Raw genomic sequence first — 144179 nt, forward strand, 5'->3', positions numbered from 1 at the left:
CAGATCTTTGTCATCCGTCCAATCATTAGATATAACATGACCTAAATATTTAACTTCCTTACACATGTCAATAGGGCTATCTGACAAATAAAAGATCACTTCTAACTATCATTATGTGACTTTTCTTAGCGTTATACTTTATATCATAGCCAATGACATACTGAGAGCACACCTTCAGCAATATATATATATATATTAGTGGTGGGCCGTAACGTGCTGCGTTAACGTGAGACTCTTATCAGGCGATAAAAAAAATATCGCCGTTAATCTATTCTCAAAGTCGGGTTTGGAGCTGGGTCTATACAACGCAAGCTATGATGACTTTCACCTTGATATTTTAGCACGGATGTACCTAGCCGGATTGCACTGTAGGGGGCGAGAGAACGAGTCTTCGAACCTGTGTGTATGCCTACTAGTGTTGTCAAAAATATTCATATTTCGATATGTATCGATACTGAAATATCTGAAACGATACGATACTCATTTTCTACAGTATCGATATCAGCTACGCTTTCCTCTCCTCTCCGACCGACAGCGAGTTGACACGCACCCGCCTCCTCTCATTCAGTCCAGTTAACCCTCTGAACACGCGAACGCATCTTCTGCTGGACTTTTGTTAGTATTGGTGTGACCGGTCTGAATTTTGCGCGGGGTTGCACATACCGTTAATTCTACTAATTCCCGCAGATTTCACGCTCGCATCTGAAGCGCACACACACATACCATAATAAAGCCGCCTCTGACATACAAGTGCAAAAATGAGCTCCTTTTTTCAGCTTATTAATGGTCAAATACACTGAACAAATGTCTCAATGCCCATCTTGGTGAGTTTTAACGTAAACACAGTCGTAACCAGCTCACAGGAACAGTGTTTGGGATCCATGCGTGCGTCAGGTCTTAAAGGGACAGAAGTTATTTATTATTCAAACTAAAAAAAGACAAACGATCACTTACGAGCACACAAATTCTGAATGCCTTCAGCAGAATTCAAATGAGCCATTTTAATCTAGATTAATTTTGGAATTAATCTAGATTAAAAAAATGTTTCTATGCCCAACACTAATATATATATACATATATATATATATATATATATATATATATATATATATATATATATATATATATATATATATATATATATATATATATATATATATATATATATATATATATATATATGTATATATATATATATATATATATATATATATATATATGTATATATATGTATATATATATATATACTTAACTATATAAGAAATGTATACGCAAATACATTTTTTTGCTTTCACAACAACCAAATACCAAATAAGAACACCCTGCATTTTGGTCCTGACATTGATTGACATGAAATTAGGATATGCACCACATTAAGTCCAACCAAACCAGGGTTTGGGTTATTATTATTTTTTAGTAGTGTATAATGAAACAGATTGCGGTTTCATAAAATAAATGTAAAATGTTCAAAATTGAGAGGCATACAGGCGGTGATGATAGAATATTATTACATGATGTTTTTCTAGGATAAACACAGCTATCATGGTTGACCACAATTGATAAAACATACAAGTGCATCAGACTAAATGACTGGAAACTATGCAAATTGAGCAGAAACCTGAACTTTTGCATCTTCATTTGATTTGGTTTGTGCATATCCTAATCTCATGTCAATCAATGGCAGGACCAAAATGCAGGGTGTTTTTATTTGGCATTTGGTTGTTGTGAAAGCAAGCAAATTTATTTGCATATACATTTAAATTTCTTATATACTTCTTATATACTTTGTATATACTAACATATATATATATATATATATATATATATATATATATATATATATTTATTTATTTTTTATTTTATTTTTAAACTGAAAAGAAACAACTTTTAAAAACAAGAATATTGTGATCAAACTACATTTTGTAAGTCACAAGTTATAATAAAAATGACATCAGATCAGAGCTGTCAATGGAGGGACAAAAATCTCAGGTTTCATCAAAAATATCTTTGTGTTCTGAAGATGAACGGAAGTCTTACAGGTTTGGAATGACATGAGGGAGAGTAATTAATGACAGAATTTTATTTTTTGGGTGAACTTACCATTTAATAGAAGCTCAAACAACATAATTTGGATGCATAATGTTGATTATAGCATTTTATTTTAATCCTTTGAAAAAAAAATCTGAGTTATAGTTTTAACATGAGTCAAGATTATGACTACTCAGAATATGAACAGTAAAAAAAAACTGTTATTAGCAGTTATTTTGTGATGCTATGTAATTTTTAAAAGACTGAAAATGTTATTTTACCAGTAAAAGCCTTGCAATGCCTTGCTGCTAGTTTTAATATTTACTTGCAACGCCCTTGACTTGGTATTTATTCATTTGTAAATATATATTCAGATAATGTTCGTCCTAATGCATTTAATACAGTTTACTGTTAAAATTTTTCCCTTTCGTTCAGTCACTACGACGTAACGTTAGTGACTAACGAATGGGGGTTTCGCTTAGAAGCCTATCAACTTCGAGTTTTGAGAAAACGCCCAATGGCATGCCAATGCCATGGGGCATGCGGAATTTGCATACGTAGCTCCGCCTCACTGCGTGAGTATATAAGGAAGTACGAGGCAATATCGCATTATGTTTCTGCTTTCGGAGCCAAGAGTACCTACCTCTTCACTCCTACAGCCTTCTGAGACTCTGTCAGCTTCTTCGAGACGAGCAGCTTTCCAGTCGGTGTTGGTGTGACGGCGCGTTCCAGTGATCGCATACTTCCTGCCTGCTGATCTGTGCAGTGGTCTGCATCCAGCTGGTGTGTGTTTCCCTGGGCGCTTCGGCATCGACTGCGAAGTTTCCTCTCACAAAAGAGCTTGCACGTGACACGTCCTTTTCAGGATGTTTCGTCCGTGCACTTCTGGGTGCGGTAGATCGCTTTTTTCTTTCAACGGGCACGAGCGCTGTGTGACGTGTTTGGGCTTTCAGCACGCTCAGGCAGCGCTCGTGGATGACTCATGTTCTCTCTGCGGGAACCTGGCCATCTCAGTGCTTCGATCGAGACTCCGTGAATTCCGTGCTGATGCCGGAACGAGAGTCCCCTCCGCCACCCCCCAATCTGCGGTCTCCTCTGGAGGCGGCACTTTGGCTGGTGACCAGGGTGATCTGAGGGTGACGGTGTGGAACAAAGCTCCGACGCTAGTTCCTCGGCCCACACCCCCCTCTCAGGCACTTGACCCGGTCCGCGCTCAGGCGTCTACATCGGGGCCGGCTCCTGCTGTCCCGACTGTGGCGTTTGGCGCGGCGGAGGAGGAAGTGATGTCTATCGCCGCATCACAAGGTGGGCTGGAGTCATCTGAGGATGAGGATTCGGCTGTGCTGCCACCTTCGGGTGCGCCAGCATTGCCCGAGTCGGACCCAGAGTTGACAGCCATGCTGTCTCGGGCCGCCGCGGCGCTTGGACTGGAGTGGAACCCTCCGCCTCAGCCCGAGCGTTCGCGTTTGGATGATTGGTTTTTGGGGGCGGCGCGTTCGGACACCCGTCCGGCCGCTCCTCCAATACCTTTCTTCCCCGAGGTGCATGAAGAGGTCGCGCGTTCCTGGAAGGCCCCGTTGTCTTCCCGTGAACGTTTGGCGGCCTCTTCCGCCTTCACCTCTCTCGATGGAGCCGCGGCTCATGGGTACACTGGGGTCCCCCCAGTCGAACGTTCTGTTGCGATGCAACTGTGTCCACAGAGCGCTTCGTCCTGGCGTGGTGACCCAAAGCACCCCTCCAAGGCCTGTAGGTTTTCGTCATCTCTGGTGGCGAAGTCCTATAGAGCTGCGGGGCAGGCCGCCGCTTCTTTGCATACCATGGCAACTCTTCAGGCTTACCAAGCCAAGTTGCTGTGCGATATGCACGAGAGAGGGGCTGATCCAGGGCTCAGCAATGAGTTGCGTGCCGCCACCGACCTCGCTCTCCGGGCGACGAAGGTGACCGCACGCTCCCTGGGTCAGGTGATGTCCACAAATGTGGTCCAGGAGAGACACTTATGGCTCACCCTGTCTGATATGCGCGACGCCGAGCGAACACGTTTCCTCGACGCCCCCATATCACAGGATGGGCTATTCGGCGGAGCGGTCGAGAGCTTCGCCCAACAGTTCTCGGCCGCTCAGAAGCAGACTGAGGCTATAAAATACATCCTGCCCCGGCGGTCAGCTGCTGCCTCCACCCCACCGCCCGCGCAGGTGCCTCAGCCTGCTCGCCGCCGAGGACGCCCTCCCGCGGCTTCCTCCGCCTCTGCGCCACCCAAGCAGCAGCCTCCACCCGGGCCGCGCAGAGGCAGCCGCAGGAAGGCGTCCCAGTCCGCTCCAGCCCCGCAGCCCGCGAAGAAACGCCAGGCTAAGCGGCGCTCCTGATGCGGACGGCTCAGGGATGGGCAGTTCTTTCCAGGAGACGGCGGCAGGGCCGCTCCTTCCCCCGGTGGAGGGCCGGGGGAGAATCTTTTGTTCAGCTGCTGGCCCCCGGGTCAGCAGCACCCTAATGTGGTTAAAGAAAGCCGGGCCTTCGGGTCAACTGGGAGAAGAGCAAACTCTGCCCAGTGCAGAGGATCTCTTTTCTCGGTATGGAGATCGACTCGGTCGCCATGTACGCGCAGCTTTCGAGCGAGCGCGCGCAGTCTCTGCTGACTTGCCTCCGACAAATCGAGAGCAAGAATGCGGTTCCACTGAAACTTTTTCAGAGGCTCCTGGGGCATATGGCATCTGCAGCCGCGGTAACGCCGCTCGGATTGCTTCATATGAGACCGCTTCAGCACTGGCTTCGCGATCGAGTCCCGAGATGGGCATGGCAGTCTGGCACGCTCCGGGTCCAAGTGACTCGGGCCTGCTTACAGACACTCACCCCGTGGTCGAACCTCAGCTTTCTACGGGCCGGTGTGCCCTTAGAACGAGTTTCCAGGCATGTTGTCGTATCGACGGATGCCTCTGCCACGGGCTGGGGTGCCATGTGCAATGGACAAGCAGCCGCGGGCTCCTGGACAGGACCCCAGCGCCTCCTGCATGTCAATTGCCTCGAGTTGCTGGCAGTACGGTTCGCCCTGCACCGCTTCCGAGCGTTGCTGAAGGGTCAACATGTGCTTGTCCGGACAGACAACACGGCCGTAGTAGCGTACATCAACCACCAGGGCGGTCTACGCTCCCGCCGCATGTCTCAACTCGCCCGCCATCTCGTCTTATGGAGTCAGAAGCGCCTGAGGTCCCTTCGTGCTGTCCATATTCCGGGAGTCCTGAACCACGCAGCCGACGAGCTCTCGCGGTTTCAGCCTCTCCCGGGAGAATGGAGACTCCATCCCCGGACGGTTCAGCTGATTTGGGAACAGTTCGGCGACGCACAGGTAGACCTGTTTGCCTCCCACGACTCTTCCCACTGCAGCCTGTATTATTCCCTGACCGAGGGCACGCTCGGCACGGATGCACTGGCGCACAGCTGGCCGCGGGGCCTACGCAAATATGCGTTTCCCCCAGTGAGCCTACTCGCACAGCTTCTGTGCAAGATCAGGGAGGACAAGGAGCAGGTCCTTTTGGTCGCCCCGTACTGGCACGGCCGGACCTGGTTCCCCGAACTCATTCTCCTTGCGACAGCCCCTCCCTGGCCTATTCCTCTGAGACCGGACCTCCTTACTCAGAGACGGGGCACCCATTGGCACCCGCGTCCCGGCCTTTGGAACCTCCACGTGTGGCTCCTAGACAGGACCCGGCAGGTTTGAGTGGCCTACCACCTACGGTGGTCGCCACCATCACTTCCGCTAGGGCAGAGTCCACTCGGCATGCCTATGCGTTGAAGTGGAACCTCTTCGTCACCTGGTGCTCTTCCCGCCAAGAAGACCCCTGGAAATGTCCGATCGGGTCCGTGCTTGAGTTTCTCCAAGAGGGGCTGGAGTGAAGGCTGTCTCCCTCCACCCTCAAGGTATATGTGGCCGCAATATCTGCCCACCACGATCTCTTGGAGAACAAAAAGGTAAGTCAGCACGACCTGGTCATCAGGTTCCTGAGGGGAGCTAGGAGACTGAATCCTCCTCGCTCTCCTCTCGTACCCTCTTGGGACCTCGCAGTAGTGTTAACTGCTCTGCAGAGACCTCCCTTTGAGCCTTTGCGGTCGGTCGATATTAAGTTTCTGTCTATGATGACGGCTCTGCTGACCGCATTGGCCTCAGTCAAGAGGGTCGGGGACCTGCAGGCATTTTCGGTTGACGAAGCGTGCCTGGAGTTCGGGCCGGCTAACTCTCACGTGATCCTGAGACCCCGGCCTGGATATGTGCCCAAGGTTCCCACCACTCCGTTCAAGGACCAGGTGGTGAACCTGCAAGCGCTGCTTTTGGAGGAGGCAGACCCAGCCTTGGCATTGCTCTGTCCAGTACGCGCTCTCCGCGCCTACGTAGACATGACGCAGTGTTTCAGGACCTCAGACCAGCTCTTTGTCTGTTATGGTGGAGAGCGGAAGGGAAGTGCTCTCTCAAAGCAAAGGCTGTCTCACTGGATAGTGGACACCATTGCTTTGGCTTACCAGCAGCAAGGCCGACCATGTCCCCTTGGTGTGAGGGCACACTCCACCCGGAGTGTGGCTTCCTCTTGGGCTCTAGCGCATGGCGCCTCGCTAGCAGACATCTGCAGAGCTGCAGGCTGGGCGACACCCAACACATTCGCCAGATTCTAAAATCTCCGAGTGGAGCCAGTGTCCGACTATGTACTCGCCCCCCCGAGGGGCCGGTGAAGGACCAGGTTCAGGTGTCTTCGCTTGCTCGCCTCTCCACTCCACGGACTGGATACGTGCGATATTTCCTCAGGTGAGTTCCCCGAGAGCCCTGAGCTCCTCCAGCACTGTCGACGCCGACATCAGTTCAGTCTGCCCTTTCGAGCCCAGACCCTCATGTCCGGCCAGGTGCCCCATGTGCATGGTTCCCTCTGGCGACCCCCACATGTGTATTTCACCGTAAGTCTCCGCAGTGAGCGGGTTTCTTCCCTTGGCGTGTCCCCGCCACCCCTAGGGTTAAAAATCCACCTTCGGCTGGTACCCTAGAGATCTTCCATATGCAACCCTCTCCGGGTCATATGTGTCTCTTAAGTCCTCCCCACGGGTAGGCATCTTGGCATTCCCTCACTGGGATATGCTTCCCAGTGTACCTTGGTAATCCTGTGTTAAGTGGGAGTCCTTCGTCCGTACTAGTCTTACGACAGGGTACTCACACTTACGCAGGGCACTGGAAGACAGCTGAGTGGCGGGATTATATTGGGACCCCCATTCGTTAGTCACTAACGTTACGTCGTAGTGACTGAACGAAAGGGAACGTCTCGGTTACGGATGTAACCCTCGTTCCCTGAGGAGGGAACGGAGACGTAACGTCCCCTTGCCACATCGAGCTGTGTTGCCTGGAACGCAGGAGTTCAGTCTTGGCTCCTCAAGCAGGTAACATAATGCGATATTGCCTCGTACTTCCTTATATACTCACGCAGTGAGGCGGAGCTACGTATGCAAATTCCGCATGCCCCATGGCATTGGCACGCCATTGGGCGTTTTCTCAAAACTCGAAGTTGATAGGCTTCTAAGCGAAACCCCCATTCGTTAGTCACTAACGTTACGTCTCCGTTCCCTCCTCAGGGAACGAGGGTTACATCCGTAACCGAGACGTTCTTTAAAGCATTTTCAATGTTAAACATAATCTTGGATTTTGGGGTAGCCTTTTCTTTTTCAGCAGCAATTAATTCCCCTGGTAATGTGTTGTAATGTCATTTTTATGTTCCTTTTGCCTTCCAACAATTATGTCTGAGGGAAAAGACATTTTAGGCCTTTATTACACTGTAAAAAAAAAAATTTCGGAAAAATTGATCATTACATATTGGCCCAATAAATGACTTCCAAATAATTATCCCCATGCAAAAAGATGCATTGTACTAATCATAGCTTAAGAGAGCTGGTTGATAGGAATTAAATTCAGCTTAGCACAGCGTTCGTGGCTCGACTTGTCGAGACTGTTTTCCAAGATGGCTGCTTTCTGTATACACGTAATGTACTGTCTTTATAAAGTCTCTTCTTATTAAACTGTTTGTGCACTTACAAAGTTCTCAATGCTTCGGTTTGCATGTAGGGACCCTCATCATGCTACCGTGTTAGTGTGAGGCTATTTTGAGCCTTGTTAGTGGTATTAACTAGCGATTTAATTCTACTTATTCTGTGCCCCATATACTAGCGTTATAAGCTAATCTGTTTTTAGAGATAAAACTCTTTACATTCGATTGTCATGAAAACGCATCCCAGAGAACGATCTACTCGGTAACCATGTGTTAATTACTCCAGGGCCGGATTTACCACTGGGCCGATTGGGGGCCTCCAAGACCCCACTAACTGTGTGGCTTCATCCCTTTTTTTTATTTAAAATTAAAATAAAATTAATGAATGAGTGTGTGTTTGTGTGTATGTGTGTTAACAATAATTTATTTGCACACAAAAAAAGTATCATGACCAGTGTCGGCTGTGTCTGATGAGCTTACTGCGGAAACTGTTGAAAGCAGCAAGACAGGCGGTAGAAGTGTGAAAAAAAGAGAGTTGAGGACATCGAAAAAACAAACGACATGGATAAAAAACCGGTGGAGCCACAAAACTGAAAGTAAAAAGGGAGAAGGATACCAGAGAGGATTTAATTAGCATTATTCCAACCATCTCCACTTTTTTCAAAAGTCGCCTTGACGCAGATAAAGAGCCTGCACGGCGCGCCGGCGGTGACGGGTAGGTTAACGTAGGCTACATTACCAGTTTGACAGCCTCAAAATGTAGGCCTATCTATTACCTTTCCCCCTTATTCAAAACCCTGATTAAATGCCCGGATCGGCGCAGAAGCCTTCCGAATCTGCGTCCACCGACCCACCTCCTAAATAAATAATTTTTCTGATTTAGCTAGAGCGAGCTAGAGGTAAGCCTAGCACCTTTCGTAAACTAAACTTTTCATAAGATTTCACCACCCATCTGTCCCTGTACGATATGTTGCTTTTTAAATCATGTAACGTTGTTGTATTAATGTTGACTGTTCATTTGTATGACCTGATACGCGTTCGAGGCTTATCAATGCATAGCCTAATATGTGGGACTCATTGTCTAGTTGAGGGTAGCCTACATTCACGTAATATTTCATATATTTTAGAAGCAGCATATTGCCTATATCTTTCGTCTTTTCCAGTCAGATCACTGCATTGCTTTGTTGTTTTTAATCTTTAAGCTAATATTGAATAGTTAGGCTGATTAAATCACTGTTTTATGTGATTAAAAAGCGCTTATTTATGCATTTTACAAAAACGATTTGCTCAAGTAGCTACTAATAATCATATAATCTAACTTGCAGGGCTATTATTGGGGTTATAAGTAACTAAGTTAACTCAAACTAAAACTAAGAACATGAAAACATGTTAACTCAAGTAAAATAAAATATATATTTTTATTTCAGCTAGTCATTTGTCATTTCCATTTAGTTTAACTTGATTTAAAGGGGCTATGCAACTTTTTCCCCAAAATAAACGTAACAATAGCCTTTTTATTTTACCATTTATGACTCAAACATCTCCTGATGAGCATACTGACACCTTGTCCGCTCACAGTGGGTGCACCTATAAGCCTGTATCCTATTTTTCCTATTTTCTGGCGGGTCGTCTTTTCCCGCGCTGTCTGCGGATGTGACGTCACCACCGCTGCGAGAGCGAGCAGAAAATAAGAGCAGTTCTGTTTTTTGGCCACAGCTGTCAGTCGCGAGTTTAAATTTCAGAAAAACGCATATAGCCCCTTTAACAAAATAATTAAAACGGAAATACAAATATTTTCAAAATGAAATCTGTATTTATTTGTAAAAAAAAATATTTGACATGATCATGCCCAATGATATCCTAAACAATGTTGATATTGAAGGATATGGAAACAAATATAGTAAATGTAGGCTATGCAATATATTATGTGCAAAAATGTGGTTAATGCTTTTGTTTTTAAATTCACTAAAGGCTAAACTTTAGTAAAAATTAAAATAAAACAAAAGCACAAACAAAATTTTAGCCTTCATTTGAATACCCCATTATAATGGTCACTTTTATAAAAATATACATGTAGGTTTAAAATTCTCCAACAACGAATAATTTAGTAATTTGTAGCCTATATTTTAGTCCATGCAGGGCATAGGCCCTTTTTAGGGGGGCTTAAGTTCTGCCCAGCCCCCCTAAACAAATGTGTGATTAACCTTTATAACATATGAAACTGGCTTCGACTTTTTCCCGTCTTTAATCAGCTGTTCTTCAATCCGCAGCGGCGTCGAGCAGACCACACGTCAGAAGCAGAGGTGTGTGTGTGTGCTGATCTCTGAGCTCTCATTGGTCTGTCACCGCTCGTCAATGTCAACATATTTGAGAAAACCAATCAAATCAGAGTAGGCGGGCTTTATGTTCACAGAAGCTGCTGAGGCTGAGCACGAACTTTAGCAGCACGAACTTTAGCAGCGCGACTCGACGTCAAGTGAGAGATATGAAGCTAAACTAAACATTTCATATTTGTCAGCTGCTTCTCTTAGTCAGCCGTTTTCGTCCAATTAGGCATAATATTAATAGTAACGAATGTGTGCATATTGTAAATTAATAATTCCATTTGTAGCATTCAGTAAATAAAAAATATCAGCTTTTTTTCAGCCTGTATTGGGCAGATTGATAATGAATGTGTGCATATTGTGAATTAATTTAATACATTTAGTTACTAGTAGCCTTCAGTAAATTAACATGTCTATGAAAATGATTCATAAAACATATAAATATCAGTTAAACATATATTTACTGTCTTCACTGACGAAAATGGAAAAACTTTATTATTCATATCTGCCCACTGACATGGTTTTCAAGGTATTGCTATATCTAACTTTTTGGCGTTCAGAACAACTTAAAATGCACATTATGTAGATCATAGAAATCAAATTTTTCTCGGGGGAGCAAGCCCCCCAACCCCCCTAACTACCTTGCACTTGGGATCTCAGTGATTATAAACCTACATTGTATGATTAAGGGATGTACAATATGGTCATGCAGAATAAGGCATTAATATTTGCTTTATAAGTAATAATAAACAGCCAAAACCCTAATATGCAGTTAATAGTAAGAATTGGACCCTAAACTAAAGTGTTACCATTTTTTTTCATACCCTCACTGGGGGCTGAACCCCCCTAAAATGAAAATCCTAGAATTGCCCATTTTAGTCAGAATGATTGCACTATATTCTATTGTGCTTTGTTTGATTCTATTCAATTGTGCGCGCTCATTCACGGAAGCTTGAATTTTAGCAGAGATTCACTTGTAGAAAGCTCGTCCTCTCTTGACAGGGCTGCACAATTAATCGAATGTGTAATCGTGATTACAATTACGGAGGCCACAATTATGTAATTGTTCAATAAAATGTAATCGCAATTACAAAAAAAAGGGACTTAGGCTATAGGCCTATTATTCTGTGTAGCTACTTTTCTTTCTACTACAGTTATATAAAAATTATATAATATTATTATTTTTATTTTTTTTTACTTTTTTTATTTAACGAAATCAAACAAATGTAGCCTATATTTGCATGTAATTTTGAGGCTTTATGCTAAAGAAAATCAACAAAAAAAATGTGCAAACGCTTTAAACAGCACAAATCTGTTACACAGGGCAAACTGCTTAAAACTTGTTAACTGTGTTACTAGTTATTTTGAAGCCCTTAATATATGCTTGTGTCATGTTTAGGACAAATAGTTTTTTTAAGCTGTGTGAGTTTGGGCCATGAGTTCTGGGGGGCCTCCAATTTTGTGCCCAGGGGCCTCTGCTTTCTAAATCCGTGCCTGAATTACTACTGAATTAATTTTTCACCGGAGTTGTCCTTTAATAACAAGTGTTTATAGGTTAGGGGTAGGTAAAGAGATGTGCTGAATTATAGACGGTAAAAGTGAGTGGGTCCAATATCATTGATCGTAAAAAGTGGTTTGGCCACAAACAATGGTTCCGACGCCCAGGCATACAGTGGTAGTCATACAGTGTTTGTTTGTTTTGTTTGTGTTTGCTGTAGCTCTTCCGGTGTCTACATGAGTGCCACGAATAAAATGCTAATGGAAACATCAGTTTAAGGAGTGTTCGACCATCATTCCAGTAGGGTAGCAAAAATAACTGGATTGCTGATTTAACTTTAAAAGTAGAAGGGGAAGGGGCTCTTTTTAGGGAACCGCCTCATTTGGCTCAGCTCAGTAATAAGAGCCGGCTCTTCATTTAGAAAGGTAGAACAGACGTCATAGATCTTGGCTCTCGGATTGGACCAAATCTTGAAAATGGATTGTTCAAAAGAAAAAGTCTTCTGAATTAGATCACAACATCTGTTTTTGATTTCAAATGGGATAAACTCTGTTTACTTTTTTACTTTTTAGTAAGATTTGGTATACCTCTGATCCCAAAACAATCTGGATTATCCTGATCCCAGCAGGGTGGATTAAAGGAACAAAAATGTAATAACTTCAACACAACATTTGTATCATGTAATATACACACATTTATGTTTTTATTTTGTTCTTGATATTAAGCCTTGAAAAGATTTTAGTGCAATAAAATAATCCCACAAACAACTTCCAATAGCAAAGTGCTGTGACATTTGATCAAGTGAATATTTGCATTCATTGCTGACTACCAAATAGGAAATTTGCATCTATATATATTTACTGAGTCTGCCTCTCGACTGGATTTACTGACTGGCTTTCCACAGAAGAGATGAAGATTGTCTGGGTTGCTCTTTTATTCTCAGCTCATTGTGGGTTGACTTTAACTTTGATCAGGAAACACTTTTTTATTAATAACCCTATGGCCTGGAGCGATGCTCAAAAGTTTTGCCGAGAGAATTATGTCGACCTGTCCACCATAGACAGCCAAGAGCAGCTTACCAGGTTCAATACCGATACAGCCGGTCAGAATAACACAATGAGCTGGGTTGGTCTGAGCAAGCCCTCTGCTAACGGCAAATGGGTGTGGAGTGATGGAAGTGAAGACATTTTTATCAAATGGAGAACTGGTGAACCAAATTTCCCAAACACTGACTTTTGTGCCTGGACTTGTTATGGTGAACTGTGAGACTACTTATGTTATCAAAGGGTGCCTTTTTTCTGTTACGAGTGGGAGCCTGAACTGATTCTGGTACCGGAGAACAAGAGCTGGGAGGAAGCGTTAGAACACTGCTGGACTAAACACTCGGACTTGGCCAGTCTGCCAACCAGTTTACATCTCATTCAAGCCCAACAAAAGTCTGCAGTCACTCAAACCCCCAGTGTGTGGACAGGTTTGCGCTTCCTGGCAGGTTCCTGGTTCTGGGTGAGTGGGGAATCTCTGGGAAATTTGGTCCGGCTGCCAGCGTGCCCTGCCAATGGCCATTACTGTGGAGCTCGAAACCTGAAAACTAAACGTTGGGAGAACAGAGACTGTGAAGAGAAACTTAACTTTGCCTGTTATTAAAGAGAAGGGTAAGAACCAAAGCACACACTGCTCATATTCACATATTACATTGTCTGTGTTTAATCTAAAACAAATATTGTAAATAAAATGTAAATATATATTTAAAGATTACACATAGTTAATTACAGATAAAGTTAACATTATTAAATGCTGCTTTATTCACATAATCCAGTCGAATATATTGAAATAATGTAGTATTTTGTGTTTTTTTTCAGAGATGATGAGAAGAGCAACAGATAAACACTAATGAAGAAATGATAAAATAAAGTAGCCTTTTACAGGGAGTGCAGAATTATTATCCAGATTCTGGAAGATGAAAGACCCAACGAGCATTTCACTGTCCAGTGGTCATGCCTTAACTGCAATGTCTAGTATTGCATTAGTATTGCATCCTTCTCATGGGCATTTAATACTTTTTGACTTTTCAGTCTGAGTTAAATCTCTTTTTTGGCTCAATTTATCTGTAAAAGAAAACATGCCTAGTAATTATGTAAATAGGTAGATAATATACTATATCTATTTACATAAATACTATTTTCTACTTAAAACTATAATTTCGTTATTTTTACTAACCCAAATAATGAATCATCCGCTATAGGTTGCACGTGAGGGGAAAAAAATAGGTTCCTTCCACTAAGAGTTGAGCTCTTTTTTAAAAAAAATTATATCTCTTTACATACTATTTTCTACTCTTAAAAAATAATTTCGTTATTTTACTAACCCAGTGTTTTGTATGTGAATGCTGTTGCAACTTGCACGTGAATATTACTACAGGAGTGAAGCACAAAGCTTTTAGCCTAGAAAGGAAATAATGGTCAGATAGCACTTTTTCATTCTGCTTTGCAATCTGGATCTGGTCACTCGATTTTCCGTGAATTTTAACAATAGGCCCAGTCCATTTTATCCCAATGGACATGGACATCTCGTTTCTTTTCCTAAATCTTCACTCACGTCGCCATTTTCGCAGGGGATTATAATCGTTTCTTCCTTTCGTTTGCTTATAATTAAGTCTATTAACTATTCACATCCTTTACTGCGGTAAAGTATAAAAAACACTGAAGGACGAATACCTTTTTACTTCAAATTGTATTTAACACAGTTTGTTCTTGTTATTAAACTTGGTTAGGCGCGTCAAGAATAGCGGTCTATTTGAATAGCGCATTTCACACACACGCCGCGGTGATTTTAGTTTCGTTTTCTCTGGCAGTGAATAATCAAACATTGCCTAAATGTCTTGCCCTTGTGGAAGATAAAATCCGCTCTTCAGAACTTTTACAACAAGTGTTGCCTTGCAACATCAGGAGAAAACTTGAAGATATTCGAGAAGGTGTCTATCCAGCTCGTGTCCCACATTCCTCTCAAAGCGCAGAGCGGTAGGCCTATATGACGCATCTTTGCAGGGAAATAGTATGAATAAAATATTTTTCTAACTAATATTTAATTTTCTTATATTCTTGAGGTAACGATTATTTACTGAAAATCGTTTAAATGTTTTATAGGCTGTGTTGTTTCACTGACGGAAGTGCTAAAATAAACACGCATGCATATGGATGTTTCAGCCTCAAATGATTTCAAAATGTAGGCTATGCATATATCTGGCATAGACTACAGTATTTAAAATAGCATAGGCTATATGCATTAGTTACATTCTCAATTTAATTTACAGAGTAATTCCTGCTAAGTTTTTAGTTTAACTAATACTATAGAAGAGATTAGTGTGTGTCGCACTCGCAACGGGGGCGTGGCATCACGATGGTCGCGCTCCATCGTGATGTCGGTCTGCCATCACGATGGACGATGATATCGTCCATCGGCACAACCCTATTCTGCACTCCCTGTATTTGACTTAAAAACAGCGCATTAACATAATGTATAATTTATGTAATTTGTAATTTGCATTCTATGTCTCATATATGCTTATAACTTAACTTTAAATTGAAAAACAGCTGATGATACATCACTTTGAAACATTTGTTTTCAAACTATACATTTAGTGAGTTTGCATGTCATAGATTTGCTGTATTTTTAGAAACGATATGCTTTTCAGTCTGTGAGTTTTGCAAAGAACAATATACTAGTTCTGTGTCTAAAACAAAGATCATTTGAAGAACATTGCATTGATTGTTTTGAAAAATACTACAATAAACAGAAGCGGTGTAAAATAAATTGTAATTGTTTTCCCTTTTAACATCTTGCACACCTTATGCATTGAAACCAAAGTTAATTGTATTATTCCCATACGCTGTGACATTTTGTTCATGCTATATTCCTCCTGCAAAGTTAACCCAACTATTGTTTAAAATTACTATATGGCTGGCTTAAAATGATGAGGAAATTAAAAATCAGACACATGATTACTAGAGGCAACAATAATAATCAAAAGGTGAACATTTATTATTAAGCAATTGCATAGATGTTTATTGTTTAATTATTATTCATCAAACTTATTAATAGTGTTCATTTATTAAACATTAATAAAAGTTAATTTCCAACATAATTTGGGTTAATTTTAAGCAAGGAATACAGTCATTTTTAAACACGAGTTGAGTTAAATAAAAATTCCCAGCAGTTTTGGCAAACATTTAACCAGACCGCTGGGTTAAAGCAACCCATTCTCTGAGTAAAAACAACCCATTCAAAACAACCCATTCACTGGGTTAAAACATTTACCCATTCAAAACAACCCATTCACTGGGTTAAAACAACCCATTTACTGGGAAAAAACAACCCATTCACTGGGTTAAAACAACCCATTCACTGGGTAAAAACAACTCATTCATTGGGTTAAAAACAACTCATTCATTGGGTTAAAAACAACCCATTCAAAACAACCCATTCACTGGGTTAAAACAACCCATTTACTGGGCAAAAACAACCCATTCACTGGGTTAAAACAACCCATTCATTGGGTAAAAACAACCCATTCATTTGGGTTAAAACAACCAATTCAAAACTATCCATTCATTGGGTTAGAACAAAAACAAAAGATATATGTGTCGTGCTGATGACCCGTGAGCATCTTCATGCTATTGTGAACATTGTGAGCATTGAATGAGCATTAAAGGGTAACTAAACCCCTGCTCAGAGCTTAACTCCACCCACTGGCAAATTTTGAAAAATGCTGGAAAAGTGGGCAGAGCCCAGCGGAGACAGAGGGGATGAACCGAGGGCGGGGCTGAGCGGAGGGCGTGCACCTGAGACCCGCAGTGACGGATTGATTGACAGCTGTCTGACTCGCGAGTCGCAAAGATGAAGAATGACTGGAGTAACGCCAGCTTTGCAGCAGAGCGGTCATTTCTCCTACCTTCACCTGAAGTGGATCAGGGTGAATTGTCTGTAGACACAGACCCAGAGCCTTATCAATGTGAGCCGCTGCTCAAACTGCGTTAACTCCCGATGCCGACGATGCTAGTGAAGCAGCCGCGCAAGAGAACCGACCTAATCTATAAACAGTCAAATGCTTATACTGAATACCACTAAAAATAGATCAGATATCTGATATACATATGATGTATTTTCATTCAAATTAACTGAATCAGCGCAGCAGCGCAGGACCAATAAGTTCAGACCTAAAAGCCTATTATAAACAGATTTCCTCAAATAAGTTAGACTATATATGCCAGCACGTTACAGTATTGTTGTTCGTTACCGTGTCCGCGGCAACCACTTGCGTGTCAGGGTTTGAAAGCGCGTCTCATGTATGAAACTTATCTGTGCACATGACGGGCGGCAATAATATCGCAAGAAAAGCCTGACGTGTACTGACAACTGCATTATTTAACCGTATTTTCTTCAATAAAATGTTAAAGCAAGTGTCAAGTCAGTTTCATTCATAATAGGCTTGTTTGAGATGAGCGAAATCTGCGCAGAACCGATCACCGGTGATCAGCGCGAGATGCATGCCGGTTAGAAAAGTGTCCGAGGGCGGTCCGCCTTGCTCTGATGTCATGCCGACGTATGTCAAAAAACTCTCGCGAGCGAAAGGCGGATGTGTCGGATTTTGCAGTCGAGCGCAGCTGCTCTCCACCGACTGCGCGGAGCAAAAGCATGATGGGAAACGACTTGCTGACGACACAGCTTAATGCTTATTGGTTTAAACAACCGTGATGTATGGTTTTTTTTCAAAATGTTTGATTTTAAAACTCTGATATCATGTTTTTATGTGTGAATATTCCCAAACTCTCTAACAAAGGCGATCTCTCTGTGGGTTATGTGATTGTTGTCATATTTATATAAAAAAAATATATATATACAAACATGTATGTAGGCCTAATTAAAGTAAAAATGATTGATAAACACGTCTTTCGAATGGAAATAAATAACAAAAACTTTGGGTGTCTTGTTCATAATATTTATTTTCATATAAAAGTAACAGAACTTAAATTACATCCAGTTTATCAGCAACAAAGCGCACGAGTGTGAATCCCGCGATATCCGCCTTTGATCTCGCAGGTGTCTGATCCACTACGAGAAGAGAGAACTGTCCGGCTTGCCTGCACTTTTTTCACTCCTCCCCTCACTGCAGCCGCCTAGTCTCGGCTGAATTTCAGGCGAGGCGAGGCGCATCTCAAACAAGCCTAATGTTTCTACTTCATGTAATATGACAGTTCATACTGGAGTGAAGCCGTTCTCATCATGTGATTGGGGAAACATTTCTGAGGGCGTGGTGAGCTCGTGCCAGGGGCGCGGATAGTGAGCCGCTGGAAGTGCCATCCTACGTCACGATGTACCACAACGTCCAATAGGAAAATTCAACTGCAGTAGCCACCGTTCAACCTTGGCAGCACTTTGCCGGTTTTACACCATATTTTATAGAATTAAAACACTTTATACTCAAATGTCAAAACATTTACTCGAATCAATGAACAGCATTAATAAAGCCCCAGTATTACAGATCATTAACATTAAAACATACAAGTGCATCAGACTATATGACTGGAAACTATGCAAATAGTGCAGAAACCTGAACTCTCATCTTCATTTGGTTTTGTTGCATATTGGTTGTTTAAAGGGCTCTGACTTGGGGGATAGTAAATAGTAAATAACCTGACTTATTTACACAGCTAAAGTGTTGGTAAACATACTAAACATGGCCACAATTTCAAAAATGAGTTGGACATATGAGGAGTATTTCTGTGCCCAACACACTCCTTCAGGATTCAAACGAGTTTCGGAAAGGTTTTGAGTATGGCCCTGTATGACTCCATAAAGGCCGGAATTCCTTGTATGGGCACTTCTCCCGGATGAGCGCACACACATCAACCAGAGCGAGAGCAAGAGCACATCCATCAACGAGCTTCGTTCGGATTACGGAAGCCGTCGGCAGCGCTATCATTTTGTTTTTGCGCCTTTTTTCACAATATCACTTCTTCCAGTCCCCTCTATTCAGGTGGCTGGAGTGGTTCAACACTGTAGGTTATGTGTCCACTACATAGTGTGCACTCCTGCATAAGCACTGATTAATTCAGTGCCACAAAATCACTCAATAAACCTGATATTCTCCCAGTTCCCTTGGTTCAGGTGACTGGAGATGTAAATATTGCAATTAACTAGCCTGTGGTCAAACATGCTCGGTTGCACACTAACGCTGTTATGCGTTTACCTCTGTGAACTCGCTCGCCGACGCACGCCGCGAGTACTCTAATGTAAGTGGCGCCCACTATACCATACCTGTCAAGTATCCCGTTTTGGCCGGGAAAGTCCCGTATTTTACCCTTCTTTCCCGCCGTCCTCCCGTATTAGTATTTTCCTGTAAATCTCCCGTATTTTAACCTGCGTTATTAAAAAAACAATAATATCAGAGTAAAAAAACAAAAACATTTCCAATCTGAGCTCTGTAACTAGCCTCGCGATAACTGGCATCTACAGTAGCCTACAGTATAGGTGCCAGTTGTCGCGAGGCTAGTGTGTGACTGAGGTCAGATGACGAGTGACAACGCGGGAAAAAAAACAAAACAGAGACGGATGATGATGGACGTAACGATAGAGACGGATTAAGGCACTCCTGCCAAAACAAACAAAAAAAAAACCCTCGTGTAAATACCGTGATCAATGGGACAGCGAATTTAATTATAAAATGTAAGTGACTTAATGTTAATTAATTGTTTATGGAACTGGCGTATGAAATCAGTGTCATTTCCAGTCGTGATGGTATTCTGGAAAACAACACTCTTGTTAGTGTAATGTTGCTTAACTGTATCATATGTTATAAATATAATAACTACACCATTTTAACCGTGTATGTTAACTGAGTTTCTGTGTGTGAGCGCTGCTCATTTGTTTTCGATTTTCTCCTCGAGAGGCTGCGCGAGCCTCAACCACTCAACATTGTTGTCAGTTCGTTTGATATTATTATCCACTATCGATCGCCACTTACACTAACTGAATGCCGAATCATTATTGCACTTTGGTGATTCCCTAGTTATTTTTTTGTTTTGACATTTTACTCAGGATACTTGTCTGTTGGGCAAGTAAAATTATTTTTCACTTGCCCCTTCAAAAAAATCCACTTGTCCCGGCGTAAAGGCCTGTACACACCGGGACGAATATCGCGCGCGCTTATCGCCAGCGTTTTTCGAGCCGTTTTTCGGCGCGTCTTGAGTGTTCACACCCAAGCGATTTTCACTGGCGCTGCGCCGAGTGAACGTGCACATTCAGTCGATGCGCTCCCGGTACACAAGATGGTGCTGCGGCACTTTAAGCCTCTGACACTCGCTTGTCACACAGAAGGAGAAGAGAGACAGTATTTACGTGCTTGCCAAAACCATAGACATATTATGTATATGGACAAAACCATTCACACACTTTTTGCTAACTGGCAAGCAGCATTAGCAGTTCATCTTCTTCTTTGTCTACTTACTACTTCTTCGTCGTATCAATGTGTGCTCGGCAAGACCGTTTTGTGCCCGAGCGCCACCAAGTCGTGTTTTACTGTCACTTCAGCAGCTCCAGGCACGTGAACAAAAGCGCCGATCTCATTGGTCGGACAGTTTTTTACGCACCGCGTCAAAATAAAAAAACGAACCCGAGGCGTTTTTTTTAAAATGACGCTTTTACGCCTGGCGTTTTGCGCGTCGGTGTGAACACTCACATTGGCGCCCATTGTTTAGTCCCGAGGCGTTAAACGTCGGCGATAAATGCGTGCGAAAATCGTCCCGGTGTGAACAGGCCTTAACAGTTACAAGCGTTCATGTCGAGCCCTGCCCATAGCAATGCAAGTTCAGAAAGGGTATTTAGCATGGTACGAAAGATTGTTACAGAGAATAGGATGACATAAGACAACAGAACTGTTTGTGCTCTACTATCATGTAAAATGAACCACTCTGGTCCAGCCCACAAATACACTCCTTCCAAAACAGTCTTAAAGAATGCAAAGTCTGCAACAAATGTATACAATAACTCACTAAAAGAGTAAAGAAAAGTTGTGTGAAATGAAAAGAAAAACTGTAAAAGAAAAGCAATATGAAATGAAAAGAATGTGTGGAATGAAAATAAAATCTAAAGACAAGCAATTTTAAATGAACAGAAAATATGCAAATAAGCCTTTAAATAAATGCTCATTATATATACCCTTTTGTGTTTTCATTTGGGCTATAACACCTGTCTTAAAATGTAAGGGATACTGGAGCTTGGTTGGGGTGGTGGGACTGCTTGCGGTGGGCGCCGAAAAATTTCCCTTATTTTCAAATCCAAAACTTGACAGGTATGCACTATACAGTGCGCGCCACCACACATTATTTACCATGAATCAGAGCTTTCTAGTGGCTAGGCAGACCCGCGCCTGCAGAGCACGCGCTATCCATGACTGCCAGAGCCCTGCCGCTAGTGTGCACGTGGACTAATCTTGCAAGAATGCGTCCACTTTACAGTAACACTATCCTAACACAGTGTTACGAGTTCATCTGTAGGCAGTGTGCCAACATCAAAGTTGTACCCCTACACTCAAGCACTTCCCTATGTTCCCCAGCTCCCTGCACCCAGGCGGCTGGAACCATTATTCCCACAATCAACGAGCCCGTAAACAAACGCGCTCGTCTGTACACAAGCACCATTTTCCCGGCGACCCAAATAAAGCGTTCGCCCGCTATTCTGCTTTCCCCGGCCCCCTGGACTCAGGCGGCTGGGAACATTATTCCCACAGTCCGTGAGCAAACATGCTCTCCTGTACACAAACACAATCTCCTTGGTAAGCGCCACTTCCACGGCGACCCAAATGAAGCGCACACCGCCATTCAGTGCACACCGCCTATCACAGTGCCACTGGCACAATGCAACCGGGCTAACAGGTCCCTGGTACTCAGTGACCCGCCCCACATATTAATTCAACCCCTGGTTTTGCAAGCCGAGGCCTGGTAGGCTATTTCTGGCATTTCGACATGGGTGTTGAACATAATAACAAGGTTACTCGCTACAGTTCGCTCGCAGACCACCATGCTTTCGCACTGTGGTAGAGACAGCGGTGAGAAGCGACATGAGTCACATGCTTCGAACCGAATGATCAAAACTGTTAATAAGGGGAGCGGTGGAAACCGTACACCCCTCACAGAGCGAGTCAGGCTTTTACAGTCACTACTTCCTTGTACCAAAAGAAGGGCGGTGGTCTCAGGCCATTCTAGATCTCAGACATCTGAACAAGGCCATTATGAAGCGCCCGTTCAAAATGTTGAAAATGAAACAAATCCTCGCGCACATTCGCCCGGGAGATTGGTTATTCACTATGGATCTAGAGCATGCCTATTTCCACAAATAGCCCCCAATCACAGGCCATTCTTGAGATTCGCCTTCGAGGGGAAAGTTTACTATTACAGGGTGCTACCCTTTGGTCTATCTCTGGCTCCCCGCACGTTTACGAAGTGCATGGAAGCGGCGCTAACCCTGCTGAGGCTTTGGGGAATGAGAGTTCTCAACTATCTCGACGACTGGTCATAATAGTTCAGTCAGAGATGCAGTTATTGAACCACAGATCTTGGCTTCTCAACCATTTAAAATGCTTGGGCCTCAGAATCAATGTGGCAAAGAGCTCATTGGCTCCCACACAGAACGTTTCGTTTCTGGGAACGTGTTAGACTCACTACAGATGAACGAGCGACTGACGTCACAGCGCGCGCTCTCTGTTCAGGACCGAGCGGTTTCCCTCAGGTCCGGTGCATACACTCCTCTCAAACACTTTCAGAGGATGTTGGGTCTCATGGCCTCGGCGGCGCCAGTCCTCAGACTAGGTCTGTTACACATGCGCCTTCTACAGCGCTGGCTGAATCGCCGCGTTCCAGCTCACGCATGGCTCTCGGGCCGATTTCAAATCAAGGTAGACCACAGCTGTGTGTTGGCTCTGGCTCCTTGGAAAAATCCTGTCTGGTATCAGACGGGCGTGAGTTTGGGCACTGTTACGAAGTGGAAAGTTATCTCGACAGATGCATCCAACCTAGGTTGGGGAGCCCTTCACGAGGGCAGGCCAGTCTCCGGTCTCTGGTCAGACTCGGAGAAGAGCCTTCACATAAACTGTCTAGAGATGGAAGCGGTCACGCTATCGCTAAGAGCTTTCCTTCCGTACATAAGCACCACCATGTCCTGATCCGTACGGACAGCAGGGCAGTGGTAGCCTATATAAATCGCCAGGGCGGTCTAAGATCTATTGGTCTACACACAATGGTGGAAAAAGTCCTAATATGGGTGGAGCACAACCTGAGTTCGCTGAGAGCAACTCACGTGCCAGGCATTCTGAATTTGGGTCCGGACATGCTGTCCAGGGGCAAGTGTCCCCAGCAGAGTGGTCTCTTCACCCACATGCGATTCAGACAATTTGGGGCAGGTTTGGAGAGGCAAAAGTAGATCTTGTCGCCTTGCAAGACAATGCTCAATGCCTAATATATTTCTCCAAACACAAGGACGCGTTGGCCCACGAATGGCCCAACCTTCCTCTTTATGCTTTTCCCTCGATCTCAATGTTACCTCAGGTCATAGAGAGGATCAGGGAGAGCAAATGTGCTGTGCTTTTAATAGCCCCGGTTTGGAGAAATAAACCATGGTTCTCACTGCTAAGTCGGATGTCAGATACAGCCCGTGGCCAATACCGCTGAGGAGAGACCTCTTCGTGCAGGTGAAACGGCAGATCTGGCATCCCCGTCCCGATCTATGGGTGCTTCATGTCTGGCCCATCAACAGGTACATGAGAACCTCTCTGAAAGTGTATTAAACGCTATTTCTGAAGTTAGAGCCCCCGCGACCAGGCGGCTCTATTCAGGCAAATGGTCAGTCTTTTCGGACTGGTGTAAGCACGAAGCTTGACCCCACATAATTGTGCAGTGTCAGAAGTGCTCACTTTTTTACAAGAGCTACTGGACGCGGGTCGTTCCCCCTCCATGCTCAAGTTTATGTGGCTGCTATAGCAGCGTACCACATTCAAGTGAATGGACTGTCACTGGGAAAGAACGATCTTATCGTGCACTTCCTCAAGGGGCTAGAAGGCTTCACCCACCTCGCCCCCCTTCAGTCCCTATATGGGACCTGTCCACGGTCCTGGATGCTGTGAAAGGCTCAACATTCGAGCCTCTGCATTTGGTGAGCTTAAAGCTCCTGTCACTCAAGACCGCTTTTCTGCTAGCGATCGCATCAGTTAAGCGAGTGGGTGATCTGCATGCGCTCTCAGTGAGCGCCTCTTGTCTGGAATTTGGGCCAAACGACTCTAAAGTCGTCCTCAAACCAAGACATGGATATGTACCTAAGTGCTTTCAACTCCGTTTAGAGCATTGGTTATTTCACTTTCAGCACTCTCATCATCGTTAGATGAGGAAGATGCTAATTTGCTCTGTTCTGTCAGAGCGCTGAGAATATACATAGAGAGTTCCGCTGCTTTCAGGCAAACTGAACAGCTCTTTGTGTGCTTTGGCGGTCCAAATATCTCAGCTGCCCTATAGGCATCAAAGTCCATTCTACTAGAGGCATGGCCTCGTTGTGGGCTTGGTCTACTGGCATTCACTGAATGATATCTGTGCGGCGGCAGGCTGGGCCTCCCCGTCCACTTTTATCAGATTTATAATTTGGATGTCCCTGGCTTACAGGCTGGGCTTCTCGCCGTATAATACATATTAACCCCTTATGGCCCGATAGTCCGGTCTGGGTTAAGTATTTGTATAAGTCATAGCACATTCCTTTTAGGACTCGACTCTGTCTGGTCTATATATATATATATTATATATATGCATATATCTTGTGTGATATTCTCTTTGAAATAGCCCGACTGAGGTCTGGCTCATATTGGGGACTTCTATGAATATCATATTTACGGGCCCACTTAGGTCAGCCTGGGTATGGTTTCTCCAGGCTATCAGAGCCGTTAAGCGAGCACGGCGTTTTGCATTGGTCCCCCATAGCATTTAGTAAAACGCATTGTTTTAGCAAAACGCAATACGAGAGTACTCTCGAAAGGGAATGTTTCGGTTACTTACGTAACCTAGGTTCCCTGAGAAGAGGGAAAGAGTATTGCGTTTGCTTGCCGTGCTTCGCTTGCTCAGGGAGTCGCTTCAGTCGATTAACCTGACGAACCTGGCGAGACAGGGTCTTTTATACCCTTGGCTATGCAAATTCTGCTACCCCTTGTGGCGGGAATATTAGAGGGACCTGATTGGTCCGTCCCGCCCAGCAGTCCCGCCATAAGTTCCTGCAGCGGCACAGCCAATCAGCACGCAGCTGCTTCCTGCTGAGAGCTGTGCAGCTGCACTGCGTTTTACATGGTATTTTTAGGATAAAAATTTGCTTCAAAATCTCGAGAAAAGGAAATTCCCCCATAGCATTTAGTAAAACGCATCGTTTTAGCAAAACGCAATACTCGTTCCCTCTTCTCAGGGAACCGAGGTTACGTAAGTAACTGAAACGTTTATGAATAAAAAGAAAAAGTCAGCACTCCTCAGACAAGGCAGGAAATGAAAAGGGACAGAAGTTTATATAAATGAACATCTCGCCAAGAAAAACTAACAAATATACTGAATATAAGCCACAAGATATAGAAAATGATATTGACTCAGATAATAACTTTTATATTGGTACTCAAAGCCAGTGTGAATACTATACAGTTGAACAGTTTAAAGAATGCATAAAAATGGATAGCACAATATCAATAATACATTTTAATAGCAGGAGTCTTATGGCAAACCTTTCAAAGATTAAACAGTGCCTTAAACAAGTGGGGGAAAGTATTTAAAGCAATTGCAATATCAGAGACTTGGCTTACGGAAGAACAAAATGATTTGGTGGAGATTGACGGATACAAACTGTTTCATATTAATAGGAAACAATCGAAGGGTGGGGGGGTTGCATTATATATTGATAAAAGATATAAATGTAAGATAGTTAATAAAATGTCCTTTGTCCTAGATACAATCATGGAATGCATCACTGTGCAAATTGAAAGGGAAAAATCTAAAAGACATTCTAGTTAGCTGCATTTATAGAAAACCAGGATCAAATATTGACATGTTTAAGGAAAAAATAGCTGAAATGTTCAATAATAGTAATAACAAAAAAAAAAAATTATTTGTGGAGATTTCAATATTGATTTGCTCAATCCACAAGAATATAACAAAACTACACACATACAAAACGAACACTAAATCTTTATTTATACTTCAAAAAAAGAGCCTTAATAATTGTAAATAAAACTACTTATAGAGTACCAACTTTTCATCAAAATAAAAGCACTAAAATTCAGAGATTTGGTAGAACTTAAAACTGCACAAATTATGTATAAAATATATAATCAACAATTATCAAAAAGTATCCAAGGGTTGTTTCAAATGAGAGAGAGCAAGTACTATCTGAGAGGACATTTGGTATTACAAAGGAAAATTATAAGAACACATGTTAAGAATCGCATTACAACCAAAGGAGTTCATTTATGGAATAGCTGTAGTGAAGAGATGAAAACATGTACAACAATTAGTAATTTTAAGAGAATATTTTAAATGAAAATATTGAAGGGATATGAAAAGGAATTGAGGTGTTATTGTATACTGACCGTATGTTTTTGGGATTATATAAAAAGTCTAGTTTGGTTGGGTTTTTATTGGGTGTAATATAGATAAATGGAAAAGAAGATGATGGAAATGTGTATACGTACTGTAGTTATGAATGTATGCATCTGTGTAATATTATGTGAATATAAGCACTGGAAGTAGATATATAGTGTATGTTTATGTAAATATGTAAAGCAACGATTCTATTTGTGTTTAATTAAGTTAAGGGAAAAATAGAGATGGGGGGGGGGGGTAGGACTAGAAAAGTTTTTTTGAACTTCTTCCTACTACTTTTTGAACATGGGAAATTGTTTTGTTTTTCTTTTTGAAGTACTTAATTATTTATAATAATTGTGGAAGTGTGTATAGAGAAGTGTATGTTCTTTTTATTTTTTATTGTATTGTATGTATGTAGGTGTGTATGATTTAGGTACATATATATTTTCTTCCTGTTATTATTATTATTAGTATTTTTAACATGTTCAAATAAAACACTCAATCAATGCTTGACCTTCAGAAAGAAACTTGCACTTGTAGATTGTGGCCTGTAGAGGGCAGTACATACTTTCATGCAACTGCTTCCACAAGACTTGATTATGAAATTAAACCTAAAATGTAATATCTCCAATGATCTGACCTGGACCTGGTATTTATAGTTGTAGCTTTTAATGCATAATAATTAAATAAAATAAAAAAAACATGAATTCTTAAGTCTTCTACCTTACAATGCTGCTCATTTTGATTTTTAAAATTGATATGATTGAGAATTACATCCACAATGTCTTATTAATATATTAACTTCAACATATGCAAGCCATATTTCTGACATATTAGTATAAGAAACACTGCAATGATCAACATACAAAACAGATCATTATGCACCATCACTTCTTAAACTCATAGTCAAGTTCACATTTTCAGAGATTTTCACATGCCATGTCTGAAAATACACCGAATTGTAATTCAGGTCTCACTGTGGGGTCTGCATCTGAGAAAGCTCGTCCTGATCATGACAGTTATGCATTTGTATGGCGTTTGTGTTTGTTCATCACCTGAGACATATGCAGAGCTAATGCCCTCCTGCCAGTTTAATTGATATTCAAGGGTTTGTTGGTTTTGTCGGAAGTTACAGTGTGAAAATCAGGAGTATCACTTGTCAACTGAACTACTGTAAATGAATGACCATGATCCTGGGCCCTTCCTGTACCTTCATGTCACCTTATTCATATTCATAAGCCATATCATCCTGATATGCATGAGTCGTGTGGCTTTGTAGATACCACGCCAACTTGGCATTGAGATCATGTGACCTTTCACATGCATTGCACTGGATAATTTTCTCATCTCTGATATAGTGAAATGTGAATAAACTACTATGAAAATGAAATCATTTTCTGATGCCCTAATCGTCCACAGTTTATAAAAAGAAGTATAATCATGTACTTATATTTCCATTAAAAATTTTGGGGTCAGAAATTATTTTTTTATCAGTCTCTAAAACTATTTAGCAGCACAACTATTTGCAACATTGATTATATATAATAATATACTTTTAAAATAAAGTTTAAGTAAGATAGATTTCATATATATATATATATATATATATATATATATATATATATATATATATATATATATATATATATATATATATATATATATATATATATATATATATATATATATATATATATATATATATATATTAATCAAAAGTGACAGTCAATACATTTATAATGTTGCAAAAAAAAACCTTTCCATCTCAAATAAATGGTGTTTTTAACTTTCTATTTATTAAAGAATCCTGAAAAAATGTATCATGATTTTAACAAAAATATTAGGCAGTAAAAACAGTTACTAATAATAAATGCCTGCATGAGTTATTTTGTCTTTATTGAGCTGAAATTGAGAATAATCATAAGTAAAAGTTCAGAAAAAAAGGCTTTAACAAAAATGAGAGCATTGAAAAGAATAGCCTGTAATAATTAATTATTGCATAATATACAAAGCTTGTTCAAAATACAATTACTAGAAATTAAGTAGCCACAAAGTCAACTTCCTTATTCACAGTCTATGAGAACGTTTGAGTTATATCACCCCGAAGCACTGGAAGTTCACGATATTAACCCCTGGTTTTACAGAGAAGGCCTAAGTTAAAGTCCCAGACTAAAATGCATGTTTGAGCTGTTTTAACTGAAAGCAACTTGTACTGACAGATATGACATTCTTCTTTCAGACGAATACAATCAGAGTTTTATTAAAATGTCCTGGCTCTTCCAAGCTTTATAATGGCAGTGAATGGTTGTGTTAATAAAGGCCTTCTGAAGCGAAGTGGCGCATTTGTGTAAGAAAAATATCCATATTTAAAACTTTATAGACTAAAAGAACTCATTTCCGGCGGATCGCCGTACGCAAGTTGACTTACGGCAAAAGAGTAACCCCTGACGCGATGAACAGGAGCATCACAAGCTTTGACGCCTATCGTGGATAGGGCTGGGCAACAAACTCAGGCCCCTCTTCTCTTATATCGAAATCCTCCGCCATTTCTCTTTAAAAATTCCCGTTTTAGACTCTAATTCATGACCGGTGTTATGTTTTGACGTCAGTAGACTATGGGGTGCCGCAAGGATCCGTGTTAGGCCCTCTGCTATTCTCAATATATATGCTGCCACTTGGTAATATTATAAGAAAACATGGAATTAATTTCCACTGTTATGCTGATGACACTCAATTATATATTTCATCACGACCGGATGAAAACGCTAAATTATCTAAACTGACAGCGTGTGTTGAAGATATTAAATACTGGATGACGTGTAATTTTCTGCTATTAAATTCAGATAAAACGGAGGTGTTACTTATTGGTTACTTATATGATGAGACGACTCCACGCCTGTGAAGAGACGACTCAACGCCAGCGTTGTTATCGAACATTATTCTTTAACATTGTCTTTCTAACATTTTTACTGTACATCTATGAAATGCACTTTCTGTAAAGCTGCTTTGAAACAATGTGTATTGTGAAAAGCGCTATACAAATAAATTTGAATTGAATTGAATTGAATGTTTTGCTCTATCCTCTGCGCTTCTGTGTTCGTCATTATGCATGAGTCAAGGGTTCAAGGGTCAAGGGTTACTCTTTCGCCATAAATCGATGCGTACGTCCATGGGCGTCAGAAGCAAAACAAATGTGTGTGGGTCCTTTCAGAAAAAATTTACTGGAGTAGATGCCATTTACATTAAGTACAAATATACCGCCTTGTTTGCTAAACGTCTGGTTGGGAAAGACAAAATTACGGAAATCACTGTATCATTGAGAGTGGCAATAGTGTAGGGGTAAGACGCATGGCATGAAGTTTTTACGCAAATTGACCCGAGGTTCGAATCCACCTTTTGCCGAACTCACTCTTCTCCCTTTTTCCATCACAAATCAGATCAGAAAGCCAATAAAAATTCAATAAAAATGAAGAAAATATTATAAAAGTGGAAATAAAGCGTCTAACTTGTGTTTAATAATAAGTGTTTATCGTTAAGGGGCAAGTAAACAGACATGTGCTGAGTTAGAGACGATAAAAGTGAGTGGGTCCAATATCATTGATCGTAAAAAGTGGGTGGGTCTTGTACTGAAATGCATTTCAGCCCTTCGGTTTGTGAGCTGTAGCTGTGGGTTCCTTTGGGAGCTGAGCCCATGTAATGAACACTGGGGCTTGAACATGATTAAGCAACAGGACTGCTTTAAGGAAGCTGATCTTCGAATGATTCTACACTATCGAGGCACAGCATGTATCTGGAAGGGTTCAGGACCAGACGTGACACTTATAGATCCTTTGAGACTCAGCGTTTGTCCCTCAAGAGGCAGGAAGTTGAAACGCTGCATCAGAGACGTGAAGAAGAGGAAGAGCTCCATACGAGCGAGCTGCTCACCCGGACACATTCTCTTACCTGGAAATCACGGTCTGGATCAGTAAATATGCTCATAATCTGAGTAAACTCAAGATGCTAGAGCTGTATGCACACGACCTACCTATTGAAAACGGGATGAAAGCGTCTTTCTTCAAAAACATGCCGTTTTCATCCAGAAAGTGGGCAGGGTTGAATTCATACGGAGTGCTGTACTCATTCTTATCCTGTAGGATTGTCTTTAGCAGCGGCAGCACCATCACACCCTGTAATAGCCAAATATATAGAGTTATAGATTCATGGTAGAGGTATTATACCCTTTTACAAAGTCTTGATGTTGTTATGGGTCTCTTTAAAATTGGTTTTCATGCCTGAATGCTCAAAAACTCATTATTCTTCACATATCTCCATTGTTGCGGCTCGTCTCTTCAGTCTATCAGTAACTCTGTTTAGTTCATGTCTCACTGAAGCCCCCCCTTCTGAAAGGCACAGTGTGCTCTGATTGGTCGACTGGACAGTTTGTTTGGAAAATGTCTAGAGCAACTCCCGACCTCCTAATCATTTTTAAACATGTTTTTCACCAGCGTATAGGCTGTCCCCTATTGCCATAATATCATACGATGAGTATTATTAGGATATTTCTTTTGTTATATGTTTAGCGCGAAAGCTCACGTGATTGCCGCAGACTCGCCGTGCAGTGCAGTCGTGTCGTGTATCAGCTGCTTTGACGCGATTATCAGGTTAACTGACTCGTAGCATGTGCAATATCTCACGACCTTCCGAGTATCAGAACTCGCACAGTGTACGCCGGCCTTGAGATCTGGTTTTGATTTCCATTGGCAAGATTTACTCAACAACAAAAACTAAAAGGGCAAATTAGCGTGAGAGTGCAAAACCAAAAAGCGCTGATGTGAGTGTAAAGTTCTGCACGTGATCTACTGAGACCGCACAAATAAAAAAAACAGACGCAGCCGGATCATTTCCATAATGGCCAAAGCAATCTACCAAGAGCAGTGCAAGTTAGCGTCTAGTTTAAGACATGCTTAATGGCGCAAATTCCCATAAATTGACTAGCGCAAACCTTAGTAAATCATGTGTCAGAGCTCATAAGTATTACAGTGACAGCTCAGCAAAACATGAGGGCTTGTATCATACATTTGTAAAAACTCTGCTCTCTTTTTTCGCATCCTCCTCTTTTTATACTGACATTGTTTAGTCACACAAATGCTGTATGGTACATAAAATAATAATGTAATAACCTTCGGGATGAGTTGTCCTCTCACTGTTGTGTCCTTGTTGGCCACTCTTGGAGGTGTAAAGGTAATAATGTTTGCGAACCTCTGAATTTCATGGATCACAGCGTAGGTGTATGGAAGATTTGTCCGGTCATCCATTAGTGGTTGACGTGTCTGTCCAATCACCTGATCGATCTCAGACTGGACTTTCTCTGAAAGAAAATAGTCAACGAACAACATGTTGATGGTATTTTTTGAGGACAAGCAAAAGGAAGTCACATTTGTTGACTGACCTACATCCCACCTTGCACGTCTGGATACTTGACCATGAAGAGTAGAGCCCATCTGAGGGTATTAGAGGTGGTCTCTGTTCCGGCTCCAAACAGATCCACCACACAGTGCATCAGGTTCTCCTCTGTGAACTCTGCCTCGCTGTCCTTACACTGGGAATAATAGAACACAAAAAAACTTGCCATAAGGAAATATATATATATTTGAGATTTGAGAATTAGAATTGTTGCTCTCCACAAAGATGGCCTAGGCTATATGAAGATCGGTAGCACCCTGAATCTCAGTTACAGTACAGTGGCCAGGGTTATACACAGGTTTTCCAAGGCTGGTTCCACTCGGAACAGGCCTCGCAAGGGTCGATCAAAGAAGTTGAGTCCTCGTGCTGTGTGTCAGGTGCAGAAGCTGGCTTAAAAAAAACAGATGCGTGAGTGCTACCAGCATTGCTTTAGAGGTTGCAGAAGCGGAAGGTCCGCTTATCAGTGCTCAGACCATATCCCGCACACTGCAACAAGTCGGTTTGCATGGCTGTCGTCCCAGAAGGAAACCTCTTCTGAAGCTGGCACACAAGAAAGTCCGCAAACAGTTTGCTGAAGACATCCTGTCCAAGAACATGAATTACTGGTACCATGTCCTGAGGTCTGATGAGACCAAGATAAACTTGTTTGGCTCAGATAGTGCCCAGCATGTGTAGTGACGCCCTGGTGAAGAGTACCAAGAAAATTGTGTCTTGCCTAAAGTCAAGCATGGTGGTGGCACCATCATGGTGTGGGGCTGCATGAATGCAGCTGGTACTGGGGAAGAAGCAGAACATGATGGCCTTCATTCAGATAAGCATTTTTCCAACATGATAACGACCCCAAACACACCGCCAAGATGACAACTGACTTGCTGAGGAAGCTAAAGATGAAGGTGATGGAGTGGCCAAATATGTCTCCAGACCTGAACCCTGTTAAGTATCTGTGGGGCATCCTCAAGCGGAAGGTGGAGAAGCCCAATGTGTCTAACCTCCAGCAGCTCTGTGATGTCATTATGGAGGAGTGAAAGAGGATCCCAGCGCCAACCTGTGTAGCTCTGGTGAATTCCATGCCCAAGAGGATTAAGGCAGTGCTGGATAACAATGGTTCTCACACAAAATATTGACACTTTGGACACAGTTTTGACATGTTCACTTAGGGTGTACTCACTTTTGTTGCCAGCTATTTTGACAATAATGTCTATATGTATGTTAAGTTAATTTCAGAGAACAGTAAATCTATACTGTTATAGGAATAAGATACAAGATGGCGCCGCGGATGGCAGCCTCGGTATGGAGCTCTTCAGCTATTCAGTTGTTTTTGTTAGTTTGTTCTGCGTTTAGTCATTCTTTTCCGATCAGTTTCACCAAAGACGAACTACTGGACATTAGGAAAAACACACCAGACAACATTTCTACAGTTTTTGACTATTGTGACGTTTTGTTTGATTTTTTCGTTGGAGCCACAGCTGTGTGTTTAAAACGCGCGGCCAGGCGAAAGCGGGGGAAGCGAGCAGGCGCAGTGGTTAAACTTTGCGCGCGTGGCCTCTGCACTGCACTCCCTAGTATTCATCTTGCGAATCTCCGATCCCTTCCTAACAAAACGGACGGACTTCTTCTCCTCACCCGCGTTAACAAGGATTTTTCAAACTCTGCTGCACTGTGCTTCACTGAAACCTGGCTGAGTGAAGCCATACCGGACAACGCACTATATATCTGCCGGGCTTCCAGCTGTTCCGAGCGGATCGCATCATGGAACTAACAGGGAAAACGAGAGGTGGTGGATTGTGTTTCTACATTAACGAAAGTTGGTGTTCAGATGTAACAACGCTGAAGAAGATGTGATCTCCTAATCTAGAGGCGCACTTCATAAACTGTAAACCTTTCTACTCGCCGCGGGAGTTTTCCTCGTTCATTCTCGTGAATGTTTACATTTCTCCAGACGCGTGTTTGAGCGCGGCGCTACAACAGCTGGCTGAACAAATAGCTGAGACTGAACAAAGGTATCCAGACTCTCTTTTAATCATTCTTGGGGATTTTAACAGAGCAAATCTCTCCCGTGAACTGCCAAAATACAGACAGCACATTACATGTCCCACCAGAGACCGTAATATACTGGACCACTGTTACACAATAATAAAGAATGCATATCACTCCGTCCCACGGGCAGCTTTGGGGCTCTCTGATCACTGTGTGGTTCATCTTATACCGACCTACACGCAGAAACTGAAATCAGCTAAACCGGTAATAAAGACTGTAAAAAGATGGACTAATGAAGCAGAGCTGGACTTACAAGCCTGCTTTGATTGCACTGATTGGTCTGTTTTTGAAGCTGCTACCACTGATCTGGATGAGCTCACAGATTCTGTAACATCAGTTTCTGTGAGGATACATGCATTCCTACCAGGACATTCTTATCATTCACTAATGATAAACCATGGTTAACTGGGAAATTCAAACAGCTCCGTCATGCCAAAGAGGATGCTTACAGAAGTGGGGATAAAGTCTTGTATAACCAGGCCAGAAACAGACTGACAAAGGAGATCAGAGTTGCTAAAAGAAGCTACTCTGAAAAGCTGAGAAACGTCTCGGTTACGTATGGTAACCCTCGTTCCCTGAAGGAGGGAACGGAGACGTACGTCGGTAATAACCGACGAATTGGGATCACTTCAGAGAGCCCCTATCAGCTTCGAGAACTTAAGAACAGGCCAATGAACAATTGGCGTGCGAGATTTGCATCTCGCGCTCCGCCCCGCGCCGCGGGTATAAACAGGAAGCGAGAGCACCGCACTGACGTTTTTCACTGAGGAGCCGAACCAGTGACTCGGCCAAGCAGTGATGGAAGGAACTGTGGCGACGGGACGTACGTCTCCGTTCCCTCCTTCAGGGAACGAGGGTTACCATACGTAACCGAGACGTTCCCTTTCAGTCGGTCACTACGACGTACGTCGGTAATAACCGACGAATTGGGATCCCTATGGAAAGCGCCACAGTTACTACCACTTCCAGCGCCCAGCGAGAGCCCCTCAGACCCCGTTCTGAAGCGGGCGGGAAGAGTCACGCTTAGGAGAGTCATACTGCTGTTCCGCAAGACCCATTCAGCAGACTTGATTGGATAACGCTGGGAAAGCGTGCCCGAAGGACGCTGCGGGAGCCACATCATGCCCGGAGGGAGTTACCATGTGGAGAACACGTATGGGCTGGCCGTGGGCAGCACAACATACGGAAGTCCCAGGGGAGGCCCCGGCCTAATGCAGGCGGGGGACGACACCGTACTGAGACGGCAGAGAACTCTGCCAAGGGAAAGACACGAGCTCGCCGTAGGGAGCTGTACCGTGGAAATACACGTATGGGACCGCCGTAGGGGTCACGACATACGGAACCCAGCCTGACACAAGTTCCACCAATGCATACGAGTGCCAGATCTGGCATCGGACGCTCCGCAACATCCGACTGCCGAGGGGTGCGGAGGACTCAACAGGGTTCGCCAATCCTGGGGAACTCGACTGGAGAAAATAAGCGCACGTATCCGTTCCAGGGGAAGGGAATGGCGCAGCAAGCCGACACTAGAACGGGCACTTCAGTGAAGCTGACTATGGGAAGCGAGCACACGAGAAGCCACCGGCTCTACACGCAGGCTATAAAACCTAGCGAACATGTTGGGTGTCGCCCAGCCCGCAGCTCTACAAATGTCTGTCAGCGAGGCGCCACGAGCCAGCGCCCAGGAAGAGGCTACACCCCTGGTGGAGTGAGCTCTAACCCCGAGCGGGCAGGGCACGTCTTGGGAATCATACGCCAAGACGATGGCATCCACTATCCAGTGGGCCATCCTCTGCTTGGAGACAGCCTTTCCCTTCTGCTGTCCTCCGTAACAGACGAAGAGCTGCTCTGAGGTCCTGAAGCTTTGCGTTCTGTCCACGTAAGTCCGGAGAGCACGGACGGGACAGAGCAAAGCTAGGGCTGGGTCTGCCTCCTCCGAAGGCAGCGCTTGCAGGCTCACCACTTGGTCCCGGAAGGGAGTAGTGGGAACCTTGGGTACATATCCAGGCCGGGGTCTCAGGGTTACCTGAGAGTCACCCGGCCCGAATTCCAGGCACGATTCGTCGACCGAAAATGCCTGCAGGTCCCCTACCCTCTTAACTGAGGCCAATGCAATCAGGAGTATTGTCTTTAGAGACAAGATCTTAAGCTCTACTGACTGTAAAGGCTCGAAGGGCGCCCTCTGAAGTGCGGTCAGCACCAGAGTCAAGTCCCAAGAGGGTATAGAAGAAGGGCGAGGAGGATTTAGTCTCCTCGCTCCCCTTAGGAACCTGACGATCAGATCATGCTTGCCTAAGGACTCACCATTAACGAGGTCATGGCTTGCGGCGATGGCGGCAACATATACCTTGAGGGTGGAGGGAGACAGCCTTCTCTCCAACCCGTCTTGAAGAAAAGATAGCACAGATCCGATCGAACACTTCCGGGGGTCTTCTCGGCGAGAAGAGCACCAGTCGACGAACAGGTTCCACTTCAACGCATAAAGCCGTCTCGTAGAGGGGGCTCTGGCGGAAGCAATGGTGTCGACTACCGCTTGCGGTAGGTCACCTAGAACCTCCGCGTCCCGTCCAGGGACCAGACATGGAGTTTCCAGAGGTCTGGACGCGGGTGCCATAGGGTGCCCCGTCTCTGAGACAGAAGGTCCTGCCTCAGAGGAATGGGCCAAGGAGGTGCTGTCGCGAGGAGCACTAGTTCCGGGAACCACGTCCTGTTGGGCCAGTACGGAGCTACCAAGAGGAGTTGCTCCTCGTCCTCCCTGACCTTGCACAGAGTCTGTGCAAGAAGGCTCACTGGGGGAAACGCATATTTGCGCAGAGCCCGGGGCCAGCTGTGTGCCAGTGCATCCGTGCCGAGGGTCCCCTCGGACAGGGAATATAACAACTGGCAGTGGGTCGTGTCGTGGGCGGCAAACAGGTCGATCTGTGCGGCCCCAAAGCGACTCCAAATCAGCTGGACCACCTGGGGGTGGAGTCGCCACTCTCCGGGAAGCACTGGCAACCGCGACAGCTCGTCGGCTGCACGGTTGAGCAGGCCCGGAATGTGAATCGCACGAAGGGACCTCAGGTGCTTCTGACTCCACAGGAGGAGATGGCGGGCGAGTTGGGACAAACGGCGGGAGCGTAGACCACCTTGTTTGTTGATGTACGCAACGGCCGTCGTGCTGTCCGTCCGGACCAGAACGTGCTTGTCTTTGAGCGACCCTTTGAGGCGGCTGAGAGCAAGACGAACTGCCAGCAACTCTAGGCAATTGATATGCCATTGCAGTTGGGGCCCCGTCCACAGACCCGATACTGCAAGCCCGTTGTACGTGGCACCCCAACCCGTGGGTGAGGCATCCGTGGAGACAACATGATGCCTGGACACTTGTTCTAGAGGCACTCCTGCCCGTAGAAATGAAGGGTCCGACCACGGGGTGAGGGTTTGGCGGCATCTCGGCGTCACTTGGACACGGAGGGATCCGCTGTGCCACGCCCATCTCGGGACTCGGTCGTGTAGCCAGTGCTGAAGCGGTCTCATATGGAGCAGCCCTAGCGGCGTTACTGCGGCTGCTGCTGCCATATGCCCCAGGAGCCTCTGAAAATGTTTCAGTGGAACCGCTGTACTGCGTTTGAGCGTACTCAAGCAGCTCAGCACCGACTGGACGCGCTCCTCTGTAAGGCGCGCAGTCATGGCGACCGAGTCGATCTCCATCCCGAGAAAAGAGATCCTCTGTACGGGACAGAGTTTGCTCTTCTCCCAGTTGACCCGAAGACCCAACTGGCTGAGGTGCCGGAGCACCATGTCCCTGTGTTCGCACAACTGCTCCCGCGACTGGGCAAGAATCAGCCAGTCGTCGAGATAGTTGAGGATGCGAACACCACGCTCTCTCATGGGAGCAATGGCCGCCTCCGCGACTTTCGTGAAGACACGGGGCGACAGGGACAACCCGAAGGGTAGGACTTTGTACTGGTATGCCCGTCCGTCGAAAGCAAAGCGTAGAAACGGTCTGTGTCGAGGGAGAATCGAGACATGAAAGTACGCGTCCTTCAGGTCGATCGCTGCAAACCAATCCTGGGGACGGATGCACCTGAAGATGCGTTTCTGGGTTAACATTCGGAACGGCATCCTGTGAAGGGAGCGGTTCAAGTAACGCAGATCCAGGATTGGTCGTAACCCGCCACCTTTCTTGGGTACAATGAAGTACGGGCTGTAGAACCCGGACTTCATATCGGCTGGAGGGACCGGCTCTATCGCGTCCTTCGCCAATAGGACAGCGATCTCCGCCTGAAGCACGGGGGCGCCCTCCTTCGGTATAGAAGTGAAGTGGACACCCCTGAACTTCGGGGGACGCCGGGCGAACTGAATCGCATAGCCGAGTCTGATGGTGCGGATGACCCAGCGAGACGGGCTGGGGAGCGCTAGCCAGGCCCCCAGAGACCGAGCAAGCGGGATCATCGGCACCACGGACGTACCCGGAGCGGGGCAGCGCAGCGGAACGCAGGGGCCCCAGGACGACATGGGAGTGGTCCGTGCAGGGGTCTGGGTCTGACACACGACCTGCATCCGCTGAGGGGACGGGCGAACGTGGGGAGGCACTTTGTGTGCGTCCGCACAACCGACGCCCCCTGTTGGCGAGGAGAGAGGTGTCTGAGGGGTACGAGGCATGGTAGCGTCGCATACCGTCAGACGCGCTCTCTTGGCACCCAGAGATGTTGGAAACTGCTCTTTTATTGAAAATTTGGGTGCCACTGGCACTGGGGCCAGTGGCGGAACAGAAAGAAAAATGGGGTTCCCCCGGCCCTCCACCGGGGGAAGGAGTGGTGCTGCAGCCATCTCCCGAAGAGCAGTTTCCTCCATCTCTGGGCGGCCCGTCTCAGGGTCTCTTTCGACGGCGCTTGCCACCTGGCTTGGCAGCGGCCTGAGCGGGCTGGACGTTCTTCCCGCGACCGGCTCCACGCCCACGGCCGGTGGAAGGCTGCTGCTGGGCTGGGGCGGGAGCGGGGGCGGCCGCAGGAGGACGTCCTCGGCGACGGGCAGGCGGAGGTGCTGCAGCTGGCGGCTGGGTGGAGGCAGCAGCGGGCCGCCGGTGCAGGATGTGTTTGATGGCCTCCGTCTGCTTCTGGGCGGCCGAGAATTGCTGGGCGAAATTCTCGACCGCGTCACCGAACAACCCGGCCGACGATATGGGGGAGTCCAGGAACCGGTTCTTATCAGTCTCCCTCATGTCGGCCAGGTTGAGCCAGAGATGCCGTTCCTGGACCACTAAGGTGGACATCGCCTGACCCACGGAACGGGCGGTAACTTTCGTCGCCCGGAGCTCCCGGAGGAGCTCTGGGTCAGACCTACCCTCGTGCATGTCCATGAGTGCCTGGGCTTGGTGCACCTGAAGCAACGCCATGGCATGCAAGGCAGACGCGGCCTGTCCGCAGGACCTGTAGGCCTTCGCAGTTAGACTGGAGGAAAACCTACAGGCTTTGGACGGGAGACGAGGATCACCACGCCACTCGGAGGCGGACGCCGGACGCAGCTGCATCGCGACGGCGCGTTCGACTGGCGGGATCCCCTCGTAACCCTTGGCCTGTCCACCGTCAAGGGTAGTGAGGAGGGAGGAGCCTCCAGGTCTGTTTCTGGCACTGAAGGGTGTCGTCCACGACCTGGAAAGCTCCTCATGCACCTCCGGGAAGAATGGCACTGGGGCGGGACGCTGAGAACCAGCGCGACCCCCCCCCAGGAACCAATCATCCAACCTAGAAGGTTCGGGACGTGGTGGAGGGTTCCACACAAGCCCGACCTTTTTGGCGGCCCGGGAAAGCATAGCCGTCAACTCAGGGTCCGACTCAGCCGTTGCCACTCTCCCAGAGGGAGGCAGCACAGCTGAATCTTCATCCTCTGAGGACTGGAACTCCCCCTCCGATGCTGCGATCGACATCTGCTCGTCCGCGGGTGCTCCGAAAGAGATGACTGGGCGCCCGTGGGCGGGACCAGCGATCTCTTCCGGTGGCGCCACCGGCAGCGGTGCTTGAGAGGGTTCAGGGACCTGCGTAGGGACACTAGGCGGGTTTGTCCTGAACGTAATCCTCAGATCACCCCGGCCATCCGTCGAAGTAGGTCTATCCTGGTTAGGGATAGCTCTAGATCGAGGTATGGGGAGGGGGACTCCGCCTTCCCGGAGGTAGGTGAGTCTCGACCTAAGCACCGCAATAGTCATGTTCCCGCAGTGAGAACACGAACTATTCACAAACGCTGCCTCAGCGTGCTGTAAGCCCAGGCACGTGATGCAGTGAGTGTGGCCGTCAGCGGGCGAGAGGGAACGACCGCATCCAGAAACGCACGGGTGGAATGACATCTTGAAAAAGACGCAGTGTCACACCCGTGTTGCTCTTTTTGTGAGGAAAATGCTCTTTTAAGAGAGTGCTGAAGCACCCAGGGAAACCGCGGCAACACACAGGGAATAGTGCAGCCTGTGTTTGCACTCAAAGGAAGGAACGCCCACCGATACCAACAGATGCTGTGATAACAGCAGTTTGTTCCTTGTGCAGCTGAGTTTGCGGTCCCGCTGGAAAGCGCCGTCACACCAGCACACGATCCTCTTCTCTGTTCTGAATGAATCTCTTTCGCTGAAAAGACAGGAAAGCAGTCTCTGTAACTTCAAACGCCGGTTCGGCTCCGAAGTGAATGACGTCAGTGCGGTGCTCTCGCTTCCTGTTTATACCCGCGGCGCGGGGCGGAGCGCGAGATGCAAATCTCGCACGCCAATTGTTCATTGGCCTGTTCTTAAGTTCTCGAAGCTGATAGGGGCTCTCTGAAGTGATCCCAATTCGTCGGTTATTACCGACGTACGTCGTAGTGACCGACTGAAAGGGAACCAGTTTTCAGCAAACGACCCGGCTTCAGTTTGGACAGGCTTGAGGAACATTACAAACTACAAGTCACCATCCCCCCGTTCTGTAGAGAATCAACAACTGGCTGAGGATCAGAATGCATTCTACTGCAGGTTTGAAAAGCCTAGTCTCACACCACACACCTGCTCTGATCTGCACTTCACACGCCCCCCATCACCTCCTGCACAATTTGCCTACAGAGCAAACAGGTCTGTGGATGATGCAGTCAACATGGGACTGCATTATATCCTGCAACATCTCGACAGACCTGGGACTTATGCTAGGATCTTATTTGTGAACTTCAGTTCGGCCTTCAATACCATCAAGCCTGATCTTCTCTCAGCTAAACTGACCCACATACATATGGGGGGGGGGGGGGGGGGGTTATGGAGAGCTGGGTCAGTATATATATATGTATATGTGTGTATATATATATATATACACACCGACCAGGCATAACATTATGACCACTTAAAAGGTGAAGTGAATAACACTGATTATCTCTTCAGTACAGCACCTGTTAGTGGGTGGGATATATTAGGCAGCAAGTGAACATTTTGTCCTCAAAGTTAATGTGTTAGAAGCAGGAAAAATGGGCAAGCGTGAGGATTTTTGACAAAAAGGTGTCAGAATGTGCATCGCAGTTTGTTGCATATGGGGCTGCATAGCCGCAGACCAGTCAGGGTGCCCATGCTGACCCCTGTCCCCCACCGAAAGCACCAACAGTGGGCACGTGAGCATCAGAACTGGACCACAGAGCAATGTTCTGCTGGGAAACCTTGGGTCCTGCTTTGACACGTGCCACCTACCTAAGCATTGTTGCAGACCATGTACACCCTTTCATGGAAACGGTATTCCCTGGTGGCTGTGGCTCTTTCAGCAGAAAAAAATGGTTGCTTTAAAGCTACACTGTGTAACTTTTTTAGTTTATTCTTAGCTAAAAACACTTAGTTCTTTCAAAAATATATGTGCTCATTAATGTATATTTACTTCTTTCAAGTAATAAAGTATTCTCGTAAGTTTATAATATGCCATTGAAAATACATATGGGTGAGGGGTTCGAATGCGGGTCGCCATGTTGTCCCTCGATCTTGAAAGTACATTAGCCAAAGAGGGACATACCTGTAAATTCAAGCTTCGCCTTTTGCTTTTTAACACTCGATGGCACTGTGGACTGTGGACGAGGTCGAACTGGAAGCCATGTTAATCTTGGACGAAATCGGCCACCGTAGGAGTTAAAACGAATGCGGAATTGAGAGGAACAGAAAATAACCTTCACTGGATGGTCATATACCTTTTAACCGCTAGATGGGGGAAATATCACACAGTGCAGCTTTAAAGCAGATCTCTGCAACCATTGACTATCATAGTGGGGGAAAAATACTATAGTAGTCAAAAATACTATGGTGTGGAAGTGTATATTCTTGCTCCTTAAAGTATATTTTGTAATATATTTTGGCTTTTGAAGGTTTAAACTACAAATATATTCAATTTGAAAGGTTCACATTCTAAATAAATTGGTGGCATTTCCGCTCCAGCACTCATTTCACTAATGAGAATTTGGACCATTTCTTAACAAGTGGTTAAGACTAGTTAGCATGATCTGTAAGATGCTGTAACTACATGATCTCTGTAGGCCAGACATGAATATTCATAAAGGAGGTGCTAACGCATGCTTTAACTCCCAATAAAGCAATCTTAAAGGAATTTAAATACACCAGGGCATCTTAGGACAACACTACCTTCTCAATTTCATCCAGATAGCAGTCAATGTAGTCTCTGGGGTCGGACGGGTCTCTCTCCTCCTTGTGTTTTCTGAATTCCTCCTGCATGAAGGGCTGAAGTTTAGACATGCTGGCGAATGCAGTCTGGTGTTTTCCTGGCAGCAGTGACATGAGGGTTGGAAACTGATTATACAACTGTAAAGAGACAAATAAAGGACAACATTTTTTTATAAAATGCACAATTTAACACGCACTACAATTCCTTGAATGAAACTGATGTTGATAGCACAATTTCATTTCAGTTGCATTGATTTGTGTTATTTTACTTTTTATATTGTTAGCCTTGTGTATGACATTGTGATAGCAGGGTGAACTCGTACCCGACCCCAGTTGGAAACGGGAAGCTGTAACATGTCATCCGCATACTTCTGCATCAGATGAAACTGATGGTCATCATACTCAAACCTGTGACCAAACACCAACCCGCTGATTATATTAGCCACGGCATTGGTCAAAACACGATGAGGGTCAAAGGGCAAACCTAGAAACACAACAACCAAATTAAAGAGCAATGCTATATGATTTAGGTTTTATGACAGAAAACCTGAAAAACAAACAAACATCTCTTAAAAAACACCTTTTCCTTTCTACAATACATCTTAAATATTTGTATTTAATTTATATTTATTTCATTTATTATTATTAAAATAGTATTTATTTTTATTTATGATTATTACATATTTAATTATGATTACCACATTTGTATTGATTTAATTTATTATTTTTATTATAAAAAAAAGAGGAAATTAAGGAAACGTGGTTTCCCCTATGTTTGACCTTCCAAAAAGACACTTGCACTTGCAGATAGTGGCCTCTAGAGGATAGTATGTACACACAGCCCTTCAAGACATGATTATCACATTGAACTAAACATTTAATTCCCTGGGTATAATACATTTTTAGATTTTTTAAAAAAAGTGCATTCTTTGTATTCATATTTTCTGGAGTTTTTAATAAAAAAATGACAGCAAATCTTGTTTGTACAGAGAGTTTGGCACTAAAATGATGCTCACTGACCTTGTTCAGTCTGTACAGAGTCAAAGAGAAAGTGACACTCCTGAAGGATGGAGTTTTCTAGAGTTTTCTTCCCTACACCAAAGTATTTCAGTGTTGCCAGAGCAAAACGTCTCTGTTGACGCCACATGTGGCCACTTGACATAAATAGACCTACAAAGAAAGATTTATTATTTGACATGAATAGACCTACAAAGAAAGATGTATTATTTGACATGAATAGACATAGATAGAAAGTATTTAAGCCTGATTGGTTCACATCTGTGCACTCGCACAGACAAATGGCCTTTCAGTCTGCCAGAAAGGGCGCCGCCGACTGCCTATTTAAGTCACACAAAATTTCAATTTTTTTAGATTTTTTAGACTGAATAGCAATGGCGTTAGCCCGGCAGGATACACAATGCTCTTTCCCGTATTTCAGGAAACTGAGGTTATGTTAGTAACCGGAGCACTCCCTTTCAATACGGTTCACTTCAGTCTCTGACCCATATGGGGAACGCACTGCTAGCTTTGTGTATGACATTGTGATAGCAGGGTGAACTCGTACCTGACCCCAGTTGGAAATGGAAAGCTGCAAGATGTCATCCACATACTTTTCCATCAGTTAGAAGGTGCCTGTGGCGAGCAGCGAGGCCGAGGGACCGTGAGGGCGGGACGAGGCGGCGCTCATCAGAGAAGATGAGCGCCAGCTGAGAGCCGCAGCGATCTCGGCCCTTGCGGAGGAGTGAGGGAGTATAAAGGAGGAGCGATGACAGTGAGGGACGAGAGAGGACCAGGCCTGGAATTTGCGTTATGTTTTATTTTAGTTGTGTTATTCGCTGCAGTCGTCCGTGAGGGGCTGCAGCCTTTATTTTCATTTTGTCTTTATTTTTGATTAAATACTTTGATTGTTCGCCGGTTCCCGCCTCCTTCTTCCCGTACAAACAACCTTTACTACAGTGGTGCCGAAGCCCGGGAGGAAGGAGGGAGCCCTCGCAGCTGAGGGGGATCGCGGTGCCGCGGAGTTCGGGCAGCGCGGAGGAGAGAAGTCCGCGAGCGGCTGCCCGAAGCGGTGGTGCTGGAGCGGATGAAGATCGGTGGGACGGAGAGCTCGCTGCCGCGCCCCTGGGTCGAGGTGGGGTGGCTGCCGTCCGCGAGGGGGCGAAGGAGTCCCCAGCGCTTGCCTGGAGCCGGAGCCTGCTGTCGTCCGCCGCATAGGGGAGGCATGGCACCGCGTGGCACCGCGAAGAAGAGCCTCTCGGCTGGCTGAGGACCGAGCGGCAGTGTGTCTGGGAACCGGACCAGAAATTTTTTTTTTTTTTCTCCTCTCTCCACTCTCTCGTCTCTGTCGCTCCTCATGCTCCCCGCTCCGTTCTCTCACCTCGCTGTTCTTACCCCCAGGTCCCGCGGCCGCCGTGATCGGGGGGGGTAGAGCGCCGACTCGGGAGTGCCCCCCGGCCTGCGAAGGGCGTTGGGGGTATGTGGTGAGCAGCGAGGCCGAGGGACCGTGAGGGCGGGATGAGGCGGCGCTCATCAGAGAGGAGCGACGACAGTGAGGGACGAGAGAGGACCAGGCCTGGAATTTGCGTTATGTTTTATTTTAGTTGTGTTATCCGCTGCAGTCGTCCGTGAGGGGCTGCAGCCTTTATTTTCACTTTGTGTTTATTTGTGTTTGTGTGTAGGCGGCAGTCGGCCGTGAGGGGCTGCCGCCGCCATATTTATTTTATCTTTATTTTTGATTAAATACTTCGATTGTTCGCCGGTTCCCGCCTCCTTCTTCCCATACAAACAACCTTTACTACAGTGCCCTAGACTCAGAGATCATGTTCAAGACATTCTGGGGGAGACTTGAATGTTCCCGTTAAGAGGCCATAAGTGGAGGCTCCACAACTCGGTTGGGGTTGCCAGATTGACCCTTTCACTTGGGAAAAGAGGTCCCTTCTCAGAGGGATTGACCAAGGTGCTGCAGACAGCAGCTGGACCATTCCCAGGAACCACAGCTGGTTCTGCTAGAGTGGTGCCATGAGTAAGACTGAGCATCTGTCCTCCCTGATTCGGCTGATGACCTAAGGGAGCAGTGCTACTGGAGGGAAGGCATAAAGGCGCAGACGGGCCACCTGTGGGCCAATGCACCCTTTTCCCTCTAAAAGAATATTGGGCAGTGGGTGTTCTCTTCCGACGCAAAGAGATCCACTTCCGCCTGGCTGAAAATGCTCCAAATCATGCAGGCCGTCAGGGGGTGGAATCTCCATTCCAGGGCGATCTATTCTGGGACAGAATATCTGCTCCCGTGTTCATGGAGCCCGACACGTGTAAAGCTTGTACTGACCGAAGACCGTCCAGTGTCCACAGGGGGAGGCGGCATGCCAGTCTGCCCTGGTGATTTATTTAGGCTACCACTGTCATGTTATCCGATCGGACCAGGACATGGTGCCCCCTGAGCACTTGCTCAAATTCCTTGAAGGCCAGGAGCACTGCCATCATTTCCATCATCATGGCAGTTGATGTGCCAGCTTGACATTGGCTCTGTCCAAGAGCTAAAGGCTAGTCTGCTGTCGCACAGTGCACCCCAACCCATCTTGGAGGCGTCTATCATGATAGGAAACTGAGCCCAAACTCTATCCTTCTGGAAACTGAGCCCAGTTCCTCACCCCTCCGATAAAGACGGAGCGATTTCCAGGGGGCCAGGGCTCTGGTACTGCCGTGGCTCAACCTGAGAATAATATGGCCCTTGTACCATGCTTGAGGTGGGACGTGGGCCTTCAACCAGTGTTGCAGAAGCCCCATATGTAACAGGCCCAAGGGAACTACTGAGGAATCTGCTTTCATGAGGTCCAGAAGCTTCTGAAATGTCTTCAAAGGGAGGTTGCTCCTCAGTCTGAATGCCGTTGCAAGCTGCTGAATTTTCATGAAGCGATCCAGCGAAATCCAAGCCCGCATTTCGGACGGGTCTAATATTGCACCCAGGAACGCGATGTGTTTGCTGGGGGACAGCAAGCTCTTGCTCAAGTTGATTCTGAACCCCAGGCTTTCTAGATGGCTGAGGAGCAGAGACCTGTGTGCACACAGTTCCTATTTCAATTGGGCTAAAAGCAGCCAATCGCCGAGGTAATTCAGGACACAAACTTCCCTTCGCCTCAGTTGACAGAGAGCGGCATCTACACATTTCGTAAAGGTGCGTAGAGCCAGAGACTGTCCGAATAGTAGGACTGTATATTGATAGCCTTGAACACGAATCTAAAGAACGATCTGTGATGGGGAGCTATCTGAATATGAAAATATGTCCTTCAGATTCAATGATGAAAACCAATTCCCTGGGTAGATCTGAGAGGAATTGTTTCAAAGTTAGCATATCCTGAACGGCCGTCTCATTAGAGTGTGGTTCAGAGATTTCCAGTCGAGGCCTGAGGCCCACTTGCTAAGGGTTGCTGAGGGCTGTGGGAACCTTTTCTACCACACTCTTTTCTAGCAGAACCTGAACTTTGGCTTGGAGGACATGAGAGTTGAATCCGAGACCGAAGTGTTGAAGCTTTTTATTGTCTCTAAAACCCAATTCGACACACCGACCAGTCCATGTCCAGCTCAATCACTGCCTAAGTAAAAACGCAGATGAGTTCCAAGTCCTGCCGAGGCCTCGCTGAGTCCATCTCTTTAAGCAGGTTTTGGGCGGAGTTCGCCCAGTCTTCAGCATCAGATGCCGCCAGAGAAATCGTGTCTTCACATTCCTCCTAGGAGCCGCCGAATGAATACATGCAGCTCACACCAGAAGAGGGGCACTGGTCACCGTGGGTGAAGAGCACTGGCGAATCAGCACACTGTGGGGAGAGAAAGGCACGTGGGCACTGGGCCGACGTGAGGTCGCTGCAGCCCTGTTGCTCTACCCAGCAGCTCCGCTGTTTCTTCCGTCTCGGCTCGAGACTGGTCTCTGTCAGTGCAGCCTCTGCGTGGGCGCGCCCTGAAATATGAAATATGCTCTTTTATAATCGGCTTGCGCCGTTAAATTTGCTCTTGCTTTAGCCGGAATGCCACAGGGGAGAAGTGCAGAGTCAGCTGCGAGCTGCGAGCTGCCGTTGATCCGCTGCAGAGGCTGTTCTCGACAGCGAGTAAAGGCTTCTTCATCTTCGGAGTCAGCGAGGAGATGTGTCTTCACGCTAAAGGAGAGAAGATCTGAATAAATGGCCGTTTTGTGCAACTTAAATAGGCAGTCAGCCCCTCCCTTTCTGGCGGACTGAAAGGCCATTTGTATGTGCAAGTGTACAGATGAGAACCAACCAGTCTTCAGTATTTGGGAAAAAAAACTGAGTTTCCCCATACGCGTCAGAGACTGGCGCAATGCGAAGTGAACCGTATTGAAAGGGAACTTTTTCTCCATCTGTACCTTTCCCTTTATTGAGCTTGTCAACTGTAGGGAAGTACGGCCGGTCTGTGAAGATGTCCGCCTGTCCCACAAACGCCTCTTTGAAAGCCTCGTATCCAGTGAGAAGTATGCAGGGCTTGCTTCCCAGATAAAGCGTGCTCACATCTCCATACCTCTCTGCAATCTGATCAACATGATTGTTAAGTTATACATTCACATAAAAAAATTTGACATATTTGTATGCGTCATGTGTGACTTACCCTCTGAAAGGAGCCCAGTGGATCACTAAAGCCTATATTTATGAGGTTTCCAAGGACCGGCAGAGGGAAGGGTCCCGGAGGCATGTTCTTTGAATGAACATCTCGCAGGTGTTTCACCAACAGCAGCACACACAGAAATATCAGGAATCCCTGAACATCGATCCACTGACCCATCAGCTGTGACAACACTGACGCCATGCTTACTGAGACCAGAGAGACCATTACACACAGACATTTAACTTACAAAGACATTTATAATATAACAAAAGATTTCAATTTCAAATAAACCCTGACAAAAAAATCCATATTGTGCCCTTTTTTCAAAGTCTTGATGTTGTTTTTGGTCTCTACTAAAATAAGTTTTAATGCTTGAAAACACATTAACAATCCATTGTTGTGGCTCCTCTCTTCAGTCTGTCAGTAACGCTCTCTTTAGTTCCTGTTTCACTGAAGCCCCTCCTTCTAAACAGCACAATGTGCTCTGATTGGTGGGCTGGACCGGTGTGTTGTGATTGGTCAAGCTCTTCGAGCGTGTTTGGGAAATGTCCCGTCCTTTAAACCCGTCTCCGGTGTGATGACTCAGATCTTTCGAATATTTCGATCTAATATGACCCCTGACCTGTAAAGTTGCCAGAATAATAATCATACACTGTTTGCTCGTTGGTCAGAGGAGAACCGGCACCCCGACTGAGCCTGGTTTCTCCCAAGGGTTATTTTTCTCCATTATGCCCTTGATGTACAGCCGAATCAAATTCTGTTGCAATATTTTCCTGTTTAACACTGTGCAGCTGCTTTGAAACAATCGGCATTGTAAAAAGCGCTATATAAATAAATGTGACTTGACATATAAAATGTGGGACGTGCTTGATATTAAACAGTGTTATTAAAAGCACTTTAAAGGGTTAGTTCAACTCGACCTGTGTACCTTTGACCACCGGAAGCTAGTTATTTTAGTCTATAAGTTTTAAATATGGATATTTTTCTTCCACAAACGCATGGCTTCGCTTCAGAAGGCCTTTTTTAACCCGCGGAGCCGTGTGGAGCAGTTATGTGATGGATAGATGCACTTTTATGGACTTCAAAAATGACCCAACAGTCACTGCCATTATAAAGCTTGGAAGAGCCAGGACATTTTTAATATAACTGATTTTATTCGTCCGAAAGAAGAATGTCATTCACACCTAGGATGACTTGAGGGTGAGTAAATCATGGGATAATTTAAGCGCTCCGGGACAGGTCAGAACGTGCATAAGCGAAGTATACTATGGGATTCAGATACGTGCCTAAGCGGCCAAACAGTACACACAAAATATGTCAAAATGCCACAGTTGGTTATGTCTTAAGTTATGTGTTATGTTTTTGCTGAAGTGTCGGTTTATGAAATTTCACTGACATTTAAAATGACTCATATCATGAAATAAGACTTTGATCATTTCATCCACCAATAATCATGATTTTTTTTTGCCATAATCGAACAGCCCTACTACAAAACTTCAACTTGATCATTTTGCTATTTTACAATCTATTTTTTTCAATCTCATTACACCAGCTAGATTTTAATAATACTTAAAATATAGAAATCAGAAATAGAAAACATTTAAAGCCCTATTTGCACTTATCTGAGGACCTCGTGTTATTTAGAAATTACTCCCCCACATCTGAATTTTGCATGGCGCATTCGCACGGGATAAGCAAGCCTGTGATTTTACTCGAATTTACTGACTTATCTCCCGGATATGATGTCAAGACTTGTAAATGTTTCTGTTATAGACAGTCGTATCGATATCATTTTGATTGTTTTATAGTAATACAACTAATTTAGTTCAGTTAGAGAACAGACGCTACAATTAAAAACGTAACTGAGCAATAATAACAATATACGGCGGAAGATTCTGTTTCAAACCTAAATGTAAAAGCGCCCATTTAAGCAAGTTTGTCATTGTACTGTTCTGTTTTTGTGTTTTTCATTAAGAATAATATTAAACACACCAATCATGCAATTTACTCCCAAATTGGTGCTCATTCTAAAGTGAAAGTTTAATCCGCGCGGCCGCAGGGAATTCATAACTGTGCGCATTTTATGCAGCCTCGCTCCATTCTTCGTGAAAGATAAAGATAAAAATGCGCACAGGAAACAAAAACCTTGCAAAAATGATATACGATCCGCCTAATCCCGGCCAAATCACAGAGATGCTGATTCGCACGGGACTAATATTATCACAGGACCTCAGAGTTTGGCGAAATATGGTAGGTAATTTGCGGGGGAATTTTTACTTTACAAATTACAGACATGGCCAATTCGCACAGGATTAAGATCACAGACATTCTCTGCAATTATTACAAATCACCAGAGGTCCCCAGATAATACTAATCCCGTGCGAATAGGGCTTAAGTCATTTTAAATTAATTAAAGGTAAAGTGTGTAAATATTAGCGGCATCTAGTGGTGAGGTTGTGAATTGCAATCGGCCACCGATCACCCCTCCATTTCATAACAGAGAAGCTACGGTGGCCGATACAGGACAAAAATGTCGTCTGAGACAGCAGAGAGTGACTAGCGCTCTGTAGAGAAGTTTGTCCGTTTAGGGCTACTGTAGAAACATGGCGGCTCAAAATGGCGACTTCACTGTAAGCGGACCCGCGGTGTATGGAGATAGAAACGGCTCATTCTAAGGTAATAAAAACATAACGGTTCATTATGTAAGGTCTTTATGCACCACTGAAAACATAGTTATGTATATTATATTGCATTTCTGTCAATAGTCATAAATATTACACACTGCACCTTTAATCAAATAACTAAGCCTGACCTGACCAGACCCCAGTAATACATTTAATTAATTTTAGTATGAAAGACCATACTAACATGTTATGGTCTACCTTGATATGATTTTACATTTAATAAGTATTAAAATATTTCTAAAAACAAAACAAAATTGTTTTAATTTAGCACTAATTTAAATTTAATTTGCCATTTATATCAACCTCATGCCCCTTGTACAGGATTCCATTTAGAATTTCTATCATATTTTGGAACCGTTCCTATAGGATTCCGTCATCAGGAATTGTCTTATAGGATATTTATGTCTTGTCCTAAAAGATTATCATCTGATTCCTAAAGGATTATGTGGGAATTGTCTTATAAGACAAATAGACAATACATAAATATCCCATAGGATAATTTCTACAGGATTTTAATGGGACCCTCTCTCTCTCTCTCTCTCTCTCTCTCTCTCTCTCTCTCTCTCTCTCTCTCTCTCTCTCTCTCTCTCTCTCTTTCTCTCTCTCTCTCTCTCTCTCTCTCTCTCTCTCACACACACACACACACACACACACACACACACACACACACACACACACACACATGTTACTCTAAAAAGTAATTAATTCATTAATAATTGATTTATTATAATAAAAAAAGTAATGATAAAAAAATATCAAAGGACAAAGTGAAATTCCATTAAAATAAATCAGAATGACCAATAGGATTCTAAGAATCCAATAAGATCCTACAGGATAAACTGAAATTCCAATATGATTTGGGCATATCCATATAAAACCCATGATGGGGAAACCCTGCGTTATATTACTTATTCAGAGTTATTATATTATGCAACTTCAATTTTATTTCAAGTGGGTGATTTTTGACAAACACTTAAACTTATGACAGACCCTTCACGGTACAGTAGCATAACAACACAAGTAGCCTAAAAGTTTGACTTTTTTCTACCCACCCGAGTTTACACAACTTCAACAACAAGCAGCATCACTAATGTCAAACGATCGCTACACTGCAAAGATGTCGGTCAGGATATCAATACTTACGAGAATGATGTTTATTTGCTGAGCAATTGACGTTCGTGGCAGAGTCCTTGAAAAACAGAGTTACGAAACGAGTTTCGTAAGTCTGTTTTTCAAGGACTCTAGCAGGACCTGAGGAACTGAGGAATGCGCCGCGGAAGTAAAGCGTGTCACGGAGCGACCAGTAAGTTCCAGCATTGAACCCCATTCATTTCAGTGTAGGCTATCTCAAGCACACTCGCTGGCAAATTGATGAAATTACTGCATATTTTGAGATTTTATGGCATTAGTCGACCTCTCAGGAATATTGATAGAAGTGGTATTTATATGAAGTGCGTTAGAGTTAATGTTTATTGTTATAATAGATGGTTAGACTCTAACAGCAGTTAGAAAACGTGAGCAGCACTGCAACAGCTACTATATCCAGATGCTATCGGTCATATTTTAACAGTTTAAGTCTCTCTGATTCTTTCTGTCGAATGAGTTTCTATGAAGTAGCCTATAGTATTCCAGGAATAACTAGCTCCTGTTGAATTAAAGTGGTTGCCCAGTTTCTTTTTTAAAACACTTGGCCTATTTAAAACTTCTTTCTTGGGTTAAATTCTGTATATGCTACAATTATTCATTTATATTCACCTGGTGTGTATGTTTATGTGAGTATCATAAAATAACATTCGGACGTTAATATCTCAAGCTTGTGATTGTGATAGCAGGCTGGTCTCACACCCTACTCCAGTTGAAGATGAAGCGGTGTCATCTAAATACTAATGCATCAGATGACATTTAGGATCATCATAGATCATTCTCAGTCCAACCTTTGACCAAAATGATCAAAAGATTTTAGATAATAAGTTGACTTTTTCAGCAAATACTGAAGCCCTGTTTATGAGGTGGAAACAGAGATACTGTTTGAGGAAACTAAGGTCTTTAATGTGGATAAGCTATGTGTATGTTTTACAGATCTTATATTGAGTCGTTTTTATCCTTTTCATTGCTGTGCTGGTTCAATTCCATTTACATGAAAAATAAGAATGGTCTGGAAAAGATTGCAAGTCAGGGAAGTAAAATAATTGGGAAGAGGCAGATGAGTATGGCCCAGTTGTATCAAAGGCAGGTGTTGGGAAAAGCACAGAGTATATTGTCAGATGAGTTTCACCTCCTATTAGCAAAACAAACCGGTTTAGACATTCATTTATCCCCTCAGCTGTCAAATTTTTAAATGTTAGGTAACATTTTGTGGTTTGATGATCTTATGTGTTTTTATATGTTTGTATTGACTGTATGGTGATTATCTTATGCTTGTATGCTGCAAACAAATTGCCCACAGGAAATTAATAAAGATAAACTGAAGTGAAGATGCTTAAATTAGAAAAACAATAATGAAAGACAAAAGGCAGATGGAATGCAAAGAGATTACAGAAAATGTATTCATTTCAATAAGAGGACAGATGAACTCATGCTTGACCTTCAGAAAGAAACTAGATTGTGGCCTGTAGAGGGCAGTATGTACTTTCATACAACTGCTTCCACAAGACTTGATTATGAAATGAAACCTAAAATGTAATCGGTCCAGTGATATGACCTGGTATTTGTATATATTTGTAGCTTTTAATGCATAATGTAAAAAATAAAAAAATAAAACATGAATTCTTAAGTCTTCTACCTTACAATGCTGCTCATTTTGATTCCATGGGGACTTTAATGTTTAAAATTGATATGATTGAGAACTAAATCCACAATGTCTTATTAAATATAATAATAATTTATATAATAACACTTAAGATGGCTTTGGTGCACACAGGGATAAAAAAAAGTACCCCATGTGTGAAATGAAATACTCCTGGACATCTTGTTCAGATACATGGCATTCATGGATTGAAAAAATCTAAACCTGGCAGCCTGTGCTAGAAATCTTATAATGGGCTGTGTTTGGATCAAAAAACAAGCATCTGCAATGGCCATCCCAGTCCCTGACCTGAACACTATAGAAAATGAGTGATGAACTGAAGAGAAGAGCTGGGAATCTGAAGGATCTGGAGAGATTCTGTATGACCTCCAAACTCATCAGGCATTGTAGGAGAAGACTCGGAGCCGTTATCTTGGCAAAAGGAGGTCGCAAAAAGTATTTAATAAAAGGGGGCAAATAATTGTTCCCAATGTGTTTTGGAGAAACCACCCCCACCACCACCACTTTGCAAATGTTTTGAATAAAATATCTAAAGGATTAACAATGCAGATTTTAAATTGATCATATTCAACAAGGGGGCAAACACTTTTTCACACCACTGTTTTAAATTGTAATACTAGCTCACAATATAACTGTTTTTTACTATATTTGATCCAATAAATTCAGCCTTGGTGAGCAGAAGAGACTTCTTTCAAAAGCATTCAAAAAATCTTACCGGCCTCAAACTTTTGCACGTTAAGAGTACTGAATTGTTGTATAAAGTTTGTTGTCGCTGCTTTTTGATGCCAGACAGTATATGAGCATAAAAAAAATACTGAAGAAGAAAATCAGATCAGTTTCGTATCAGAAATACATTTCAGCCATTCAGTAATTAAGTTTGTGAGCTGTAGCTGTGGGTTCCTTTGGGAGCTGAGCCCATGTAATGAACACTGGCGCTTGAACATGATTAAGCAACAGGACTGCTTTAAGGAAGCTGATCTTCGAATGATTCTACACTATCGAGGCACAGCATGTATCTGGAAGGGTTCAGGACCAGACGAGACACTCATAGATCCTTTGAGACTCAGCGTTTGTCCCTCAAGAGGCAGGAAGTTGAAACGCTGCATCAGAGACGTGAAGAAGAGGAAGAGCTCCATACGAGCGAGCTGCTCACCCGGACACATTCTCTTACCTGGAAATCACAGTCTGGATCAGTAAATATGCTCATAATCTAAATTCAAGATGCTAGAGCTGTATGCACACGACCTACCTATTGAAAACGGGATGAAAGCGTCTTTCTTCAAAAACATGCCGTTTTCATCCTGAAAGTGGGCAGGGTTGAATTCATACGGAGTGCTGTACTCATTCTTATCCTGTAGGATTGTCTTTAGCAGCGGCAGCACTACCACACCCTGTAATAGCCAAACATATAGATTCATTGTAGCGGTATTATACCCTTTTACAAAGTCTTGATGTTGTTTTGGGGCTCTGTAGAATAGTTTTTCCTGCATGTGAACCGGCCGTTCCAGGCGGGACTCGAACCCGGGTCCGCCGGCATGAGAGTTGGACGCTCTAACAAGGTGGCTGAAGGCTGCAACCCCTAGCTTCAGTCGCTACAGCGTCTCTTGAGATCAGAGGAGTGAGGTTTACGCACACAGCGACTACTAGTTGGCCTCTGTTACACTCACCCCCTAAACCTCACCATCTGGGTCACGGCACCAATATAACCCTTCTTGTTCGCACCGCCCACTCCAAGCGGGACTTGAACCTGGGTCGTCCAGCCTGAGAGTTGGACGCTCTAACAAGGAGGCTAAAGGCTGCAACCCCTAGTGTCAGTCACTAGAGTCAGTCTTGAGATCAGAGGAGTGAGACTTACTCGCACAGCAACTACTAGCTGGCCTCCGTTACACTTGAATGCCCAGTCTGTCAGTAACACTGTTTAGTTCCTGTCTCTATGAAGTCCTTCCTTCTGAAAAGTGCAATGTGCTCTGATTGGTTGGCTGGACCGGTATGTTGTGACTCAACATGACATCGTGACTTTGCGTAAACATACACGGCACTTTCTAAAGCCAAATGGCGTGTTATCTGTACGCATTTTGAGCTATCCGCGTGTATGTGTATGCCGTGTGATTCCGCGTGTATGTCTACGCTGTGTTATTCCGCGTGAATGTAAATGGATTTACAACCCCAAATCCGAAAAAGTTGGGACAGTATGGAAAACGCAAATAAATAAAAAAAGAAGTGATTTCTAAATTTACTTTGACTTGTATTTCATTGCAGACAATATGAACACAAAATATTTCATGTTTTGTCTGGTCAACTTCATGTCATTTGTAAATATGCATCCTTTCCTGTCATTCAGACCTGCAACACATTTTTAAAAAAAAGTTGGGACAGGAGTAATTTAGGGCTAGTAATGAGGTAAAATGGTTAAATAATTATGTGATTTGAAACAGGTGATGTCAACAGGTGATTGTAATTATGATTTGGTACAAAAGCAGCATCCAAGAAAGGTCTAATCCTTTAGGAGCAAAGATGGGCCGAGGATCGCCAGTTTGCCAACAAATACGTGAGAAAATTATTTAAATGTTTAAAAACAATGTTCCTCAAAGAAAGATAGGAAGAGATTTGGATATTTCACATTCAACAGTGCATAACATGATTAAAAGATTCAAGGAATCTGGAGGAATTTCAGTGCTTAAAGGACAAGGGCGCAAGCCTAAGCTGAACAACCGTGATCTCCGATCCCTCAGGCGGCACTGCATCAAGAATCGTCATTCATCTAGAAGCGATATCACCACATGGGCTCAGGACTACTTTGGCAAACCTTTGTCAAGTACTACAATACGTAGTTACATCCACAAATGCCAGTTAAAACTGTACTGTGCCAAAAGGAAGCCCTATGTTAACAGTGTCCAGAAGCGCCGTCGACTTCTCTGGGCCCGGAGGCATCTGGGATGGACCATCACACAGTGGAAACGTGTACTGTGGTCAGATGAATCAGTATTTCAGGTATTTTTTGGGAGGAATGGACGCCGTGTGCTCCGGACCAAAGAAGAAAAGGATCATCCAGACTGTTACCAGCAACAAGTCCAAAAGCCAGGGTCTGTCATGGTATGGGGTTGTGTCAGGACCCGTGGCAAAGGTAACTTGCACTTCTGTGAAGGCAACATTAATGCTGAAAAGTACATAGAGATTTTGGAGCATAATATGCTGCCTTCAAGAAGACATCTTTTCCAGGGACGTCCATGCATATTTCAACAAGACAATGCAAAACCACATTCTGCACACATTACAAAGTCCAGGCTGCGGAGGAAGAGGGTACGGGTACTTGACTGGCCTGCCTTTAGTCCCGACCTGTCTCCAATAGAGAATGTGTGGCGCATTTTGAAGCGCAAAATGCGACAACGAAGACCCCGTACTGTTGCCCACCTTAAGACTTGTTTGCAGGAAGAATGGGACAAAATTACACCTGAAAAACTTCATCACTTGGTGTCTTCAGTCCCTAAAAGTCTTTTAAGTGTTGTGAAAAGGAATGGCAACATTACAAAGTGGTAAATGCTTTACTGTCCCAACTTTTTTGAAATGTGTTGCAGGTCTGAATAACAGGAAAGGATGCATATTTACAAATGACATGAAGTTGACCAGACAAAACATGAAATATTTTGTGTTCATATTGTCTGCAATGAAATACAAGTCAAAGTAAATTTAGAAATCACACTGTCCCAACTTTTTCTGATTTGGGGTTGTATAAACATCCTAAATTAGGTTTTTTTGAAAATGTAAAAATGCTGAATTTTTTCTTGTGATGGGTAGGTTTAGGGGCAGGGGCAGTGTGTGTGTGTGTGTGTGTGTGTGTGATGGGTAGGTTTAGGGGTAGGGGCAGTGTATGGGGATAGAATGAAACGGCGTTGATAAACACGCTAAAAAGCGATTATGCGTCTCTTCTGGCACAATATGGCTGCCGTCACATCATCCAGGTGGTGCTGCACATTGGTGGTGGATGAGGAGATTCCCCCCTTCTATGCCTAAAAAGCACTATATAAATGTAACAAATTAATTACAAAGGAGGCGTTTCAGGGAGTTCAGAAACACTGACACTGATATAGAAAATAACTTTGTGCTTTGGAACTTTTCAGAACTTTTTCATGCTCAAACAGCAACAATACAAACTAGAGAAAGAATCACGTAAAAAAGCACAATATACTTTAATTTTTTTCAAGTTGCACTGACCTTGTTTAGTCACACAAATGCTGTATGGTACATAAAATAACAATGTAATAACCTTCGGGATTGGTTGTCCTCTCACTGTTGTGTCCTTGTTGGCCACTCTTGGAGGTGTAAAGGTAATAATGTTTGCGAACCTCTGAATTTCATGGATCACAGCGTAGGTGTATGGAAGATTTGTCCGGTCATCCATTAGTGGTTGACGTGTCTGTCCAATCACCTGATCGATCTCAGACTGGACTTTCTCTGAAAGAAAATAGTCAACGAACAACATGTTGATGGTATTTTTTGAGGACAAGCAAAAGGAAGTCACATTTGTTAACTGACCGACATCCCACCTTGCACGTCTGGATACTTGACCATGAAGAGTAGAGCCCATCTGAGGGTATTAGAGGTGGTCTCTGTTCCGGCTCCAAACAGATCCACCACACAGTGCATCAGGTTCTCCTCTGTGAACTCTGCCTCGCTGTCCTTACACTGGGAATAATAGAACACAAACATATATATATATATATATATATATATATATATATATATATATACACAGTATCTCACAAAAGTTAGTACACCCCTCACATTTCAACAACCATTTTAGTATATCATCTCAAGGGACAAGGGACTCACTTTTGTTGCCAGCTATTTTGACAATAATGGCTGTATGTTAGACAGGTGAAGTGAATAACACTGATTATCTCTTCATCCCGGCACCTGTTAGTGGGTGAGATATATTAGGCAGCAAGTGAACATTTTGTTGATGTGTTAGAAGCAGGAAAAATTGGCAAGCGTAAGGATTTGAGCGAGTTTGACAAGAGCCAAATTGTGATGAATAGACGACTGGGTCAGAGCATCTCCAAAACTGCAGCTCTTGTGGGCTGTTCCCGGTCTGCAGTGGTCAGTCTCTATCAAAAGTGCTCCAAGGAAGGACCAGTGGAGAACCGGAGACAGGGTCATGGGCGGCCAAGGCTCATTGATGCACATGAGGAGCGAAGGCTGGCCCGTGTGGTCCGATCAAATAGACAAGCTACTGGAGCTCCAACTGCTTAAGAAGTTAATGCTGGTTCTGACAGAAAGGTGTCAGAATACACAGAGCATCTCAGTTTGTTGAGTATGGGGCGGCACAGCCACAGACCAGTCAGGGTGCCCATGCTGACCCCTGTCCACCGCCAAAAGCGCCAATAGTGGCACGTGAGCATGGACCGAGGAGCAATTGAAGAAGGTGGCCTGGTCTGATGGATGGCCGGGTGTGTGTGTGTCGCTTACCTGGGGAAAACATGGCACCAGGTGCACTATGGGAAGAAGGCAAGCCGGCGGAGGCAGTGATGCTTTGGGCAAACCCACCCATGTGAATGTTACTTTGACACGTACCACCTACCTAAGCATTGTTGCAGACCACGTACAGCCTTTCATGGAAACGGTATTCCCTGGTGGCTGTGGCTCTTTCAGCAGATAATGCTCCTGACACAAAGCAACAATGGTTCAGGAATGGTTTGAGGAGCACAACAATGAGTTTGAGGCGTTGACTTGGCCTCCAAATTCCCCAGATCTCAAGCCAATCGAGCATCTGTGGGATGTGCTGAACACACACATGTTGCCATACTGCCATGTTACAGAGAACTGCACCTAAGAATTTCACCACCGGTACACTTGTGTATATTATGTGTGACAACGAAAATAATTGAATTGTATTGAAGTGTATATTCTTACTCTTTAAAGTATATTTTGTACTACATTTTGGCTTTTGAAGGTTTATACTAAGAATATATTACATTTGAAAGGTTCATATTCTAAATAAATTGGTGGCATTTCAGCTCCAGACCTTATTTCACTAAGGAGAATTTGACCATTTCTTAACAAGTGGTTAAGACTAGTTGGCATGATCTGTAAGATGCTGTAACTACATAATCTCTGTAGGGCAGACATGAATATTCATAAAGGAGGTGCTAACGCAGTGGTCGGGAACCTATGGCTCGCGAGCCACACCTGGCTCTTTGACAAAAATAATGTGGCTCAGGTCTCTCACCCTTTACCAACAAATGATCGATAAAAGAAATTAGACACATCAACAGAGATCCGCTCTCTGCAGAAAAAAGCAGCCAATTACAATTCCCTTGTTGTACAGCCTACCGAAGTTAATGAAACATATGATAATAGCTAATATTCAAGTTGTACCGGCCATGCGCGTTCAGTGCTGTTCACGAGTGTCACGAGTCGCGACAACAAATAAAAACCCACTTACGTTTCTGTGGTAACAGCTTCTGCTCTGGGATTCAAGCAGCTGTGGCTTGTTTAAGGTAACCGAAAACCATTTTTAGAACAGCAGCGAAAATGTAAAAGTAGGCTATATAAACTTGAATATATCCTTTTATTGAAACTGGTGGTCTGCTGTGGAAAAAGACATTTAGAAACATTTCACACGTGGGTACTTTCGCTTTTGCCGCAGAGACCCTTGTGATAAATAAATGTGTATTAATGATAATCCACGCAGATTTCAGTTGACGAAAATTAATGATAAACGCACGATAAGTCGCGAAAGACAACTGAATTAGTGACAGGATGCTGTGCACACGCTCCGAGCGCAACACGGACAAGCACAGCTTTGTCCTCGGCTGCACGAAAAAATTAATAGGCTACAGAAATATATCAAAATGCCAAGTCGAGTATTCACGTAAACATAGTAGATGTTCACACACACAAAGAGGATTTATAACTCAACCTCACAAAGCCCTGCACAATTAATTCCATATTGCAACTTATTTATTGTTCGCTGCATATGTGTTTGTTTTTAGTTATGGACCTAATAATTACTATTGTTGAAATTTTATTGGGGAAAAAAGCATGTTTTTTAATAATAATTTAATATAATTTTTTACTGTGGCTCTTTTGGAAAAATGCATTAACCAAAAATGGAAAAATGGCTCTTTGGTCAAAAAAGGTTCCCGACCCCTGTGCTAACGCATGCTTTAACTCCCAATAAAGCAATCTTAAAGGAATTTAAATACACCAGGGCATCTTAGGACAACACTACCTTCTCAATTTCATCCAGATAGCAGTCAATGTAGTCTCTGGGGTCGGACGGGTCTCTCTCCTCCTTGTGTTTTCTGAATTCCTCCTGCATGAAGGGCTGAAGTTTAGACATGCTGGCGAATGCAGTCTGGTGTTTTCCTGGCAGCAGTGACATGAGGGTTGGAAACTCATTATATAACTGTAAAGAGACAAATAAAGGACAACATTTTTTTTATAAAATGCAACAATTTAACACGCACTACAATTCCTTGAATGAAACTGATGTTGATAGCACAATTTCATTTCAGTTGCATTGATTTGTGTTATTTTACTTTATATATTGTTAGCCTTGTGTATGACATTGTGATAGCAGGGTGAACTCGTACCCGACCCCAGTTGGAAATGGGCAGCTGTAACATGTCATCCACATACTTCTGCATCAGATGAAACTGATGGTCATCATACTCAAACCTGTGACCAAACACCAACCCGCTGATTATATTAGCCACGGCATTGGTCAAAACACGATGAGGGTCAAAGGGCAAACCTAGAAACACAACAACCAAATTCAAGAGTAATGCTATATGATTTAGAACAGAAAACCTGAAAAAAAAACATCCTTTCTAAAATACATAGTGGTGTCCAAGCGTTTCCATTCCATGCTGAATGCCACACATTTGCTCTCAAATTTACTCTAGATACGCATGTACAATAGTTAAACTATATTTATTTCATTTATTATTATTAGGCAAGGCAAGGCAAGTTTATTTGTATAGCACATTTCATACACAGTGGCAATTCAAAGTGCTTTACATAGAAATTAAGTTAAAATAGTCATAAGTGAAAAAAAATAAAACATATATATAGTATAACAGTTATAATAGGAATTAAAAGGAAATAAAAATAAAGATGACGCACTAATTATTAAAATTATTAAAATAGTATTTATTTTATTTATGATTATTACATATTTAATTAATTATGATTACAAAATATTTATTGATTTAATTTATTATTATTATTTTCAGTGTAGTCTCAGACTTTTGGATCACACTGTATTTATTTAAATAAAAAGAAAATTAAGGAAAGATGATTTATTTTAATTTATAATTGTATTTTTATTTATGATTACTACATTGATATATCTTTTATTTATTATTATTATTAAATATAATTTGTATTATTATTACTATAAACATTTCAATCGTAAAACTTTGCTTATTTGCAGATACAACCCCCCACTTTTGGATCTCACTGTATATATTTAAATAAAAAGAGGAAATTAAGGAAAGATGTGGTTTCCCCTATGTTTGACCTTCCAAAAAGACACTTGCACTTGCAGATAGTGGCCTCTAGAGGATAGTATGTACACACAGCCCTTCAAAACATGATTATCACACTGAACCAAAAATGTCATTCCCTGGGTATAATACATTTTTAGATTTTTTTTTTTAAGTGCATTCTTTGTATTCCTATTTTTTGGAGTTTTTAATAAAAAAATGACAGCAACTCTTGTTTGTGAAGAGAAAAAAATGGTGTTTGGCACTAAAATGATGCTCACTGACCTTGTTCAGTCTGTACAGAGTCACAGAGAAAGTGACACTCCTGAAGGATGGAGTTTTCTAGAGTTTTCTTCCCTACACCAAAGTATTTCAGTGTTGCCAGAGCAAAACGTCTCTGTTGACGCCACATGTGGCCACTTGACATAAATAGACCTACAAGGAAAGAATGATTTTATGTAATGATTTTGCCAGCATTTAATCCTGATTGGTTCACATCTGTGTACTTGCACAGACAAATGGCCTTTCAGTCCGCCAGAAAGGGTGGCACGACTGTCCATTTTGTCAGATTTTCTCAACTTAATAGCGATAGCGTTAGCCGGCAGGATACACAATGCTCTTTCCTGTATTTCAGGAAACTGAGGTTATGTTAGTAACCGGAGCACTCCCTTACAATACGGTTCACTTCAGTCTCTGACCCATATGGGGAACGCACTGCTAGCTTTGTGTATGACATTGTGATAGCAGGGTGAACTCGTACCTGACCCCAGTTGGAAATGGAAAGCTGCAAGATGTCATCCACATACTTCTCCATCAGTTAGAAGGTGCCCTAGACTCAAAGATCATGTTCAAGACATTCTGGGGGAGACTTGAATGTTCCCGTTGAGAGGCCATAAGTGGAGGCTCCACAACTCGGGTTGGGGTTGCCAGATTGATCCTTTCGCTTGGGAAAAGAGGTCCCTTCTCAGAGGGATTGACCAAGGTCCACGGACCATTCCCGGGAACCACGGCTGGTTCTGCTAGAGTGGTGCAATGAGTAAGACTGAGCATCTGTCCTTCCTGATTCGGCTGATGACCTAAGGGAGCAGTGCTACTGGAGGGAAGGCATAAAGGCGCAGACGGGCTTGAAGATGTGTCTTCACGCTGAAGGAGAGAAGATCTGACTAAATGGCCGTTTTGCGTCGTTTTCCCTTTCTGGCGGACTGAAAGGCCATTTATATGTGCAAGTGTACAGACGTGAACCAACCAGGCTTCAGTATCTGGGAAAAAACAGAGTTTCCTCATACGCATCAGAGACTGGCGCAATGCGAAGTGAACCGTATTGAAAGGGAACTTTTTCTCTATCTGTACCTTTCCCTTTATTGAGCTTGTCAACTATAGGGAAGTACGGCCGGTCTGTGAAGATGTCCGCCTGTTCCACAAACGCCTCTTTGAAAGTCTCGTATCCAGTGAGAAGTATGCAGGGCTTGCTTCCCAGATAAAGTGTGCTCACATCTCCATACCTCTCTGCAATCTGATCAACATGATTGTTAAGTTATACATTCACATAAAAAAATGTTACATATTTGTATGCGTAATGTGTGACTTACCCTCTGAAAGGAGCCCAGTGGATCACTAAAGCCTATATTTATGAGGTTTCCAAGGACCGGCAGAGGGAAGGGTCCCGGAGGCATGTTCTTTGAATGAACATCTCGCAGGTGTTTCACCAACAGCAGCACACACAGAAATATCAGGAATCCCTGAACATCGATCCACTGACCCATCAGCTGTGACAACACTGACGCCATGCTTACTGAGACCAGAGAGACCATTACACACAGACATTTAACTTACAAAGACATTTATAATATAACAAAAGATTTCTACTTCAAATAAACCCTGACAAAAAAAATCCCTTTTCAAAGTCTTGATGTTGTTTTTGGTCTCAACTAAAATAAGTTTTAATGCTTGAAAACACATTAATAATCCATTGTTGCGGCTCCTCTCTTCAGTCTGTCAGTAACGCTCTCTTTAGTTCCTGTCTCACTGAAGCCACCCCTAAAAAGCAATGTGCTCTGATTGGTGGGCTGGACCAGTGTGTTGTGATTAGTCAAGTGCTTAGAGTGTGTTTCCCGTCCTTTAAACCCGTCTCCGGCATGATGACTCAGATCTTTTGAATATTCCTATCTAATAATTGCCTCATCGACATGGCATTCTCAATAAACCCGTCTCCGGCGTGATGACTCCAATCTTTCGAATATTCCGATCTAACATGATTTCTGACCTGTAATGTTGCCAGAATCATAATCATACACTGTTTGTTCGTCGGCCAGAGGAGAACTGGCACCCCGACTGAGCCTGGTTTCTCCCAAGGTTTATTTTTCTCCATTATGCTCCTGGTGGAGTTTTGGTTCCTTGCCACGGTCGCCTTTGGCTTGGCTTGCTCAGTTGGGGACACTAAATATTCAACTAAATTACTGATCTGCCCGCATTGTCACTATATGATAATTGAAATGAGCTGATAACATCACCGTTTTCTCCAGAGCGGCTGTACAGCTGAATTAAATTCTGTTGCATTATCTTCCTGTTTAACACTGTGAAGCTGCTTTGAAACAATCGGCATTGTAAAAAGCGCTATATAAAATAAAGGTGACTTGACTTGACTTTACCATAACGCATTACCCGCCCCTTTATTTAGCGTTGGGCGGGAATTATTTAAATGAGGAGTATTGTGACATGTTTGTTCCTGGAAGAAAACTCAAGACTACAATGGAGGCCTTTCAAGGAGTTCAGAAACAGTGACACTGATACAAAGAATAACTCCCACTGGAAGGACTTTGTGCTTTGGATCTTTGCATGAGCATAAGAGAACATTAAAAACATTTTTAAAATCTTTGAACGGTAGTGTATACAGTGGGGAGAGCAAGTATTTGATACACTGCCGATTTTACAGGTTTTCCTACTTACAAAGCATGTAGAGGTCTGTAATTTTTATCATAGGTTCACTTCAACTGTGAGAGACGGAATCTAAAACAATTCAATCTAAAAAAAAACAGAAAATCACATTGTATGATTTTTAAATAATTGTTTTGCATTTTATTGCATGACATAAGTATTTGATCACCTACCAACCAGTAAGAATTCCGGCTCTCACAGACCTGTTAGTTTTTCTTTAAGAAGCCCTCCTGTTCTCCACTCATTACCTGTCTTAACCTGTTTGAATTCGTTACCTGTATAAAAGACACCTGTCTACACACTCAATCAAACAGACTCCAACCTCTCCACAATGGCCAAGACCAGAGAGCTGTGTAAGGACATCAGGGATAACATTGTAGACCTGCACAAGGCTGGGATGGGCTACAGGACAATAGGCAAGCAGCTTGGTGTTTCGCCGTGTTTGGAGGAAGAAGAAGGATGAGTGCAACCCCAAGAACACCATCCCAACCGTGAAGCATGGAGGTGGAAACATCATTATTTGGGGATGCTTTTCGGCAAAGAGCACAGGACGACTGCACCGTATTGAGGGGAGGATGGATGGGGTCATGTATGGCGAGATCTTGGCCAACAACCTCCTTCCATCAGTTAGAGAATTGAAGATGTGAGTGGCTGGGTCTTCCAGCATGACAACGACCCGAAACACACAGCAAGGGTAACTAAGGAGTGGCTCTGTAAGAAGCATCTCAAGGTCCTGGAGTGGCCTAGCCAGTCTCCAGACCTGAACCCAATAGAAAATCTTTGGAGTGAGCTGAAAGTCTGTATTGCCCAGCGACAGCCCCGAAACCTGAAGGACCTGGAGAAGGTCTGTATGGAGGAGTGGGCCAAAATCCCTGCTGCAGTGTGTGCAAACCTGGTCAAGAACTACAGGAAACGTATGATCTCTGTAATTGCAAACAAAGGTTTCTGTACCAAATAAAGTCCTGCTTTTCTGAAGTATCAAATACTTATGTCATGCAATAAAATGCAAATTAATCAGTAAAATCAGTTTACAGACTTCTACATGCTTTGTAAGTGGGCAAACCTGTAAAATCGGCAGTGTATCAAATACTCCCCACTGTACTTGTCTATAAAGTAGAGATGCAGCGATACTAAATTTCTCAGCCGATACCGATAGCCGATTATTCAGAATGATATTGGCCGATGCCGATAGTTTGACCTCTCCCAAATAATACTGCAAACTCTACAGAGAAGCCTCTCGTTTGGTACACAATAATATTGGATGCAATTAACAACCAATGTATTATATTAAACTGCTATTTATTTTCAGATATAACAGGCTAATTACACCCAAATGAAAAGGAAAGGTATTTTTCATAAGCACTTGTCTTCACGACAAATTTATTCAAGCATACATGTATAATTAACAGTAAGTAAGCTCCTCTCTAGTGTTTCTTTACTGCTAACTAACAAACTGTGCACATCAGATGCCTTTCCTGAGGTAACGTTAGGCTACATTTGTTTACAAGCTGTTTTACTGGCGTCTTTCCGCGGTTGAAACACAGATTGAGTGATTGCATACAGCCATGATACAGATTTCGGTAAGTTGTAGTTCATCTTTAAACATACCTTTTGATATTCATGTTTTTCAAGATATAACTTGTATTAAATTGGAAGAGATGACTCGCCATCTGTCACATCATATTTAGGAGCGTCAAAACGGCATTTATTGTTTGAATTTCATGATAAAATAAACCATCCATCCATCCATCCATCTTCTTCCGCTTTATCCAGGGCCGGGTCGCGGGGGCAGCAGTCTAAGCAGAGATGCCCAGACTTCCCTCTCCCTAGACACTTCCTCTAGCTCTTCCAGGGGGACACCGAGGCGTTCCCAGGCCAGCCGGAAGACATAGTCCCTCCAGCGTGTCCTGGGTCTTCCCCGGGGCCTCCTCCCGGTTGGACATGCCCGAAACACCTTCCCGGGAAGGCGCTCAGGAGGCATCCGGAACAGATGCCCGAGCCACCTCAGCTGTCCCCTCTCGATGTGGAGGAGCAGAGGCTCTACTCCGAGTTCCTCCCGAGTGACTGAGCTCCTCACCCTATCTCTAAGGGAGCGCCCAGCCACCCTGCGGAGAAAACTCATTTCAGCCGCCTGTATCCGGGATCTTGTCCTTTCGGTCATGACCCAAAGCTCATGACCATAGGTGAGAGTAGGAACGTAGATTGACCGGTAAATCGAGAGCTTCGCCTTACGGCTTAGCTCTTTCTTCACCACAACAGACCGGTACATCGACCGCATTACTGCAGAAGCTGCACCGATCCATCTGTCAATCTCCCGTTCCATCCTCCCCTCACTCGTGAACAAGACCCCTAGATACTTGAACTCCTCCACTTGAGGCAGGAACTCTCCACCAACCTGAAGAGGGCAAACCACCCTTTTCCGACTGAGGACCATGGCCTCGGATTTGGAGGTGCTGATCCTCATCCCAGCTATTTTTTAACTGCCAAATTTATTGTCGCGTTTACTTGACGTAAATTTAACACACACAGTAAGAGTTGCAGTTGGACACGTTTTTCTGCACCCTTTTGATTGACAGGATACCATCGGCCCTAATCATCGGCTGTTTTTATACAATTGGCCAATGTCCGTTAGTAAAAATCGGGCGATACATTGGTGCATCTCTTATATAAAGTACATTTATTTACCTAATTAATCTATAATAAGTACTGAGTTATGGACTGAAGACAGTTTTGAGGGTAGTGAGTGATAATTTAACACCAAAATGTTCATAAAATTAGATGAAAATCAAATGGTAAGCTACAGGTATATTTGTGGGGCATGTTTTCTCTCACATCTGAAGAATCAGTGAATGTCTACAGAACTAGGACATTGTGTATGAAACATGTCAGAGAGAAAATACTCCTAATTATCATACAGGTCCCATCGAGGAACTCAGACCTGATAAATCAATTCACACAGGACGTCATTTTACACGCTTGACCTTGTAGACGCACAACTGTTGCAGCGTCTGTCGCACCTGATATGCAGTGGCCTAGTTTCCCACCGATGTTATTGTTTTATTGTTAGCAGGCCAAATGCTTTACAGAAAAAGTCCCTTCAAGACTCCTTCAGCTCGATGTAAGAAAGACATTTGACAACTGTTTCCTCACTGAATAAACCCGAATTAAAAGTACAAGCAGGAGGCCTGTGGGGTCAGAAACACAAACATCTTAAATGTTAATACGGGCTAATCACGAGCACTTTTCCACTTGATCCCATTTGACGCTTAACTGCGGTAACATTTCGTCATTGTGCTAAAACACACTTCATTAATTTTAATAAGTGAGTAGGGGAGATAATTGGCTGCTCTCAAACTGAGGAGTGTGTTCATGACAAAGCAAGTACAAAATAGGGCTGTGCGATTAATCGTATTTTCGATTACAATTTCAGCTTCCAAAGATTATGAAAACAAGAAAATCGATGCAAAACCCTAATCGATGTTTCTCCCTAAGCCAAACTTAACATCCAAATCAGCCGAATAAGATGTGATGTAAAATGTGGGACGAGCTTGATATTAAACAGTGTTATTAAAAGCGCTTTAAAGGGTTAGTTCACCCAAAAATGAATATTAGCCCATGATTTACTCACCCTGAATTCATCCTAGGTGTATATGACATTCTTCTTTCAGACGAATGCAATCTGAGTTATATTAAAAATGTCCTGGCTCTTCAAAGCTTTATAATGGCAGTGAATGGTTGTGTCGTTTTTGAAGTCCATAAAAGTGCATCTATCCATCATATAACTGCTCCACACGGCTACGGGGGTTAATAAAGGCCTTCTAAAGCAAAGTGGTGCGTTTGTGTAAGAACAATATCCATATTTAAAACTTTATAGACTAAAATAACTAGCGTCCGGCGGTCAGCGGTACTAGTAGACTTGCGCTAAAAGAGTAAAAAGAGTATCGATTTTTAACATTTCAACCACATTTAAAATGACTCATATCATGAAATAACACTTTGATCATGTCATCCACCACTAATCATGATTTCAGTATTGACCAAAATAATCGTGATTTAGATTTTTGCCATAATCGAAAAGCCCTACTACAAAACTTTAACTTAATTTTGCTATTTTACAATAAATTTGCTATTTTACAATACATTTTTTTCAATCTCATTACACCAGCTAGATTTTAATAATACTTAAAATATAGAAATCAGAAATAGAAAACATTTAAGTCATTTAAAATTAATTAAAGGTGCAGTGTGTAAATTTTAGCGGCATCTAGCACGTGAGGTTGTGAATTGCAATCGCCCATTGATCACCCCTCCATTTCGAAGCACATGGAAAAGCTACGGTGGCCGACACAGGACAAAAAATGTTGTCGTCGTTTGAGAGAGCAGAGAGTGACTAGCACTCTGTAGAGAAGTTTGTCCGTTTAGGGCTACTGTAGAAACATGGCGGCTCAAAATGGCGACTTCACTGTAAGCAGACCCGCGGTGTATGGAGATAGAAACGGCTCATTCTAAGGTAATAACAACATAACGGTTCATTATGTAAGGTCTTTATCCACCACTGAAAACATAGTTATATATATATTATATTGCATTTCTGTCAATAGATCCTCATAAATATTACACACTGCACCTTTAATCAAATAACTAAGCCTGACCTGACTAATACATTTAATTCATTTTAGTATGAAAGACCATATTAACATGTTATGGTCTACCTTAATGTCATTTTATATTTAAGAAGTATTTAAATATTTCTAAGAACAAAACAAAAATAGAATTTAGCACTAATTTAAATTTAATTTGCCATTTCTATTACAAGCTCATGCAGATCCATATAAAACCCATGATGGGGAAACCCTGCGTCAGAGTTATTATATTACTTATTATTCAGAGTTATTATATTATATGTAACTTTATTTCTCTTTTATTTCAAGTGGGTGATTTTTGACAAACACTTAAACATCTGACAGTCCCTTCACGGTTAGACAGTTAAGTTAGCATAACAACACAAGTTGGACTTTTTTCTACTCACCCGAGTTTACACAACTTCAACAACAAGCAGCATCACTGATGTCAAACGATCGTTACCCTGCATAGATGTCGGTCAGGATATCTGTACTTACGAGAATGATGTTTATTTGTTGAACAATGGACGTTCGTGGAAATATATAAAACTGTAGTCGGTCTGCAAGGAAGAAACTGCGGATTGCGTAATGTTGTTGTGATGACGCAACGGCGCGTCCACCTACGCCCCGCCTACTTTTCAACGTCATAAAAAAAAAAAAAAAAAAAATATATATATATATATATATATATATATATATATATATATATATATATATATATATATATATATATATATATATATATACACACACACACATATATTCACACACATACATATATTAAGCATAACATTATGACCACTGACAGGTGAAGTGGAAGCTCAAATTTCTCAAGAAGTTAAAAATGCTAATTCATGCATTAACAGTAGAGGGCGCAGCTCTGCTGTGCTGCCATTCTGGATAATGGTAGAATAGGATGCAGGAGAAAAAAGTTTTACCAATAAAAACCAAAAATGTAGTAATTTTCATCATCAAAGGTCAGCAGCAAGATAGTGGTAAATGAAATATAAAGGTAGATTATGCATAAAAATAGTTGTTTTATTTAACATTTAATTATTGGAGGTTTGCATAGTACTCTGATTTTGAATTTGACTGATTTTATTTATTTTGAGGAGTACAGAATCTTTATTGTGCTAGTGAGATAAATAAATTCTCACATGTAGTCTAGAACAACAATAACCATCATGTTTACACACAACGCCTCTTCACTTATTTTCTCAACATGGGGGCAGGAGAGCTGTCAGTCAATTTAATGTGAAAAAGTAACTCAGATATTTTGTTGTAAATTTGAAAAGTAATGCGTTACTTTACTAGTTACTTGGGAAAAGTAATATTACGTAACTCAAGTTACTTGTAATGCGTTACCCCCAACACTGGCCGGGTGTGTGTGCGTGGCTTACCTGGGGAACACATGGCACCAGGTGCATTATGGGAAGAAGGAAAGCCGGAGGAGGCAGTGATGCTTTGGGCAATGTTCTGCTGGGAAACCTTGGGTCCTGTCATCCATGTGGATGTTACTTTGACACGTACCACCTACCTAAGCATTGTTGAGACCATGTACAGCCTTTCATGGAGCCACAGAGGCAGCAAAACTTTTTATGGATGCCATGATTTTTTCCCACATATCATATTGTTTTACAAGCTGGTCCCAAGTAAATGTGACAACTCTTAAACCAATAGAAACCCTTTATAAGCAAACGTTAAAAATATTAGATCAAAAACCTATCAGTTATCACCATTGCAATATTATTACTAAATATAACTTATTAAATTTTGACAATTTCTTACATTTTTTAGATGCTTGTCTCATTTTCAAAATTTGACATGGGCTTGCGCAACCACCACTGGGTGAATTTATACAACAGAAGAGCAGTAGTGGAAGGGCAGCTACCAGGGGAGACTGTGTTGTATAGACGTAGTAAGTTTGGCCAAACTGTCTTCTCAGTACGGGCTTCAAATTATTGGAACTGTCTCCCTGCTGAACTTAGAGAGAGCACCAGCTATTTAGCATTTCAATTTACACTTAAGAAACGGATTAAAAACACTCAAAACTGCAATCATCTATAGTTGGTTTAGCCTATCTTAGGTACTGCCTTCTTTGTATTCTACTTATTATTATCTATCTATTCTATTAATGTGATGTGTTTTCTGTTTTTTCATGTATTCTTTTTGTACTATGATGCTGTGTTGACATGCCAAGGGACTACAGATGAAAATTAGCTTTATAGCTAACTCTGGCGCATTTACATTTTGAGTGTAAACAAAAAAATGTTGATTGATGTGCTTTGTCCCTTTCAAATAAAAAGGAAAAAGGAAATGGAAACGGTATTCCCTGGTGGCTGTGGCTCTTTGGGCAGATAATGCACACAAAGCAAAAATGGTTCAGGAATGGTTTGAGAAGCACAACAACGAGTTTGAGGCGTTGACTTGTCCTCCAAATTCCCCAGATCTCAATCCAATCCATCTGTGGGATGTGCTGAACAAACAAGACTGATCCCACCTTGCAACTTACAGGACTTAAAGGATCTACTGCTAATATCTTGTTGCCAGATACCACAGCACACCTTCAGGGGTCTAGTGGAGTCCATGCCTCGACGGGTCAGGCCTGTTTTGGCAGCAAAATGGGGGAACAACACAATATTAGGAAGGTGGTCATAATGTATGCCTGATCGGTGTATGTACACCCTAAAAAATGCTGGGCTAAAAACAACCCAAGTTGGGTTGAAAATGGACTAACCCAGCAATTGGGTTGTTTTAACCCAGTGAATGGGTCATTTTAACCCAGCGGTTGGGTTAAATGTTTGCTTAAAACAACCCAATTGCTGGGTTAGTCCATTTTCAACCCAGCATCTTTTAGATTGTATATATATATAGACTTTTCCTGCTAGCATTGGATAACAGACAAAGGATCTACTAATAACTTTTAAAGACAATTTCTTAAAAATAACAAATAGTCGAGTTGTTGTAGATAAATTTGACATAATGCCACATTTATTAAGGTGACTTTTGTGATGTTGAAATGCAGGATATGACATTAGAATATCTTTTAATTTTTTTCTACAACTTTTGTAACATATTTCGATCACTGTTACATGACAGGACACATGGATCACAGAATGATATTTGCTTCTTTCTTTTTTTAAATACGTGACAAAAAAATTACACTTAGGCAGCAAAGGTTGTCGATATGACTGGAGTGACCAGGTAAATTGCCTATAGAGTTATTTTTTCACCTTTACTGTTGAAAATGTATGAAAGAGAGAACAGCAGAAGTGGACGAAGCCTTCAGTCTGACGTCAAAATTGTGAGGGATAATTCTGCCAATTATCCCCTTTTTTGACATTTTTCAAAATGTGATGCTCAGATCTGAAGCTTCGTTATGAAATTATAGCCCTTGGTTGTGAAGTAAACAGAGATATCTGTCAACATATAACTCCAATATATTATCAAGTGTATTTAACTGCTGTTTTCTTTCATTGAAATATATATTTTCAGTGAGAAGTGTTTGTGTAGTGTCTCCCTCCATTATAAAACACACATTTTTTGCTAACACTGCCTTAGATGAAAATAAAACACATCTGCGGTTTTGTTTCACCATTGCGGATTGACTATTGATCTTTTTTTTTTTTCCCTATCAAGGGCTGAATATCTAAACCATCTTCATTACTTGACTTTCCGAGTAACCTGTAGGGAGCAGATCACTAAGTACTTCTGTTTTCAAGCAGCATAATCAATCCTAGAACACCTGAAAGTGAGTAAAATGCAAATACTACAGCGCAGCCCAAAGTACTCAGCCATAAATATCTACGAAAAGTGGGTAAATCAAACCCAAAAAAGTGGGTTGTGGGTTAGAGAAATGGATAACAGCAGAACACTATTCTAGATTCACAGTGCATGTCTCCACAAAACAAGAAAAAGAAGACTGAATGATAAAGAAGTGTCTTCCCTCTTTCTCAAATTCAGTTTGGGAATAGTGTCTCGCATTACTCTGATTAAGAACATGTAATGTACTGTATTGTGTCTCCCAGATTCCTCAGTTTTCCTCATCCACACGACCGCCTAAAGGTCATTTGACTTCACTGCACCGGCTCACAGATGCCGATCAAACTGAAGCATCATTTTCTCCTCATAATAAAGGGCAGAATCAAACCGTTTTCCTCGGTTAGGTTCCGCTGTGAGCTTCACCAGGTAGCTGCGAGGTCTCGACGATGGTGACCACCAGTTCTTCCGGCTTGATGGCGTTCGGGGAGTCGGAGTGATTGTACAGGATGTCCACCGGACGTGAGAGTTCGCTCATTTCGTTCACGCCGCTGCTGATGCAGTTCACCTCACTCTTGCTCCTGCGGTCGTCTGAACGGGGCCCTAACACCCACTCTGATGAGAGACACAGATTACAGATGATTATCAGTCACGAAGGATCCACTGCATGAGAGAAGACATTTTAATACAGGTTCTTTATTGGCATCGATGGTTCCACGAAGAATCATTAACCCGTAAACGCATTTCTGTCAGGATCACTATCGTCAATAGGGTTGGGCATCGTTTTGATTTGAACGATTCTGATTCCGATTCCGATTCTTAGTTTCGATTACGGTTCTTTTCGATTCTAGATTCCGATTCTTTGAGGGGTGGAGTCACAACATGTCACAGGCTCATTTCACAGAGGAAAATTGTATTTTGATTCAATAATGAGTTTTAGTTTTGGGACTCTGCGTTCACACTGCAGGCTGAAACGACCCAATTCCGATTTTTTTGCCCTTATGCGACCTGTATCTGCTCTTTTCATGACAGTCTGAACGACACAGATCCGATATTTTCAAATGCGACCCAGGCCACTTGGGTATGTGGTCCAAATCCGATACATATCCGATCTTTTGAAATGCGTCTTCAGTCTGAACTGCCAGGTCACATGTATCCGACCCGCACGTCGTTGATACGCGACAAACGTTCCTTACTCCAGTCCAGTGGTGGCGGTAATACACAAGAAATAGTTGCTAACCGCCAATAAAAGAAGAAGTACGCACCTGTTGCTAGCCAATAAACTCCAACTCCAACGCGTTTCTGCACTGTTATGGGCCGCCGCATACGTGTCTCTTCCCGTGACAAAGTTAGTTGAAGGCGCTCGCAAACATAATTGAAGGTGGATCTGGTCATTCTGAAGTTACTGACGAATTCGGTATCAGTAAAGCCACTCACATCAGTATCCCACCACTCCTGGCTGCAACTCCGCACCCACACGTTTCTCTGTACCGACGTTGCTACCACTGCTCCACAAAACGCCATGGCCAAAAACCTTGCTCTCCTCCTATTTTTAAATTTTCTTCTTAACATGAGAAGGTTGTAATGGTGCTGGCTCCGTTGCGAAAATAACTTTAATAAAGCTAAACGAACTCCAATGCTGACACCCATATTTGGCTACTTCCGTAAACAACAAGTGACGTTGTTGACAGTTGAGTACTCTTCGGCGCATGCGGGTCACTTCTGGGTCATTTCACGTTCACACAGGAGATCACAAAAGGTCGCATTTAATTGGAAATGTGAACGGCCTTGCAAAAAAATCGCATTTTTTCAAAAAATCGGAATTGAGCATTAAGCCCTGCAGTGTGAACGCAGCCTCTCCGCTGGCATTTTCACTTGCTTTGCTGCAAAGGTGAATGGAGTTTCACACCGAGTCCCGGCTTAACAATAGCATTAACAGCAGTCATATTAGGACTGCTACTAGCGTGGGCAATTTAGCTACATTTATCTACGAGGGGGGAAAATTATTTCAGTAACGTTGTTGTTCACCACAATTCGCAATTTGGTCAAGGGCTTTGTTATTACAGTACAATCACTTACCTGATTATGACGAGGTGGGATAATGTTAGTTCACCCTGAAATGAAAATAAAGCCATCTTTTACTCACCCAGCTGTTGTTCAAATGCGCGTGTTCCTGTGTGTGCGCACTCCAAGCCGCAGTAGCCTCGTGCAATATTGTCATGACAACCGGTACACAATATTCACTTAAGGAGGTTATATTATTAGTATTATTTCTTATCATATACGTTATAGAAAAGACGAGAATCACGTTTTTTTCTATTGAGCTTGATTTCTCAAAATGGTTATGTGTGTGTGTGTGTGTGCTTATCGTGGGTGCAATGACAACAATGCGAGTTATTATAGTAGGCATGAGCGCCGGCGGCTGCTGACGGCTCATAGTGTACACAGAGGAGCGCGCTCAGAATAACGGCCGAGCTCAGTGTTTTGACTGAATAATACGGTTTCTTTCTGGCAAAACCTTATAGTGTGCCCCCCGAACACTTTCCATATGGCGCGCGTCTCCTTGTATCGTTGCGTGATACATTTGTTTATTTTTTGTAATGTTTTAGCTGATCGCCATTCACTGCCATAATAGGAAGGAGCGCGTGCAGGAACATTATTTTAAATGTCATAGGACATAGGGCACTGGGACAACATCAGGGTAAGTAAAAGAAGGCTTTATTTTCATTTCAGGGTGAACTATCCCTTTAATAACGTTGGTTAGCGCAGGGTTGCCCGAGGAGGACAGACCTGCGCAGCATTTCAAACACGCTACACTCGTTAATGTATACACCACATATTTGTAGTGCATCCTCCCGTGCAAGAAATAAGTTTGTCATTTGTGTTGCACTGTGCCGACCCAGGCTTTTTTTTTTTAAAGTGAAATAAAGCCACACTTTTGAGCGCCGCTTACCGTGCTCCATGGCTGCAACAGAACAAACGGGCGCGGCAAGCACTTCCGAAAACTTGCGCGTTTGGAACCGATGATCGGAATCGAAAACAAAATTTCTAAACGATTCCAATGGCATCGTTATTTTTTAAACGGTTCCAAGTTGGAACCGGTTCTCGATGCCCAACCCTAATCGTCAAAGATGATTGACGATTAGCATACACTCACCTAAAGGATTATTAGGAACATCTGTTCAATTTCTCATTAATGCAATTATCTAATCAACCAATCACATGGCAGTTGCTTCAATGCATTTAGGGGTGTGGTCCTGGTCAAGACAATCTCCTGAACTCCAAACTGAATGTCAGAATGGGAAACAAAGGTGATTTAAGCAATTTTGCATTTTGAGCGTGGCATGGTTGTTGTTACTGGGATTTTCACGCACAACCATTTCTAGGGTTTACAAAGAATGGTGTGAAAAGGGAAAAACATCCAGTATGCGGCAGTCCTGTGGGCGAAAATGCCTTGTTGATGCTAGAGGACAGAGGAGAATGGGCCGATGGATTCAAGCTGATAGAAGAGCAACTTTAACTGAAATAACCACTCGTTACAACCGAGGTATGCAGCAAAGCATTTGTGAAGCCACAACACGCACAACCTTGAGGCGGATGGGCTACAACAGCAGAAGATCCCACCGGGTACCACTCATCTCCACTACAAATAGGAAAAAGAGGCTACAATTTGCACGAACTCACCAAAATTGGACAGTTGAAGACTGGAAAAATGTTGCCTGGTCTGATGAGTCTCGATTTCTGCTGAGACATTCAGATGGTAGAGTCAGAATTTGGCGTAAACAGAATGAGAACATGGATCCATCATGCCTTGTTACCACTGTGCAGGCTGGTGGTAGTGGTGTAATGGTGTGGGGGATGTTTTCTTGGCACACTTTAGGCCCCTTAGTGCCAATTGGGCATCGTTTAAATGCCACGGCCTACCTGAGCATTGTTTCTGACCATGTCCATCCCTTTATGACCACCATGTCCCCATCCTCTGATGGCTACTTCCAGCAGGATAATGCACCATGTCACAAAGCTCGAATCATTTCAAATTGGTTTCTTGAACATGACAATGAGTTCACTGGACTAAAATGGCCCCCACAGTCACCAGATCGCAACCCAATAGAGCATCTTTTGGATGTGGTGGAACGGGAGCTTCGTGCCCTGGATGTGCATCCCACAAATCTCCATCAACTGCAAGATGCTCTCCTATCAATATGCGCCAACATTTCTAAAGAATGCTTTCAGCACCTCGTTGAATCAATGCCACGTAGAATTAAGGCAGTTCTGAAGGCGAAAGGGGGTCAAACACAGTATTAGTATGGTGTTCCTAATAATCCTTTAGGTGAGTGTAGTTTGGATTGACGGGATGGTTCTGTTCTGGGCAAGAACTCCCTGCGCATCCATGTAGCCTAGCATGGATAAGAGCAGGGAGAGCAGCGATTAACCTCCTATAGGGTAAACAAAACAGAACCCATAATGTATTGTAGATAGCATTAATGTCAATATTAAAATTTACAACCTAATTCGGGAATTTAGTCTGATTCGGGGGGAATCCCCAAATCCTGACTGACGAGAGGAGGAGCTGGGGATGGAGAAGGGTAAATGAGCTCTGGAGAAGCGCGATAGCTGCTGATAATACTGAAGGAGCTGTGATAGGCATCATATTCCTATAGACCCTTTTTGCGCCAACGTCACAATTACGCCACGGCGTTAGCTGGAGGCAAAACAAAGGAAATACTGGAGGCAGAGCTCAAAATGTCATCTTGTTGTGTTTTTGGGTGCCAAAGTCGACTAGGGGTGGGAGAAAAGGTCAATGCATCGATGCATCGCGATTCGTTATCTAACGATTCAGAATCGATTCTGTGTTCAATTCAAACGGCCACTTCACCACTGTGTGCGTGCGCACGGTCACCGGCCAAACAGAAAAACCTGTTGATAGGCGAACGTTCGTATGCTGGTGAATTGGCTTCGTTTAAAGGGTTAGTCCAAAAATTAAAATGATGTAATTAATTACTCACCCTCATGTTGTTCGACACCCGTAAGAACTCCGTTCATCTTCAGAACACAAATGAAGTTATTTTTGTTGAAAGCTGATGGCTGAGAAAGGCTTCCGATAGGCCTCCATTGGCATTCAGTACATTTACACTCCCAAGACCCATAAAAGGCACTTAAAACGTCGTTACAAAGTCCATCTCACCACAGTGACTCTACAATAATTTTACGATGCGACGACAATAGTTTTTGTGCGCAAAAAAAAATCTAAATAACACCTTTATCCAACTTGTTCTTGTCTTCCGTGTGTGCCTCCACGACGCCATCAGCCATCAGCTTTCAACAAAAATATCTTCATTTGTGTTCTGAAGATGAACGGAGGTCTTACGGGTGTCGAACGACATGAGGGTGAGTAATTAATGACAGAATTTTCATTTTTGGGTGAACTAACCCTTTAAGATCAAATGGACAAACTACGACCTGCTCAGGGGCGTCGCATCCGTGGGGACACTTTTCCTAGTGAGAGGGTTCAACACCCGCACTTTTTATGCAGTTTTTTTGCAGTTTTGTACAAACGCCTTACAGCAGTCGCTCCTCCGTTTCTCTGGCCGCTCTGTGTCTGCGCTCGCTGCGGCTGCCTCCCCATTTCAGAAATGTATTTTGCTTATTAAATGCAAAGTTTTTAATTTCAAAAGCTTTCTAAATTAAGTTCATATTTCCAACAAAGAAGAAATTCTGAGCCAAAATAAGGTGGTGCTCAAGTTGGCTTTACGGCGCTTTCCTTGCCATTAATGCTTAACACTCCTATCCCGGTGGCCGGGATATACATAAACCTACTAACATCCGTGGTATAATTTTTTGAATAACTTATCGAATATTGCTGAACTACTGCACAATGTTTCAAAAGAATGGATAATTCTGAACAAAGACTTCGTTTTGGCGAGTGATTTGTTAAATGTCTCTAACATGACTGTTGCAGCTCGGCAAGTTTTCTCATGTGAGAGGTTATGCGCACACACTGAATTTGGCTTCTCAGCGAGCGCTAAAGTTGTTTTTCTTCTGCATTAGCCTATGTTTGAAAGATTTTTTTGTGGCTCTAACCAAAGTAAACTTTTTTTTCCTTTAAAGACATTTTTTGTTAAAATGTTCTAAAGAAACTGAAAAATTGTCACACTTAGTTGTAAATTGAGAACTGTTTATTCTTAATGATTGTTCTTTGCAATTGTATGGCTTACTATGTTTCATTAGAGCTTGTTAATCTTGAATATAACTTTGTTAATAAAATAAAAGTATTGAAAGAAATCTTCATAATCATTTTTAATATGGCAATACTGTCAAACAGATATTCTAACTATAAACAAAAAACATATTAGCTCCAATTTTGGTTAAAATGTAAAGTTCTTGTATTTGCACAGCAGGATAATTAGTTACCAAAAATGTATGTTAAGAATCGTTTTGGGAATCGGATTGAATCGTTAAGTGACAGATCCTGAAAATCGGCAAAGTACAGGCTCCAAATTGAAATTTTACTGCATACCTGTTGCTACTGCCAGACAACAAAGACGACAGCTGTGGTTAAACCAAGCGGCAACCTCCCGTAGTTTCTCTTGAAGCCAATACGGAAGTGACTTAAACTGCAATTCATCGACTAGCCGCTAGGGACAGGCTCCAGAAGGAGCAGAATCTCATTGAGCTCCATGTTAAAATGTCCAACTTTACAGCAGATTAAAACATGTTTACAGTCTGGGAAAAATTGTGCTTTTGGTCTATACAGCTAATTTTGCCCTTCATGACAACTGTGAGGGGGTGCATTTTTTTTTATAACTCAGTCGTTTACATTATATGAAGCTTTAAAGTTCTGAATAATTAAGGGCGTGGCCACTGAGTGACAGGTGGATTGCCGTTTATCTGCTGTCTTTTATGCTGCGTTCCAGGCAGGTTTTTGAGCCCGTAAATTACAACTTCAAACCACGACTCACGACTTTGTAGTGTTCCAGGTAAAGTCACGCCAAATTGCCTGAGCCCAAGGAATTGTGTGGTAGTTAGATGTAAACAAAGCATGTCGGACCGTACGGGGTGTATGCTCATTTACAATCATTTCTATCGCCAAAGGTGCTTACTCTTTGCTTATTTGAGGGAAACTTAGCGCAGACGGCAAGAAAAGCTGTTATACCTTTTATTTTACGTTATTTGTATATTTGTTTCATAAACACTGCATCCGTAGGGGGCTGCCATTGTTGCTTCGCGGGCTATGTGACGTCAAAACTCGTAACTGGGAGTACATCGATCTAGAACGAGTTCACGGGTGGGAAGTCACGGGTTTGGCTGCCGTTCCAGTCCACTTTCACGGGTAGAAGGTTGGAAAAACACGGGTTACGGGTTGCCTGGAACGCGGCATTAGTCATCTCATCTCGTCACTTCAGCTCCGCCCAAGTCCCGCCTCTTTGCCCATTTTCTGTTATCGGGAGTGGCGCGCGCTGACGTGCTGACAAGATGGCAACGGTCAGCTCGACCCTACTTTATGCTTCAAAATGGGTGAAAAATCGTATTTTTTTACAGTCTATGGGTAAAACGCAATAAAACGAGCAGACTGGAGTGAGTGTGTGTGCCAGGCGCTGGCTAGGCAGAACTTTGGATCAAAAACTCATCTGTTAAATCTTTGTATTTTAAGTCTTGTACGTGTCTATTTAGCACACAGTTATAGGTCTAACGATCTAAACTATGCACATTCATGTTTTCACCATGAAGTATGCCTAAACTGAGAAATTTAGATATTCAATGTAAATTTTACCCCAAAAAATTGCTATTTTAAATAAACCTGTATATAAATATCATTACTAATTTCGGCAAATACATTTTAAAGATGCAATATATCTGCCTAAAATTGCACAACTGTAGAATAAAAACATTAGGCTATTAAAAAAAGCGATGTGTTTATAAAAAACTGACATGATTTGAGTACCCAGAACAGCTGCTTTCATAAAGTTTAAGGTAAAAATAAGCATTTGCCTATTCCGACTATGGATGCCAGACCACTCAACCGGAGGTAATCCTGTCAGATCGTCCATCCACTGAGTGAGCGTGTAAGGGTCGGTCAATCTGGTTTCCGTCTTAAGGTTAACTTTTTCAAATAACAGTCACGGCCCGGACAGAGAGTGACCTTGCATATTCATATACAATTACTCCAGTCATTGTTTATAAACAAGCTCACCTTAAAAACATTTGCTGGCTAGCGTTAGTGAAGCGATCAGGGGAATCAATCTGCCTCCAGCTAAGCTCCGCCCACAAAAAAACATCACAATGTTTACTAACTGAAAAAGGGCCTATAGGAAGACGTGACCAGCAGACAGTCAGCTGATGCGAGCTTGACTAACGTGACCTGCCAGAACTAACTCTATACGCTGGATACCTCGGGTCTTTAGTGACCCGGGACGTCATTCACTACGACGTACGTTAGTGACTAACGAATGAGGGTTTCGCTTAGAAGCCAATCATCTTCGAGTATTCAACAGCGCCCAATGGCAGTGCCAATGCCATGGGCATGCGGAATTTGCATGCGTAACTCCGCCCCACCTCGTGGGTATATAAGGAAGTACGCTGGCAACATCGCATTATGTTTCTGCTTTGGAGCCAAGAGGATCTCTTCACTCCTTCAAGCCTGATCTGAGTCTTCGACAGCTTTTCGAGACGAACAGCTTTCCAGAGGCGTTGGTGTTACGGCGCGTTCCAGTGATCATCATACTGCCTGCCTGCTGATCTGCGCAGTGGTCCGCTAGACAGCTGGTGTGTGGTCCCTGGGCGCTTCGGCGTTCTCTGCGAAGCTTCCTCTCCTAAAAGAGCTTACACGTGACGCGTCCTTTTCAGGATGTCTCGTCTGTGTACTTCTGGGTGTGGCCGGTCGTTATCTCCCTCTGATGGGCACAAACACTGCCTGGTATGTTTGGGCTTTCAACATGCCCAGGCAGCGTTTGTGGATGAGTCATGTTCCCACTGCGGGAACATGACCATCGCGGTGTTGCGGTCAAGACTCCATGACCTTTGTACTGAAGTGAGAGTCCCCTCTACCACACCCCGATCTACTGAGTCCCAGAGGCCCAGTACTTCGGCTGGTGGTCAGGGTGACCTGACGGTTACGGTGTGGAACAAAGCCCCGACGCTCATGCCTCGGGCCACACCCCCGTCTTGCACACTGCAACCCGCGAGTGTTCAGACGCAGATCGCGGGGCCGGCTCCTGCCCCCCCGCGCATCTTGTTTGGCGCTCCGGAGGAAGATGCGATGTCGGTCACCGCATCACAAGGTGGGCTCGAGTCCTCCGAGGATGATGACTCGGCTGTGCTGCCGCCTTCGGGCGCGCCAGCATTGCCCGAGTCGGACCCGGAGCTGACAGCCATGTTGTCTCGGGCAGCCGCGAGCTTAGGGATAGAGTGGAACCCTCCGCCCTGTCCCGAACGCTCAAGGCTCGACGATTGGTTTTTGGGAGCGCGCGCTGACAACCGTCAGTCCCCGCCCCAATACCTTTTTTTCCCGAGCTTCATGAGGAACTCGCGCGGTCCTGGAAGTCCCCGTTGTCTTCCCGTGACCGTTCGGCGACTTCCTCCGCCTTCTCCGTCCTTGATGGGGCGGCAGCTAAAGGGTACACTGGGGTCCCTCCAGTTGAACGTTCTGTTGCGATGCAACTGTGTCCTCAGAGCGCTTCAACCTGGCGTGGTGATCCTAAGCACCCCTCCAAAGCCTGTCGATTCACATCAACCTTGGTGGCGAAATCGCACAGAGCCGCGGGGCAGGCTGCCGCTTCGCTGCATGCCATGGCAATCCTTCAGGTCTACCAGGCCAGGATCCTCAAGGACATGCACGAGGGCGGAGTTGATCCGGGGCTCTTAAATGAGCTGCGTGCCGTCACCGACCTCGCTCTCCGGGCGACGAAGGTGACCGCACGCTCCCTGGGTCAAGTGATGTCCACAAATGTGGTCCAGGAGCGTCACCTGTGGCTGAACCTGGCCGATATGCGGGACACCGAGCGGACCCGGTTCCTCGATGCCCCCATATCCCAGGCCGGCCTCTTCGGCAGGGCGGTTGAGGACTTTGCCCAACAGTTCTCAATCGCCCAGAAGCAGACTGAGGCTATCAAACACGTACTGCCCCGGCGGCCAGCTGCTGCCTCCACCCAGCCGCTGGCACAGTCGCCTCAGTCTGCTCCACGCCGAGGACGCCCTCCTAAGGCTCCCGCCCCTCCCACCCGGTCCAAGCAGCAGCCTTCACCCGGGCCGGGTCGCGGAGGAAGCCGTAGGAAGGCGTCCAAGTCCCCTCAGGCCGCCCCGCTAAACGCCAGGCCAAGCGGCGCTCCTGAGACGGACGGCTCAGGGATGGGAAATTCTTTCGAGGAGATGGTAGCAGGACCACTCCTTCCCCCGGTGGAGGGCCGGGGGAGAATCCTTTGTTCAGCTGCTGGCCCCCGGGTCAGCAGCACCCTATTTTGGTCAAAGAAAGAATTAACACTCCCATCCCTGAGCCCACAGAGTCCGGTGATGACGGTGCGAGCCACCCACGGGTCCCGCCACTCGCATCCCACTCTGTCGCCAGCCTCCTGGCAGAGCAGACCCCAGTGGAACGTGCGTCCTTCCCTGGTCTCCTCTGTCAGGACGCCGCTGTCAACCGTGCCCCCGCACCGGGACGCCCCACAGCCTCCCATGTCCGGGCCGGTGACGCTGCATCGCTGCAAGCCCATACCGGGTACGTCTGTACTCCGTATGACCCCGCTGGTGCAGTTTCTGGATGTCTGGCTTCAGCTTCCAGGGCTGTCCCGCTGGGTCGCGCGGACCGTCAGGCGCGGCTACGCGATTCAGTTCGCGCAGGTTCCTCCCTGCTTCCGGGGAGTCCGTTCCACTATGATCGGGGCCAACGCCCCCGTCATGCGAGCGGAGATTGCCACCCTACTGGCGAAGGGTGCGATCGAACCTGTCCCTCCAGCCGAGATGAATTACGGGTTTTACAGCCCGTACTTCATTGTACCCAAAAAGACCGGTGGGCTACGGCCAATCCTGGACCTGCGCGTCTTGAACCGTTACCTTCACCGGTTTCCGTTCAAGATGTTGACAGCGAAACGCCTTTTCGAATGCGTTCGTCCACACGATTGGTTTGCAGCGATCGACCTGAAGGACGCCTACTTCCATGTCTCCATTCTACCTCGACACAGACCGTTCCTACGGTTTGCTTTCGAGGGGCGGGCATATCAGTACGCAGTTCTACCATTCGGGCTATCTCTGTCCCCTCGCGTCTTTACGAAGATTGCCGAGGCAGCCCTTGCGCCCCTTCGGCGACTGGCTCATACTGGGTCACTCTCGAGAGCAGGTTTGCGGACACAGAGATTTGGTGCTCCATCACCTAGCCCGTCTGGGCCTTCGGGTCAACTGGGAGAAGAGCAAACTTTGCCCCGCGCAGAGGATCTCTTTTCTCGGTATGGATATCGACTCGGTCGCCATGTGCGCGCAGCTTTCGAGCGCGCGCGCGCGCAGTCTCTGCTGACTTCCCTTCGTCAAATCGAGGGCAAGAGTGCGGTTCCACTGAAACTGTTTCAGAGGCTCCTGGGGCATATGGCATCTGCAGCCGCGGTAACGCCGCTCGGATTGCTTCATATGAGACCGCTTCAGCACTGGCTACGCGATCGAGTCCCGAGATGGGCATGGCGGTCTGGCACGCTCTGGGTACAAGTGACTCGGGCCTGCTTACAGACACTCACCCCGTGGTCGAACCTCAGCTTTCTACGGACCGGAGTGTCCTTAGAACGAGTTTCCAGGCATGTTGTTGTGACAACAGATGCATCATCCACGGGCTGGGGTGCCATGTGCAATGGACAAGCAGCCGCGGGCTCCTGGACAGGACCCCAGCGCCTTCTGCATGTCAATTGCCTCGAGTTACTGGCAGTACGGTTCGCCCTGCACCGCTTCCGAGCGTTGCTGAGGGGTCAACATGTACTAGTCAGGACAGACAACACGGCCGTAGTAGCGTACATCAACCACCAGGGCGGTCTACGCTCCCACCGTATGTCTCAACTCGCCCGCCATCTCGTTTTGTGGAGTCAGAAGCGCCTGAGGTCCCTTCGTGCTGTCCACATCCCGGGAGACCTGAACCGTGCAGCCGACGAGCTCTCACGGATTCAGCCTCTCCCCGGAGAGTGGAGACTCCACCCCCAGACGGTCCAGCTGATATGGGAACGGTTCGGCGACGCACAGGTAGATTTGTTTGCCTCCCAGGACTCTTCCCATTGCTCCCTGTATTATTCCCTGACCAAGGGCACCCTTGGCACGGATGCACTGGCGCACAGCTGGCCGCCAGGGCTACGCAAGTATGCGTTTCCCCCAGTGAGCCTTCTTGCACGGGTACTGTGCAAGATCAGGGAGGACAAGGAGCAGGTCATGTTGGTCGCCCCGTATTGGCACGGCCAGACCTGGTTCCCAGAACTTTTACTCCTTGCGACAGCCCCTCCCTGGCCTATTCCTCTGAGACCGGACCTCCTCACTCAGAGACGGGGCACCTTTTGGCACCCGCGTCCAGCGCTCTGGAAGCTCCACGTGTGGCTTCTGGACGGGACGCGGCAGGTTTGAGTAGCCTTCCACCTGCGGTGGTCGCTACCATCACTTCCGCTAGAGCTGAGTCTACGCGACGTCTCTATGCGTTGAAGTGGAACCTCTTCGTCACATGGTGTTCTTCCCGCCAAGAAGACCCCTGGAAATGCCCGATCGGGTCCGTGCTATCGTTTCTCCAGGAGGGGGTGGAGCGAAGGCTGTCTCCCTCCACCCTTAAAGTGTATGTGGCCGCAATATCTGCCTACCACGATCTCCTGGGGGACAAAAAGGTAAGTCAGCACGACCTGATCATCAGGTTCCTGAGGGGGGCGAGGAGACTGAATCCTCCTCGCTCTCCTCTCGTTCCCTCTTGGGACCTCTCAGTAGTCTTAAGGGCTCTGCAGAGGCCTCCCTTTGAGCCTTTGCGGTCGGCTGAGATTAAGTTCTTGTCTATGAAGACGGCTCTGCTGACCCCATTGGCCTTGCTTAAGAGGGTCGGGGACCTGCAAGCATTTTCGGTTGACGAAGCGTGCCTTGAGTTCGGGCCGGCCAACTCTCACGTGATCCTGAGACCCCGGCCCGGATATGTGCCCAAGGTTCCTACCACTCCGTTCCGAGATCAGGTGGTGAACCTGCAAGCGCTGCCTTTGGAGGAGGCAGACCCAGCCTTGGCATTGCTCTGTCCAGTACGCGCTCTCCGCGCCTACGTAGACATGACGCAGTGTTTCAGGACCTCAGACCAGCTCTTTGTCTGTTATGGTGGAGAGCGGAAGGGAAGTGCTCTCTCAAAGCAGAGGTTGTCTCATTGGATAGTGGACACCATTGTTTTGGCGTACCAGCAGCAAGGCCGACCATGTCCCCTTGGTGTGAGGGCACACTCCACCCGGCTCAGGTGTCTTCGCTTGCTCGCCATTCCACTCCAAGGACTGGATACGTGCGATATTTTCCCTCAGGTGAGCTCCCCGAGAGCCCTGAGCTCCTCCAGCACTGCTTACGCCGACATCAGTTCAGTCTGCCCTTTCGAGCCCAGACCCTCATGTCCGGCCAGGTGCTCCGTGTGCATGGTTCCCTCCGGCTACCCCCACACGAGTATTTCCACCGTAAGCCTCCTCAGCGAGCAGGTGTCTTTCCCTTGGCAAGCCCCTGCCGCCCCTAGGGTTAAAAATCCACCTTCGGCTGGTACCCTAGAGATCTTCCATATGCAGCCCTTAGCGGGTCATATGTGTGTTCTTAAGTCCTCCCCACGGGTAGGCATCTTGGCATTCCCTCACTGGGATATGCTTCCCAGTGTACCTTGGTAATCCTGTGTTAAGTGGGAGTCCTTCGTCCGTACTAGTCTTACGACAGGGTACTCACACTTACGCAGGGCACTGGATGACAGCTGAGTGGCGTTGTTGTATTGGAACCCCCATTCGTTAGTCACTAACGTACGTCGTAGTGACTGAACGAAAGGGAACCTATCGGTTACGTATGTAACCCTCGTTCCCTGAGGAGGGAACGGAGACGTACGTTTCCTTTGCCACGTCAGCTGTGCTGCCTGGAACGCGGAGTTCAGTCTTGGCTCCTGCAGCAGTAACATAATGCGATGTTGCCAGCGTACTTCCTTATATACCCACGAGGTGGGGCGGAGTTACGCATGCAAATTCCGCATGCCCATGGCATTGGCACTGCCATTGGACGCTGTTGAATACTCGAAGATGATTGGCTTCTAAGCGAAACCCCCATTCGTTAGTCACTAACGTACGTCTCCGTTCCCTCCTCAGGGAACGAGGGTTACATACGTAACCGAGACGGTCTAAAGTCAATAGCGCAGTCAATTTCAGTTCCTCAAAATATCAACACGCCAACAATGCGCCTGAACACACCTGGTTTTCAGACCAGCACGCCCATGGGTGAACAGATGGGCACCAGTGCATTTATTATTTAAACAACGTGGAGATGGACGTGAACATAATTACTTGTAATGCGTTACCCCCAACACCGAAGACAACATTCAGTGTGTAGAATGTTGTTCTGAACTATAAATGACTGTGGAGATACTAAGGTTAAAAATCGCTTAAGAGTCGGACACATGCAAATATGAAGCACTGAGGACAAGTTAGGACAGTGATTTTTTAAATAAATTGTTATTCAAGGCTTATTCAGTCTCAATTTTTGGCACAAAGATTATACAGATTAAACTGAAACTTAATGTAGGAATTTTATTATTGATATTATTCAGCGTTTTTTTTTAACTTTAGGATGGCAAACATTTCTTCAGGTATCCAAATATTCTTTTTGAAAATTGGCCATTTCGTTTTTATGAATATTTTATTTAAACTTTTCGCCTTCTGAACAATTTAAAAAGTGACCTTGCTTTCCTACACACACACGCACACACACAGTGAGGACATTCCATAGGCGTAATGTTTTTTACACTGTACAAACTGTACATTATATCCCCCTACATTACCCCTAAACCTACCCATCTCTCACACACACACACACACACACACACACACACACACACACACACACACACACACACACACTACCCCTAAACCTAACCATCACACACATACACACACACTACCCCTAAACCTACCCATCAAACTCTCACACACACACACACACACACACACACACACAAACACACACACACACTACCCCTAAACCTAACCATCACACTCACACACACACACACACACACACACACACACACACACACACACACACACACACACACACACACACACACACACACACAGTGAGGACATTTCATAGGCGTAATGTTTATTACACTTTACAAACTGTACATTATATCCCCTTACACTACCCCTAAACCTACCCATCACTCACACACACACACACACACACACACACAGACACACACACTACCCCTAAACCAACCCATCTCACACACACACACACACACACACACACACACACACACACACACACACACACACACACACACACACACACACACACTAAACCTACCTATCACAGGAAACATTCTAAATTTGTACATTTTGAATAAAACATTGTTTATATGACTTTAAAGCTATTTTAAATATGAGGACATATGAAACATTTCATGTTTATGTCGTAATACCAGTGTAATATACAAATTTGTGTCCTCATAAATCACACACACACACACACACACACACACACACACACACACACACACACACACACACACACACACACACACACACACACACACACACACACACACACACACACACACACACACACACACACACACACTACCCCTAAATCTACATTTTTATATTTTCAAAAAACATCAGTTCGTATGATTTATAAGCTGTTTTCATTATGGGGATAAAAAAAAGGACAAAGATTTTGGATATTGGCATTCTAGTGGCGCATAATTTCATTTGCTATTTCTACAATGTTTTTTTGTATTTATACATTCAAGGTTCATACATGGTGGAGAAAGACAATACAAGTAGAATTTATCTATTTAACAAAACAAGTACAAAAAGGGCCACAGAGTGCTTTGTTTGGAAATGGCCATGAAATCTGGCATCTTTCATGCCAAAAACTTGTGAATAGGCCTTTATCCTGTCACGGTCCTCCCTGACTCATACCTACACATGTGCATAATATTTGAGTTTAGTTTAATGGACAAATAGAATAACGTCTCTCCAGAATACAACTGATCAGAACTTGAAATGAAACTTTCCTGATTGAGAGTTCTGATTCTGAACCTCTCATAACACACAGAAAACTTTGCTGAAGGCTGATGAGTCACTTCTGACAAAACAATGAGAAACTGTTTGTGGTGGAAAATGGTCTGGGGACAGGTTTAGTCAGAAAACTGTGACAGAAAGCAGAAGACACAAGAAAAAGCAGCCTCTGGCAGCAGAAGTGAGATGTTAAACTCACTGACAGAGGTGGGGGAAAGTCTGAGATAAACATAAATGTTAACCCTCTGGTGCTCTTCAGTCAATTTTCAATAAACAATTTTTGTTTTGAAATTTTAAAAATCACAGCTTCATCGGAATGATATGAAGCTTGGTGACTTTTCTTGCATTAGGTATGTAAACACACAAAAAAATTGGGGTCATGATTCGAGCATGCTAATTGGTCGTAAAAAAGTAGTGTTCATTGTCTTCGGTCATAAATGACCGAACATTGGAAATGAATGGGAAATTGGCAAAATCACAAAAATTCTCTGAATATTTGTGTGTATAATCTACAAATCGGCCACGATGCTGAAAAAACGTACACAGCAGTAAAGGGGTGACAATCTAAAACATCAAGAGTGTGATATTGACACATCCACTCACACACACACGCACACTTATACACACAAACAACTATGAAAACTGAACCTATGAACCACATTTTACATTTTTAAAAATCAAAGCTTCATCAGCATGATATGAAACTTGGAGACTTATCTAGCATTAGGTATGTTAACACACAAAAAAATGGAGGGCATGATTCGAGCATGCTAAGTGGTCGTAAAAAAATACTCCCACTTGTGCTCTTCGGTCAAAAATTACCACCATAGGAAATGAATGGGAAATCTGCAAAAACACAAATTCATAGAAAAAAAAATCTATATTTCTAACAACAACAAAAAATTATCTAAAACTTTATAATAAATAGTCTTTGAGATTTTTTAAATATATATTCAAATCCATCAACAAAAAAAACAAAAAAATCATTAAATATGTTCAAAAGAGAACTTGGGAATTCTCAAGCCTCTCCATAGAGACCTCTAGTGTTTACACCCATGGTTGCATGATTCCTTAAATAATTCCAAAAGAGGGCGCTAATCTGCCTTAAAAATATATATATTTTGAAGGCCTAGTCTCTATTTTAACCTGAAATACTGCAATAATAATAAAAATTAAAAAGAAATTATAAAATAATATTTTGGTATAATTTTCAATGGCAAAAATAGACCATAATTATTGGATAAATATTCAAAAATACCATCAAATAATCTCAAAATACAAAATTAAAAAGAAAAAACATTATTGAAGAAAAATAAATTGCATTGGTTTTACTGGGGTGGAGGAAGTTTAATTTTTGGGTGTCCGGTCACTTATGACCGGGAAGACAACCAATGCAACCCCTAAACAAAGAGCACCGGAGGGTTAAATATATCTGATTAGCAATGACATTAATGTACCAAAGACATTTACACAAAAGAGCCATGCACACTTTTTCACAGACACATTATACAAACATTATTATTCAAGGACATAAACTAAGTTAAAAATAGCCCATGACTTGATTAGCAGGTCTGATTTCAATAATTGAATGAAAAGCGTGATGGAAAACGAAAAAGATGCGCAGCCCTTTTTTATGAAACAGAAGCTGAGAATCTCACAAACCCCGTCAAGAACATGTCCGGGTCATATTTCACAATGCATGAAAACAAAATTGATATTCCAATTATGAAGCAACAACAGCTTCCCTTTATGCAAACTACAAGAGCCCCAGGCTGCTGTCTAACCGCATTCATTAAATAGCTTGCAGAATTAAAGTACCACTTGATTAATGATTCAAATAACTCTAATGTGCCGTCATCCAGTCTGAATGCTCCATCAAACTGAACACTAGTTCAGATCCATGACAGAAACCACCAGCCCGGCTGCGCTGAACGCATTCGCCTTTGACTCGGAGAGCATCCTGGAATTAAGATGAGCAGATAATACAGCAGAGTCAGACTTAAGGCTGTGAGTAAAACAACAGTGGCTGATAAGCAGAGCCATGTGATGGCATGAAAACTTCCCACATGCACATTTATGCCAATTAGGCTGAACGGCTTCATTGAAAGAGGGAGAGGGCAAATAAACATAGCAAAAAAGGAACACGCCACTTTTTTCGAAAATAGGCTCCTTTTCCGACTCCCCTCTTGAATTTTACCATTTTCGAATCCATTCAGCCAATCTCCGGGTCTGGCGCTAGCACTTTTAGCATAGCTTAGCATAGACCATTGAATCTGATTAGACCGTTAGCACCTCGCTCAAAAATGACCAGAGTTTCAATATTTTTCCTATTTAAAATTTGACTCTTCTGTAGTTACATCATGTACTAAGACCGATGAAAAATGAAAAGTTGTGATTTTCTAGGCCGATATGGCTAGGAATTATACTCTCATTCCTGCGTAATAATCAAGAGCTTTGAGCTGTACCACGAGTGCAGCGGCGCATTGATATTACACAGCGCCTGAAAATACTCCCTGAGTTTAGTTCCTAGCCATATCGATAGACTCTCAAGACTCTAATTGACTCTCATTGACTCTCAAGTCTCACGCATTGGGCGTGAGACACACGCATTTCAACCCGTTCACACGTCACACCTTGTATTTCTCACGAAGAGAAATTTCCAGGATAATGCCCACCAAGTTGCGCCGCTATTAGAGGAATCAAGTGAGTTCCACATAGAGTTCAGAAGGCCCTGCGACGCACCAGCCAATCAAATAAAAAATATAGCTACCGAACAGCCAATCAGAAAATAGCATTGCTGTTTCCGGGTAAGATTTAGATATTCCCGCAACAACATTTACATTCTGCCACCTACTGGTGGTTTAGTTTAATGTTTTCTTTCCAACATTTCTTATTTGTATATTCAAAAATATTTAAAACAATCTCATTGCCCTACAGTGTCTTATTCTAATTTAATTTATAGATCAAATTTAAGAATATAAAATGAAAGCTGAAGCATAGCCTATATTTAATAAGATTATGGGAAAATGCCCTTCATAAAAGGTAAAAATATCAAAGATATGCAGATTTAAATATGTTTAATATTATTATGTTCAAAGCTGATTGAACACTGCTTGAGACTATTGCTTCAGAATCAATTATATTTACAACACAGTAAATTCTTAAAAAAAAAAAATTAATAAAAAAAAAAAATTTATAGATGGATATATATTCCAAATTATTATGAATTATTAATTTGCCATCTTTGAAATAGAGAAATGCAATAATTAATACTATGCACACACACACACACACACACACACACAGAAATGTTGAATTCAATAAAAAATATATTACTATTTATTTATTATTTATTTTTCAGATCAGAACCTCATCCCCACCTAAACCCCTGCTGCCGTCGCCAAAATCTCACTCTGAACTCAGTTCAAAACTTGAGAGCCCTGTAGACACAATACTCCTTTTTCTGAATGCGGAAGTCCCGCCCGACTCGTACTGGAATGATGCTTTACGTTTTCCGGTCTCCGGTGTTTCTAGTAAAACTTGTGTATTTTCCAAGCTGATAATGTAATGTAACTCTTTAGGAAGAATTTTAACTTAAGTGCTGCAAGCCATTCTCATATCTCTTGCCAGTCTAGCATACAATGCAAAGGGGGAATTTTGTGAGTGAAGGATTGCATATCACATGATTTTCATGCCCACAAAATTCATACCATATGGTAGAACTCCTAATTCTGAGAAACCTTGCCTCTAGGACCACAGCCGTCAATCAAACCATTTGTTAAATATTGGAGATCATTTCAAAAACCTACTTGCAAGCTAGACCTAGGTTTTTTGCTCAACCTTGATAACTGTTAAAAAGCTTTAAAGCTACTATATTTGATTAGTAAATTGGCTGTTTTGGCTGCAAAAATGTATTTTCCATCTATGGTCTAGGTGGCCTTTTTACAAATGGTAACACTTTATTTTAAGGTGATGTACTTGCATTGTACCAACTCAAAGGACTGAGAAAATATTATTTAACTGTACTTAGTGTTATCGTTAGGGTATGGTTTAGGGTTAGTTACTTGTAATTATGCATATTTTACTGTTGTTGTTATTATTATAGTAAGTGCATGTAGTAACATGTAACTATGTCACCTTAAAATAAAGTGTTGCCCAAATGTGCTTAAAGGCCTTAAAGCGCTTTATACCCAGATAACTGCTTAGTGCCGTTGCACTGACTTTTTTGACAGGTTGTGTAAATAATCCCACATGGTTATGTCTTTTAATTTGTTAATTTATTTTTTTACAAATTCTTTAAAATATTAGTGGTGCTTAATAATGCAAAAGTCACTGCCATAGGGAGTTCTGGGTGATGTGGTTCGCTAGTGTTTTATTGTCTCTATTGTCTAAAGGAAGAGCACAAAGTACATTTTGAAGAAAACTTCAACCCCAAGCATCAGCAATAATAGTGTCTCTCGCCATATCATAATAAACAAGCAGACAAGACTAAAAAGTGTGCATGACTATAGGATAGAAAAATAGAGCTCCCTACTTCCTGAATGACCTTGAGAGAGGGAAATACTACAGAGGGAATCTTACCAAACAAAGACAATCTTCACATTTACACCTCCAGGACCTGCACCATCACCACATTTACACCATCCAGCACATGCAGGATGAGTGCTCGCTGTAACCAGGGCTTTTGGGGGAAATCTCCTAGGTATAGTTGAGTGCTTATGTCCCCTGTGTGTGTGTGTGTAAAACTCGCCTGCTTCATCACTTCAGGTAAACGTCAAGGTCTTTGAAAAAGAGAAGTGAGGGACTGTAATTCCTTTTCCATCCCCTTCCGGATTCTCCACTCTGAGCTTTCAGAAATCAGCCGAGATGTTTGTGGAGGTGAATGTAAGTGTGTGAATGTACAACAGATGTGCAATTCAGAGTTAAGACTGCTTCATGTCAGAACTGATGCAGACAGTGTGTGCACCACCAAAAACATCCTTCAGCCAAACTCATCATAACCCCCTATGAATATGAATGCCTAAACACACCAAAAGTTCACAAAACCCCAGATATCAGAAAATATTTTATATCAGAATGACCATAGTACTGGTTAATGGTTGCAATGAATGAATAAACAAGCTGTAAATATGATGTAATGTAATATCACCTTGTTCGCATAACCAAGAAAAGGCGTTTTTAAAATAATTAAACATAACTTGATGGGAACAATTTATGTTAGCTCGGCACAGGCACTTTTGCTAGTGTAGGCTGGGAAACCAGCATGAGACCCTATAGGCTTGTTTAATTTTATCAGCAGTGCAATGAACCAAACAAATGCAGACAGAGTTGCATTTCTGTATTTCAGTGTTGAATCGTGCTGATATGAATGCATACCCAAAACACACAAATACTTGCACAATGTTTCTTGCAGAGTGTTGTTTAATTGATCACATACACAGTATACATCTCCAGAATGCACTTACCAAAACACTCATGCACGAGATCCTTCACCAGGTGCCCCACGATCGCGTACGCCACGGCCACCACCACCAGCGCGGCCATGACCAGGTACAGCACCGCCTTGGGCAGCGGAATCGAGTCCCTCGGCGGCGTGCTGTAGTCCGTGTACTGCAGGTCACTCTCGGAGTACGAGTACTGGAAGACGTGCTCTATCCCGGACGTGTGGTTGGAGTTGAGCGGCGGGTGACTAGCGCTCATCCCGCTCAGATCGGGCTCCAGAGCCGTCACCATGGTGCTCGTCACCGCCTCCACACGATCCATACTCCGCTGAACAAATCCCGCTGACTTATTCACAAGAGGCAAGATCTGAGAGAGAAAAAAACTCCAGTCCTTGATGGCCGTGGTGTTGCATAGAAACATAATGCCTTTGGATGTCAGCCTGTCACTTCTGGTGGAAGTGACCTCCGGCATCACCGGTGGCTGTAGTTGCGCCAAACTCTTGCTGAAGTCTCGTTCAGTTGATCCAAATGAGGATATCAGTTTCCTCATATATCAGTGTTATTAAGAGAGAAATCTGGACCAAACGCTAAAATTATTTATAAATGAAAACAGCAGCTGTAGGTAAAGAACATTCCCAAATTCAATAGCGTAATTTCCTCTCTTCTGTAAATGAAAACGCTGCAGTAAGAGATCGAACCAATGCGCCCATCAATTCAGAACATCCCCAGATTTAAAGTATTTCCATATATAAGACGATTGGACTCGCAGGAAGCAATAAATATAGCCAACGTTAAACACGTCAAAAAAAAAAAAAGGAATAAACCTCATACTCAAAATGTTTCAAAACGCAAGAGAAAGAGTTTCACACGTGATGCTTGCGAGTTTGTTTGCTGTTGAAATAATTATTGTTTCCTCGTTGAAGAGACAAAATGAAAGCAAATATTCTTTGGTAAATGAAAAAAATGGTGCAGTATACGAGATTTGAGGATAAATGATAAAACATCCATGCGTTTATATTAGGCTAACGTCTATTCAAACCATTTCCAAACATGTTCATTCCCAAAAAGTACCACATATCTTTATGATATTCGCGAATAAAAAAAGAAGAGTAGGCTAATAAATATCCCTCAGCATTCTACTGTCGAAACCTACATCTTCTCGTAGGTTCTACAAAAAAAACCCACCAAGTTCACGTCGTTCTCCAAGAACGAAATATTTTCGTCCATATAAAGTGCTTAAGAGTAATAAATATCCCTCGGCAGTCTACACGTCAAACACTCACGATCAAACGCGTCAGCATTTTCCTCACGAGCTCCAAGCACGCGCGTCAATTGTGTATGCAGGCGGTGAGCGCAACGAGGGTCGCCTTCAGCGAGTCTAACCCGGTGTTGACCTGGAAACGGGTTTTGTACGATTTTCCCATCCTTTTCTCAAGGTAGTAGCCTATAAGGACGCCGCCACCTCCACCGAGAGCGCGCGTAGACCAGTGCAGAAGAGAGCGCGCGAAGAGAAAAAAAAAAAAGCCTTAAGGCTACTCGAAGGTGTAACTTTGACAAAACACTTCACTTTTGGGTGAAATGCATTGGAACTTTCAAGCGGAAAAGACTATGTCATTGCAGACTAATATGTTGGAGTATCCATTCATTATTTGAAGGACAGGTTAAGGAGACTAGGCAAAGTGAATTGAGATTGTTTATACAAGACAATTTCTGACTAAACAATCACATTTATACAACCACCATGACTGGGTAATACTAATGGTGGTCATGGGCCTCAATCTGTGGCGAATGTCACCTAACTACACCCTAGCCTTGCGCGCCAAAGAAGTCACGTGTTCCTTTTTTTCTGATCATGTCGCGAGATATCCTCTGTAGCTCCTGATAAGAGATGAAGAGAAAACATCCTTTGTGTGCTGACCCGTGCCTCATGACTCCAAGAGTTGGAGAGACAGAGATACATATCTTAATGTGACCAACTTCGCTGACTGGACAACAAGAACAATAAGTGTATGAATCTCTCCCCATTACCTTACATACAAAACGAATATAAACAACTTAAACCTGGTTTGCTGATCTAGTTTGATGGGGTTTTTTGGGCATCTGTCAGTTGCTCAGGATGGAAGACCACAGGCTGAACTAGCCGAACACCAGCCTGGAAAGAAAACCAGCTGAACAAGACAAACAAAATAGTGAAAGTTGAATAATTCAATTCAACAGTATAAATTGGTTTAGTTAGCCTTCAGTGCCATCAGTACTGTGATTTTTCCCAACACAAGACAAATATGAACACTGATGCTCATATAAATTTGTCATGGATAGAGATTTATGGCACATTTGAAAAACAACCCAGTTAATAAAAGAGCCTTATTCTTATGAGTAATGCATGAACGAAGGGGAAGGGTTTAGTGTGAATTTTCATATTTTAGTACAAAATCCACATTCCCGATGATTGATTTCGGCAGGACCCTGCAATTCTTTGACCTAAAGTCAAACAGCATATTTATGACCAAAAGAGTTTTAAATTTAGGCCAAGACATTTATTTAGTTATTAGGCCATATGTTCAGCTACATGTGCTTGTAGAAAACCTATACATTTGTTGGGGTAATCTTGCAAATTTAGCCACAAATACTGTAATATAAGTACAAAAATAGTTCTCACTGGTAACATCTAACTTCTATTGCTTTAATAATAATAAAAACATTGAAGGACAAAAATTTACCTGAAAATGTTATTTTCTTAAGTCAGACATCCCTGTAAATGATGGTTAAAGTCACCATGATATCAAAGCTGGTCTCATTGGAAAGACGCACCTGTGGCAACGTTTTTGCAAACCCTAAAATATGGTACATATCACTGCAGTTTCCAACAGAAATGACCACTAGAGGCAGTAAAACAGCAAGCACTTTTTATCCTTTTTTTTTTTTTACTATAGTCCATGATTTGTAAAAGAATACATTTTGTAGTTTGCATCACTTAAAGGGGCACTTCAGCGCCGGGAAGATGAATGTGTATTTAAACTGGGTCATTTATGTAGTAGAAATGTGAAATTATTTTTGAATTTGGTGCCTTCTAGACTGAGAAAAGACAGAAAATTTATTTTTGGCTCATGTGGATGAAACACAACAATTCCCAGAATGCACTTGCTTCGCTGTTCAACGAGGCAAGTACGATAATTTGAATATACTACCGGGTTTCTACTGATACAAAGCTTAATGCAAATCGCTGAAGTAACCCTTTAACCAGCTCCATATGTTGGGCTTTTCTGACATACCAAGCTTGCGCGGTAGCTCAGCTGGTACAGAATTGTACTTGCAATGCTGAAAGCTCGGGTATGAATCCCGTGAAAGACGAGTCATGATACACACAATCTAAAATTACATGGTTACAATTGTCTATCGGGTAGGTTTAGTGTAGGTGTTCATTATTTAACGTGATTGAGCATTAAGCTTTTAGCGCCACTAACAATTTCAATCCAGAATTTGCAGTGATACGTACAAAAATCAACGTAACAAAACATTGCCGGATTCATGCTCATCTGTTCCGTAAAAAAAAGAAGAAGCTTTTAGCGCCACCCAGTGGACATTCCACTTTTAAACTGCCGTGAAACGTACACAACGCAAAGGATTTTGGGGTTTGCAAAAATGTTGCCACAGGTACGTTTTTCCAATGAGACCAGGCTGCAAAATGGACTAATCGTATTTCTATGGAATATTGCATTTTTAATCAGAATAAATTCTCCTCCCTCTTGCAGCGACATCTCTTCTCTGATAATGAGGGCGAGGCAACCTGTCACTCGCATGAAATCGATCAATAGCAAACCACAACCATCCAATAAATTCCGCATGGACAAAATCAAGTCCCTCCCTACATTTTTTCTTCTTTGAGAAGCCTTTTCACTCTAATATACTTCACAATGAGGAAGAAAAGACTAAGACAGACTTTTGCGGCGTAACTATCATATATTTTAGCACAACAGAAATTCTGTACTGAGTACAAAATTGTACCTTTTAAGTTACAAGTGGCCATCACTGGGGTGGGACCCTTAAGGGTACATTTTTGTGCCTCTAATTCAGGCGTAGGCAATTTCGGTCCAAGAGAGCTGATGTCCTGCAGAGTTTAGCTCCAACCCTACTAAGCCACCACAGTATAAAACTCATGGCTCCCAACATGCATTGCAGCATTAACTATGTCACCATTGTTGAGATTCATATGCTGATTCTTGATATCCGTCTAAACTTTTCCCCCCTAGAATGTATTTAAAAATCAAAATTCAGAATGTCTGATCTGTGGCAAGAAAGTATTTTTGGTGAATATTATTTATTGACATCTTTAGTCAGTGATGAGTTTAGTCAAACTTTTTTCTTCATGGTAGGTTTTGTTTATGGTTTCTTTTGATTTGAACAGATGATGTGTTTCGTTAACACTGTTACAAAAACCACAGACTCGCATAAAAAGCCAAGAGTTGAACCGGCAAACTAAATGAAACACTGATCACCATAATGGTGACCAACCATTTTCAATAAAACTGCAACATCTAAACCTCTGTTAATTCTCAATAAGAGCTTCTATAGATGTCTTTCAGGGTTGGAGCCAAACTCTGCAGGACAGCAACTCACTAGGACCAAACTTTCCTTCCCCTGCTCCAAGTAGAGGAAAACAATGGTTTAACTGTACCCTAAGGACCAATTGTGTACCTTTAAAGGTACAGTTATACATTTTGTTCACCAAGGAACACAATTTTACCTCCACTATACCTTTTTTTCGGAGAGTGAGGAATGGAGCTATCTATTTTATAACATTGTGACAGATGCTGGAAACCATCCACCATTAGTTGAAGAGTTCACCGGCACTGACCCCCAGGAGTCCCTCTTTTCAAATACAGCGCTAACCCCTTTCACTTTTCTCTGCAGGAGGTCATCTCGTCTGCGCTTGTCAATTGCCTCCTGTGATATTTTGCACACCTTTGTGTCCGCTGGCCTCGCCGTCTCCCTCTTTCTGATGGACTGGAGTCAATTAAGAGCGTATCAGAGCTTTCAACAAGAAGAAGAAGAGGAATCGACGGGAGTCTGTGACCTCACACAGCAAAGGGCTGAATCAGGAAGAGGGTTTTGTCATGGTGGAGAGCGGTGTGTGAGACTGAAGTCTGAGCAAGACGTGATGGATTTCCTGGTTGCAGGTTTGATGATAAATATCAAAAGACTATTTATTAAAGCTTGTCTGAAAGCAGCAAAGAATCCGTCTTCTTGTCTGCAGGTGAGATTAACCTCAGGGAAGAAAAACACGTTTTATTACATTTTCCGTGCGTATTTAGTTTTTTTTTTTTTAAACCACACCAATTGGTTTACTTATCAATATCAAGATATGTCTTATAAATTAATTACTTTCATTATTACTTTCCATTATTTCAATAAGCAATGATGATTGCATGCCACAACAAGTTTGCAACAAACACGTTTCCAACTACCCCAGGGAATACGGTGTTGAAAAGACGTTTTTCAATCTTGCCTTTGTTTGATTACCTAAAACAAAAGGACACTGTCTGTATGATGCCTATGTAGGAATTTGCATTGTAACCTCATTAGTTACCAAATTGGAACGGTCTACACAGGCAGCAAGTCATTCAAATAGTGTTCAACAGCTTTATCTTGTTGCTAAGATAACACAATATTTTAATATGCATTATGCATGAGTTCTCTCAGTAATGTATGAGAGTTAAAAGCTTTTAAAATTGTGCTGTTTTAACACAGTGAAATCTCTGCAATGACACTATCCTTGCAGTAATCTGTCAGATGGAAACATCTGCATTGCAAGAATGAAACACTCTCTCGCCCTTGCTATCATGCAGTGAGCTATACCTCAGGGTAGATTAAAGGTTTCACATTTTCTCAGGGCAATCATTTTAAAGGCATGCACAGGGAAAATGGAGATATTCTAGGTGGATAATCTGAGCCGAATGGTTTATTTAAAAAAACATTAATCCTCTCAAAAAGTGTGCTAATTTCAAGCGTTGCCATGTCATTTGATGTGCAGGTTTCCAGATTTGCACATTTACATTTACATTTATTCATTTGGCAGACGCTTTTATCCAAAGCGACTTACATTGAATTCAAGGTACACATTTTGTCAGTTCTGCACATACTAATCTGAGTTGGTTCACTCAGATTTGAGATGACTGGGCATTTTGGCAGAGGAACAGCACTGAACTTTAAACTGATGACCGATATCCAGGAATGAGCAGTCGCCAGACCCAGACAGAATACTCTGATTTCTGCATGCTGTTGTTATTGAGACACCTTATTTGACTGTGCTCAAGCTCAAATTAGATTTGAGAGTTGGGGTGGAAGATTTTCAGCGAATAGTATTTTCTTATTATCGCACCAACAGCTTATCGTTCTCCATTACATTTCAAACCAATACCATCAAATCAAAATATAGCTGCAAGCACCAATTATAAGGGGTTCAGACGCTTTACGGCCTTTAAGCACATGCATGAAAATGTATTATGTTTTATTTAGCCTGTAACCACTTAGATCATACGCACAACCGGAGGAACGTCATAGAATGTCTCTGAACAGATTCACGCCCACTTTTAGGGGAAATAAACTAGACTCCCATAGACTTCAGTACAAAATAGCGGCACAGCCGGCAGGCTTGAATAACTTAAGAAATCACCAATATTAAAGGTCCCGTTTTTCCTGTTTTTTTTTAAGCTTTGATTGTGTTTACAGTGTGCAATATTATAACATGTGTTCATGTTTCGCGTGTAAAAAAACACAGTATTTTTCACACAATTTACTTATCTGTATACTGCTGTTTTCACTGTCCTAACAACGGCTCGATGATTTCCTTATTCTATGAAGTCCCTCCTTCAGAAATACGTAACAAGTTCTGATTGTGCCAGCGGTTCCCGTGTTGTGATTCGACAGCAGCTTAGGGCACGTTGCCCGGAAAGGTCACGCCTCTTACCATGACGGGGAGATGCATGCGCTCAATGTTATTGTAAACATGTCCATTTTACCGTATCAATTTGAGCCACAAAGGTGATTTGACTCTGGGATGAAAATAAAAGCGTCTGGACGACATGGCGACAAACACACTACAAACGCAACCGAACGCAACACTTCCTCTTCTCCACATGGGAGAGCAACAAGACCACGCCCCCTTTTTTGTGTATTCTTGTGGGCGGAGGTTAGTCAACAAACTGTTCTACTGACGTCATTAAAGCAGGAAGTACCAGGATGTAGTCCAAACCGGCCGTTCGCTGTAGGCTTTGAAAGGGAACTTCTGTTAAATAGAATATCTCGCTTGGCATTGAACTTTGAGCTTTATAATTTTACAGGTATTATTTATGCTCTAACAGCAACATTACACACTAACTAAAGTTTGAAAAATGGGATCTCGAAGAACAGGACCTTTAAACATTTCAAGTAATTATATGCCCAGCCTGCCTGCCATAGAGTGTGAAAGATACATCCACACACTTAATTTGGTCAATTTAAAAACAGGTCCCTTCATTCTCCCACCGTCAAATTGGTGTAACAACCTCACCCAGTTGCCAGAGATGTCTTACCCGGACATTTACTCATACCTCATCGAGTCACCAGGTAAGCCAGTGAATGATTTAACTTCGTTTATGAATCATGAAGTATGGATGATGCTATCGGAAGCTAAGTCAGGCTAGTTGATTGGCTGGACAGAAAAATGCACTCAGTACTCTAAATATAACGACATAATATATACATTTAAAGATGTTTACTTGCAAAAACAAAGTAAAATCATTCACTTGTTACACCAATTTGATGGTGGGAGAATGAAGGGACATGTTTTGAAATTGACCAAATGAAGAGTGTGGATGTATCTTTCACGCTCTATGGGCAGGCAGGCTGGACAAATAATTACTTGACATGTTTAATCTTAGTGATTTCTTAAGTTATTCAAGCCAGCCGGCTTTGTACGGACGTTGTTTTGTGCCGCTATTTTGTATTGAAGTCTATGGGAAGTCTAGTTTATTTTCCCCTAAAAAAAGAGCGTTGACGAAATTGACAGTTAAGTTCCCGGTATGTGATGTGCCGGTAGTCCGTATAGATGGAAAATACTATTTACAGCCAAAACAGGACAATTTACTAAGGAAATATATGGTTTACAGCTTTTTAACAGTTATCGAGGCTGAGCCAAAAACCTAGGACTAGTTTGCGAAAGTAGGTTTTTGAAATAATCTCCCAATATTTAACGAACGGTTCTATTGACAGCAAAGGTCCAAGAGGCAAAGTTGCTCAGAATACGGAGTTCTAACATATGGCATGAATGTCATGGGAATGTCCAAAAAATCATGTGATATTCAATCCTTTACGCACGTGAAAAACACAATTGCGTACCCCCCCCCCCCCCCCCCCCCCCCCGGTTGCCAATTTCTTTCAAATTTCTCACAGGTCTCTAGGGCTGAGAATCAAACAGGCCCAGCAAGTTTTGTTCTGATTGGCCCTGTCTGACAGCTGCTCAAACTTAATTGGGCAACTGAGGCAGTGTTTCTCGAGATACACAAAAGTCCTCGTAGACAATCGCATGGCAGTTTTCAAGTCAATTGGACTGACTGCTGCATAGCTATAGTGAAGTGACCCATACTTGGAATTTGTGCTCTTTATCCAAGTGCGCACACACACACACTAGGGGTTTAACGACTTCCGATTTTTTCAAGTCGACATTTATGTGATGAAAGTCGAGTCGACGTCGACTAGTCGCTGATGACGTCATTAATAAACAAATAACCCTGAACCTTGAGCTGAGACGCGAACACGAGTTTTCTTGTGCACAGGACAGCTATGGCATATGTCACAGCGGTGCCCATAAGGTTATTGCTCCTACTACAGCAACTTTTGTATCAGTTCTTTTGTCTTTGGGTCGTTATATTTCTCACAGATTTCTGCTCGTTCTGAATCAGATACAGATAAAGTAGCACAATAAAGAGAACATGTATATGAATGCATTAGTGGAGAGAGCGATTGCGTGTGAATTCATTCTACTTGCAGTGTCTCTCTACTAATAGTTAAGCTGTGAGTTTTAGTTACTAAGAAATGCTAAAACTTTTCAGATTCTAAGCTATTTTAGTGATAAATCACTGAACGGTGTTGATACATTTCTGCGCTACTGAATGGTTTTGTGATCTCCGCGTGATGTGCGAGCTGTGTGTGTGTGTTACAATCAGTCCCGCCGCTGGCCGCTTTGATGCCCTAAGCACGATCACTTTATGATGCCCGCGGTGGCGGCGTTCGCGAATTTTGCAGAGCTGACCTACGGGAGGGTAGAGAGAGCATTTTCTTGTGGTGCTCCCCGGAGCACTTGGTGCTCTACACGCAGCGCGTGGTGGTAGCGGTGGCACTGGTTACAATGCAGGACGCATTTAGAGCGGTGATTAACTGACCTGTACAATAAGCGTGCATTCTCCCGATCAATTTTGAGCTTCCAGATGGTATAATCAAACATGTCTTGTGGAGAGCTCTCTGAGTATGTATTTATTTGTCATTTTTAACTGTTGGAAAGAGAGCCTGGCAGCCTGCATGTCAGAAAATGGCTTATCCTGTCGCCCCCTCTATAGGCCAGCGACTAGTCGACGTCAAGCTTAAAGCGTCACAGCAGAGCATCAAAGTCGACTAGTTGATTAGTCAACTAGTCGGTGCAACCCCTAACACACACACACACACACACACACACGCACACACACCCAGAGCAGTGGGCAGCCATATTGCTGCGGCGCCTGGGGAGCAGTTGGGGGTTCGGTGCCTTGCTCAAGGGTCTCACCTCAGTCGTGGTATTGAGGGTGGAAGAGGGCGCTGGTTATTCACTCCCCCCGCCGACAATTCCTGACGGACCTGAGACTCGAACCCGCAACCTGCGGGTTACAAGTCTGACTCTAACCATTAGGCCACGACTGCCCCCAAGACTGTTACATAGCTATAGCCGTTTTCACAATTTTTTCCATTTCATAGCGCCACCAAGTGGCATCCTCTCTCACGCAACCACAGACTGAGCCTGTACATAGGTGTACCGAGTTTGGTGAAATTATATCATTCAGTTCAGAGGTATAGCAGTTTTAGTAAAAATGGCCATGCCCATTGCGAACATATTGGCGTCCCGTAGCAGACGTGAATCGAAATTTCTTTTTTTTTGTTTTTTTGTGATAATTATTGACTATCTCCAGAGAATCTTTCTGTTTTGGCTCTGATCAGGGAAAAACCTAGGACTAGTAAACAAAAGTTTTTTCCCCCCAAAAAATACCTGAAAATTTCGCCATTATGTACTTTTGATCGCTGTAACGCCACCATCAGACTGATTGGGGCAAGCCTTGGTGACGTTGTAGATGGGGTGGGTACTACCATCACCCAAAGTTTCAAGTCTCTACGACTTATGGTTTGGTCTGCCCGTTCACTTTTAGGGGAGAATGCTGATCCTTGAAATATTCAATTACAACCCCAAATCAGAAAAAGTTGGGACAGTATGGAAAACGCAAACAAAAAGAAAAAAAGAAGTGATTTCTAAATTTACTTTGACTTGTATTTCATTGCAGACAATATGAACAAAAAATATTTCATGTTTTGTCTGGTCAACTTCATGTCATTTGTAAATATGCATCCTTTCCTGTCATTCAGACCTGCAACACATTTCAAAAAAAGTTGGGACAGTAAAGCATTTACCACTTTGTAATGTTGCCATTCCTTTTCACAACACTTAAAAGGCGTTTAGGGACTGAAGACACCAAGTGATGAAGTGTTTCAGGTGTAATTTTGTCCCATTCTTCCTGCAAACAAGTCTTAAAGTGGCAATAGTACGGGGTCTGCGTTGTCGCATTTTGCGCTTCAAAATGCGCCACACATTCTCTATTGGAGACAGGTCGGGACTGCAGGCAGGCCAGTCAAGTACCCGTACCCTCTTCCTCCGCAGCCAGGACTTTGTAATGTGTGCAGAATGTGGTTTTGCATTGTCTTGTTGAAATATGCATGGACGTCCCTGGAAAAGATGTCTTCTTGAAGGCAGCATATTATGCTCCAAAATCTCTATGTACTTTTCAGCATTAATGTTGCCTTCACAGAAGTGCAAGTTACCTTTGCCAAGGGCACTGACACAACCCCATACCATGACAGACCCTGGCTTTTGGACTTGTTGCTGGTAACAGTCTGGATGATCCTTTTCTTCTTTGGTCCGGAGCACACGGCGTCCATTCCTCCCAAAAAATACCTGAAATACTGATTCATCTGACCACATCACACGTTTCCACTGTGTGATGGTCCATCCCAGATGCCTCCCAGCCCAGAGAAGTCGACAGCGCTTCTGGACACTGTAAACATAGGGCTTCCTTTTGGCACAGTACAGTTTTAACTGGCATTTGTGGATGTAACTACGTATTGTAGTACTTGACAAAGGTTTGCCAAAGCAGTCCTGAGCCCATGTGGTGATATCGCTTATAGATGAATGACGATTCTTGATGCAGTGCCGCCTGAGGGATCGGAGATCACGGTTGTTCAGCTTAGGCTTGAGCCCTTGTCCTTTACGCACTGAAATTCCTCCAGATTCCTTGAATCTTTTAATTATGTTATGCACTGTTGAATGTGAAATATCCAAATCTCTTCCTATCTTTCTTTGAGGAACATTGTTTTTAAACATTTCAATAATTTTCTCACGTATTTGTTGGCAAACTGGCGATCCTCGGCCCATCTTTGCTCCTAAAGGATTAGACCTTTCTTGGATGCTGCTTTTGTACCAAATCATAATTATAATCACCTGTTGATATCCCCTGTTTCAAACCACATCATTATTTAACCATTTTACCTCATTAATAGCCCTAAATTACTCCTGTCCCAACTTTTTTTTAAATGTGTTGCAGGTCTGAATGACAGTAAAGGATGCATATTTACAAATTACATGAAGTTGACCAGACAAAACATGAAATATTTTGTGTTCATATTGTCTGCAATGAAATACAAGTCAAAGTAAATGTAGAAATCACTTTCTATTTTTTTTTTTTTGCGTTTTCCATACTGTCCCAACTTTTTCTGATTTGGGGTTGTACAATAGGGTTTCAGCCCTACATGCTTGAACCCCTAAATACTGATGTACACTAGCCTAGAAATCTAGACGCACCCTAGCGGCAGAGTGTAGTCTAGCAACTCTCGGTAGACCTGAGAGCTGGAAAAACCAAACTCTGGTCAGGCCAATCACAGCGTGTGTAGAGTCGGTGGGCGGGCTTAACATAATGACGGCACGTCACGGCAGAGTTTCTGAGGTTCTGCATGCTACTCGTAAACAAAGAAGCTGGCGAACAGCGTCTTTTGAATCGGCTTTGGCCGCAACTCTGGAAGACTTGGAGTTCAGCTTTTCTTTGTGAAAAGAACAAAGAACGCCACTGAAGTCATTCTTAAGAAAAGAAGATGTGTTTGAAGTTTTGCCTACTGGATACAGCGAAAGTCTATCAACTAACGTTAGCTCGGCTTCACCTTCTTCTTTGCTCTGGTTGGTTGTGGCGCTCATGGCGCTATCCAATTGCGTGCAGAGGGAATTTTAAAGACAACCGTTTGTCCCGCCCCTCGGATTGAGCCCTGTCAATGGTGAGTTTCCAGACCCAACATATTGATGGGGGTCTGGCTTGTCAGGCTAGATGTACACATCAATTAAGCCAACATGAAAATGGAAACTGTTTAACTCCAGCAATTCAAATATCTTTGAAAACCTCTAGAATCGTGAAAGAGTCAGTTGTTCTGTTTCGTATTTCATGTTTCATTCATAACCTATTTGTCCCAGCCAGGGACGGCACATCTGGGTGTTTTGTAGATCTAGGCCAGACATTTCATCATCCAAGTCCTCAGAAGAGATGTTAATCGCAGAGTCTCACACTGACACGTGTGTAGCCTTGCTGTTTTTATTAATTTTATTTATCTCTGGGTCTCTAGAAGCCAGAAAAAAAGGCAAGACAAGAGGTCAAGTGATTGTGAGAGAAGTAAATATCACACCACATTAGTGCATAGCCTCAAGCATCCAAAAAATATGTGTAAAAGTGTTCAAACCAAACCAATGTCTCCTTGTTCAAAACATTTGAAATGACACGAGGCATGACTGTAAATGATGGCAGAATTTTCATTTTTTGGACGATCTATTCTTTTAACCTATCCCGTAATATCATGCTCCTTGATGCAGTGAGGTGTGAGCGTTTCGATTGTGTTGTAGGTTCGACTTACAGTGTAAGATGAATTGTGTTATTCATTAGGTGTAAGTGAAGCATTTGGTAGTTGCTTGTGATTCTCCAATCAGAGCTAATCAGCACAGATTCATATGAGGGTGGAGGAAGAGGAGCTTTCCTCTCTTCCTCATGATCTTCACGGCGACGCTGCGTAATAAACAGTCACAGTTGTGTGGAGCTGCTTATCTCAGATGAAAATGCTCTGATGAAAATTGCTCTGCACTCTCAGCTCACTACACACTGCTTTAAATCAGGTATGACCTCAGTCGGAGCAGAACATTGCACATTGTGTGTGCGCACGTGTGTTTCTCTCTTTCTGTAGATGTCCTTGTTTCCTCTTCCTGCCATTTGAGAGGCTGTGTGTGTGTGTGTGTGTGTGTGTGTAACATCCCTCAGTGGACTAAATGAATTTCATTCATTCTTTACAGGGCTTTCAGGCCATGTTCCTCAAACATTCTGGTTAGGGCTTATTCTAAATCTTTACACTGCACATTTTTTTTTTCTAATTCAGTACTTTGGCTTGTTTTTCAGTACAAATATTTAACATTCTTAAATCAAGATGCATTAACTTAAAGGGGTCATAACACACACAGTTTCTGCCAGTCTCATGTTAATCTTGAGTACCTATAGAGTAGTGATGATCCTTCATATCTCCCAAGAGTCTTGTTTTATCAGATTTATAAAATACAGATATGCAGTACAGATTCTTTCCGAAAACAGGAGGCGTGCAGTGGGCGGAGCTAAAGAGTCACGAGCACACACACACACACACACACACACACACACACACACACACACACACACACACACACACACACACACACACACACACACACACACACACACACACACACACACACACACACACACGTTTGTTTTTGTGAAATGTGAGGACATTCCATAGGCGTAATGGTTTTTATACCGTACAAACCGTATTTTCTATCCCCTTACACTGCCCCTGCCCCTAAACCTAGCCCTCACAGGAGACTGTGCAGTTCACTTTCTGTGAAAAAAAACTTGTTCTGTGTGATTTATAAGCATTTTGAAAAGTGAGGACATGGGGAACGTCCTCATATTTCACCCTCTTTTTGTAATACCTATGTCATACCCATGTCATTATACACATTTGTGTCCTGATATTTCACAAAAACATGCCCACACACACACACACACACACACACACACACACACACACACACACACACACACACACACACACACACATCATTGCATTAATTAATTAATTACTCACCCTCATGTCGTTCCAAACTCGTAAGACCTTCGTTCATCTTCAGAACACAATTTTTTTTTTATGAAATTCAAGAGCTTTCTGAACCACACATAGACTGCAACGTCATTGCTACTTTCAAGGCCCAGAAAGGTAGTAAAGACATCGTTAAAATAGTCCATGTGACTCCAGTGGTTCGACCTTATTGTTATGAAGCGACAAGAATACTTTTTGTGTGCAAAAAAAAAAAAAAACGACTTTATTCAAAAATTTCTTCTTTTCTGTGTTAGTCTCTGACACTATTCACGTTGTAAACACAGTGCAGCAATTCTGGGTTCTACATCAGAACGCCGGCTCAGTATTGGCTCCTGTGTCGAATGCGTCATGGTGCTCACGTTTTTGTTTTGTTTTTATGCGCACATAAAGGATTGCTCTCTGTCTGTCTGTCCGTCCGTCCGTCTATCTATTATCTATCTGTCTGTCTGTCTATCTGTCTGTCTTTCTGTCAGTCTGTCTGTCTGTCTGTCTGTCTGTCTGTCTGTCTATCTGTCTTTCTGTCTGTCAGTCTGTCTATCTGTCTTTCCGTCAGTCTGTCTGTCTGTCTATCAATCGTCTATGTATGTCTGTCTGTCTATCTGTCTTTCTGTCTGTCTGTCAGTCTGTCTATCTGTCTTTCCGTCAGTCTGTCTGTCTGTCTATCAATCGTCTATGTCTGTCTGTCTGTCTGTCTGTCTGTCTGTCTGTCTGTCTGTCTATCTATCATCTATCTGTCTGTCTGTCTGTCTGTCTATCTATCATCTATCTGTCTGTCTTTCTGTCTGTCTATCAATCATCTGTCTGTCTGTCTATCTATCATCTATCTGTCTGTCTTTCTGTCTGTCTATCAATCGTCTGTCTGTCTGTCTGTCTGTCTGTCTATCTATCTACCATCTCTCTGTCTGTCTACCTATCATCTGTCTGTCTGTCTATCCATCAATCAATCAATCAATCCATCCATCCATCCATCCATCCATCCATTATCTGTCTGTCTGTCTGTCTGTCTATCTGATATCTGTCTATCTCCTAAACTCAGCTAAAACTTGACACTATTGTGTTCCTGCCTTTGCAAGCGCTTCTATTTCTCTTATGAAATGCAAATCTGGTGGTGTTTTCATGTCTCCATCTGTGCTGGCTGAAAGTGAGGTCATTTGCTGTGCAGTGTAAACACAGCCGGACGGAGAGCTTGTTTTCTCTCTCTCATGTAATGTCTCAGTTTAATTCTGCGAGTTCTCAGGTGAGCTCAGCACTAAAGCAGATTCAATTTCAGTGCCGCCGCCCAAAATCTCCATTAGACAGCCTTTATATCGCTCATTTCACGATGACCCCGGGGCCTCTAAAAATAACATTAATGGCTGACGGGGATTAAGTCTTTGGGACCATGCTGTAGTGATATTTAGCCCTGCAGTCTTAACAAACTCATCTGTTTGGTGTGGCAGGACAGAAAGTAAAGACTCATCCGTAACTGTCCGCGTGAGCTGAAAACATATTCAGGCTCCTTTTATATTCAAGTGCACTACTTCAACGACTCTGTTGCTTGACTATTAAAAAAAAGACAACAAAACCTATGATACTTCAAATAAAGAAAAATGACATTCTAAACGTCCAAGTCTGACATCATGTCACGATCAGAGCTCATTATGATTCGCTGTTAATCAATTTGTTGAAATGCTAATGTGACGCTATTCAAACTAATGCACGACACATATACTCTTATTTCAAGGCCTACTTACAACGTTTACAGTTCAAAGCGCCTTCATTTCACAGAGAATAAGAGAGTGTTATTGTTGTATAATTAGTAAAACATCAACCTTGATTGCAAGAGATGACTGGCTTCAACACAACACAAAACATCAAATAAAAGATATATACATTATTTATATATATGCACTTCTAAAAAATGTAAATTTCATTATCAAAGCGCTATAAAAATGGCCCAATTGAATTAAAACATGTTCGTCTCTTGAATAAATTCACTTTTTCTGACCCAGTGTGCATTTAAGCATTCATATGAAAGTAATGAAAGTATTTTTTTTTTGCATTGTAGCATTATACTGTCCGTCCGTCCCCAATATCCCAACAACCACCAACAACACCCTAGCAACCACCTTTAAATGCCATAATAACTCCCTTGCATCCACTCAGAAGCCTCAAGCAACTATACAGTCAACATCTTAACAACCACATAGAAACACTCTGGTAACCACTCAGAATGTCCTAGCAACCCCCTGGCAGCCACTTAGAATATCCTATAGCAACTACTAGTGTTGTAGTCAAGACCACCTAAACCGAGACCAAGACAAGACCAAGACTTTGAAGGGTCGAGACCGAGTCAAGACCAAGACCAAGACAGGCCGAGACCGAGTCAAGACCAAGACCAGTGCAAATCCCCACATTGCATGACACACTTCTGATAAAATGTGGAATATGCATACGATTGGCACTTCTCTCGTGTGTGTGGGTGTGTAAGAGAGAAGTTTTGATAAAATAATCAACAGGCATTGCTGATATGTGGGAATTTATCTTTTTAGCAAATAAATGCGAATAAACACTTAAGAGCTGAAATGAACTTAACCATTTATTCAGAACTCCTTTTCAATGGTTTGCCATCCACCTAACACGATGCAGGCATTTTGGCCAAAAAAATTACAAAAATTGTAATTGGGAGAACCTCAAACATTGAGGACATTATATGCCAGACCTGAATGAACTGCCGTGGCAAAACACTTCTAACAAGCTTGCCACCAAGGACAAAACATAAAGCTGTAGTTAATGAGAAAAATTAAATAAAATCTGATCAATGGGGAAAGTGGGTAAAACTTTACAATACAGGTGCACTAGTATGCATTAATTCATACTTAACTAATGCACAGATAATCATGAGTTAATGTATTACTAATGGTGAACTAACCCATTTATTAATGATCACTGCATCAGCAACTAATGAAGATTCTACATGATTAATAGATTAAGTCATCATTAAATTGTTATCAGTTAAATATATCATAATGTATTAATTCCTTAATAACATATTATACTAACTAATCATTTAAATTAATTACCACAACGGGTCAAAGCCACGCATTTCAACTTCCAGTTGTCTGCTTTAATTAATCATTAGCTAATGATTTACAAATGTGTCATTATGTTATGACTTGTTGAGGCACATGACTATTAACTAATTGATTAAGTAATATTTACTTGTGGTTATGGGTTTTGAATTAATTTTGAATTAGTTAATAGTCATGTGCCCCAACAAGTAAAGTCATAACACAATGATACCTTTGTAAATCATTAGCTAATGATTCATTAAAGCAGACAACTGGAAGTTGAAATGCATGACTTTGACCCATTGAGGTAATTAACACGTTGCTTTACATTATTAGTTCATATAATATGTTATTAAGGAATTAATACATTGACACATTTAACTAATAACAATTTAATGATTACTTAATATATTAATCATGCTGAATCTTCATTAGTTGCTGATGCAGTAATCATTAATAAATGGGTTAGTTCACCATTAGTAATACATTAACTCATGATTATCTGTGCATTAGTTAAGTATGAATTAATGCATGTTAGTGCAAATGTCGATAGAAGTTTGACGTGGTCCCAGCCGTCTCAGTAAGCGTCGCGTTGCAGAACTTACACACTGCTGTATGATTTCTTTTGGATGCATTTTTGCAGATGAACTCTTTGTGGTTTAGGTAGCCAAATTGTATAACAGAAGATTTGGCTGACATCTCTCCAACAGCCACGGTGACGGCACAGCTTGCTCTCCTGTCTCAAGCATTCACGTGTGGAGTGTGTGTGATGAGATGTGGGGGTTGGCGGCGCGGCGCGGCGCAGCGCGGGGAGGGGAGGGGAGGGGAGGGGAGGGGAGGGGAGGGGAGGGGAGTAAAAACTAAAAGTATTTAAAATTAGACACGAGTCAAGCTTTTGGTCTGAAGTTTTTTGTCTAATCATCACAGTAATGATGTTAACAAATAATTTCGTGATATGCTCTCAGTTGTGGTCTTGACCGGTCTTGAAATTAAATCCCGAGTCCTCTGAGTCCGAGACCGAGACGAGACCGAGTAAAAATGTGGTCGATTCCGAGACGAGACCAAGACCTTCAAAAAGTGGTCTCGAGACCGGTCTCGAGACCAAGACCGATCTCGAGTACTACAACACTAGCAACTACATAGCAACACCCTAGCAACCACCTTTAAATGCATCTAGCAAACTCAAAAGCAACTCCCTAGCATCCACTCAGAACACTCAAGCAACATCTTAACAATCAAACAGCAACACCCTGGCATAGCAACACTCCAGCAACCACCCACAACACCTTAGCAATTACCTTTAAATGCCCTAGCAACCACATAGCAACTCCCTGGCATCCATTCAGAACACCCAAGCAATTATACAGTCAACATCTTAACAACCAAACAGTAACACCCTGGTAACCTCTCGGAATATCATATCATCCTTATTGCAACCCCCTAGCAGCCAAGTATAGAATATCCTATAGCAACTACATAGCAATGCCCCAACAACCACCCACAACACCCTAGCAACCACCTTTAAATGCCATAGCAACTCCCTTGCATCCACTCAGAACCTTCAAGAAACTATAATGTAACCACTCATAATATCCTAGCAACACCCTGGCAGCCACTTAAAATATCATATAGCAACTACATAGCAACACCCTGGCAACCACTAACAACACCCTAGCAACCACCTTTAAATGCCTATCATCTATTCATCAAAAAAAAAAAAGGGCAAATTGAATTAAAACATGTTCGTCTCTTCAATAAATGCACTCTTTCTGACCCAGTGTGCATTAAAGCATTCATATGAAAGTAATTTAAAGGTCTCGTGTTAACACTAGTTAATGTATTAACTAACATTAACAAACAATGAGCAATACATTTGTTACTGTATTAATCTTTGTTAATGTTAGTTAGTTAAAAATACAGCTGTTGTTCATTGTTTGTTTATGTTAGTTCACAGTACATGAACTAATGTTAACAAATACAACTTTTGATTTGCATAATGCATTAGTAAATGCTGAAATAACATTAAATAAGATCAATAAATGCTAGAAGTATTCTTAGTTTATGCTAACTAATGATACATTATTGTAAAGTTTTACAATTTTCATAAACAGTAAGCATATTTTCCCCTAAATTATCATTATTCTTGATGCTGGTTATTATTTGACTCTCAGTATTTCTTTACTGTATTATAGGAAAATAGATCAGCATAAATTAAAGGTGGTGCAATAAATACTTGCTATTTAAATAAATAATATTATAAAAATAATATAGAATATACATGATGGTAAGATGGGAATATGGAAGAAAATATGCTTAATATATAATTATAATTTTTCCAATAAATAAAATAAACTGTGCAAAACTATGACATTTCTAAAAAAGTACTAATTATTGTATAAACTATTAAGGAACTAATGTTGCATTTATTTTCTATTCAGGGACGGAGCTCATTTTGTTGAAACTAACAACACCAAGCGCATTCCTCTTCCTCTCATGAGCGATCTGCTATATTCACATTTATCAATCCGGCTCCACCATCAATCCCGCTCTCTTTTTTTATTGCTCCATTTATTGCTGTTGTATTGTATTGTACAGACTGTCGCTGCTCTGGCCGCTCTTCCTCTCAAGGTTATGTGTGATGTAAATTTCAGATCCATCACAGCAGCTGTCACAAATGATGAGGGATCTCCTAAACTTTATTTAAGACTTCCTGTCTAAACAAGGCCAGCATCCTGTCCTTCAGGGCTGACAGTTTGGATTCTCTTCGTACTGTAACAGGTCTGTGTTTGGTTACTGTATTTACTCGCTTTTAACTCGTATAACTCATCAGTGTCTAAAGGAACAGGAAGTTAGAAACTTCACTTCTAGACAAACATCAATGCGCAAGCAAGCACTCAGAACACCCTTGCAGCTACATAATCAATAACATCCCAGAATATCCGAGACAGCCACTTAGAATATACCAGAACTGCTGAAAAACAGTTATGACACTCCCATAGACTTCCATAGGAACTGAGGAATGCAGAAGTAACGTTTGTCGTCAGAGCTGGGTAGATTACTTACAAATTGTACACATAGCTACTTCCTGAACTCTAAAAAATGCTGGGTTAAAAAAAAAACAAACAAGTTGGGTTGAAAATGGAAAAACCCAGCAATTAGGTTGGGTAACCCAGTGAATGGGTTGTTTTAAACCAGCAGTTGGATTAAATGTTTGCTTAAAACAACCCAATTACTGGGTTTGTCCATTTTCAACCCAATTTGGGTTGTTTTTAACACAGCATTTTTTTAGAGTGTGGCATCCACTCAGAACACCCAAGCAACTATACAGTCAACATCTTAACAACCACATAGAAACACTCTGGTAACCACTCAGAATATCCTAGCAACCCCCTGGCAGCAACTTAGAATATCTTATAGCAACTACATAGCAACACCCTGGCAACCACCTTTAAATGCCCTAGCAATCACAAAGCAACTCATTGGCATCCACTCAGAACACTCAAGCAACATCTTAACAATCAAACAGCAACACCCTGGCATAGCAACACCCTAGCAACCACCCACAACACCTTAACAACCACCTTTAAATGCCCTAGCAACCACAGAGCAACTCCCTGGCATCCACTAAGAACACTCAAGCAACATCTTAACAATCAAACAGCAACACCCTGGCAGCCACTTAAAATATATTAATCGCAGCTACATAGCAATGCCCTGGCAACCACCTACAGCACCCTAGAAACTACCTTTAAATGCCATAGCAAACACATAGCATCTCCCTGGCATCCATTCAGAACACCCAAGCAATTATACAGTCAACATCTTAACAACCAAACAGCAACGCCCTGGTAACCAGTCAGAATATCCTAGAAACCTTATAGCAACCCCCTGACAGCCTCTTAGAATATCCTATAACAACTACTGGCCCTATAGCAATGCCCTGGCAACCACCTACAGCACCCTAGAAACTACCTTTAAATGCCATAGCAACAACATAGCAACCTGGCATCCATTCAGAACACCCAAGCAATTATACAGTCAACGTCTTAACAACCAAACAACATCACCCTGGTAACCACCCGGAATATACTATAGCAACTCCCTGACATCCACTCAGAACACTCAAACAACATCTTAACAACCACATAGCAACACTCTGGAAACCACTCAGAATATTATAGCAACCTTATAGCACCCCCCTGGCAGCTTAGAATACTACACTTAGAATATCCTATAGCAACTGCATAGCAATGCCCTGACAACCACCCACAACACCATAGCAACCACTTTTAAATGCCCTATCAACCACATAGCAAATCCACTCAAAACACCCAATAAACTACACAGTCAACATCTTAAGAACCAAACAGCAACACCCTGGTAACCATTTAGAATATCCTAGCAACCTCCTGGCAGCCACTTAGAATATCTACATAGTAATTCCCTGGCAACCACCCATAACATCCTAGCAACCAAATAGCAACTCCCTGGCAACCACTTATTATATCATAGCAAAGCAATTTTAGCATGTTTCATGTTGAGCGGTGTTATAAGAAGTTATTTCTTTCTTGATGGGGAAAGGTTGAAATCACCCCCTGGCAGCCACTTAGAATATTCTATAGAAACTACATAGCAATTCCCCAAAAACCACCAACAACACCCTAGCAACCACCTTTAAATGCCATAGCAACTCCCTTGCATCCACTCAGAACCCTCAAGCAACTATAATGTAACCACTCGTAATATCCTAGCAACCCCCTGGCAGCCACTTGGAATATCCTATAGCAACTACATAGCAACACCCTGGCAACCACCTTTAAATGCCCTAGCAATCAAAAAGCAACTCCCTGGCATCCACTCAGAACAATCAAGCAACATCTTAACAATCAAACAGCAACACCCTGGCAGCCATTTAATATATACTATAGCAGCTACATAGCAATGCCCTAGCAACCACCTTTAAATGCCATAGCAACCACATAGCAAGTCCCTGGCATCCACTCAGAACACTCAAGCAACATCTTAACAATCAAACAGCAACACCCTGGCAGCCACTTAAAATATATCATAGCAGCTACATATCAATGCCCTGGTAGCCACCTACAACACCCTAGAAACTACCTTTAAATGCCATAGCAACCACATAGCAACTCCCTGGCATCCACTCAAAACACCCAAGCAACTACACAGTCAACATCTTAAGAACCAAACAGCAAAACCCGGGTAACCATTATCAATGCCCTGGCAACCACCCATAACACCCTAGCAACCACATAGCAACTCCCTGGCAACCACTTATAATATGATAGCAATGAAATTTTTGCATGTTTCATGTTGAGCTGTGTTATAAGAAATTATTTCAGTCTTGATGGGGAAAGGTCGAAGTCACGCCCCTCCCTCCCCCCAATCCTCTGCATTGTGTTTTGTGTTTTTCCGCTGGTTATTTGGTGGCTTAAAGAAGACTCCCAGCCTTGTTGATTTTTTTCCCCTTTCGGGTGAAATGAAATTGACCTCACGCAGTAACACAACCACTCAGTCTTCAATCAACTTTTGCTGCCCTCCTTTTCACTCCATTCTATCCCGCTTCATCTGTATGAGGGGGAATTCTGCAGCAGCAATCTTTCACCTTAAGCAAAGATCCGCTCTCTATTCCACGGAGCTCAGTAATGACTTCTGCCACAGTCACAGAGTCGCCATCCAACGCTCCTGAATACATAACACACTGGAGAAAGGGGAGTCTTTTTCAATTCGTATAAATGCAACTGATATCTTAGAGACAGGTTTCTTGTTTTAAAGGTGGGGTAAGTGGTATTTCAAAACTGCTTTAGAAAAGTGTCTTGGGCAGAGTACCAAAACAAACTTGTAGCCAATCAGCAGTAAGGGGCGTGTCTACTAATGACAGGGAGAAGAGACACGACACAGGGCAGACATTAGCCGAGCGACGACAGAAAGAGAGAGATGGTTGATAAAAAAAACACATGTGGAATATGTTTGTGGAACAAAAGAAGGCTTACGATCAGGCAAGAAGTCTCAGCTTTCCAGCGCTGGAGAGAACTCAACAAGCGAAGACCGAGGTTGCTTTATTTCTTCTCGATAGGCGAGTAACATTGATTTTGCTTTGTTTCACAGAACTAATATATGCTGGCTTTTGCTTGAATATGCTCATGTGCCATGTTTGCTTGCTTGTCCATTTGCGATCGTATTGTCGTTCACTTCAGCGATGATAAAGACTGGATCATATAAGCCTGGAGCATCTAAACCTCCTCACTGTCTGTTTCAAGCGACAGCTCCCAAAGTGTGTCCGAACAGTAAGATAATAAACTCCTAATATATGTTTGTTTCCTTTGGTTCCTCTTTTCGTGATCGATATAACCCTCTAATCTGGTCATAATTGTAATATGTCCGTTAGTTGGACTGTCATGCTCGTGCTGTCGTGTTTGTTTTGGTGATTTGAAGTCAACATTGGTTATCAGAAATCACTTCACCCACCTTTAAGTGTAGCTCACTGAATTTAAAGCCAGCATGAAAAGCTGTTCACAAACCATCTTACTTCTGTAATCTGACCAATTTTAACCCTCTGGTGCTCTTCGGTCATTTCTGACCGGAAAGTTTTCTGTTTTGAAATGTTAAAAATCACTGCTTCATCGGAATGATATGAAACTTGGGTACTTTTCTTGCATTAGGTATGTAAACACACAAAAAAATTGGGGTCATGATTCGAGCATGCTAATTGGTCGTTAAAAAAAAAAGTACCGTTCATTGTCTTCGGTCATAAGTGACCGAACATTAGAAATGAATGGGAAATCGGCAAAAACACAAAAAAATCACAGAATATTTGTGTCTACAATTTACAAATCGACCACGATGCTGAAAAAAAGTACACAGCAGTAAAGGGCGACACTCTAAAACATCAAGAGTGTGATATTAACACATCCACTCTCACACACACACACACACACACACACACCTAGGAAAAACCGAGCCTATGAAGCTTTCAAAAATCACAGCTTCATCAGAAATATATGAAACTTGGTGACTTTGCTAGCATTAGGTATGTAAACACACAAAAATTGGGGTCATGATTCGAGCATGCTAATTGGTCGTTAAAAAAAAAAGTGTCGTTCATTGTCTTCGGTCATAAGTGACCGAACATTAGAAATGAATGGGAAATCGGCAAAAACACAAAAAAATCACAGAATATTTGTGTCTACAATTTACAAATCGACCACGATGCTGAAAAAAAGTACACAGCAGTAAAGGGCGACACTCTAAAACATCAAGAGTGTGATATTAACACATCCACTCTCACACACACACACACACACCTAGGAAAAACCGAGCCTATGAAGCTTTCAAAAATCACAGCTTCATCAGAAATATATGAAACTTGGTGACTTTGCTAGCATTAGGTATGTAAACACACAAAAATTGAGGGCATGATTCGAGCATGCTAAGTGGTTGTAAAAAAAAAAAATACTCCCTCTTGTGCTCAAAAATGACCACCATAGGAAATGAAAGGGAAATCTGCAAAAACACAAATTCACAGAAAAAAAATCTATATTTCTAACAAAACAAAAAAATATCTAAAACTTTATAATAAATAGTCTTTGAGATTTTTTAAATATATATTCAAATCCATCAACAACAAAAAAAAACATTAAATGTGTTCAAAAAAGAACTAGGGCATTCTCAAGCCTCTCCATAGAGACCTCTAGTGGTTACACCCATGGTTGCATGATTTCTTAAATAATTCCAAAAGAGGGTGCAAATCTGCCTTAAAAAATATATATTTGAAGGCCTAGTCTCTATTTTAACCTGAAATACTGCACTAATTAAAATAATAATAATAATAATAATAATAAAAAAAAGGGCAAAATTTCAATGGCAAAAAAATAGACAATAATTATTGCATAAATATTAAAAAATAGCATCAAATCATCTCAAAATACAAACTTAAAAAGGAAAAATATTATTGAAGAAAAATAAATTGCATTGGTTTTACTGGGGTGGAGGAAGTAAAATTTTTAGGTGTCCGGTCACTTATGACCAGGAAGACAACCAATGCAACCCCTAAACGAAGAGCACCAGAGGGTTAAAGTGACGCTGGATATTGAATGGTAAAAAAATTTAGAATGGGACATGACATTATCCATCGGGAATTGGTAAAGGACAAATTTATAACCACTAGAAAGGCACCATAAATAGTCCACATTCTGCACTTCAAACTAAGTCTGAGACCATAGCATTGCTTTATATGGACTGATTTTATGGTAGGTATTGAACTTTAGTGATATTAAACTTCACTGTATGGAAAAGATTTCAAAATGTGTAAAAAAAAAAAAAAAAGTAAATTATTTATTAATTGCCATGTGCACCAGGAAAGACCAATTATAACCTAAAGAAGGATGCCAGTCATTCATTTATGTTAATGATAAGCATTTAAAAAAAAATTAATTAAAATTCTGTATACATCTATATTTTTATGTTAGTAGCCTAAGTGGTATTTAAAATTGCTCTGTGCATAATGAGCTGGTGAGTTTATGGTGAGATGAAAAACTTTTCTTCAAAAGCAAAATTAATTTCCTATTATCATTGTAAAGCTGCTTTAAAGCAATCTGTGTTGTAAAAAGCGCTATATAAATGAAGGTGACTTGACGTGTTGCGGACTGATTGTTATGGGCCGCTTTGTGCCAGAAAGTCCAGGGCCACTTTTTTGCCCCAGTCCGCCCCTGCATCGGAGTGTGTTGAAAATGATGTCATGACGTTACTCTGAGCGTTCTCTCGCCAGCTGCTATGACACTTGTTCACACTGCAGTGAGAGTAAAGCGTTTCTACAAAATAAAACCGGAAACCGAGGGGAATAAAGAAATGACACCATTGACAGGCGACTCCCTCACACATCCCGGTTCCTTGGTTAAAATAGCAATTTTCTCGCGATTTACAAATAGTTGGATACATTTGGGATATTGTAAGTACTCAACTAAACAAAATATGTAACACTGGCCTAGTGGCTTTTGGATATTTTACTGAAAAAATGTTACATATTGCAGCTTACAAAGACAAACTTCTCTTTTCTTTATGCACCATCTCTAGCTCATGTAGATGTAACATGATTTTCATGGTCTTGTCGTCAGTCAATAAATGGGAGATCAAAGTAACTTGCATAGTTTATTTGAAAAAGTATTTTTGCTGTAAATTTGAAACTAATACACTACTTGAAAAAAGTAATCTGATTACGTAACTCACATTTACCCAACACTATATATATATACATTTCATTATGGTTGCATTACTTATTGCATTTAGAACATGCGATTGCTCTCCTTTATTTATTTATTCGCGCTCACGTCGTTCTAAATCTGTATGACTTGATATCTTGTGTAAAAGGTGAATCGTATTAGTCGCTCTAGTCCATACCAATCAGAATCAACAGTAGAAACAAAGCCAGGCTCGGTTCAGACCACTGAAGGTGAAACATGCCATTAATAAGATGTATGGCAAAGAAAGTAATAGTGGGAAAATGAGCAGTCAACAGTGAGCCGCTTCACTAAGTATGGAAATTGAAAGCTGTAAATTGAGAGCAGTTTTCATCAGCACCTCCTCTGGGTTTGGCAGGAGGTCCTGACAGACCCCTTGAGTTTACAGTGGGACAGAAGGTGAACCACATCGGTTTTATTTTCAGGATATGTATCTTATGGGACACGGCTGTAAATCCTAAAGTTTCAGGGCTGCATTCGTCTTGGGGACTGAGGGAGTGAAGTTTGGAAGGGCAGACCGCTATTAGGATTAACTCATTAGCAGTTTGTTTTAATGGCACTATGAATAATGGGATTGAAGGCAGTGATAATTTTAAAGGAAGCAGAGAATTATGTCAAACTCACCCTCGCACATTTTCTCACCACTGGTTGGGTGATGCAACCTGGCAAGAACATCTCATAGTTCACCCCAAAATCAAATGAAATAAAGAAAAAAGCTAATAAGATTGTATTTTTAAAGGGTCATGAAACCCCCTGTTTCAGCAGTCGTCAGCTCTCACCACAGTTTTGAAAATGCTATAAAAGTGGGGCGTGGTTAAGCTGCGGAGGGGAGACTGACAGACGACACCGTTTTATGAGCCGTCTGATCAGTTAATGGGCTGTAAAGACCGGTTACACTCACAGTGTGTATGAATCGCATTTGTTTCGAAGACTCAGGATCTACTGAAGAGAACTAATGCGACGCAGAAACACTTACAAAGCAGTCGTTTTTGATCCATTAATGCATCTCTCACTTACTGAATGCGATCTCACTCTTTGAAGTGCCTATCAATCAATGTGTGCTGCTGTGTTAAGCGAGGCCTCTTCTCATTGGATAAGGACACGCAGACTCATGAATAATTAAGTGAGTCGTCTTCACATAGGATAAGGACACGCAGTCTCATGAATAATTAAGCAAGGCCTCTTCTCATAGGATAAGGACATGCATACTCATGAACAATTAAGTGAGTCGTCTTCTCATTGGAAAAGGACACGCAGTCTCATGAACAATTAAGTGAGTCGTCTTCTCATAGGATAAGGACAATCAGACTCATGAACAATTAAGCGAGGCCTCTTCTCATAGGAAAAGGACATGCATACTCATGAACAATTAAGCGAGGCCTCTTCTCATTGGAAAAGGACATGCATACTCATGAACAATTAAGCGAGGCCTCTTCTCATAGGATAAGGACACGCAGACTCATGAACAATTAAGCGAGGCCTCTTCTCATAGGAAAAGGACATGCATACTCATGAACAATTAAGCGAGGCCTCTTCTCATTGGATAAGGACACGCAGACTCATGAACAATTAAGCGAGGCCTCTTCTCATTGGAAAAGGACATGCATACTCATGAACAATTAAGCGAGGCCTCTTCTCATAGGATAAGGACACGCAGACTCATGAACAATTAAGCGAGGCCTCTTCTCATTGGATAAGGACATGCATACTCATGAACAATTAAGCAAGGCCTCTTCTCATAGGAAAAGGACATGCATACTCATGAACAATTAAGCGAGGCCTCTTCTCATTGGATAAGGACACGCAGACTCATGAACAATTAAGTGAGTCGTCTTCTCATAGGATAAGGACATGCATACTCATGAACAATTAAGTGAGTCGTCTTCTCATTGGAAAAGGACACGCAGACTCATGAACAATTAAGTGAGTCGTCTTCTCATAGGATAAGGACACGCAGACTCATGAACAATTAAGCGAGGCCTCTTCTCATTGGAAAAGGACACGCAGACTCATGAACAATTAAGTGAGTCGTCTTCTCATTGGAAAAGGACACGCAGTCTCATGAACAATTAAGTGAGTCGTCTTCTCATAGGATAAGGACACGGAGACTCATGAACAATTAAGTGAGTCGTCTTCTCATAGGATAAGGACACACAGACTCATGAATAATTAAGCGAGGCCTCTTCTCATAGGATAAGGACACGCAGTGTCATGAATAATTAAGCAAGGCATCTCATAGGATAAGGACTAGCAGACTCATGAACAATTAAGTGAGTCGTCTTCACATAGGATAAGGACACGCATTGTCATGAATAATTAAGCGAGGCCTCTTCTCATAGGATAAGGACATGCATACTCATGAACAATTAAGTGAGTCATCTTCTCATAGGATAAGGACATGCAAACTCACGAACAATTAAGCAAGGCCTCTTCTCATAGGATAAGGACACGCAGACTCATGAACAATTAAGTGAGTCGTCTTCTCATAGGATAAGGACATGCATACTCACGAACAATTAAGCAAGGCCTCTTCTCATAGGATAAGGACACGCAGACTCATGAACAATTAAGTGAGTCGTCGTCTCATAGGATAAGGACATGCAGACTCATGAATAATTAAGCGAGGCCTCTTCTCATAGGATAAGGACACGGAGACTCATGAACAATTAAGTGATTCGTCTTCACATAGGATAAGGACACGCAGACTCATGAATAATTAAGCAAGGCCTCTTCTCATAGGATAAGGACACGCAGACTCATAAATAATTAAGCAAGGCATCTTCTCATTGGAAAAGGACACGCAGACTCATGAACAATTAAGTGAGTCGTCGTCTCATAGGATAAGGACACGGAGACTCATGAACAATTAAGTAAGTCGTCTTCTCATAGGATAAGGACATGCAGACTCATGAACAATTGAGTCTTCTTCTTATAGGATAAGGACAGAGAGACTCATGAACAATTGAGTCGTCTTCTCATAGGATAAGGACACGGAGACTCATGAACAATTGAGTCGTCTTCTCATAGGATAAGGACACGGAGACTCATGAGCAATTAAGTGAGTCGTCTTCTCATAGGATAAGGACACGCAGTGTCATGAATAATTAAGCAAGGCATCTTCTCATTGGAAAAGGACATGCATACTCATGAACAATTATGTGAGTCGTCATCTCAGGATAAGGACATGCAGACTCATGAATAATTGAGTGAATCGTCTTCTCATTGGAAAAGGACACGCAGACTCATGAACAATTAAGTGAGTCGTCGTCTCATAGGATAAGGACATGCAGACTCATGAATAATTAAGTGAGTTGTCTTCACATAGGATAAGGACATGCAGACTCATGAAAGCAAGGCCTCTTCTCATAGGATAAGGACACGCATACTCATGAATAATTAAGCGAGTCGTCTTCTCATTGGAAAATGACACGCAGACTCATGAACAATTAAGTGAGTCGTCTTCACATAGGATAAGGACATGCAGACTCATGAAAGCAAGGCCTCTTCTCATAGGATAAGGACACGCAGACTCATGAATGATTATGAACACTGATGAGTCATCGCCGTACTATAGTAGAAGAAACCGCCACATTCTGTGACGTTGATACAAAGATGAATTTAAACCCAGAAGTTGAATATAGCGCAAACATTTTATGTTAAAAATTAACTAGTTTTCTCCAACAATCAAAACGAATGTAAGGTAACATTGACTTCTATGATGCTCAACACTCATAACTCTTTAAGACCATTAAAATGTTTTGCATTGTGATATTATTTTCATGCGGCAATTAAGCACATTAAAATGCTCTTATTCCACTCTCATTACTGCATAAATAAGAAAATAAATAAATAAACACACTATATTATTTAAATTGTATTTTTTCTTTTCTTTTTTCTTTATATAACTTTTAACCAATGGAGTGGTTTTTCCATTTGTGGTTTATCATTTGCATATTATATATCATAAAATATTTGATATATCTAGAAAAATATATATTTAAACGCTTCATTTGATAAAATTGAAATATATATTCATCATTAATATATATAGTAATGAGAATCATCATGAAAAAGAACTTAAAAAGGACTACATTTTCTTTATATGGAATTTAGTATTGACCTGGACTCAATATGCATGCACACACATGAACAAACAGACCTAGTGTGGTGGTCATTATTGTTATTTCTACATCTGTTAGTTCTAAACTTCATCTGAACTCTGTGATTTAAGCTTAGTGTAATACCGTCGCTGTAGAAAAGAAACACGCCTGTGATGGAGTTCATTTAACTCATTAAATCTGTGAAGGCAGAGCTGATTAGAGCAAGACATCGCAGTGTCTTTAGGTCAAAGATAGAAGACACACACAGATTTAAACACACACACTTTGAGTCACTGTCTCTGTATGGGAGCACGAGTGGTTATCATTATCCGTTTCACTAATGAGCAGATACTGGAGCCTCATCTCTATATAATAAAGCATATCAAATCAGACAGCCTCGTTTTAAGAAGATTAATTTGAAAACGGGAGAGGGGTCTTACGTCACACTGTAATGCAACCAAAGGCATTTAAACCCATCCTGCTGGAATTACCACACCGCAAGAAACATCCACTGCTGGTTAATGGGGTCTTATTCTGATGGTGCTTTCTGTGGGTTCTACCTGATTTAAAATGAAGATGACGACATATGCAATCATTTTGAAACTATTTCTGGAATTTCAAATCCTTAAATGATCAAACAAGTCAAATGCTAGATCAGAATTGACTCAAAACTTTCTTAACAAAAAGAACATTTTTCTACCTTTATTTAAACCAACTTTCCTTTTAGGCATTTGGCTTATTTTTTTCAAAAGTTAGAGATAAATCACCCCATCCTACACTTTTTTTCTTTTTGAATATCCTATTTTACTTGGAAATATGCCACGCAACAATAGTAAAATGACCTGTTTCGTGCAGATTTTAAGAGACCTGCTCAAAAAGCCAATGATAATTCACAGGGATCAAATCCACAGATTTATGATTACCAGGTTTCAGCTTTAACCACAGCACACAAGAACTGAAAATCAAATGTCAAGTAGTAACTGCGCTAAAATTCATCTGCAATACAATCTAAGGGTCCTCGAAGTCTGTTAGCCAACCTTAAACACTGAAGGTCTTCTGGCCCAGATTTACTGAGAGTATATCTGCATGTGAGATGTTTTATTCATGCATCTGCAATGAGAGATTCAGAGGAGGTCAAAAGTCCTAAAATACGATGCATTATGAAACACTATTACACTGAAAACTGTGAAGAGAGAAACACAACTGATGTCAGCAGTCGATCCCAATACCAAAGTCGTGGTGTTTACGTTAACTCTTTCCCCGCCAGTTTTTTTTTTTTTTAATAGAGTGCCGCTGGTATGGTTTTGTAGGCCGAAACGCAGAAGAGAGTTAGCATTTTAGCACTTCTGGTTCCCTCGTCCCGAAGTCAATGTTTTTTTTTAATTGGGGTTTTGGTTAAATGGCTGAAATAAGGTCTGTGGTGAACACAAGCTCAAGACACTTTCACATTTCCTTCTACGACATAAAATACATCATATTACCCCACTCATACATTTTTTGAAGCATTTATGTGTCTTGAAAAAGGCGGTTGCTAACAAGTGGCTAAATTGGACTACAGAGGCTGTCGCTGAGATTAAACGTCATCACACCGAAAATATAAGATCAGTCGGTAACACTTTACATTACGGGTGCACTAATATGCTTATCTAATGCACAGATAATCATGAGTTAATGTATGACTCATGAAGAACTAAACCATTTATTAATGATATCTGCATCAGCAACTAATGAACATATGATTAATAGATTAAGTAATCATTCAATTGTTATTAGTTAAATGTGTCATATTGTATTAATTCCCTAATAACATATTAAATTAACTAATAGTGTTAATTCATATGTTAATTACCACAATGGACAGCCATGCATTTCAACTTCCAGTTGTCCGCTTTAATTAGTCATTAGCTAACGGTTTGCAAAGGTATCATTATGTTATGACTTTACTTGTTGAGCCACATGACTATTAACTAATTCAAAATTAATTCAAAAGCCATAACCACAATGACATATTACTTAACATTTAGTTAAAGGTAGGGTAGGTAAGAATGATCTAAAACACTTTTGTCCAAATTTATTTAAAATTTCTTTATATGTCAAAACATAATTAAAATGTAAGTACTCTGAAAAAGAGAGTATAAAAATCGAGTGACTCTAGACTTTTTAATCTGCAATAAACACCGCTCATTATTTTCATCCGGGACGAATCAAGTGATTGGCTTGGGCGCCTGTCACTCTCTCTCGCTACCATGGCTACCGCCCCTTTTGCTCCAGGATCTGCCCACATGCACCCCAGTGTTGCCAAGTCGGGCTACTTCTACACTGTTGCCGCGGCTGTTTTTCATGTCCGCGGGTTGAAGCGATCCCAATTATGTGATATTTTGCCCCGGGATTTGCGAATTTTAGCAGGCAGCCCTACCAAAAAGACACATATTTCACCCCCCCAAATGCGATTTTTATTTTTACCGGAGAAACACGATTGGGCTTGTTTTGGGTTAGTTTTGAGTAGCAATTGGGCGGATTTGTTTGTGAAAACCTGGCAACCCTGGCGCACCTGTTTGATTTGAGTTCAAGAGGCTGTATTTCTGTTGGACAGGTAATCTTTCATTTTGCTTATACATTTTTTTGGTTTATGTTTTCATGAAGCATGTATCACTAGCACATGTAGCTGCCTAATATAGCTAACATAACATTACTTAGCATAAAGTTACAATGTTATACACTTAGCGAGCCATTAGTAGAAATGATAAATACTCAATATGCTTAGCTCAAGTTGATCGCTGTCGTGTTGAATTTCGCAAAATGTAACTTTAGATAACAAAATGCATGTGTAAAAGCTAGTACACCGCATCCAGGAACTTTTTTTAGAACTAAGATAGCTTTAGCTACTACCCTCAGTCTAAACTCTATTACCATGTTCACCGGGAACTTTACCTGCACGTTTATTTCGGCCTTTGGTTTGTTTTTATATTTTCTACCTATGTTTACTGATGTTTTTATCTTGTATCTGTGTGTGTCGTAGACACTGTGTTGTGTGTGTATTTTAAACTTTACCAGTATCGTTATTCTAGCTTGATAGTGAGTACTAAAAGACATCTTATTTGTTTATATTCATAATGATAAAGTTAGATGTTTTTATTACATGTGATTCTGACATGATGTCACTACATGCACTTCTTCTCCGCTCGTCTCAGGTAAATAATGCGTCTTTCAGCTGAGCTGATCGCGGTCGGCGTAGCGCGTTCATGTGTTTTGGGGGCGTGGCTTTGGAAAGAGCCCAGAAGGGAGAAGGTGGAGTGAATGGAAATAATGAGCTGTCTTTAAAACAGTCGTGAGAGGTCTACAGACACTCAATTTTTATACTTTCTTTTTCAGAGTACTTACATTTTAATTATGTATTGATATATAAAGAAAGTTTAAACAAATTTGGAAAAAAAGGTTTTTAACCAAATCTTACCTACCCTACCTTTAATTGTCCTCAACAAGTAAAGTCATAACATGATACCTTTGCAAATCATTAGCTAAAGATTAATTAAAGTGGACAACTGGAAGTTGAAATGCATGGCTTTGATCCATTGTGATAATTAAAGCATTATTTACATTATTAGTTAATATAATATGTTATTAGGGAATTAGTCAAAAGTTGAGTCAATGTAATTTAGATGACTATTTCTATTGAAATATTGTCCTAAATACTTTATATTGCAGTGACAATAAACCCTAGCAATCAACAAACATTTTCCTCCCACAACCAACTTGTGCCAGTAATAGACCAGCAATGCCCATCTAAAACTAAACTCATGTTCCTCACTTAAAGCTATGACTACAGAAGCCTTGGAATATAGCACACTTTTTTATTTTATGCATATTTTATGGACATTTTCCAATCTTCTCATATGGGTTTGGAATCACCCTGGCGGTGAGTAAATGATAGCAATTTCCATTTAGTTGAACTAATCCTTCAGCCTAGACTAAACTGGCTTAAAGGTGCAGCAAGCAATTTTTCGATCGTTCCTGCATCATTATCGTTAAGTCCTGTTGGTGTCCACACCAATGCATAAATAATGTTCTGTTCACTATAAGCATGCACCAGGGCCGTAACCACCATAGACGTTAAGGGGGACAAGTCCCCTCCAATAATTAGAAATGGCCAAACTTCACACCAGACACGACTTGCGTAAATAAATCACGCTTGAACATTTTGACTTTACTCTTCGCGTGTGACATTCATTTCACAACAGATGCGAATTCACGTCATGGGAGGGGCTTCTGCCACGCGGCTCCAGTCTCGTTGCGAAATGGCTGACATGAATTGTTTTAAAATACGGCGAATAAGCTCAATTTGCCGGCTTTAGCTAGCTTGAAGTCTCAATATGTGCTTGTGTGTGTATATATATATATATAGCTCAAATTGAGTAGAGCGCTTTTTACAACTTTCCAGACTGTCTGACCTCCTCACTCCCTTTCTTCCAAGCAAGATCCTTTTTATTACTGTTTCTATAAAGTACGAAGATATATCGGACAGCTCCGGGTATCCACATATGATTTTGTCCTCATTGTTGTAACGACTAGAGCAAGCTCCTGATTGGTGAACGCGACACGAATATCTGCCAAAGTTTCGTCAAACGCCCGAAGCGCTCAATTACCGGCGTGTCATTCTCGCAATTCACACGAATGAGGCGGCCCGAATGACGCATTTCGCACGAATGAGGTGGCCCGAATGACGCATTTCGCACAAATGAGGCGGCCCGAATGACGCGATTCGCTCGAATGAGGCGGCCCAAATGAGGCGGCCCAAATGATGCGGCCCAAATGATGCGATTCGCACGAATGAGGCGGCCCGAATGAGGCTGCCCAAATGAGGCGGCCCAAATGATGCGATTCGCACAAATGAGGCGGCCCGAATGACGCGATTCGCATGAATGAGGTTGCCCGAATGACGCGGCCCGAATGACGCGATTTGCACAAATGAGGCGGCCCAAATGACGCGATTCGCACGAATGAGGCGGCCCAAATGACGCGATTCGCACAAATGAGGCGGCCCGAATGACGCGATTCACACAAATGAGGCGGCCCAAATGATGCGATTCGCACGAATGAGGCAGCCCGAATGACGCGATTCGCACGAATGAGTCAGCCCGAATGACGGAATTTGCACGAATGAGGCGGCCCGAATGACGCGATTCGCATGAATGAGGCGGCCCGAATGACGCGATTTGCGCGAATGACACGGCGGTAATTTAATGTTTCGGCCGCTTGACACACGTAATGCGTGAGTTGAAAAATTTGAGCTTTGGCAGATATTCGCGCCGCAGAATGTCTATTCGCGTCTTTGCATTGACTTAACATTTCATACATTACATTTTGACTTAACGCTCCATTCGCGTCTTGTGTGAACGCACCATAACTCTCATCAATGTCAAAATAACTGAGATGGCCAATCAAATCAAAGTAGGCAAAGTTTACCAGTCATAGAATAATTTTTTTTTCTCAAATATGGCTGTTTGGAATTGAAAATATGCATTTATGTGATTAATGTCATTCCTAACTGAGTGTGAAGAGACCAGAAACATTTCACATTTTCAAAATTTTAGGCATTCAAATAAAAGTACATACGTGCATTTTTTAATGCAAATTAATACACATATTATTTACAAAAAAAATATTATTTCCCAACTAGAATTAGACCTAGAATTTCCTTCACTGTTCTGTTTCTATAGGCTTTATAAAAAATTGGTGGATGGATTCTGATTGGCCATCAATGTTTTTATCGTTCATCAGCTGGAGAAAAGAAAACACTCTGAAAAGTGATTCCAGTAATATTGTTCCTCTGTGTTGTTATAGCTGTGCTGTGGACTGTCCAAATTTCATAAAATTAAAATGATTAGCCTATTAAAACGTCACATAGTTTTCATCATTGGTGGGGACAGGCTTTAACTCCAACCATGTGAAAATGATGGGAACTTTTGAGGTGACCCGTCAACACTGTGTTGCCATGGAAACAGGTGGCCACTAGTATACCAAATGAGTGGACAGGTGGTTTAGGTCACCTCCTATGTTCACCTGTAGTGACATCTCTCCTCCTCTTTGGAAAAACAACCCAGGACTGAAGCAAGAGTCTGGTGGCCCCCTGACTCATTTGGTGGTCCTGCTGTCTCAGTGTGCGGCCCTTGACGTGGTTGAGCTCATTCCACATTGTTGGCTGGAAGATTGTTCATTAGGAGCCCATCTGTTGCTGAAGGGATGCAGCCTCAAGTCCGCCGTACATTTCTTTCACACATTTTAGTTGGCTTCTCTAATCCCTTCTGTCACTCGCTCCCTCGGGAAGAGAAAGAGAGAAAAACGCCATCACAGCCCTGATGACAGAGGAGTCCGGCCAGACGCCTTGGAGGGAATTTTCCCTGGTTCTACAGGTCTCAGACTCCCACTGGTCATTATTAGCACACACACATACAAAACTCATACATTCATTGTCCTAGAATCTCAATTTTTTTTCTCTCCAAAATCAAGGTCATCTTAAAAATTCTAAAAATTTCTCCACCATGCATGAACCCTTTCTATCTTAATACATAACAGAAATAATCAATTATGTACAGTATTATTGGGGTTGGTAATATTTTAATGTTTTTGAAAGAGGTCTCATGCTCTCACACCCTAACTCGTCACATATTGAGGCTTAGTCGGGACCCTTCGGCGCCATTTTTTTAACGCACAGGACACCCTTTTAGCTTCATTTTTTTAACGCAGATACTCCATTGCTTTCGGGTGTTCGTTTAGGCGTCAGATCAAGATGCTGTTTTATATCTCGCAATTCTGACTTTATAACTCACAACTGCAACTTTATATCACTCAATTCTGTTGTAAACCTCTTTAATTGATGGGAGGTGGTTAAAAACATATTGGGACAAGACTCAATTTCTCAATTTCTTTGCTCAAAACTCTGCAGAAAGTGCCATTTAATGATTTTTTTTTTTTTTTTTTATTCACCGGGGAGCATACCCCCAGACCCCCCGAGGGAGAGCACCCCCCCCCCCCCCCCCCCCACACATAATAAATCCCAATTTAACGACTGTCAATCGGTAACAAATTTCGGTAACGTTCAAGTCATGTCGTAAAGATCGTATTTACAAATTGAACGCACATGAACGCCACCAGGAAGCCGTAAATACCAGTGGGAAATTCAGGATTTTCTGAATTTCTGATCTGAATGCCCCAATCTGTACGAGTTGGGGGCGTGTCAGTGAGAAACATGGCAGAATCAATGGATGCAACGTCTGTAGTTGAATATAACGGGTATTTAGCAGTGGCTTTATAGATTAATTAAAAACATAAAAGATTAAAACTCAGCTGATGCGCATTCTTTGCAGAGATAACAAACCTTGCTGTATTTTAGTGAAATTCATTAAAAGAAGGTACACACCACCATCTTGCTCCGACCAAAGAGACTTGAACGCACATGATGTCGTAAACACGACTTCTCACCTCGTAAATACGAACATCCCAGGAGGACTTGAACGCACCAATAAACACAGAAACTCAAAGGTCTTCACGGTAATCCGTCAAAATAAAAGTTCGGTTTAACTTGACAAATATATTAGGCCTACTGTTGTACAGTAGAATTTAGATACGCCTCAATGGAATAATAATAATAATACTAACACTAAAGTAACCATAATAAATTCTCAAAACTTTATTTTTAAGTAATAAATTACACATTTTCTTCACGTTTTAATTTTAACCGTATAAAGCTCAGTTGTGCAGCACATTGTTTGACAAAAAAGTTTGTTTAATTAAATTAAAAGATAAATTAAATTAATGTCTTATGTCTTCATTTGATTACCAGAAAATACACAACACATAATTTGTGGGAAATCTTTTCATAGAAAATTAATATGGTTGTTTTTATGAATTAAACTAAGTACCTAGTAGCCTACCATTTACTAGTGAATATTACAGTATACAAACATCACAGACGATGGCAGACAGAGACCAGGGCAGCTCTGGCATAATGTCAATAACACTTCTATAAATGACTTACAGTTTCTTTACAGTTCTTGATTTAAACATCCCTAAAGTACCACATTTCAGGTACCAGTTAAAATGTGAACAGTACCCAATCCTAGTGTTCACACTGACAGCTGTCATTGTGATGGTGCGTTCACACCAGAAAACTCTAAAAAATGCTGGGTTAAAAATAACCCAAGTTGGGTTGAAAATGGACTAACCCAGCAATTGGGTGGTTTTAACCCAGCAATTGGGTTGTTTTAAGCAAACATTTAACCCAGCCGCTGGATTAAAACAACCCAATTGCTGGCTTAGTCCATTTTCAACCAATTCAACAAATTTGTTGTGAAGTGAATGTCACGCGCGAACTACGCATGAATAGCACGATTTATTCTCGCAAGTCGCGTCTGATATGAACGCAGCATAAGACAGCAATTTCCGCTGTTGTTATGATTTACAACTGAGCAGATGAAACTCACGGTTAAGGGGCGTAACATTTCTGGAACACGCTCTAAGCAGTTAACCAATCACAACACACTGGGCCAGCCGACCAATCAGAGCACACTTCATATTTTGGAAGGAGGGGCTTCATCAAAACAGGAGCCAAACGGGGCGTTTTAGACAGACAGGTATGTAAAATATGTAGGAAATAATACTTTTTTTGAACAATCAAGCATGGAAACCTATTCTAGTACACCCCCAAAAACAAAATCAAGGGCATATAGGACCCCTTTAAAAAAATCCCTGAAAGTTCAAGTTATAATATTTAGCAAGAGCGCGATTATAAAAACAATGAGGCGATGAGTGTCTGGTGAATAGATGAGTTTATCTGTTCGACTGATGATGTGACATGTCCGACAACCTCTGTAGTCCCATTTAGACACTTGTTAGAAAAGTAAAAGCTTTAAAAAAAAATGACTGATGTATTTATGTCGTAGAATAAAACATGAAATTATCTAGTGCTTGTGTTCATGACAGACCTCATGTCAGGCATTCAACCAAAAACCCATTGAAAAATCCATTAACTTCAGTACGATGGAACCGATAGTGCTAAAAAGCTAACTCATTTCTGTGTTTTGGCATATGAAAATATGTCATCCCTGCAGCACTGTTGTCATTTTTTGATAAACTATTCTACGCATACTCTCTTTCTATCTATGTGTGTGTGAAATCTGGTGGGTGTGCAGCAGATTTTCCTCCCGTCTGAAGAGAAACGGCCTTCATCAGATCTCCATGCTGTTTCGATTCCCCCTCACGTCAGCGAGACACGCGTCTCTGACTCATGCAGGCTGGGACGGATCCACAGTTCTGCAGCATCACTGCAGACTCTCTCACGCACTGATGCCTTGTGTCTCAACAGTCGACTGTCACTCTGCTAGTATATTTTCTCTTCCAATTTATTTCCTGGAAGGGTTCCATAAACTCTCTTCATGTTCTAGACATCATCCGTAGAAGAATGAAAGAATACTACCAACAAGAAGCTATTTTTCATCTTCACATAATAAACGTCACATTCTTGAGCTCTGTCCCAGAATAGGCAGCTATTATAGTCGGGGGCTTTCTAAGGCAGCAGTGTTTGATGTTAGCATGCTGTCAACCATGGTGATAATTTGATATCACACAGAAATATTGGGTAAAATACATCATTTAAAATTATTTTTATCAATACTTTTGTAGTATTGAATATAAGTATCTGTACTGTCAACATTTTAATCAGCTAATTGATTTATTTACTCATTTATTGTACTGCATTCTCTATGAAGGATGCGTTTTCATATGTTTCTGCCTGCAAAATTATTCATAAATAAGGTTCTTTCACACTGGATGCGATTTTGACGTGCGATGGTTGTATTTTTTGACCCACTGTTTGTGTAATGAGTGCATCCACACCAAACTCGGCGAAACAACTCAATTAATCGGAGTGCACCGTCTTCCTATATATGAAGTCTTTGGTACAACAGAGTACGTTTTGTATGTTTTTTGAACATATAGTAAAGTAATTTCATGGTATTTTTTGAGGTAGCCTACCTTGGAACGCCAGTAAATACCTTAGTACATGACAATATTATTCAGTCAGTAGTACATGATATATATCAGAGTACCATTGTACTGCCATCTGATGCAGTCTCTCAGCATTTGTGTGTTCATTTTCAACACTTTTGAAGTTGATTTGCAATTGACTTACTGTTACTGTTGCTATGTCCGACAAGCCATGGCGCTTTCACGCCACACATCATGTTCTCACATCGCATCACAGAGCAAAGACGACACTCACAACTCTCCAAATTTGTCATTCTTTAAAGAAATTTAAACAATAAATAACGTTTAGTGGCTCTTTAATGTGTGGTGACAGGTCGCTGTAGTGCTTCAGTTAAAGCTGCTCGTGAGCCGATCATCTCGTCCTTCTAGTTAAAGGTAGGGTAGGTAAGATTTGGTTAAAAAACTTTTTTTCCAAATTTGTTTAAACTTTCTTTATATATCAATACATAATTAAAATGTAAGTACTCTGAAAAAGAAAGTATAAAAATTGAGTGTCTGTAGACCTCTCACGACTGTTTTAAAGACAGCTCATTATTTCCATTCACTCCACCTTCTCCCTTCTGGGCTCTTTCCAAAGCCACGCCCCCAAAACACATGAACGCGCTACGCCGACCGCGATCAGCTCAGCTGAAAGACGCATTATTTACCTGAGACGAGCGGAGAAGAAGTGCATGTAGTGACATCATGTCAGAATCACATGTAATAAAAAATCTAACTTTATCATTATGAATATAAACAAATAAGATGTCTTTTAGTACTCACTATCAAGCTAGAATAACGATACTGGTAAAGTTTAAAATACACACACAACACAGTGTCTACGACACACACAGATACAAGATAAAAACATCAGTATATAAAAACAAACCAAGGGCCGAAATAAATGTGCAGGTAAAGTTCCCGGTGAACATGGTAAAAGAGTTTAGACTGAGGGTAGTAGCTAAAGCTATAACTATAGCATAACTTAGTTCTAAAAAAAGTTCCTGGATGCGGTGTACTAGCTTTTACACATGCATTTTGTTATCTAAAGTTACATTTTGCGAAATTCAACACGACAGCGATCAACTTGAGCTAAGCATATTGAGTATTTATCATTTCTACTAATGGCTCGCTAAGTGTATAACACTGTAACTTTATGCTAAGTAATGTTATGTTAGCTAAATTAGGCAGCTACGTGTGCTAGAGAGACATGCTTCATGAAAACATAAACCAAAAAAAATGTATAATCAAAATGAAAGATTACCTGTCCAGCAGAAATACAGCCTCTTGAACTCAAATCAAACAGGTGCGCCAGGGTTGCCAGGTTTTCACAACAAAATCCGCCCAATTGCTACTCAAAACTAGCCCAAAACAAGCCCAATCGTGTTTCTCCGGTAAAAATCGCATTTGGGGGGTAAAATGTGTCTTTTTGGTAGGGCTGCCTGCTAAAATGCGCAAATCCCGGGGCAAAATATCACATAATTGGGGTCGCTTCAACCCGCGGACATGAAAAACAGCCGCGGCAACAGTGCTGAAGTAGACCGACTTTGCAACACTGGTGCGCATGTGGGCAGATCCTGGAGCAAAAGCGTTGGTAGCCATGGTAGCGAGAGAGAGTGACAGGCGCCCAAGCCAATCACTTGTTTCGGCCCAAACGAAAATAATGAGCGGTGTTTATTGCAGATTAAAAAGTCTAGAGTCACTTGATTTTTATACTCTCTTTTTCAGAGTACTTAAATTTTAATTATGTATTGACATATAAAGAAAGTTTAAACAAATTTGGACAAAAGTGTTTTAGATCATTCTTACCTACCCTACCTTTAACTTATAGTATCAAATAAACATGAATTACCGGGGAAAGACGTCAGTAAACACTGTTTTTTCAAGTACTAACGTTAATCTACGAACTCTACTGACTGCTTTCTCTGACAAAATGGCAAATTATGATTGGTCAGATCACCTGTCGATCAAACTTATTTAAAACCCAACAGCACATCAAGGCCACATTTACATTACATGGTTCAAGTGACCCAATTCCATTTGTTTGTATTCCCATGAGGCACAGATTGGAAATGTGCTTGTAAGCAGGAAATAAGCACATGGATTGTGATATTCTCAGATTGGTTTCAGGCCTGATTCATATGTGACAATAAATCTGATATGAATCGGATATGTGCATTTGCACATAGAACAGATCATATAAATCCCCTGTCAATGCGAGTCGGGATCATTGAATAAGCAACGGTGGCGAATGACGTCAACTCAGGTGGACACCAACCACAATCACATGACTATTTTCAATGGCGCAATGGAGGACGAAGGCTCAACCCAATGTTTTGATGATCTTTAAGATTTTTAAAAACTTGTATTAGCTGGGATGTCCATTGAAATTAATGCAAAATTAAACCAAAAAATTAAAATAATAAATGCTGTAATGTTATTTCCATCAAGAGGTGCATTCGTTTTTGGTCAAGATCATGTATTGCCAATGCAAGAGTCCAGCACTCTGTAAAGTCTCCTCCAGCACATCCCAAACACTCTCAATGAGTTTCAGGTCTGGACTCAGAGGAGCTGATTCATGTGTAAAAATGACTCTTCATTCTTTCACAGTCTAAGTTGATGAATCTGGACATTGTCCTCCTGGAATATGGCCATGATGTGTCTTCATACATGGTTGTTTAAGAAATGAAAAGCTACACACTCCATCAGTTAGTGTTAGAATAACTATTGCCAAACATATAACATGCAAATCACTGAACAATAATGAACCAATCATTGACTCTTAAGCATTTGCCAATTTAAATCCAAACAGCGACCTTATTTTTTGGCCGGGCAGTGTATCAGATATGGGTCATTTTTAAAAGAAAAGATTTAAGCTGGTCAACAAAGTCAACAAATCGGAACTGCAGTGTAAAAGTGAGCACTAAACGATCACACGAGGACAGAACAACCCTGCGTCTCCCGTCACTTCATAAGCACATTAGAGACAAGAGAGCTAATTATTATCCAATTAATATGCACGACAGCACTTCAGCAGCCCTTATCGAATGAAAATGCACTGTTTAATGCTCACACTGAAGGGTTTTTAAATCAGGTCTTTGTTCTTCATTAATAGAGAGACAAGATGTAACATGTTATTATTGAAACCTACACTCTCTCATGCAATTTCCTAGTGTAAATCAATACTCCTAAAAAATAGATATCTATATTAACAGCAATCATTAATCTGACTGTGTGCTGTATGAATATGTCATGCACATTAAATTTAAATGCTGGTTATAACACTCACAACTTGCAGTGCCATTTAACTAGAGCTGTATCAGTGTGAACTACAGTTTAATATTTAATACTTGGCGCTCATATTATTATATTGGTATTGCGTTTATTTGCATGTCTTCTGTCATGCTAGTTGGTCGCCATTTGATATTTACTCTAAACCTAACTGTTCTTTCTTTTTTAATATATTGCATGTTCAGATATTCATACAACAAAATATTCTAGGGACAATGACATTTTTGAGAAAATTTCAAATTCCAGTTGTATCAAAGGTATCATTATGTTATAACTTTACTTGTTGAGGCACATGACTATTAACTAATTCAAGATTAATTCAAAAGCCATAACCACAATGACATATTACTTAACGATTAGTTAATAGTCCACAACAAGTAAAGTCATAACAATGATATCTTTGCAAACCGTTAACTAATGTTTAATTAAAGCAGACAACTGGAAGTTAAAATGCATGGCTTTGACCCATTGTGGTAATTAACAGATTAATTTACATTATTAGTTAAAATAAAATGTTATTAGGGAATTAGTACATAATATCATATTTAATTAATAGCAATTCATATATAACTCTATGAATCCTATAGATTGTTCATTAGTTGCTGATGCAGTAATCATTAATAAATGGTTTAGTTCTTCATGAGTCATACATTAACTCATGATTATCTGTGCATTAGTTAAGCATTAATTAATGCATATTAGTGCACCCGTCATGTAAAGTTTTACCGTATTTGTTTGTATTAAATGAACTTTTAGTTTTTGTTCTTTTGCTAACTCAATTGTTATTGATTAATGTAGTACGCTATATTTCGAGCCTATAAATGCTTGATGCTTTTTTACTTTTCTTTTTCTTTACAAAAACAGCATGTTCACCGTATATACAATCTTAAAAATAAAGGTTCCAAAAAGCAGGTTTTCACAGTGATGCCACAGAAGAACTTTCAGTGAACAGTTCTTAAAGGGGTCATGAATTGAGAAATCAACTTTTCATTCAGCCTTTAATATATAAAAGTTAATCGTGATTAGGGATGAAACGGTATGGAAATTTAACATCACGATTATAGTGACCCAAATTATCACGGTTATCAATATTATCACGGTTTTGTTCAAACGAGATGAAAGTGTTCAAAAAGAACAGATGCACACACTTAAAACATTTCAACAAGTTTTATATTTGAAATTCAACAAACAACAAATAACTAAAGCAGCTCTATGCACTTTTTTTAGCTAGATTCTGTGGGATTTCCTTCCTTAATGGCCGTCGTCAATAGCAACACATAATGCATAAATAATAATAATTTGTTGTAAATATAATCTCTAATATTATCTCTGTAAATATATTCTCAAGCAATATTCTCATCAGTGTTCAGCAATGATGCATTTAAATCTAGCATGTTTTGTGTTAGAGCCCAAACAGTATCCTAGTGAAATAATGCATATCCATATTTCCATATGATTTGACAGTTTATTTTATTAAATATCAAAATGTGTGCATCATACCTGACACCTAGATGATCACTTTACAGTCAGTTTTATGACTGTCATTCTCTTGAAATGCTATTGAAGTTTGAAACGTGTATAACGTTACCAATGTTGTATGTAACTTTAGAGACGGTCCCTAAATTCGTCAGCGTTGTGCCAGTCATATCAGATGCGCTGTGGTTCTGCTGTGTTTGTTTGAAACTATTTTCGCTGCTGAAATAGAACAAAAACAGTGAAACACTGTATGATGAGTGAATCTCCTGCATACATCGCACGTTTATCTCCGCTTTGAGTGCAGATTTCAGCGAGTGAAAGCGGCGCGCGCTCTGAACAAAACTCTGGCTAATCTGAACGCCTCTGATTATGAGACATTGCATTCATAAACTCAATAGCAACACGTGTGATTGGTTATAATGCGCAAAGCGATTATAACAGATGGCTTTTGAGAAGACTATAATAAATTCAACTGCCAGAGTGACTAGTGTGCAGCCGAAATAACGTTATACCCGCAAATGGCGGTTGTTAATGTCAAGCCCTGATTATTATCCCTTAATGTCACCTTAGTCTTGTCTGAATTTGTTTGTTCGCTTCACGTTATTATTTCCCAGACGTAGTTTTGGTATTGAGGTCAAAGTCCACTTGCCTTGCGTTCGTAGTTTTGAAATGTTCCCCCTATTACAGCGACTTTCTTCTGGCATGTTCTGCAGACAGGGTGACTCTTCAATTAAGTTTCACTCAGGACTTTTGTAAAAGCCAAAATATGACCACACCTCAGATTTGGTCCTTTTAGAGGCTGAACAATCCCCCAAGTGCTGTCACTGCCTTCTGCCATTTCTTCTCATTCAAAAACAGCGGTGAGCTGCGCCAGACTGACGCTGACTGGACAAGATTTACCGCAAGTTTTCACAATCATGATAATCACACGCGGTTTTAATGATAATTACATTTTATACGATATTACTAACCGTCACTAAATTTTATCACGGTTTATCGTGAAACCGGTAATCGTTTCATCCCTAATCGTGATATAAGAATATCCTGTAAGAAAACTTCCTTGTTAGTCAAAGAAAAGCTTTTATTGACACCAGGCCCAGCAAACACGAGATCTCAGAATATGCCAACCCTTGATGTCAGCGTGAGGTGAAACGCTGCCTCAAGAGTAGAATAAGTACGCCTGATTTATTTTTAATGAAGTTCCAGCTCACGTGCGAAAAACATTGCCCGTTTGTTCGCTTCATTTCACCGCGGATTCATTTATAAACAAGACACAGGTAGAGACTGGATTTGCAGACATATTGAGATTAAAACACAATGCAATTCTATATTGGATCCGACAGGAACGGTGCAACAGTTATGTGAATAAAATATGTTTTTTATATGTGATAGTATTGCATTGTTACAGATTGTTTGATATCTATTGATTATGTTGCGGAAGTTTTGAACATGCTGATTTGTCTGCAGTGAAGTTTTACTGATGCACATACTTGGCCTGTGTGTGTGTGTATGTGTGTGTGTGTGTGTGTGTGTGTGTGTGTGTGTGTGTGTGTGTGTGTGTGTGTGTGTGTGTGTGATGCACTGTTCACGGATATATCCACCGATCGGGCGGGCCAAGTAATAAAAAATAACATTCATATTAATTGCGGGTGGATGAGAGAGAAATAATTGTGTTTGTTTGATAAAGACATTTTGTGAGCCCTGAGGGCGGATTCCGGTTGCCGTTTCTCCACATTGGATGTTTTCAAAACAATTCCCCATATGTGTGGAGGAGCCGAAACTCATTAATATGCAAAACTGTTATCCAATCATAGCAGTGGTCGTTTGCTTCCAAGTCTTCAGTGCGGCACACCCATAAAAACAGAGCATTCCAGGAGAGAGGCTCAAAACCAGGGCAGAAAATAGCCTATTACTTATTAATGCTGATGTTTTTGAATGTAAAAACGACGCAAACATAAGTTGACCTCAGACAACAGTATAAAAATAAAAAAAGCCAGTTCATGAAATAAACAAAAATAAACTTTAAAATAAACATGTGAGGAAAAATCTAAAAGAACCTTTTTCCACTATAAAGCACATTTTGTGCAATAGAACATTTCTATGGATGTTAAAGGTTCTTTATTGAACCATATAGAGAACATTTATTTTCAAGAGTCTAGCATATGTAACTAGCAAGAAATATTCTAAAGATAAACATCTAATATTTGTCTTTGTGCATGCATTTGTGCAATTCCCTGTTTGTGCTCTATTTTGGTTGCATTGTAAAACTGCAAACTGTAGAAGTTTGCCACACGGCTGGAATAGCTATCAAACATTCCTTTTTTATTTTGAGTGCACTCTCTCCCCCGCAAACAAATATTATCTATCACACCATTTCTTCCATTCTGCATCTTCCTCTGGAGAACACAGCGTTTGTCTGATTGATTGAACGTCTTGGTTAGATGCTTTTCACACGGGGCCGATACCAAGCTGAGCTCCGTCTGCACCGCGCTGCCTCTCATATCAAAGGTAAATGTTTACTCTCTGACATAACATTTCATCTCTTTCCTTTTATAAAAATATTCATAGTGTGCATAAATACATCAAATACTTCAGAGGACTATTGACACTTGCCGTGCAGATATTCGGTCGGCTGAATCCAGTCAGAACTACAACAACAAGTAATGTTTGATGTTGCCTGACGTGTGACCTGAAAATGCAGTTTCATGTTATATGTATTCAAAATATTTTTTCTTTTTAACGAAATAATACTTTGCTTACAAAGATACATAACAGTGTATGCACTACTTGCTTTATGCAAGCACTAGGATAAATCACAATACAGGATTTACCCTTTTACACTTTATCGACACAAATTGATAGTTCAAACAGCCACCCACAAATATAGTCTAAAAACAAAGCATCTGGCTGTCTTTGAGTTCACATGAACAACGGTTAAAGTTACTCATCAGGCTACAGAAGAATACCATAATTCCTCCGTTCAATTAGGTCTAAGACATCGAGAGTCACGCAGACCTATATCAACCTAGCCACAACATAATTGGGAATAACATGCCTTACTTTAACCAGGACTCGACATTAAGCCTGTTCACACGCTTGTCCTTCGGACAAGTAAATCTGTCATTCACTTGTCCGAGTAAAAAATGTGCTTGTCCAGACTTTTTTTTAAATATAATCTATTCTGAAGCAATATTCTAACCAGTGTTCAATCAGCTTTGACATATTTAAATATGCATATTTGTGATATTTTTACCTTTTTATAAAGGACATTTTTCCATAA

General features: G+C 42.2%; 3 protein-coding genes across 5 annotated transcripts; all 3 read right to left on the minus strand.

The window, feature by feature from the left end:
* Nucleotides 1–28381: 28381 nt before the first annotated feature.
* LOC307117753 (cytochrome P450 2J4-like) lies at nt 28382–52697 on the minus strand. Its single transcript, XM_079802806.1, has 10 exons — nt 52070–52697; nt 48246–48448; nt 48007–48169; nt 43653–43802; nt 42956–43116; nt 42594–42770; nt 31952–32090; nt 31672–31859; nt 30537–30678; nt 28382–30454 (listed from the first exon to the last, which is right to left on the minus strand). Exons 1-10 carry the CDS (start codon nt 52251–52253, stop codon nt 30279–30281), a joined length of 1683 nt encoding a protein of 560 aa, XP_079658932.1. The 5' UTR covers nt 52254–52697; the 3' UTR covers nt 28382–30278.
* A 309-nt stretch (nt 52698–53006) lies between these two features.
* Nucleotides 53007–70395, minus strand: cyp2ae1 (cytochrome P450, family 2, subfamily AE, polypeptide 1). Of its 3 annotated transcripts, none has more exons than XM_079802813.1 (10): nt 70276–70395; nt 63811–64013; nt 63572–63734; nt 62507–62656; nt 61328–61488; nt 60964–61140; nt 58277–58415; nt 57997–58184; nt 54982–55123; nt 53007–54903 (listed from the first exon to the last, which is right to left on the minus strand). In XM_079802813.1, exons 2-10 carry the CDS (start codon nt 64006–64008, stop codon nt 54728–54730), a joined length of 1494 nt encoding a protein of 497 aa, XP_079658939.1. In that variant the 5' UTR covers nt 64009–64013; nt 70276–70395; the 3' UTR covers nt 53007–54727. The 3 variants fall into 3 exon arrangements, with proteins under 3 accessions (XP_079658939.1, XP_079658938.1, XP_079658937.1); XM_079802812.1 differs by having other exon boundaries at nt 70185–70378; XM_079802811.1 differs by lacking the exon at nt 70276–70395 and having other exon boundaries at nt 63811–70168.
* A 2346-nt stretch (nt 70396–72741) lies between these two features.
* On the minus strand, nt 72742–95600 carry LOC307117760 (uncharacterized protein). The gene is made up of 2 exons (XM_079802818.1): nt 95240–95600; nt 72742–74151 (listed from the first exon to the last, which is right to left on the minus strand). Exons 1-2 carry the CDS (start codon nt 95535–95537, stop codon nt 73940–73942), a joined length of 510 nt encoding a protein of 169 aa, XP_079658944.1. The 5' UTR covers nt 95538–95600; the 3' UTR covers nt 72742–73939.
* Between the last annotated feature and the right edge of the window lie 48579 nt (nt 95601–144179).

Source organism: Gobio gobio (genome assembly GCF_949357685.1).
Source record: "Gobio gobio genome assembly, chromosome: 21".
Taxonomy (NCBI): domain Eukaryota; kingdom Metazoa; phylum Chordata; class Actinopteri; order Cypriniformes; family Gobionidae; genus Gobio; species Gobio gobio.

What these genes read in the sequence shown, in the direction of transcription:
- LOC307117753 (XM_079802806.1), bottom strand. Translation starts at nt 52,253, where the DNA reads ATGGGGTTCAATGCTGGAACTTACTGGTCGCTCCGTGACACGCTTTAC. An exon ending in AGCAAATAAACATCATTCTC is followed by an intron (nt 48,449 to 52,069) that starts GTAAGTATTGAT and finishes CTCTGGTCTCAG; the next exon opens with TAAGCATGGCGTCAGTGTTG. An exon ending in CAAGCTCAATAAAGGGAAAG is followed by an intron (nt 43,803 to 48,006) that starts GTACAGATGGAG and finishes CTTTCTTTGTAG; the next exon opens with GTCTATTTATGTCAAGTGGC.
- cyp2ae1 (XM_079802811.1), bottom strand. Translation starts at nt 64,032, where the DNA reads ATGGTCTCTCTGGTCTCAGTAAGCATGGCGTCAGTGTTGTCACAGCTG. An exon ending in CACTGGGCTCCTTTCAGAGG is followed by an intron (nt 63,735 to 63,810) that starts GTAAGTCACACA and finishes CATGTTGATCAG; the next exon opens with ATTGCAGAGAGGTATGGAGA. An exon ending in CCATTTCCAACTGGGGTCGG is followed by an intron (nt 61,141 to 61,327) that starts GTACGAGTTCAC and finishes GTCTCTTTACAG; the next exon opens with TTATATAATGAGTTTCCAAC.
- LOC307117760 (XM_079802818.1), bottom strand. Translation starts at nt 95,537, where the DNA reads ATGGATCGTGTGGAGGCGGTGACGAGCACCATGGTGACGGCTCTGGAG. An exon ending in TCTCGTGCATGAGTGTTTTG is followed by an intron (nt 74,152 to 95,239) that starts GTAAGTGCATTC and finishes GTCTCTCATCAG; the next exon opens with AGTGGGTGTTAGGGCCCCGT.